The sequence below is a fragment of the Biomphalaria glabrata genome, chromosome 9 (assembly GCF_947242115.1).
Source record: "Biomphalaria glabrata chromosome 9, xgBioGlab47.1, whole genome shotgun sequence".
NCBI lineage: Eukaryota > Metazoa > Mollusca > Gastropoda > Planorbidae > Biomphalaria > Biomphalaria glabrata.
The window spans coordinates 23042519-23168494 of NC_074719.1; the positions used below are offsets into that span (position 1 = coordinate 23042519).

Sequence of the window (125976 nt, forward strand, 5' to 3'; positions counted from 1 at the left end):
GATTTTTTTTTATTCACCTTTATACAAGATCTAACAAGAACTAAACTACCATTAAAATATCATTACAGGTTATTAAATGACCATTTTCGCCAAACTACGCCTATCCCCCCCACCCTCTCCCTTCCACCTTCAGTTATGTGATATCACATGTCTGAATGCACAAATCCTATACGAGAAAAGGTTGGGGAAACGAAGGTATCCACACATCTATAGGAGATCGTTCCTTGTCCGGGGCTGACCCTACAAATTTGTCCCTAACGTCTGGAGGTCAAATTCCCACTGGATGATGTCCAAAACCTGACAAGCTGTATTCTATGCCCAGGCGTAAGTCAGGACAGCAAGGGTTAAACACAAGCCGAGGAAGAAACGCTTTGAGTGACAGCAGGACAAAACCCTCTGACAGCTGTCCGAGCAGTCATTGTCCACTTGTGGATTGACGCGTCTCAGCTGATCAAATTTTCATTTCACCTTGGCTGGACAATTCAGTTGTTGATGTTTGTGGTAGACATGGGTAGATGGAGACAAGAAGGAGAGAGAACAAGGGCAGCCGTGCTGTGGAAACGTGCACGAAACAAACATTGTTTAGACATTTTAAAACCACCGCCTGGCTTCTAGACAATGAACAACTTCGTGGACAAGGAATGGACTAAAGAAATGTAGGAGAGGGGGGGGGGAAATTTATTTCGCTTTTTTAAATCTTTGGTCTACACAGACACACACTGTTCACACACACACACACACACACAATCTGGCCTATCTTCCACTAACAACTGAGAGAAACAGTGCTAGATACTGATGGTTAGGAAGTATTGTACTAACTATTCAACCTCAGCTCATTGCTAGGGCCTATGTCAACATATATCAATATATTTAAATTTGCACTCTTTCTTAACTTTAAATAAAACAATTTAATGTGACAAGGTCCAGATACGCTTTATTTCTGCAATGAATTGTAATCAATCACTGCGTTATTTTACATAACTCAATTTCGACTAGATAATGTCATCTTTTAACATCTACAGTCTAGAATTTGTTGCACATTTGCGCACATAGTGCGCACAAGGTTGTGGAAAGTCCCTTCTCGTGTTCAACTTCACAAGCACTAAATGCTAATGAATTGCAATTTTTATTTGGTTATATAGGCTTAAAATCAAAATTGTTATCAAGCGCCGCTGGTGTAGTGGTATCATGCAAGATTCCCATTCTTGCGACTCGGGTTCGAATCCCGGGCGGCGCAACGTTTTTTTTTATTAATTATTATTTATTTATTTAGTATTGTTATCAAAACATATAAATAAATCAGTTAACAAATAAAATTAAAAAATACTTTATAAAACAAATCGCGAAGCATCAATTATTTTGATTCATCAAATTAATTTGTAATAGATCTAGACTAATAATACTATTTTTTTTTGCAATTGGTAATATTTTTATTAATGGTTTTTGTTTAGCGCAACTTTCACGTTGATAACACGCTCAGTGCGCTATGATCTAATCACTTGTGTGGACCAGTGGGGTATGATCTAATCACTTGTGTGGACCAGTGGGCTATGATCTAATCACTTGTGTGGACCAGTGGGCTATGATCTAATCACTTGTGTGGACCAGTGGGCTATGATCTAATCACTTGTGTGGACCAGTGGGCTATGATCTAATCACTTGTGTGGACCAGTGGGCTGATGTTGAAGGATAGGGGGCATCTTGGAGAAGGTTCCGGTGCTGCTTTTTCAAGTTGCACAAGTCTGAATTTGAACTCGAGGTCTCCAGCCTCCATGAGGAAAGGCTGACGTGTTAGCCACTGAGTTTGTCAAGTACTTATACAAATAGAAGATTTTGTAGTCTAAAAAAGTCTTAAGTTTAAAATTTGTAAAAGAAGCTCAACTTTCCTACACACTGCGTAACTCTCATTAAATTAATTGATTTTACAAAAGTAAAGTTCCCTCCTAAGACCATGCGAGTATAGCGCAGACGATGTAAAGGTTATCTGTTTCTGTGGCCCACGGTTTACGAAGGTATTATGTGGCCAGCACAATGACCAACCGCAATTACTTTTCTCTAACTAATGTCAGGTATGCATTAGAGCTGGGTGGACTAAAGATCCCAAAAGAAAGAAAAAAAAACAGTCTTCACCAGGATTCAAACCCGCGACCCTCCGGTTCGGAATTAATGCGCTTTAACACTTAGTCACTCAGCCTAATTGATTAACTAATTGGTTAATTTTTTTTCTTGATTCATGAGCAAGTTTTTTAAATGTTTATCTCAATACCATAAGGAATAATTGTGAATGGTCAAAAAAGTTTCTCAAGAAAATTCTCACCATTTTATCAACGACTAAGTTTAGCCAGGATCTGACAAGCCTGCTGCCTACCCCTGACAACAGCTCGAGTTGTACATGTTATTGTATTTTTTGTGAAGCTATATTGTATATTATGTTATTGTATAGCTGTATTGTATATTATTTTATTGTAAAGCTGTAAAATATGAAGCCTGTTAAGCAGAGTATGGAGATAATTTATAGCCAAGGCAAAAGTGATGTATTTTCTTGTAGCATCTTGAATCTGCAAAGGATTTAGTCTGGTTCATATTTCATCCACTTTGGTTGGAGACTAAACAATGGAAGTGAACGGTACACTTTCTAGATTATATTACATTTGGATTCAATGGAGTCAAGCTAGAAACGGGTTGGGGTCACGGGTCGGTGGGGGAAGGGGGGTGCTAATGTTGGGATGGAGCTCCAGACAGCTAGTAAACCGTTTGTCAGGTTCTGTTCTTGGCTCATCATACTTATGAACGATTACAGCCGATCTATAGTAAACACTTATTGATATTTCTAAAAGAATCCAGAAAAACTTTATCCCTCACTCTAAAACTGCACGTCTGTCTGTCACGTGTCTCCCCGAATCAACCTTCCCTCCCCCAATGTATGGCCTCAACAGCGATGCACATGCTCGTGGTTACAACAGACTCTATTCAGCCATTACAAACTTTAATCACCATACTTTTACTCTTCAGCTCATAGAAACACACACACACACACACCGTAACAGAGCGGCTGTGTGGCAGGGGTCTAAGGAACAGATAAACACTTCACTCTGTACTTGTAACTTAAATGTAACCTTGTAGAACAGCCGATGTTCCGACTGTTAGAGTCAAGTTTCAGTAGTTGATCTGAGTCGACACAAGAACTATTGGGATCTGCTTTGGTGCTACTATTGTTTAAATGTGTCTTGCAGAGGTGGCTACCGCAACACAAAATAATAGATTAATAGATCTATGTCTTAAGCCAGAATGTCGAAGGTGGCAAATCAAAATGTGAAACACTTAAAGATGTTTTCAGAGTGTACATAAATTGTTTTCCCCGGACATGTTGGGGACGTTTCCCTTCCTTTAGTTGACCGCATAGGAACTCAATTGAAACAGAAATAAAATAATTTAATAACGTGTCACCTATATATAGTGATTGACCAGTACTTCGAAAGAATATCTAAGCGAATCAATGATTTTAGAATTATTATAAAAAACATTAAAATGCATTTCTGAAAAAAACATTTTTGCCTTTCAAAAACCATGATAGTTTCTCTATGTATCTAACTTTTTACCTGTCTGTCGGAATAGTTTCTCTATGTATCTAACTTTGTACCTGTCTGTCGGAATAGTTTCTCTATGTATCTAACTTTTTACCTGTCTGTCGGAATAGTTTCTCTATGTATCTAACTTTTTACCTGTCTGTCGGAATAGTTTCTGTGTGTATCTAACTTTGTACCTGTCTATCGGAATAGTTTCTGTATGTATCTAACTTTGTACCTGTCTGTCGGAATAGTTTCTCTATGTATCTAACTTTTTACCTGTCTGTCGGAATAGTTTCTCTATGTATCTAACTTTTTACCTGTCTGTCGGAATAGTTTCTGTATGTATCTAACTTTTTACCTGTCTGTCGGAATAGTTTCTGTATGTATCTAACTTTGTACCTGTCTGTCGGAATAGTTTCTGTATGTATCTAACTTTTTACCTGTCTGTCGGAATAGTTTCTGTATGTATCTAACTTTTTACCTGTCTGTCGGAATAGTTTCTGTATGTATCTAACTTTGTACCTGTCTGTCGGAATAGTTTCTGTGTGTATCTAACTTTTTACCTGTCTGTCGGAATAGTTTCTTTGTGTATATAACTTTTTACCTGTCTGTCGGAATAGTTTCTCTATGTATCTAACTTTTTACCTGTCTGTCGGAATAGTTTCTCTATGTATATAACTTTTTACCTGTCTGTCGGAATAGTTTCTTTGTGTATATAACTTTTTACCTGTCTGTCGGAATAGTTTCTCTATGTATCTAACTTTTTACCTGTCTGTCGGAATAGTTTCTTTGTGTATATAACTTTTTACCTGTCTGTCGGAATAGTTTCTCTATGTATCTAACTTTTTACCTGTCTGTCGGAATAGTTTCTGTATGTATCTAACTTTTTACCTGTCTGTCGGAATAGTTTCTCTATGTATCTAACTTTTTACCTGTCTGTCGGAATAGTTTCTGTATGCATCTAACTTTTTACCTGTCTGTCGGAATAGTTTCTCTATGTATCTAACTTTTTACCTGTCTGTCGGAATAGTTTCTGTATGCATCTAACTTTTTACCTGTCTGTCGGAATAGTTTCTCTATGTATCTAACTTTTTACCTGTCTGTCGGAATAGTTTCTGTATGTATCTAACTTTTTACCTGTCTGTCGGAATAGTTTCTCTATGTATCTAACTTTTTACCTGTCTGTCGGAATAGTTTCTGTATGCATCTAACTTTTTACCTGTCTGTCGGAATAGTTTCTCTATGCATCTAACTTTTTACCTGTCTGTCGGAATAGTTTCTCTATGTATCTAACTTTTTACCTGTCTGTCGGAATAGTTTCTCTATGTATCTAACTTTTTACCTGTCTGTCGGAATAGTTTCTCTATGTATCTAACTTTTTACCTGTCTGTCGGAATAGTTTCTCTATGTATCTAACTTTTTATATGTCTATCGGAATAGTTTCTTTGTGTATATAACTTTGTACCTGTCTGTCGGAATAGTTTCTGTATGTATCTAACTTTTTACCTGTCTGTCGGAATAGTTTCTGTATGTATCTAACTTTGTACCTGTCTGTCGGAATAGTTTCTGTATGTATCTAACTTTGTACCTGTCTGTCGGAATAGTTTCTGTATGTATCTAACTTTGTACCTGTCTGTCGGAATAGTTTCTGTATGTATCTAACTTTGTACCTGTCTGTCGGAATAGTTTCTGTATGTATCTAACTTTGTACCTGTCTGTCGGAATAGTTTCTTTGTGTATATAACTTTGTACCTGTCTGTCGGAATAGTTTCTGTATGTATCTAACTTTGTACCTGTCTGTCGGAATAGTTTCTGTATGCATCTAACTTTGTACCTGTCTGTCGGAATAGTTTCTGTATGTATCTAACTTTGTACCTGTCTGTCGGAATAGTTTCTGTATGTATCTAACTTTGTACCTGTCTGTCGGAATAGTTTCTGTATGTATCTAACTTTGTACCTGTCTGTCGGAATAGTTTCTGTATGTATCTAACTTTGTACCTGTCTGTCGGAATAGTTTCTTTGTGTATATAACTTTGTACCTGTCTGTCGGAATAGTTTCTGTGTGTATCTAACTTTGTACCTGTCTGTCGGAATAGTTTCTGTATGCATCTAACTTTGTACCTGTCTGTCGGAATAGTTTCTGTATGTATCTAACTTTGTACCTGTCTGTCGGAATAGTTTCTTTGTGTATATAACTTTGTACCTGTCTGTCGGAATAGTTTCTTTGTGTATATAACTTTGTACCTGTCTGTCGGAATAGTTTCTGTATGTATCTAACTTTGTACCTGTCTGTCGGAATAGTTTCTGTATGCATCTAACTTTGTACCTGTCTGTCGGAATAGTTTCTGTATGTATCTAACTTTGTACCTGTCTGTCGGAATAGTTTCTGTATGTATTTAACTTTGTACCTGTCTGTCGGAATAGTTTCTGTATGTATCTAACTTTGTACCTGTCTGTCGGAATAGTTTCTTTGTGTATATAACTTTGTACCTGTCTGTCGGAATAGTTTCTGTGTGTATCTAACTTTGTACCTGTCTGTCGGAATAGTTTCTGTATGCATCTAACTTTGTACCTGTCTGTCGGAATAGTTTCTGTATGTATCTAACTTTGTACCTGTCTGTCGGAATAGTTTCTCTATGTATCTAACTTTTTACCTGTCTGTCGGAATAGTTTCTCTATGTATCTAACTTTTTACCTGTCTGTCGGAATAGTTTCTCTATGTATCTAACTTTGTACCTGTCTGTCGGAATAGTTTCTCTATGTATCTAACTTTTTACCTGTCTGTCGGAATAGTTTCTCTATGTATCTAACTTTTTACCTGTCTGTCGGAATAGTTTCTCTATGTATCTAACTTTGTACCTGTCTGTCGGAATAGTTTCTCTATGTATCTAACTTTTTACCTGTCTGTCGGAATAGTTTCTCTATGTATCTAACTTTTTACCTGTCTGTCGGAATAGTTTCTGTGTGTATCTAACTTTGTACCTGTCTGTCGGAATAGTTTCTGTATGCATCTAACTTTGTACCTGTCTGTCGGAATAGTTTCTGTATGTATCTAACTTTGTACCTGTCTGTCGGAATAGTTTCTCTATGTATCTAACTTTTTACCTGTCTGTCGGAATAGTTTCTGTATGTATCTAACTTTGTACCTGTCTGTCGGAATAGTTTCTCTATGTATCTAACTTTGTACCTGTCTGTCGGAATAGTTTCTCTATGCATCTAACTTTGTACCTGTCTGTCGGAATAGTTTCTCTATGTATCTAACTTTTTACCTGTCTGTCGGAATAGTTTCTCTATGTATCTAACTTTGTACCTGTCTGTCGGAATAGTTTCTCTATGTATCTAACTTTGTACCTGTCTGTCGGAATAGTTTCTGTGTGTATCTAACTTTGTACCTGTCTGTCGGAATAGTTTCTGTATGCATCTAACTTTGTACCTGTCTGTCGGAATAGTTTCTGTATGTATCTAACTTTGTACCTGTCTGTCGGAATAGTTTCTGTATGTATCTAACTTTGTACCTGTCTGTCGGAATAGTTTCTGTATGCATCTAACTTTGTACCTGTCTGTCGGAATAGTTTCTGTATGTATCTAACTTTGTACCTGTCTGTCGGAATAGTTTCTCTATGTATCTAACTTTGTACCTGTCTGTCGGAATAGTTTCTGTATGCATCTAACTTTGTACCTGTCTGTCGGAATAGTTTCTCTATGTATCTAACTTTTTACCTGTCTGTCGGAATAGTTTCTCTATGTATCTAACTTTGTACCTGTCTGTCGGAATAGTTTCTCTATGTATCTAACTTTGTACCTGTCTGTCGGAATAGTTTCTCTATGTATCTAACTTTTTACCTGTCTGTCGGAATAGTTTCTGTGTGTATCTAACTTTGTACCTGTCTGTCGGAATAGTTTCTGTATGCATCTAACTTTGTACCTGTCTGTCGGAATAGTTTCTGTATGTATCTAACTTTTTACCTGTCTGTCGGAATAGTTTCTCTATGTATCTAACTTTGTACCTGTCTGTCGGAATAGTTTCTCTATGTATCTAACTTTTTACCTGTCTGTCGGAATAGTTTCTCTATGTATCTAACTTTTTATATGTCTATCGGAATAGTTTCTTTGTGTATATAACTTTTTACCTGTCTATCGGAATAGTTTCTGTATGTATCTAACTTTGTACCTGTCTGTCGGAATAGTTTCTGTGTGTATCTAACTTTGTACCTGTCTATCGGAATAGTTTCTTTGTGTATCTAACTTTTTACCTGTCTGTCGGAATAGTTTCTCTATGCATCTAACTTTGTACCTGTCTGTCGGAATAGTTTCTGTGTGTATCTAACTTTGTACCTGTCTGTCGGAATAGTTTCTGTGTGTATCTAACTTTGTACCTGTCTGTCGGAATAGTTTCTGTGTGTATCTAACTTTGTACCTGTCTGTCGGAATAGTTTCTGTGTGTATCTAACTTTGTACCTGTCTGTCGGAATAGTTTCTGTATGTATCTAACTTTGTACCTGTCTGTCGGAATAGTTTCTGTATGTATCTAACTTTGTACCTGTCTGTCGGAATAGTTTCTGTGTGTATCTAACTTTGTACCTGTCTGTCGGAATAGTTTCTGTGTGTATCTAACTTTGTACCTGTCTGTCGGAATAGTTTCTGTGTGTATCTAACTTTGTACCTGTCTGTCGGAATAGTTTCTGTGTGTATATAACTTTGTACCTGTCTGTCGGAATAGTTTCTGTATGTATCTAACTTTGTACCTGTCTGTCGGAATAGTTTCTTTGTGTATATAACTTTGTACCTGTCTGTCGGAATAGTTTCTGTGTGTATATAACTTTGTACCTGTCTGTCGGAATAGTTTCTGTATGCATCTAACTTTGTACCTGTCTGTCGGAATAGTTTCTTTGTGTATCTAACTTTGTACCTCTCTGTCGGAATAGTTTCTCTATGTATCTAACTTTGTACCTGTCTGTCGGAATAGTTTCTCTATGTATCTAACTTTGTACCTGTCTGTCGGAATAGTTTCTCTATGTATCTAACTTTTTACCTGTCTGTCGGAATAGTTTCTGTATGTATCTAACTTTGTACCTGTCTGTCGGAATAGTTTCTGTATGTATCTAACTTTGTACCTGTCTGTCGGAATAGTTTCTGTATGTATCTAACTTTGTACCTGTCTGTCGGAATAGTTTCTGTATGTATCTAACTTTGTACCTGTCTGTCGGAATAGTTTCTGTATGTATATAACTTTGTACCTGTCTGTCGGAATAGTTTCTTTGTGTATCTAACTTTGTACCTGTCTGTCGGAATAGTTTCTGTATGTATCTAACTTTGTACCTGTCTGTCGGAATAGTTTCTCTATGTATCTAACTTTGTACCTGTCTGACGGAAGAAGATGTAAAGAAATGTGGTCACTCTATTTATTTCTTATCCTATCAAATCATTAAATAGAAACTTACTTACTTAGTACTTAGGCCCTCCCGCGCCGTTCGGCGCACTGGGCGGCAAGCTGTCTCCACAAAGATTTGTCAGTTGGCAATGTCTGAATAAAATCTGTTTTCCCATGTAAATTATGAGTGAGTCTTGTGTGAATGTATATTTTTTGGTTTTCTATAGATATAATGGTTATTTTTTTTTTTTTTGTGTAATGCACAAATTGTAAGACAAATTTCCTAATGGATAATAAAGATTATTATTATCGTTATTATTATTATAGATCTGTATTTCTCTGTATATATTCAGTCCCTCTATTACCAATTATGACATATTTTATTGTATGAACGGACAGACACCCAATACAAGGAACTAACCTTCAGGCTGCTACTCGACCTTTGTCTCCACCACTGATCAGCGTGTGGCCCCCAATACGACCATTAGCCCTTTGCCCTATGGATATTTACTCGGCACGCGCTGGACGCGTGAGTGCAAACGTCGAAACAGGGGCCAGGATTAAATTCTGAATCTTCTGTTCCCTTGAATTCCTCGAGGTGGCGTCACTTTACAAACCGGATATTGCTTGGGACTCGGTAGACGCTTCGCGCTCTTCCGACAAACTCCGTAGAAGAGTACTCGAAAACTGGTCTTCTTTCGGTTGCATCTTCGACTTGACAAGGTGAAGGGGGTGGGGGCACCAGCAGCGTAAGAAAGGGACTGCGTGACATTGTTCAAAGCAGCGAAAAGGTTAAACTTTTGACATTAAATGACATTATTCGACTATAATGCCTGTTTGGCCGAGTGGTGTGCGATTAGACTATCTTTTATATTGTTACAGGATCAAACCTTGTTTTCTGCAATAGTTTTAGGCTAGGACAAAAATACCATTTCTAATAACTTATCAAACATATCGAACTATATTGAGGTCTAAAAAGGGCCGCCGCGAGGGTTGTGGCCGCCTGCCTGCTAAATAAAAAATGCCGCCCCCCCCCCTTTTTTTTAGAAAAAAAGTTCATTAAGACAAAGCTGGACACTATTCCAAAATTGCCCTTTGAATCCATCTTTTGTAGACCATTCCATTTTTCCCGTTCATATTCGCCCAGTTGTTGTAGCCCTGAAGTACAACCAGGAATCATGCAACAATTTCGGATTTACATGCATTCAGAAATAAGACATCTTGGTTCTTTGTGATCAACATTAAAAATTGATCTTGTTCTGATTACTGGCTTATGCTCCTGTATTTTCGACGATTATAATTGATGACTGTGCTGGGTATATTACAATGAACAATTTAAATGATCATGATCTATATACAATTTCTCTATAACTTTGACTGCTCAACAGTGTTACATGGTCTGGACGTGGATATGTTAACTTGTTTGTTATTGTAAGCTAAAGTAAAATCCGAAACAAAAGCTCTGAATACAAAAGCCATTGACTGTAGAACTTTTTCAACGTTCCGTATACTTTCATAATAATTATCACGATTTTATTATATATTTTTTCATGAGTTTAATACAAAGTAAATAATCCAAAGTACAAGTGACTTGAAATAAAACATAGTAAGACAGTGTTTCTCACATTCCCGGGTGGCGACTCCCTAGATAATATTTTTGTTCGAGCCCCATTTAGAAGCTGGAGCCCATAGTGAGGTCCGTGAGTTGTTTTTTTAAGAATGTAATAAAAAGAATGTAATAAAAATAGAAATGAAAATATAGTCACAATTTTTAGGTTTGATTTATCATTTATTTTAATTTACCACTTTGTAAAGATTCCAAAGTGACGTCATGAAACTTCACTAAAACGTTGTTTTTTTCGGAAATGGTACTGACTACATCATTTTTAGGCTGGAGGTAGAATTGAAAATGCGACAGGTTTCCGCTTAAGTCGGCAAGAAGTCTAAACATTCTTTAGCCCCCCCCCCTCTGTTGTTGGTCGATTGTTGGCTTGTAGCTCCAGATAACTAGTACAACTGAACCGATGAATGCGTTTTATATTGTTTCATAAATAAACTTTAAATAACTTGAATAAACTTTTTTATGAACAAAGACTTAATATAATTGTTATTATTCACAGATTTAACTAGAAATAATTAATTACAAGTAATGAACGAAACTGATATTTAAACAAAATCTAGCTCACAACAAAAAAATAAAGTCTTTACTCTTTCATGTCTTAAGATCGTCTCACATTAGCACTAAGTACGTCAATTTCATCATCGTCACTGCATAACCACCACTCAATCTCTTAACCTCTACTTACCAAACACTCCATAAAATTGACTTTTTAAATAACGGTAATAGATCTAATTACAGTGCGGGCTATTCGACTTAAAACAAATATAACAAACAACCCGCGAAAATTCAAGGCTAGAAATGAGTACGCGATTATGGAAAAACTCGTGGGAATCCCTCGCACGCTTCTCTATTTTATTTGTTCTAGTTTCCAAAATAATTTCTTATGTACGAATATTGTTTATATTTTCTAAGAATAATGGAATAATTAGAATTAGAATATTTAAGTTATTTTTTTCTATTTAATAATTATTTTTTTAAATAACCTTGGACTAATGATTTGGCCGCCCTCTAAAGTCGGTCACCTGCGTGCAATGCACACAATAGGTAGCGGCGGCCCTAGGTCTAAATCTCATAACAACCATAAGATTGATAATAGAGAATATACTAAATACTTTAGTTTAAACCTTACGGTTGGTAACAGTGTCATGGTTAAGAAGTGTCCGCTTGTAGCCTGATTGTAACATACCAATACCATATTTACGCCAGAGCTTAAATATGGCATGTTTGTCCATAGGGCCTACATGTATTATTAATAAGTGATTATCATTCAATCTTTCGAAAACTAGTCTGGAGCTCCACTTACTTCCATCCGAGCCTGCAGACAAAAGAAACTTTTTTTATTTTGTAACACTGTTGGTTCGTACTTTTGAAATGCAATACAAATGAATTAATTAAAGAAGACATTTACAGAGTGATATTTTTTTAAATGCCACATAAGAAAGCAATGCCATTATTTTACGTGTATCAATCAAAGTTGAAACAAGATCTAAATCAATATCTTTGGTAGAGAACTATACAAATAGTGCACAATCATGGAGATGTACATACTCAAAGTTAATCACTGTATCATCCTTTGTTTACATTTGTACAAAGCTTATATCAACTCGCTCTGTCTGTCGGGTAAAAGGTTGGTACACGTTATTTCTCCCACACCCAATCTCGGATCAAGCTGAAAATGTGCACACTTATTTCTGTTATCTGACAACACAAGAATCAATTTGAAAAATAATCATTTAGTTTATTAGGCCCTAATTATTGGTAATTAATTATTGTTTGGTATCTTGAACAAAGGAAAGAAAATGTACTTGATTGAAGTGGTGGTTTAAGCTGAATTAGTCCCCCTTATATGTCGCCGCTTAAAAGTAACTTTATACAAACAATATTATTGATAATTAATTATTCTTTGGTATCTCGAACAAGGGAAAAAATTGTACTTAACTAAAGTGGTGGTATTAGGCTGAACTAGTCCTCTTTATATGTCGCCGCTTCAAAGTAACTTTATACAAATAGATAACTATACAATCGTCAATTTTCAAAGGTGCCTCACTAGCAGAGTGGTTAGGATGTCGGCTTGAGGAGGCTTAAGCCATTAGTTCGAATTCAGCTAAAATCATGAAATAGCGCTAAACAATTGGTAGAAATATATATGATCACACAGATTTATTGTTGTTGATCTAGAATCCCTAGATCTATTACAAACTTAATTGCTTGACTGATCCAAACTAATTGATACAATTACACTTCGTATAAGTTTTATTTTTTTTTAAGTTGTGGTGATAATGTTCATATATAGGATTGCAAACAGCAGTTGATACAACCTGGGTCATAAGATTTAAGGAATTCTATGTTTATGTATTTATTTTACTATTTTTTCATTGGTCCATTGGTTGGGACAGAGTGACAGCGCTTGAAGTTTTGTTATTGTTGTTGGCTGAGGCCTGAGTTATGGAGCCTAGTCGTACGATATGAGTAATATAGAAGTCAGTTGTATAATGATGTGTATATTCATTTAGTTAACATTGGATGCCTTGTCTACAACTACAGCTGCCCTGATTACTTTTATTAAAGTTCTATTTTGTTGTTAATTCATCTCTGGCGTCTCTTCGAGTTATTGAAAGAAGTATTACCAGTACGCTATGTGTCAAGTATAATTAAACTATAATCCCAGTAAGGAGTTCATAACAATCACAACAAAAGTATTCATGTTTTTTAAATTGCTTTTATGTAACGCATGTTTAGTGTGCTATGGTCCAATCTTTGTTGTGAACCCATGGGAAGATGGGGTATCTGGGAAGATGGGGTATCTGAGAAGATGGGGTATCTGGGAAGATGGGGTATCTGAGAAGATGGGGTATCTGGGAAGATGGGGTATCTGAGAAGATGGGGTATCTGGAAAGATGGGGTATCTGAGAAGATGGGGTATCTGGGAAGATGGGGTATCTGAGAAGAAGGCAAACACAACTCTGATCGAGTTGGGATTCAAACTTGAGCACTCTTGCTAGGTGGCCAAGCCGTAGCCAAACTATTTGGGCTTCTCAGCTGCACATCCCATTATATCATCCAATCTGTATTCTTTAAGTAATAAAACTTTAGTAAGAGGGAAGGGAAAAAAAGAAGGGAAAGCGATACAAAGGTATGTGATGGCGTTAGGAAGATAAAGAGAAACGTAAGAGAATGAAAAGAATAAGATTGGGAGACATTTGGAAATAAATAGGAAATAAAGTGTGCGGAAATACCCGAACTCTTAGAGTCTGTTCAAGATAAAGATTTTCTAGTTCCCTTGCCTAATTTAAATGATTTAAAAAAAATACTTTGAAAAGTTATAACGGTCAAACCATAATTTTTCCCAGTGTGCCCAACGAGCTAGTAAATCTTTTCCCAACGATATACATCAACGGTTAAATTTCTAGGAATATCGTCAGAGCCGTTTTCAAGAACCAGAAGGTTTTGCCAATCCATTCCAAAAGTGAGACATGAATAGAGGTATAACATTTTGTTAATAATAAATACTTCATGATTTAACCAAGAGTATTTAAGTATTGAGGATAAACACAAGACATTTTGAACCCATTAATTTTGGTCTATGTTCTATGTTCTATTCAGAAGACTATTCTTCCAGCAGTCCAGCACTACTAGCAAGCGTTTTTTTAAAGGCATTTGCTGTCGGGGAAAAAAAATCATATTTCTCTTCTAAAAAATTGAGTAACTCAGTATTTTACTACTACCACCCACTCATTGTGTTATTTCTTCTTGGTAAATATTTTCATCGATCTTCCAACGGTTTTTTGTTCTTCGTTGTTCAGATCAAGACTGGGAGAGATGGTGAGGATAAGTTTTGAACTGGGAGAGATGGTGAGGATAAGTTTTGAACTGGGAGAGATGGTGAGGATAAGTTTTGAACTGGGAGAGATGGTGACGATAAGTTTTTAACTGGAAGAGATGGTGACGATAAGTTTTGAACTGAGAGATTATTTTAAAAAAAAAGACAGCAATCTATCTTATATTCCTTTGCACGGCTTTATTATAACTCACCCCCCCACACACAAACACACACTTTTTCTCCCTAATTCCACGACCCTTCACTGAAAGTTAAGAGGACCCCCAAATATTTACCATTTCTCTCAGTTCTATTGCTCATGACATTGATACATTTTTTTTTCTCTCTTTTCCGCTTCAAACAGCAGGATTGAACGCGTTCTTTTGTTGCCAGTTTGGAGCATCCGAGCAAAAACTTTGGACATCCAGCGGCTCAAACTTTGTATCCAGCTACTTCCGGCAGGCTAGACGAAGATTAGTCAACCTTAGACCCGAGGGTGAAAACTGTTGGCCACTTGAAAAACCTGGCAACTCTTGTATCACTTGAAAACGCCCGCCTCATTAGCAGGGAGGGCACAGAAGTGGCCCTTCACGTTTTAATTATTGAGAACCGTTGGACGCAATTAGCTTGGAGTCTGGAGAATTTCATTTTTTTTTTTTAAATGATCCTTTAAAGCATTTTTTATACAATTGATAAAAATATTTGAGGTCATTTCGTTGCATGGGAAACTTTTTTTTTTCTTATCGCATTGAAAAGACATACAAAAAGATGAAACAGGTCGGACTCTTTGACAAAAAGACAGCCTTGATGCACATGCCATGCGAGGAGGTCTGAAACAATGTTCACTTCTAAACAAAAATATATTTATTCATGGCAATGTTTACCAAAATTATCTGTGTTCATGGTACTATTAATTGCGTATTATATAGAGTTCGTTTAGTCCATGAATATATTCTTCAATTTCACGAAGGATGTATTAGGTCTTTCACGTGTCTAGATGTAAGCTACATGTAGGGTGTATTAGGTTTTTCACGTGTCTAGATGTAAGCGACATGTAGGGTGTATTAGGTTTTTCACGTGTCTAGATGTAAGCTACATGTAGGGTGTATTAGGTTTTTCACGTGTCTAGATGTAAGCTACATGTAGGATGTATTAGGTTTTTCACGTGTCTAGATGTAAGCTACATGTAGGATATATTAGGTCTTTAACGTGTCTAGATGTAAGCTACATGTAGGATGTATTAAGTCTTTCACGTGTCTAGATGTAAGCTACATGTAGGATATATTAGGTCTTTCACGTGTCTAGATGTAAGCTACATGTAGGATGTATTAAGTCTTTCGCGTGTCTAGATGTAAGCTACATGTAGGATGTATTAAGTCTTTCACATGTCTAGATGTAAGCTACATGTAGGATGTATTAAGTCTTTCACGTGTCTAGATGTAAGCTACATGTAGGATGTATTAAGTCTTTCACGTGTCTAGATGTAAGCTACATGTAGGATATATTAGGTCTTTCACGTGTCTAGATGTAAGCTACATGTAGGATGTATTAAGTCTTTCACGTGTCTAGATGTAAGCTACATGTAGGATGTATTAAGTCTTTCACGTGTCTAGATGTAAGCTACATGTAGGATGTATTAGGTTTTTCACGTGTCTAGATGTAAGCTACATGTAGGATGTATTAAGCCTTTCACGTGTCTACTACGGGAAAATCTAAAAATGAAATGAAAAATGTCTGAACAGGTTGAAATTTCTTATTGTGAGACCATGAAACGAAACTTGTTTTGTCTTATGTGTTTTTGGCAATGAGAACTTTAAGAAACAGTGAATAAACAAGATTACAAAGAAAGTTTGTGTTATCATACAAACTCAGAGGCGGCCCCCGTCGGATCCCTGTAGGATCCACCTATTTGCAAGGAATATTCAAGACGTGATATTGCTTTGATTGTCAAAGTTATTATGTTTTAAAGACTCATTTGGCATAGGAAAAAATGTTTTTTCTATAAAATATTTAACGTTTCGGATTTTCCTTCTAAGTTAAAGATAATATAAATCATAAATATAAATCAAACCTCCCACTGAACGACGGGGATGGCAGCGAGCAGCTATGAACCTGGGTCCGTTGAAATAATCAGGCCAGTCCTGAAAAACTAATAGCCAATTATTGATAAAGAAATATATTACACATTTCGGCATGACAACTACGGAATATGTACAATATGTCAGACGAGCGACTTTAAATAATCTTTTGGCATTGTTTTGTAATTTAAAAAAAAAGAAGAAAAGAACAGGTTTCAAGCTTGTACCTCGACAACGTCTGCTCGATTACTTAAAAAAAAAAAACTATAGGCATTTTCATTTAAATGGAACTACTATAAGGACTACCTAAGCTAAACTTCTGATTTAGCATGGTGAAATAGTATTTTTCATATCTCTTCTAGTTTTCGAGATCTGCGAGTGTGACAGACGGACATTTTGCACAAACCTAATAGCGGCTTTTCCCCTTACGGAGGCCTCTAAAAATTTAACTTTTGAAATAAAAAGACTGTCCAGTCAAAAAAAAAGTCTTAATTAAGATTAAGAATATTTGCATGTTTCAAACCAGTGACTTGAGAACTATCGTAGACAAATTATTCTGCTTCCGCTATAATGTTTGTTTGTACTCTGTCTTTTGTACTCGCCAATTTACTCATTTAAAAAAAAAGCTCAGATTTAGAAAAACAATGTCAAAGGTGAAGGTAGCCAGACTTTAACCTCCCTGATAGTAAATGTAAAAGTATCAGCGAGAGGTTTTCAAACAAAACGGTAAATGGCCGGAATAACCAAAATGAGGCATGATGCCCCCCAGCTGTCGCAACTATTGAATTAGTAGTATAATAATAATATTCTTAATCTAATAGCGCCGCTTTCATCAATAGGCGATGACGTCATTTTCAGTAATTTTATTTTGTGTACTAGTTGCTCTCCCTTTGCGCTTCGTCATAAATGATATATGACGTCAAACTTTTCTTCTTGGTCGTTTGGTAGACTCCCTCCATCTTGGGCTGTAGAGCCAAGTATATCTTTGGAGTTGCCTTGTTATATATTCTTGGATTATTTTGACCCCTGTTTAGGGTGAGTTTTATTTTCACTTTGTAAAGTTATTTTTAATATGTATTCGGTCGCATTCGTATTTTATAATTAGGTTGAAGGATTAGAATATTCTTTTAGTTGTCTTTCTATAGGGTATCAGTTTTTAGTAACAGGACTGAGGTTTTCATCTCAGGTTGTCTGTCTGAGGTTTCAAGTTTGATTTTCGAGTCTGAGGTTCCAGATTCCTATATCCAGATTAGGTGTACATTGTGACGTCGTGATATGTGTTGCTGCCCTGAACTGTTGTTATCTTCATTGTTACCATGAACAGTTACAGATGAATCTTTGTCTTGGAAAGGAATATTGTTTCTTATAAATACTATTTAAGTAATGGAACTGAACCATATTATACTATATCATAATATACATATATACTTGTGTTCATATCATTTTCATTATTAATATATCAGTTCATTGTATAAATATCATTAGATTAAATTATAATTTAATTGAAATCATCATACACATTGTTTATTAGTTTATGTATAATTGAGTGTGTATGGTGTGTCTGTTGGGCTGAACTTGGGCCTAAAATATTAAAAGTTATAAAATAATTATAACATATACACACACTAAAATTGAAATACACTTTTAATACTTTAACAATTAATAATTCAGTAATGAAATCAAACAAAGTCCTGACCCCCCCCCCCCCCCCCCCCGAAAAAAAAAAAAAGGCGCAAGCCAAAAAAAGAAGTAGAGGCATAAGGCCCCCTCTCCTCCAAAAAATATACAGAAATGTTTCCTTAGCAGACGGCATCCAACACTCGATTAACTTTCTATCAGAAGGTCAGTCTCGAAATCAATTTCCTACTGAGTATTTAAAAAAAAAAAGATGTGTGATCTTGTAACATGCAGGTCAGTGTTTGGTTTCCAGAAAGAAACTGCATCAAATTTAAAGGAGATTTTCTATCCAATAATCTACAGAAAGACCTGCTGTTGTAGAATGTAGAACAATTAGATCTAGTGGTTTTATTTTGGTTACTGATTCCTGAAAGTTTCCATTATATTTAGACTTAAGATTTTAAATATAGGCTAATCATTTGACAATTTACATTTATTAGCGTAAGGTAGATAATGCATATTGACTTCAAACATTGGTTTAATATTGAATACAAACAATGTTAATCCCTTTTTTTTTTTAACCCAAATTTATAAGCATTAGAGACACCCCAATTTTTAAAAGATGCTTCATAACAATGACCATATAAGCATTAGAGACACCCCAATTTTTAAAAGATGCTTCATAACAATGACCATATAAGCATTAAAGACACCCCAATTTTTAAAAGATGCTTCATAACAATGACCATATAAGCATTAAAGACACCCCAATTTTTAAAAGATGCTTCATAACAATAACCATATAAGCATTAAAGACACCCCAATTTTTAAAAGATGCTTCATAACAATGACCATATAAGCATTAAAGACACCCCAATTTTTAAAAGATGCTTCATAACAATAACCATATAAGCATTAAAGACACCCCAATTTTTTAAAGATGTTTCATAACAATGACCACATGATGTTCTGTTTAAATTATAGAATTAATATTTTGTAAAATTTTAATTTCCCGTTATTCTACTGATTTAAAACTAAAATCATTTTAGGGCAAAAGTTCAGGTACAATTTTGAAATGAAAAATATCAAGACAAACATTTACAGTGTGATTTAAATATTTCAACATATTTTGAAGGATATTTTTGTTTATATTAAACTGGGTTATTTAAATAATTATGCACTCATTAAGGTCGATATTTTGAAGAAATAGATTCGGCAATCTAAAAACTACTCTATTATCCGCAGCAACCACAAAGTTGGGCACACAATGAACTAGATCTACATCAATATCTTCTCGTAGTGAAATAAAGTAATTCCATATTTACTTATAGTGGGTTGAACTAACTATATATATATATGCTAATATATGTGGCTCCTTCTGTCTCATACTCATAATGAGATATTTAAGAAATAACAGGATCAATGTCTACTCATAGTGAGTTTCAATCAAAAGTAGATCAGTCTCATAGTGAGTTAGCAATAGCTAGATTTAGATCAACATCTGCTCATTATGAGCTGTAATAACTGTCAATAGTTACAATTGTAAAGTTAAATCATTATACATTTGGGAATTAATTTCTTTCTTTACATTTTGTAAATAATAGAATTCCAGTTATTTGTAATTAAATATGTGAAATAAATTCAATAAATAAACATTTTCACATAGCGACCATTAATGATTGTATATTGTATACTATATTCACCTTTATCAGAGAGCTATCAATGGACAGATTTAGTCTGGTCTTTATGCTCATTCTTGAAAGTATTGAATGCTCTATTTTAATTGTCTACCACTAAAAGAACAATTTAATAAATATTTGATTTTAAAGCTCTTAACAATATATAGATCTGCCAGATCTGGACACCACTGCATCGCAGTTATCTGACTATTTGTTTGAACCCTCCAACATATAAATGAGAACAAAGAAGAACAAGAAAAAAAGCTTTTACAAGAAAAAAAGGTAAAAAAAAATTAACTTTAAATGAAAACAAACTAGTTGACAACATACAACATTTTATTTCAGTACCCAAACAATTCTGTAGTTGACAACATTAGAATACAATCACTCATAGTAACTCTTGTTTTCAAACAAACATTAGCTCTAGTCATAACATTGACACAATCTTTTACTAGAAAAATGTAGCTCTTTTTAAAATTGAAACAAAAAAATATTTGTACTCAACTTGTGGAATGAATAGAAATGTTACATTATCATTTTTTTTTGGTCCTTTTAAGTAGAAAAAGAAAAATCTGGCCACAGAATAAGTCTGCTGATTTCCATTACGGTACATACAAAAAATACTATTACAAAAATGTATTATCAATGATATCAAGTTGAAAAGCTGCCAAAAAAGAAATGTCTGGGATTTTTGTTTTTTCTAGCTATAATAATGATCAAAGTCTTCATGCACATACATTAAAAAAAAAAACATTATTTATGAATATAGGTAGAATAAATGCAAGTAGCTATGAAGTTATGAACAGTATAATGTTGATATAAAATCCTGAGTATTTCTCATCTATTTAGGTTGAGCTAGAGTAGACAGAACTAAAAATCTTGTACCAAGTTGTACAAACGTTCTACAAAAATAAAGACTGAAAATTAAGACAAAAATAAAAATGTCATAAATAATGGAGTTTTTTTGTTTTGTTTTTAATTTACCCAATTTATTGGTCAATAATAGAGAAATATTACTTGAGAAAATGTCTCCAGATGGAAATGAGACAGAGTGGAACCAAGAGTCACACAATCACAAAGAAGAAAGGGAGGTAAACCAAAGAAATGAACTGCTGATTCATTGCACTTGAAAGTCTGAAAGTTTTGAGTTTAAATATTTACAGAATTGCACATTGTGTTTGAAATGGACAGATACTATAAAGTTCATTTCTAGGGGGTGTCAAAAGAATTGTGACAATTTAACTGAGTTATTTATAAGTTTAAAATAAATTTACTTTCACTGTTTCTTAATACCTTACATTGACATTTAATCTAGTCAATTTTTGACCTCACAAATAACCGTTCCTAGCAGTTAACTTTCACAATGTAAATCTATTTCCAAATTTATCAATATCAGTATTTAAAATCAGTTGATTAACAAGTGAAAGAAAAAAACAAAAGTCAGACCATGGTGACTTTACTTCAGCTTATAGGCCAAGTCAGAGAGACAGGCATGTCTTAAGTACAAAAACAAAAGTCAGACCATGGTGACTTTACTTCAGCTTATAGGCCAAGTCAGAGAGACAGGCATGTCTCAAGTACAAAAACAAAAAAACTATGGACAAATGTTGACTAAAATGATAAAGAAACAAAACTGTGTTATAACTTGTAAACCCAAATCTTCTTCCTGCACTGAGTGACTAGTAGAAGAAAGTGTAGTGCAGTAGACAAATGCTTTCAATAGATCTAGTTCATCATTAGAAACAGAATCAAGGGTTGACTGGTGACTTTGGAACTAACTCTTCCCATTTCACCAGTTTGTCAAGTGTTACCACAATACTTCTGCTGATGATATTTGAAACACAAAGGCAGATAAGTAGGATTCTATCAATATTGAGCAAGTGAGTCAGCAAGCTGGATATAACTTATGTACATTCAGCTCCTGAGAAGCTAGGCAACACATAGTTCAGTTTGTTCCAATGTGGTTTTAAGTAGTGGTGTCAGAAGTCAGACATTACATGAACAAATACTTGCATACCAGTATGTAGAAGCTTATAAATCAATACCAACAGTAGGAACATTCATATGTTTTGTTTTCAAACCATTCATACAAAAGGTATTCCAATTCAATGTTATAATTACAAGATGTCATAATCAACTATTATCACATGGGTGCATAGACATCCATTCAAGATATATGTAACTTCAGCGTCTTTTCTGAATTAGTTACAGACAATCAAGCAATAGAGTCACTTCTTTCAAAAGTTCAACTCAAAATGAATCTATCCAACAGCTCATCTCAATGTTATTGCTTGATACTTTGTGATTACTCAATAACATCTATCATGCTGCTTTGAAAAGCTGGTCACTTCATTCTAAAAGCTTATCAACAGCAAGTGGGGAAAAAAAACCTATACCTGCTTGATGTTAGAGCATATAAAAGGCATTTAAGAAAAAAATCCATTTGTTTCTTTGTGGTTATCATGGCAGGTGCAACCAGAGTTTCAGATAAGGTGGTGAAAGTTTACAAAATTGTATTTGACTTCAAGATTTAGACAAAAGGCATACCAGAAGTGTGATAGCAAATGTAAAAATGAAGGGTAGCCATGCAATGTCAAATTTATTGTTCAACTATTTTGTAATTGTAACTTTCTCAAGCTGTAAATGCTGAAAGTTTGATCAACTAAAGTAATTGGACTCAGAAATGAGCCAATGATGACAGGCAGGCCATGTATTTACAAATAAATGTACCACATACACATTTTTTCATAGAATTATATTTAAAAATCATTACGTCTTGCACAATTATTTGTCAGGCTGTGATTGGGCACATGAAATAAATAACATTAAACAAAATAATGTGGAAAGTATGGGCCATAAATAGACAAGCTAAAGTATCAGATCTTAGAATTCTATCATTACCTGAGTATCAAAACAAGGCATCAACAAATACAGTCATTACATAAAGTACGACGGATGCTAGAAAATATGACACTAAACATGCCAACAACAAGTGGGTCACTACATTTGATAGTTCGCTGAGGTGACCAAGAAATTTTCGCAAGCAAGCCAGTCACTGCATATGGTCACTACATATGGTCACTGCACATGGTACCAGTACTTCATTTCTGTAGCATGGTATAACTTGAAAATTTACACCAAGAAATCAAAATTATTGCTCATGACATTCAATGATGTTTGCCAGAAATAGACAAATTTTAAGATTTTTGGGGTCATGATAGAAATGTAATTTTTGATCATGACAAACATTTCCCATTTTAAAGAGAACAGAAAAAAATAAAACTCTAGAAACTGCCAACAGTGAATGACAAATCCACCCACTTGATGAAGGTCTTACAATGAACTCTGGTCTTATTAAATATTGGTTTTATTGGAGCTTAGTCCAAGTTATGACCTTTTATGAGGTAGAAATATGTTGTTTTTTTTTAAATCTAGCACAGCTCAATCCAGTCTTTTGTGTTAGTAAATAAAAATTTGAAAGGAGTTACAAACATTTTCATTGCAGTAATGTCTAAATGAACAAAACAAATCTCGTAGCAAGTCTCTATTACAAGTTGATTAAATAAACATAAAAGTTAACAGAAAAACTCACCAGAAAAACTTAAAAAGTGTCCAACTTATGGAAGTATCACTACAATTTTTCCTTTCACCATTGGAATAATAGTTTCACTAATCATTCCCCATAAAGTGTTAGTGCACTCAAATTTATAATCATGAAATGACAAATAAAGACACAAGTATTGTAAACAAAGTCATTAGGCAAAAAAAAATTCTCCTTAATGACCCTCTGTGACACTCTCTCCATTCAATGAGTTTGTTTTTCAAAATGAACATTTCATGACTTTTCTTCACTAAGCCATTGAAGCAAAACAAAAAAGTATCTAACCACTGAAACACAAAACTTCACATTATTTTTGCTTTGATGCTCTTTCACATTTTAGTGAAATTGTTTTAAGAGATTGTGGGTAACATTGGGTCTATTTCACTAGCATGTAGGACAATAATAATGAATTTGATCCACTGAAGGTGTGTCCACTTTGAAGACTTCTTAAGGTCAATTCAGAACTTATCATAAATCATTGAAAAGATTAAAAAGGTGACAATAAATCAGAAATCATTTACACCTGCCAAGTTAAATCTACATTTGTATTTTGTAAAAAAAGAAAAAAATCTGCAAAAAAAAAAAAAGTGGGGGGGGGGGGAAGGGTACAAAAGAAATATTTTTGTATGTTTAGTTTGGATGAGTTTATCTAAATAATTTTGTATTGTGATGCATATCAAATTCACAACACTAATTGTGTGAGCATCAATTGAGAGTTACCACCTCAAAACCTTCTTTACTTGTCCTGACAATACATAATCTGAAGTTGCCATACTGTCACAAAGTAACTAGTTGCATCAAACGATACCACATTTCATTCTTAATAAGCAAACTTTGAAGAGGATTGAGCTCTATGGAAAAACCTAATTTGAAACTTCTCAACTGATTTGACTCTTGTAAACTTGGTCAAGGTTTCTACTTAAGCTTCTGCCTCAAAAGTTCACAGGAAACAAATAGTAAGAAACTATTCTACTAATGACTCCAGCCATGGTAGAAAATAACACCTTGCAGTAACCCAATCACAAAAAAATATTGACTTAGAGAATTCACAAAAAAAAAAGTTTTCATACTATACAAATAGTAAATGTATAAAAGAAACAATGTGTGCATGCCAGGCCTATGACTCCTTTTGAAAACGAAACAACAGAGCCAAAGCTTTATTATATTGGTTACACATTCATAAAGGCATCAGTAGCTAGGCATCAGTAGCTAGGCATCACTAGCTAGGCATCAGTATTTTCTAATCAACACATTCCAGCACATGAAAGAAGTCAAACCTAACCATATCATCTTATCTGAGGATGACATTTACAACAAGAGGCAACGGGGATATATTGATTAATGCTGCATCTGTTCTGGAGAAACTTGGTTTATTTGGACAGAATAAAATGAACAACAATAAATATGTCAGTCTGAGATGAGATTGTGACATACAATTACTTTGAATTACACTAAAAACAACACCTATATATAGAGAGAGTACTAAGTTCACACCATGCAGGGAGATACAAAAGTCATAAATGCCATGCTGTGTTAAGAATCTGATTCATCCTCATCTTCATCATAAGGTCCAGCATCCTCCCAATCCAAGAAATCCATGTTGTTTGGGTCAACATCTTCAAGTTTTAGGTAGGACTTCAGAGCAGAGGGGATTGGCAGACTGTCTATAGATGAGAGTATCTCTCTAAACTTTCTGATGGAAGAGAGATGTGACCTTATAACCTGAAAAAGTAAAAAAATATTTGCATAAGGCACAAAAATGTTTTTCTATTGAACTGCAGGGGAGACTTAGTTTCTTCCCTTACATAGTTAGTTTGTACTCTAAATATACTCTTAATATCATAAACACCAAGTCAGTAGACACTTTTTAACTCTTTATACAAGATAGAGCATGGTGGCTGAGTTCTTGTCTAACAACAGTTAGAGATTTAAGATCTGTTAGTGCTGACATCACTTTAGCCATAAAACAAACTGTCACAATTCAATTTGACAAAAGGCTGGTTTGAGTCAATTACACCTTTTTAGCTCTTAAAAGAGCTCTTGAAATTCCAGCTAACAGAATTTTTTTACCTCCCAGTTCTGCCTTTTTGAAGATTTTGAGAAGATAAATTTAGAATCAAATATATACAAGTGACAAAAAACAACAACACCAAGGCAGTCAGTTGTAAATTTGGGTTCTATTTCAGTATTCTCAGTGTGCATTTACTCATTGAATTTATAATATTCTGTCAATATATTTAAGTAAGTAAGTTGTAAAGTTTCCCCTTTCAGACCTTGTGGTCTATAGGGCAGATGATGTAAAGGTCATCTGATTCTGTGGCCTATGGTTAGAGAGTGTGTCATGTGGCCAGCACAACGACCAACCACCTTTACTTTTCCCCAACTAATGTCAGGTACCCATTAGAGCTGGGTGGACCTAGAGGCGCCCAAAGATCCTGAAATTAAAAATCACAGTCTTCACCAGGATTTGAACAAGTGCTTTACTGCTCAGCCACCGCACACCTCCCAATATATTTAAAGACCCCCATTAATTGAATACCTAAGTCACATGATCCCTACAGTCTAGAAAAAACATACCACCAGCACGACATAGATGAACATTAGTTCCCATAAAACATGGTCCAACCAAAGACCATACCTAACTAATAGAACTGAGGAAATATCAAAGTTGGTGGGTGACCAAATGGAGAACCTATTCATTACCTTTTTTTTTTTTAACAACTGACCTGTCTTGTACGGTGCAGTAATGAAGGCACAGTCCTAAAATTGACAATCATGAAATCATGAAGCTTGTCCTGCATTGAATCTTTCCCTGGCAACATGATCCATGTCTCATTGTTCAGGTCCCAGCCAGCTCTGACCAGATACGCAGCTTCTTTCAAGCAACCAGAGTAAGCCAGCCAGAACAAAGGTGAATTCCTAGCAATGTTGATAAAATAAAGCAAAATAATTTATTTTTTTTATTATTTATTTCATGGCGCTTCAAGAGCACAACAGACTTAAGAAAAAACAAAAATTCAAGGGACAAACTAAATAATTTGTGCACAGGTAATGCTATCACATGATCTGTAAAATTAATTAGGCTTTAATGAAGTTTTATTTCTCCCACTCTCTAGCTCTAAGCTATACCAACACCTACAGGGCTAAAAAAAACAAACAAAAAAAGGAATTGTGGAGAATACACTACAAACAATTAGCACTTAAATTTGTTTTTCAAATAAACAATACATGCCTCTAAGGATTTAAAATTCATGCATGTTATAACCCTAGACTTAAGCCAGACCATCAGTCTGCCTAGGTTATTTAGCAAACAGGAAACTGCTGACAGAAAAAGTATATTGCCCAAGGAATCCAAGTTATACATTGTATGTTTAGCATTGTAGTTATAATCATTAACAGCTTTCACTACAATTTGCCAAATGATCCTAATGCTTAACACTTACTTGCCGGATGTATACTTGTCTGGGGCCAGCAAAGAGCCAGCCTGTACCAAGAGCTGAATGCTGGGCAGGGACAGATTACTCCTGACAACTCCAGTATATATGCCTTTCTGAAGTGGGGTGAAGTGGTTCTGGTCCCTGATATCAAGACGGCCGCCACCTTCTAACAGAGCTAGCAAAATTTTATCTATTGGATCACCTCCTAAAAAAAAAAAGGAATGACTTTAGCATGCTTTTTCATTTGTTTTTTAGCCATTATAAATGCATCATAGATATTCAATGTAAAACTTATAATTCTTTTGTTTTCTTTAGAAATTATCTAAACTTTTACATTTAAATTTAAGTGTTTGAATGTAAGAGAGATACCTTAATCATTTCATTGTTACACAATTTTTATTTATTTTCTGAACTAGATGTAATGATCTTAAAATACAGGCAGCTCAAAACATAAATGACTAGATGTAATGATTTTATGATCTTAAAATACAGGCAGCTCAAATAATAAATGCAGTACTGGTACAAATAATGGCTGCCTAAAAACTTTTTTATCTCAGATGTTAACAAGTCAGTGAATGAAATAATTAAATTTGTTTAGTTTTCTCCCCCTTTATAAAAACATTTATGCATGAGTGACTCAGGACAAACAAAACACTAGTTGAATTCAAAGAATGTGTTCATTAATACCATGCTCAATTGAAAAAACAATGACCTGCTCCTAAAATAGAGATATTGCAATGAAAAAGAAGAAGAAACATCCCCTTGACCAGAAAAAAGTTTATCAACATAATTGTTTGTTTTACCCTTTTTAATCTAGAAAATTATACTATAGCTACATGCTACTTCTGTCATCAGTTTCATGGTCACTCGAAAAGAAGATATCTACACAGCAAAAGCTGAAATATATCTACATACAAAAAGAAGCTTACTAACCAGAAAAACAGCCAAACTATGACTTACCAGAGAATAACATTTACTTTGGTGTCTCATTTGAGTAACTATTGTCACCCCCCCCCCCCTCCCCATTAGTAGTCTTATTTACTTGACTTGTATGCTTAATATTATATATATATTTATATGTGTGTGTGTGTGTGTATATATGAACACAAGGGTTCTAGCTCCTTCACTCACCTACCACTAGTTCTCGCACTTGTCTTTTACTTTCCCATTTCAAACATTTTTTTCATGAATATTTCCAGCAGCATGTTTTTCTATTCATATAAAATTCAGTGGCCAACACCATTTCAATGTTCACACTGACAACTTTGAACCAAAAATGCTAAAAATGTAGGTATATCATACCAACCTATCTTTGAGTGCACCAGGTGGAGTGGAGTCTGACCATTGATATCAGTTACAGTTGTGTCAGCTCCGTAATGAACCAGTCTCTTGATGGCCTCAAGCTTACCAAAGTAAACAGCCGTCATGAGTGGAGTCTGAAGACTTTTGGTGCTTCTCTTATTGAGGTCAGCACCAGCAGACATTAAGTGGTCAATCAGCTCGACATTACCCTGTTAAACAAAAGGCAATGCATCAAAGAAAACTTGAATCAGTGGAAACAAAATGTTGAGTTCGAGCCTCTCCACCTGGTTCTTGCTAACAAATTGAAGTGAAAAAAAGTTTATTAAGGAGTTTTAAAAAAGAACAAAAAAAAAAAAAAAACTAAATTTAAGGATATTAAAGTAAATACACTGAAAACTAATATGTTTATAAAGTTCTTATAATTTTTAAACCTTTAAACATATCATTTTTCATTTTTAAAACTTAAAAAAACGTTAAACTAATTCCTAAACTAATTCATTTGAGCTGGAATAGAACAAGACATAAGAAATTGTAACATCAGAAATGAGCATCCAATAGTTCTGAGAGTTAAAAAAAGAAGTGAAGACAATTGTAATGTACTAGTTTAGAGAGTAGGTTAGTTTTGTTAGTTAAATATATTGTCTATAGTTTTAGCTACAAAAGTAGTGACCCGTAGACTGAGAAGTAGGTTGTGTTTTGAATAGTAGTTGAATAGTAATTAGATATAGCGACGTTTTAGGAAGACTGGACGGATTTCCCAGTGGTTAATAAAGTATCATTTTATAGAACTGAATGTTGTTTTCAACTATATTCAACTTGTAATGTTCTGTGGCTAATGTTAAGTAATAATTGATACATAGTCGAAGTCAGATTAGATTAGCCCACAACATTATAAACAATGATACTATGAACAGAAGGTAGGACTGTATGGGTAGGAAGCTAGTCTGATTGGAACATTGAGAGTAGAAGTTAAGTCTTACTGATGTAAGGATGATTAGATTTTAGTACATGATAAGTCAGTAGATTTTTGTTCTTTGTTCAGCTGAGAAAATTGAAGTGGTTCTAATAGTAGGTTATAATACAAATATAATATACGCTGTTAAACTTAAAGTCTCAGTAACCTGTTGTGATTGAAGGGAGATGTGAATTTAATGTTTTCAGGCTAAATTTCATGAATATTAACATTATACTTTATGATAAAATAAAGTTATATCTGTGTTTCCATGAAATAACTGTCATATTCAATTTCTTTAACTAATACAAAATATTCTTACAAACAAAAATATGTCACTACCATCCAGTGACACTATGCTTACTGCTTTCACGAACATTCCAATGAAAAAAAAATTAATCCACTACAATTTAATGATTGACTTAACTTTGTATTATCAACGAAATTCAGAAATAAAAAAAATCTAAGAATATTTTTCAATTAAGGATTTAAAAAGATAAGATAATTTTTATTGGTCCAATCAAATGGAAATTCATTTTGACTACAATTTGACCACCTCAGCGTAACTACTGTAACAATAACTTTATAGATGCAAATACAAACAACATTTACACACAAAGCACATAACCAGCACTTTATAAATTTGACTTCTATGAACTTCTCGATGACGACAGATGATCTTGTAACACTCTGCCTGAAAGTGGGATGAAGGAGTTTTTAAATCTTTCTGTTTTAGTCCTAATGGAAAGGAGACAACCCCTTCATTCAGATCTGATGTAACAGTGGTTTAAAACTTCCAATGCAAAGTTAATAGAGGAGATGGAGGGAAACTATAAACAATAAACAGGCTAAGTACGCTGCAACTTGGCTTGGCTGCCAATGAAAGGGGGCTCGAGGTTCGACACCCGACTTGAGCAGAGTAATGTTTACTGAGCACCTAAAGGCAGCACGGAAAACCATCTCCCAGATACCTCACTGGTCCACAAATGAGATTGGACCATAGCGCTCTGAACATGCTTTAAGCATGAAAGTAGCGCTATATAAAAGCCATAATTTATTTATTTATTTAATCTCCCTTTTAATCTTTCACATTACAGAATCTCTGACATAATTGAAACTAATATTTACAAGTTAAAGCAAGGATAAAACCATAAAAACTTACTAAACATTTTGCAAATTAGTAATCTAGTGACCACACAACATTGGCCATAACTTCAAAAACCCTTAAATTCTGAATTAACACCCCTGCATTTCTTCTAAGATTCCAGTTCACAACCTTCTGATCCAGTAACCGGTCATTTCATCCCCAGTTACTTAATCCCCAGTCATTTCATCCCCAATTAAATATTTTTTTCTTTTTCATTGTTTTTCATTGTTTAATTGTGCTGTTAAGGCTTTGACTTTAAGCCCTCACTTCATCTAATATATAAATATTTTTTGACATGTTACTAATGCATTTATAGTGTTTCCTCTTCCACTTTGAATTCTTTAGAAATCTTATAATATATTGTAAATCTGGGTGTGTACTTAGCAATAGCGCTTCTATTGGATGTGGAGGATGTAATATTATAATATTATCCTGCGCATGACTTAATGATCAAAGGCCAAGGTGTGGTGGAAGTACTGGAAATCTTTTGAGAGATGAGAACGATTAGTATTACTTATGATCATGCCGCTCATAATTCCTAACGACCATCTTTCACTTTATTTTTTTTCAATCGCTCTTTCTTGATAATGGGCGCGTCATTTTTAGCCTCAGAATAAGGTTTTATTAGTTCTAATAAAGGCTGACTTCACCCATTCTTAGAATATCATGTTGCTTATAGAAATTTTGCTTTAATTACTTTTAAACATTAAAGTTGTAAAAAAGAATTACAAACATTGTTCAGCAATATGAATCGATGGATCGTCTTCTGTACTTAACATACGATAGCCAATCTATCTTATTGATGTAGATGAACACAGTAACACTTTTTTACATTAACTCTATATTTATACATGTTAAATTTTTATAGTTTCTGTCACCACCTCAAAGTTGGTGCCATAGTGTAGAAACCCTATTTCTATATTGTGAATGTTATTCACAACTCATGTTGCCCTAAGGTGAACACTTTTGACCTTACGTGAACCAGAGTTAAGAGTCAGTCAATATAGGGAGTTGGTAGCAAGCACTTGATAGAGTCACTTAATATAGTCAGTTGAGTTAGTTACTTAAAGGAGTTGGTTATGGACAGTTGATACAAGGAATAAGAATAGTTACTAAGTTATTATTATATTCGCCATATTTCTATAGACGATTAATACTGACCATTCCTGAATTGAATTGTGTATCATATTCACTATGTGGTGTTATTACTTATATTAAACTTATTTGTGTCTGCTACATCAAGTGTCATTTCCTTATTCTGCGCATTATAACATGAACCCAATGTCACCACCACGCCTACATAGATAAACCAACAATAATAACACAGCATCAAAACATAACCACAGTGACATTTATGGTATCAAAATAACACGCTGTGACATTTTAATGGTGTCAGAAAAGCCAGCAAACGACATTTATAGTGTCAGAAGTACCAGTCATTTATGATGTCAAAAGTGTTTAAATGAACTCCACTGTCAAAAGTGTCAGAACTGCTAACTTAACCAGAGGAACAAGTCAAGAATTTTTTTTCTATTGCTGTCAGAAGTATTTTAATACTACAGTTACTTACAGTAACATTTATAAGGATATTTTTTGAAGTTGGCAAGTGAACTATTTAGTAAACACAGGAAAAAGTAACTCTAAAATATTTTTTTTACACAAATCATTGCGCCACTCAACTAGCAAGAAAGCTAAGACCTGATTATTAGACTCTACTATTTCTCATTTGGTCATTCAGCGACACATTCAACATTTTAGAGATGACCTAGATCTACATTTATTGAGACCAGCACACAATTTGTCAAGTGAGATTCATTTATTATTATTTTCAGCTAGTTAACAGAAAACAGAGCTGAAACTAAAAGTTAACTGTGCCTACTATTTTCACTTGTACTTCAAGATTGAATTTAACATGAATTGCAACTAATCTAGAATTTATTAAATTTTGTTGACTACACACTTGGTATCTAGATCTACTACTACATGTCCTATTGACCTGCCATGACACAGTTACCGTTAGCAAGTTTTTTTTTTCATCTGTGATGAAATGAACAATTTTAACTGTTCCTGTCTGAGCTGTATTTTCAACTTCAACATATTTTTCAGTTGACTAAGTGTCATCTATCTGGAAGCCTAATATATGTGGTTGTACTTCTACACCAGTTGAAATAGCTTTAGGAGCACAGCATTGTTCAAAGTCACTTTACTTTAACATCCTAAGCAAAAGAGATCAAACATGATATGATGAGACAACCTTGATACTACAGCCTGTGACTGTGTGGATGAAACTAGACAACCCTGATCTTACAACCTGTGTGGATGAAAATCTAGAACTACAAGTTATTCAAGTCATCGTTTGAAGACAGCTGCTATATGGTCAGTCGAAGTAGCTGACATATTCAAGATCATCTACATCGAGTGCTCGTCATAATTCTAATGACACACTTCTATTTTCGCTGTCTAACAGCACATTAAATAAGAGAGCGCTCTTACTTTTAGACCTCTCTTGCCGTCACTACCTAGGGTCATTTTTAGTTATTTATATTTGTTTCAGCAACTGTATGAAAGTGGATTACCTATCAAGCATATGAATCATTTATTAGGTTACCTGTCAACTTTATGAATTATTTAATGGATTACTTGTCAAACATATGAAGTATTTATTGGATTACTATTGTTCAAGGACTTGAGTACCGTATCCTTTAACATTGTACTGTGGATTTAACAAGTGGATTACTATTTTGTTCAAACGTATATGTAGTATTAAAATACTTCTGACACCTTTGAGGTGGTGACAGTTTTTATTGGCATTTAATTTTAATTTTATGTGTTTTAATGTGTTACACTTTTTTTTGTCATTTAAATAAAAAATGAATATATTAAATATTGCTCATTTCATGATTTTTACAATTACTATTTGTTAGATAAATTGATCAGATGATGAAAATAACGGGATGAAATGACCAGGGGGATGAAATGACCAGGGATGAAATGACCAGGGATGAAATGTCCGGGGATGAAGTGACAAGGGATGAAGTGATTGGGGATGAAATTACCTAAGTAGGGTTTTTTTTAGGTACCAAATAATTTTTAAAAAATTTGAAATCAAATTTCCCAAGATCTAGAGAATTAACTCTTTTACCTTAACAAATATCACTAAGGTGACAACTATTCAGTAACTCACCTTAATGCTAGCCTTGTGTAAAGGGGTAAATCCATTGTTATCAACAGAATGCACATTAGCCCCATGTTCAATCAGCAATTTGGCCACAGCTGGTTGATTTTCTAATGCAGCTGAACACAAGGGTGTCTGATTGTAGCTGTCCAACATCTCCAGATCGGCCCCATGCTGAATTAACACTGGGATGCAGCGTACAACACCTTTCTCACATGCTATGTGGATTGGAAACTTGCCAAATCCATCCTCCATATTAAGCAAGGCTCCGTGTCTACACAAATAGTCAACCTAAATTGTTTAGAAGTTAGAGAAAAAACAGACAGCTAAATAGAGGGGGAAAGATGTTAAAAAAAAAAAAAAATTTTTAAATACCCCCATGACTTTTCTGAGTTTCTTTTTCATTGGCTAGTGAATATTCACTAAATAGTACATAGTAAAAAAGATATTAAAAAAAGCAGGTAATCAAGCTTTGAAAACATAACAAAACAATCATTAAAATTAACATATACCTTTTCACATCTTTCTATTTAAACCAAAACTTTTTGTTTGTTTTTTTAATTTCTTTAACAAAAAGATGCATTTCCTCTTTGCAATAGAAATGAAAATCAAGCTTTTTTTTCTACACTGACAAAACCAAAATTATAATTAAAAAAAAAGGCAATTGCACTTTTTAACTGACAAAGCAAACAAAGCTTCCAAAATAATGGATAACTGAATACATGATCTTTGGTGTAATAATCTTGAGTATCAGGATTGTCAATATATCCAAACAATCGACAATGTATCCAATCTATCATCAATGTAATTTAAGAAAATGAAAGAGAATCCATAAAATAAGACGTTTTGTTAAAAGTATTAAAAGAAAAAGGTGCTCACCATATCAGGCTTATCTGAAGTAATTGCAATGTGAAGTGGAGTAGACCCGCCTTTCAATTTCCTAGTCATATTATTGACATCACCACCATTGTCCAGAAGTACTTCCATGATGTTAACATGGTCAGTTGCAGCTGTCACATGCAAGGCGCATTCGCCAATCTCCGTACGGCAAGAGTTAACACTACTTCCCTGTGTTACAAGTGTTCTGTAATACAAAATGGTAAAAAAAAAAATTCTTCATCTAGCCAGCTTTTTGCTGCTGAGCTGTCAGCTCTTTAAACAAACCATTAAAAAGTCATAAAAGTAAAGTTCCCCTTTCAGACCATGTGGTCTATAGGGCAGATGATGTAAAGGTCATCTGTTTCAATGGCCTGTGGTTAACGAAGGTGTGATGAGGCCAGCACAACAACCAACCGCCTTTACTTTTCCCCAACTAATTTAGGTATACATTAGAGCTTGGTGGACTCAGAGGCGCCTAAAAATCCTGAAATTAAAAATCCCAGTCCTCAGGATTTGAACCCGGGACACCCGGTTCAGAAGTCTAGCGCTTTACCTCTCAGCCACCACTGGAACATGCTAAAAAAGGTTTTAGAAAGTAAGTGCATTGTGGTAACTTTACAATGCTCAAGTATAGACAGGCGTACAAAAGACACACACATAAAAGTTGAAGTATAGACTAGCTCAAGCCAGGCCAGCATAAACAGATAAAAAAACATCAAATCTTTCAGAATATTATGATGAAATCTCTTGAAATATTTTTTCTTGGAATGACTTTTGAATTAGAAAAAACTAGATGGGAATAATTATTGTATTATCTTGGATATTTAAGAGAAAATAGTGAATAATAATTAATTATGATTTATATTAACTAAAAATAGAACTTGAATATAATTATTTATCGACATATATTTTTACATTTTCCAATAAAGGTATAGTACCTTCACCAAGCTATATACTTTCAAACCAAGCCATTTTATACTTGTTCAACCTAATTTGAAATTGTTCTCTTCATTTGTTGTAGATTTCCACTAGTCCCTACATTTTAGTATGGAGATTTGTTAAAAATAGCAACAAACAGTATATATAAATGTTTTATATTCTATTATTAAATTAATGGGTGCTTAAAGTCAAAGTCTTAAATGGCAGCACTACACAATAATTATTTAATTTGGGATTAAATGGCCATGGGATTAAGTGACCAGGAATCTTTTTATTTGTATATTTATTTCAGGATTGTTTGCCTCATTTAGTCAGAACAACTATGGTGCATCTCATAGAACATTTGTTCATATGACTGTAGAGACCTATTTTAGAGAGACAGTTTCATTCACATATAACACAGGTGGTACAGTAACCAGCCATTTATCATTTGGCATAGCATGCTATCTAACTTTAAAATGTCAAGTAGCTATTGGAATTGTCTTATGACATTTAATGATTATTTAGTAATACATTTCTAAACACTACAGACTATTAATATCATTTATAAGTAAAAAAAAGAGATTATGTAGAAACTGCTTAAAAGTGGTTTATGTAAACAAGAAAAATGGCATGACATTTGAAATAGTGTTTATACGATGAATCAAGTACATACACTTAAGCTTTAGGAAGAGGTAGAGGTCATGTTTATCTTAACATACTTTTGCTTACAGTATTTGTATTCAATAGATCAAGCCAGTTGGTAAAGAAATGTGTGATGGTGAATTTTACTGGAATTTTGTTTTTTAAATGATAGTTCAAAGTCAATGTAAAGCAATGCAAAACTAAGATGTTTTCAACACAAAGGAGAACAAGAGTAGGTCCAAGAGCAAAATGTTCAGCATAATCATTTGCATTGAAAATGTATCATCAAAAGCATATGTATTTTAAAAGTATATGGGTATTGTAATATGTTGGGGTATTTTATTTTAAATTATCTAAATGGGTCTCAATGTGTACTGCATACTTTTCTAGGCCCTTTTTACGCAATAAAAGAATTGAAATGTCTACCAAAAAAGATGTTAGGGCATTCAGATATTTTGTGTTCCTACCAAATTAAGTTTTTATTTAAGAGACAGAAAGCAGCTTAAATGGTCGATCAATAAAAAAAAATGTGGGGTGTAGCCCTTTAAGCTGTCCCTAGACTTGATTTGCCAGGCCCAAACTTTTCACTTACGATTAAAAAGGGGGTGCAGACTAATTGAATAGCATGAAGGGATAGGCTGCTCTGTCTATTGATAATGCAGATAGCTTCTTATTGAAGCAGTAGAAAACTTAGGCAGTGCGCTACCACAACAATATATATTAGAAAATGTATCTTGCATTAAGATGATAATATAAAAAATGTGTCAAAAGATTTTGTTTGGTCATTTATTGAATCAATTTCTTTTCAACTAAAACTTCCACTTTATTTTGCATAATAACAATAACTAACCTACAATATTAGTTGTATTTTAAAGATCAAATGCACCATGTTTTTTATTGACTATCTTGTACCCTACATATCAAGCAAAGCTATTTACTTGACAATGTCTAAATGACCATTAGAGCAAGCATAGTGAAGAGGTGTTCTTCCATCATCGTCAGAACAGTTGCTGCTGGCTCCAGATTTCAGAAGAAGCTTGACACAACCAAGGTGACCATTCATGGCAGCATAATGGATGGCCCGCCGGTTTTCATCATCTCCATGACTCAGCCGAGGGTGAAGATTTAAAAGTTTGGTCAGCACAACTAGATTACCCCTTATAGAGGCTTCAATCACACACTGATTTACATCCAATGGCAGCCTGCAATAAAACAAAGAGTTTGTTTTAACATGGCTTCTAAAGGTCTGAAATACTATTGATGGACTATAAACTATGAACGGATCTGACATGCTATTAGCTATATATTAGCTGGTGAGTGGTCATTTCATCCCCAATTAAATGTTTTTCTTTTTTCATTGTTTAATTGTGCTGTTGAGGCTTCGACTTTAACCCCTCATTTGATCTAATATATAAATATGATTATGTAGAATGCTTTTTGATATTTTTTGACACGTTACTAATGCGTTTATAGTGTTTCCTCTTCCACTTTACATTCTTTATGAGCAATCTTATAGATCTTGGTGTGTACTTAGCTATAGCGCTTCTATTGGATGTGGGGAATGTAATATTATAATATTAACCTGTGCATGACTTAATGATCAAAGGCCAAGGTTTGGTGCAAGTAGTGGAAATCACTTGAGAGATGACCATGATTAGAATACCGGTACCTATGATCATGCCGTGGAAATCACTTGAGAGATGAGAACGATTAGAATACCTATGATCATGCCGCTGATAACTCCTAACGACCATCTTTCACTTTATTTTATTTTTCAATCACTCTTTCTTGATAATGGGCCCGTCATTTATAGCCTTAAAATAAGGCTAAGGTGTGGTGCAAGTAGTGGAAATCTTTTAAGAGATAGAAGTACGATTAGAATAATTATGACCGTGCCGCTGAAAGTACGACCATGTTTCACTTTATTTTATTTTTCAATCGCTTTCTTGAAATTGGGCACTGCTAATTTAGCCTTGAAATAATGTTTTATTTTGTTTTCTAATAAAGGCTGACTTCACCCATATAAGGATAACACTTTTTTACATTACCTCTATATTTATACATGTTAAACTTTTATAGTTTTTAATGGCATTTAATTTTATTCTTATCTAATGTGTTACACTTTTTGTCATTTAAATAAAACATGAATATATTAAATATTGCTCATTTCAGGATTTTCACAATTACTATTTGTTAGATAAAATAATCAGATGAAAATATCGGGATGAAATGATTGGGGATGAAGTGACCGGGGATGAAATGACCGGGAACCATACTAGCTATATAACTATATGTTTAAACACTGTTCAGGAATGTGGAAACTTTAATATATTTTTTTTAGCATTGTGTTACAAAATATTAGAGCTAAATTAAAACCAATTCTTGTTACAAAAAGTCTTTGTCACTTTCATACTTTTCATATACACCACTACAAATGAATATTTAAAAAAAAAAGTTTTAATTTATTGAAATAATTGTATGCCTTTGTATATTATAACTATGCTCTTATAACACTGCTCTTAAATGTAATCCATTTTCCTGATAAATAAACAATAAAATCAAACATCAAGCTAGGCTGATAATTTTGTAATGGTATAGAGAATGTATTTGCAAAGCCTGAGTGATATCAACTGTTATCTATCATACCTAATCCAACTGCAGGAGTTTCTAGGTGCCATTATTGTCTACTAAAAGAGATCACTTTTGGCATCTGTACATTTTAGGTAATATATAAAAATCTAGCAAGCACAATTGATATTCAAAGAGCCAAAATAAAAAATTATATTTTAAAAATATTCTAATAAGGCTTTTTTTTTATCTATTAAAACAGGGATACACCAAAATGTTGACATATACACCAAATTTTTAAAGTGAAAATGTTGTAAATTTCTTTTTTTTTTTTTTTTCATTTACTATCAAGGGATAAACAAGTAATAAAATGTCAAATAATTTCCTTTATTTGTTCTCAAATCTGGGATTTACAAAAGAAGACCAGGGATATCATAACGTTCACAAAATGGTTGTTCTACTGTCAATAAAAAAATAATGAAGCTTGAAAGTGTGTCACTGAATCTAATTATTATATTATTTATATTTCCAACTACTTACACAACAAACATACACTATAAAATTCCTAGTTTATGTTCATAGAATATAGTACACAAAACATTCATATTTTTGTAGCTAAGGTTATGAGCTGACCAGCAATACAACAAATGTTAATAGAAATATCTAGATCTATAAATAACACCTTAATGAATGGAAACTAAAAATGACTAGCAAAAAAGATCTTTCTGCATAATGTAAAACAAAAATGTTAATTAATCATTCAATAATTAATCTTTATAAGATGTTAATTATGTTTTGTCATGCAATTTAAGTTTATGTGCAAAATTTAAACTTCAAAGGATGATTGTCAAAATAAATTATTCAAATACATTTTTGTACTAAGAACTAGACAAAAGTAGGAATGGATGATTCACAAAGTAAAACAAGCAAATATTTGCTAAATACAGTACTGCTTGACTTCATTATATCATTCCATCAATTAAACATCATGGACAAAATTATACCCTTAATTTAACATAATGAACAAATTAAACCCTCCACTAAAGCATAAAATAAAAACTCTATTCCAGTTAAACATAATGTAAAAAAAGATACCCCCCCCCCAAATTAAACATAATGTTAAACATTAACATAATATAAACAATTTTTCAAACTAACAATTTTCTCATAGCCTTTTTTTGTATCATACCTTTTGTCCCGAAGTTTTGTTTTCAACAAGGAATCTATGATGCTCATGTGTTCTCCTTCCATACTTTTGATAAAAATTTCCATCATTTTTTCTTTTTGTGCATCTTCGCTGTCACCTGCTGCAGCCATTTCTGCTAGAAACATCAATATCAAACTATGAGGTTGTTTGTTTTGTGTTTTTTTTTATCTAGATGATAGGGAGAAAGGATTAATATATATATATTTTTTTAAATACATGTAAATTTTTTATGCTATGAACCGACTCACTGAGCACATCCATAGGGTGATGGAATATTATATTTTGAAATATATACACATCCATAAGAAAAGGTTGGGTGAGTACTTCGACAACATGTGTAGTTGAAATGTACTGGGGGTACATTCTATGCCTCATCGAGGAACTCCGGTGGAAATGTCTGTTAGGGGTGACAGACAGACTGATTGGGATGGAAAATTTCCACCAATGGGCTCCCACAGTATGTTTTAGCAAAAAAACATTGACATAGATGACTAATAGTGCACATCTTGCGTATTAAGTAGGCCTACACAAACAAACATGACACAAGTAAGGTCTAAAAATACGCTCCCCCCTCCCCCCCACAACTTACAAAAAAAAAAAAAAAAAAAACATAAGCTGTTGCTACTCACATATTTAGACCAGTGCGTCCATGCCAAGAATCAGATTTTATTATTAGATCTTCCACAAATTTCTTTTCTTTTACTATGTAGCGAAGTGGAAGATTTATTATTTCTAGACCTAGATCTTTCTGATCTAAATAAAGGAGAGTTCTTTTCAATGTGTCAGTTTGTTTCAATTCTTGTGATTTCATTCTGATCAGTAATAATTGTTTATTGATTGTTTACTTCTAATTCACTGGACTTTAATAGTCTAGATTTAGATTTCTAACTAGGTCTAGACCACATCTGGATGTGACCAGATGTCTACTAGGACTAGATCTATTAGATTTCATAGGCAAGAACAAATTTATACAAGTGCTCATTCTTCCCTAGAGAATGGAATTGGTTGCCTGAAACAGCCAAGAAAACCAATGACTTAGCAGAGTTTAAATTTAAGTAATTGATTAACATGCATGACTAGATTAACACATGAAATGCGTAGGATGTAATTATCTTCATTTTTGAAGTAATGTCTATAACTATAAGATAAGATAGATCTAGATCCTACAACTAGATTTAAAAATAGAGTCTAGATCTAATTCTGGTTTAGACTAGATCAATTGGTTCTAGGATCTAGATGTCTTACTACTCAGAAGCAGCAGTTTCTGCCATCTCATACATACTGAGGTTGATAGATCTCCTTTTCTAATCATTTATGGAATAAAAACAAATAGTACTGATTTCACTTTAATACAAAATTAGCTGTTCTAATTTTAGTATTTCACATTCAGGACAACACTATCCCACATTAAAACCTAATGAACTATTAGTGAAGCTGCCTCTAGATCTATAACAATTTTTTAACAAATCTAATTTTGGAAAGAATTCTTTTAAGATGAATGTGACAAGGGCAGAGGCTTTTATCTGTAGAAATGGTGGCTCACCTAAATCTCCCTTGTCTAAACAGACTTTCATTCTGCATATTTCTCACACTCTTTAGATAATAATTTTCTAAGTTGATGGTTACAGATTTACTGGAAATAAACATTTTCTGTCCAGCTCGGCATATATTTTTAGAAGTACATATAGGAATTTTTCTTTTTTTGACTTTTATGTTTTTATTAATCCATTCCAGCATACAGTATCCTTGGCTTGGCTTTCCTTTGTGTTCAAGTCGATAATACAGAAGAAAAACAAATATCTCGACATTCATAGATAATAGATACCTAAATGCTGCAGCAAAGTACCTTAGTCTGTCATACAGTTTTCCATAATACAAATGTGGAAAAACCAAATGTGAAACAATCGTTACAAACATCTTCGGCCCTTTTATAACGGACAAAGAAAAGAAGCAGGTTAATGACCCCCAGTTTGTGACACTGTTCATGGATGCCTCGAACCTATAAAAAGTTAAATTGTGTGCTGCATTGTAGCTGCATTTTTTTTTACACAATATTGTGGAAATATTACATGGAATATTCTGTTTATTGTCAGTGTTCTTGATGTATCTTCTGCCATTGACAGATTGGTTCAGAAATACACACATGAAAAGATAGCTCCCTGATGAAGTACACTTATGATTTACTATTTTAAATGACTCAGGTTAGATAGAATAAGTGATGCAGTAGTAACAATTGCAAACTTTAATGAACATTGTGTAGAGTATCTCAGAGAAGCGGCCTATTGGACAAGGTTAGTGCTCACACATGAATCAATTTAGGACGAAATTTCAACAAGTCTGCAATTAAAAATTACTCTGTGTGTGTGTACATTGAAATGCATTGTAATGATGTATAAGTTGTTAATGATCTAAAAAAGTCTGAGCATATTTTTTTTTCCGCACTATAACCAATATGTGTCCCGCTTTCGCTCCCCAAATATCTGGTCACCTTAAAATAGGTCCAAGCAGGACATTCACTGAGTTTGAAAGGTATTTTTTTTTAGCACTAGTAATAAATCTAATTTTCTATGTCATTTTTTTAAATATTTAAATATTTTAAAATTAGTATTAAAATATACAGAAATATAAATACTTACTTTTAAACTTGTTTTCTTTCTTTAGCTGAAAAAAAAAAAAGTGTCACTTGATTGAAGATACACATATAAAAAAATTGATAATCAAAATTTAGATCTAATTTATCAGGGTATTTTTCAAGTATTCAATAAATGCCAAAGCTCACTAACTCATACATAACTGATTCTACCACTAAAGAGTCTACTAAAAATATACAGTTTTCCTACTTTTTTCTTACCATGTCCTTGAAAGAACTTAACATGTGTTTCATGTTGGATAGGTCTTGCATCATACACAAGGGTGATGGCACATATGGGTGGACTCTCCCACTTTGAGCTGTTTACAGTTTTCTTTAAATGCAAATGTACTAATGTCTTTGCTTTTTGACTCTAGCAGCTCATGAGAATAGTTCTTAATGACCCTTTTTTTTTCATTCAATCATGAGAGATGGCTGGATTTAAAATTTAAAAATAGTTTTAAAAAACTTGACTGACAATTTTTTTTAATTGTTTTCATCTGTTCTATATTTGGGGAAGTGTGTGTGTGTGGGGGGGGGGGGGGGATCAGAGTTCACTCATTATTTGTTATTGCTTAGACACAACCAATGATAGAGTGCTTCTACTTCCAATTTTCAAAATTTTTAAAATAATTAATAAAAGTCTCTACTTTTGATAAAAGAATTTAAAAAAAAAAATAACAAACTAGCTACTGGTAATTATAATCTATATATATAATTCTCTTCTTCCCTCAAGAGTTTGGACGAGAAGCAAGAAGTAAAGGAAAGATCACTCTCTTATTTCTGCCGATAATCATCCCAAGAAAAAAAACAAGAGGGGGGAGAACATGTTTTCACAGTTCGCTCTAGAGTCAGTATTGCCCTAGTCCTAGATATTTATCATATATGAGACTTCATATGTTATTTTTAAACTCAATTGAAAGAAAATAAAAATGAATTGAAAATAGTCTGGTTTTTGGACTATTTGAGAGCTACAATAAAATCTAGCTAGATCTAGACTAGATCTATAAAATTCTATATATCTAGATAGATCTACTTTTATCTTGGTCCCTTTTCTAGTTTTGCACTGTGACTGTATAGATCTACAGTACTACACGTGAAATGATTTTATTCATTATTGAATTAAACTTAGTTTGATTTAGTTCGATGAGTAAACATTAACCTAGATCAAGATATCTAGAGTACAGAATTTAAGAATGAAAGAAAAAAGTGAGGGCTGTTAATTTGAAGCAATAGCCCATGTCCACTGCATGCTAGGTGAGCTGCGGCAAGGGGAGTCAGGTATACAGTAAGCGTGTCGTGACAACTATTTAACAGGCAGTGAGGGAAGGGAGAGAGTCATGTAAAGGATTATAAATGTCTACTGGGAGGAGAGGGGATTAACGTGCAACAAAACGAACGTACAATACAAATATGTTAACAAGAAGAGGGTCCATGGATGGAAATTAAAACAAGAGAGAGAGAGAGAGAGAATACACTATAAATGCCCCACAGAAACGATTTAAAGACCAGCTTAGGTGCCAACTTGCCTTAGTAAAGCGTCTGGTTGCATGCAGCTTCAAAACAAGAGTTCACTCACAAAGGCCGCAGGATACACATTTGAGACCAAAAGAAAATCTGCTGCAGAGGACAGATCTAGATGGCAAAAAGAAAATCTTAATCGACCACTGGGGGAGAATGGTTATTCTTGCCCTAGATGTGGCAAAATATGTAGGTCACTGCTGAGGCTGCGTAGCCATGGGAAATACTGCATTTCTCATTAATCTTTGGACTCAAAGACAAGCTTTACTAAGCCTTATTATTATATTATTATTATATAGTCATATATATAAATGGGCCAAAATGCACAGCATCTATGCTCTCCTTCAACAGAGAAGACTACTCTGGCTCAATCATGTTACTCACATGCCAAATAGTAAAATCCCTAAAGACATCCTATACGCTGAGCTTGCAGAGAGAGTCAGACCCAGGGGCCGCCCAAGACTAACCTACACAGATGTCTGCAAGCAAGACAGAGCCACAGGCATCGACCAAAGGAGGAGTATAGCCCAAGACCGGACAGCATGGAGACAGACTGTACGTGATGGTACAAACATCGCTGAATGCAAAAGAAATGAAGCTGCATCTGCCAAGAGAAAGAATAAGAAAGCTGTCCTGTCAGATAGCCCTAGGACAGATGCAGATACATGCAGGAACTGTGGCAAACTCTGCAGCTCCAGAATTGGCATCTAAAGACGTAGCCAAATCCAGTGACTCATCTGTCTTCCGAGACAGAAGGAGCCATATATATATAAAAAAATAAATAAAATATATATATAATATATAATATCTTATTAGCATCCTTTTAAGAAATATCCTTAGCTTTGATACCTCCAACTTGCCATGACATCTGAGGCCTTTTATAGTATTTGAATTGTCTGATTTGTTGACTTCCATTAGATAGTCCCACCCTGCCAACATGAGAAAGGCTTTGAGAATCAACCAAGGAGAAAAATCAGGAGCCAGCAACCCTTAAGGTACTTTACAGTACTAAGTGCTACACCCTTGCAGAGATTGGATCACAAAATGTATCGACCCTTACCATTCCTTTAGATACATCAACTACATAGGGAGGGGAGAACTGCTGTGTCAGCAACGTTGTTCCGACCATAGCTAATGCACAGGTATTTATCTCATTCTGAGATGATACATAGCCGCTTTGCGCAAGTCAGAGGCCATCTAATAGGCTTATTCAAATTAGTCACTGCAATTAATTATATAAATTCTTTATCTACCACAGAGACTACTAGCACGCCAGAATGATTTTAGTGTTATGTGAAAATAAAAACACTAGTAAAAAGGAAAGCTCAAAAACTAAGTGATTAAGTGTAGGGGAATGAACTGACCCAATTTATTTTAAAATAAAATCTTAACTATGAGTAGGAATACATAGCATCTATCTAGGAAATAGCTATTTTTATTGTCCATTATAGAATATATATATATAGATCTAGTTGAAGTGAAGAGGAATCTGCTTTCAGTTTTTTTTTTTGCATGTTAAACTTTAAACCTTCACCAAATTTTGGCAAATAAATAATTTCTCCTACTCTAGAAAGTCTGTGTTCGGTTATAAGATTCTTAGTCTTCTACAAGCTAATCAGACTAATGACTAATCATTAGTACTTAGATCTAGATAGATATTCAATTGAACTAACTTAAGACTATAATAAGTAAAGTAACTTAGACGTCTTAGAACTAGTAAGTTAACCATCTGCAGTCACCTGCTAGAAGATCTATTTTTAGCCCATAGATTATTCATGATAGTAGAGACTTGATTTTTTTGATACTATTACTATAGTAGTTTATTTATTTCGGACATTACATGAATTCGGACATTCGCTGTTTTTTGTGGTCATTAAATAATTATTTTAATATGTATTATAAAACTAGCGCGCTATATAATGTGCTTGTCCATTTTCCAATGATTCTAACCCAATTTCCTTCCATTTAGCTGTCTTTTTATGTAAGAAAAACGAATTTCAAATTTGTTAGTCAGGTTGTTTTTTTTTCCTATGTTACCCGGATGACTTTACCTCTTCCTAGAGTTAAGACTATATTTTTTGATTGGCTAAGTCTACACTAATGAGCCCGGCAATAATTATTCTGTTTTTGGAGCTAATTTATTTGATTCATAAGCCAAGTTTTCTAATTCCATACAAAAAAAAAATTAATACGTTGTCCGAATTAGATTACGATTTTCTTACCAAAATTTATTTCGGACAGCCAGTTTTGGACATCAATAAAAATGATCTTATATTATATTTGTTCGTTTGTTGTTGTTTTTTTAAATAAAGAATAAATGGGCAAATGTTTGGAGTGAGCTTGGTACATTGAATGACGTTAAATGCTTAGATCTAGACCTACTAGATAGATCTAGATTTATATAGAGAGAATATAGAGGATTCAGAATGGCTATCGTAACCTGTAGGGGCCTACTATAGTACAAAAGATCATCTGTATTAGATCTAGAAATTTATTAAATTTATAAACAAAAAAAAACTCAAACATTCAACACACATCTAATCATGCAAACACCAAACATTCAACACACATAAAATAAACAAACATAAAATAAGTCTAAAAGTCAGTGTAGAAGTCACTATTCCAGTGACCTAATTTTGATAGAATAAGTGTGTTCATATTTTTATTTTTTGTGTTCGTATTTATGCATAGTTTGAAAACATTGTAATGATTTCCTGTGAGGGGCTATGCCTGGGGATCTTAAAATTTAGTTAATATTAATATAGAATTAAAATCTGAGTTTATTGATGCCTAAATATAGAGACTGTCCGAAATAAATTATGGTGTCCGGAATCAAATAATGTGGGTCAAATGTGTCCGAATTAAATGAAAACACACGGCCTCTTTGACCTTAAATATAACAACAAATATAGGTTAGAGGTACAAATAAGTAGTCATCCTTATTCTCCATTAACTAAAGAAGATTTTGATACGTCATTTTCTTTTCTATGTCAAACCATTGTAAAATAATGCGCTGTCAAAGTCAAACTTTCAAATTTGGGCCTATAGGTGTCCGAATAGCATAAACTACTCTAGATCTATTAATCAATTAATGTATTATACTCTGATACCGATAGACTTTTAACAATATATTTTTTAAGTTCCAGATCTACGTGAAAATAAAACTAGTAAGCTAAGTATGTAGATGACCTATTAATCTAGATCTAATCTATATCTGTCCTGGTCTACTCTACAATCTCAATAGTGAATAGATTAAATAGATATATAATATATTCTATAGACTTAATAGACTATAGATAGATCTAGATTTAACTCTACTCTACTTATTACACAAACAAAGCAACAATCACTTCCGGCTATTAGACAGATTTTTGTAAAGCTAAAGCCAGTAAAGCAATATTTAATCTAGATTTAGATCTATCTATATCGATTACTTTCAGTATATTAGTATATCTATTTGTGAAGTAAATAATAATAAGAGCTAGGCTTTATAAGTCTAGAGACCCCATGATGCATAAATATTTTTGACAAATTAGATCGTCTAGATCTAGATTCTACAGTGATAAATTTTGAAAAATAGCGTTACCGAGATCTCCTTAAGTGATACCACAGACCTATATAGACTCTATATAAGGCGACATCTGCATGAGGGCATTTACATCAAGTTCGGCACCTACAGCAGCATATTTAACTTCGGCGCTTACGGTTCTTAGACCTAGGTGCTCTGTAGGAGGCATCAAAGGCTTCTCGAACGCTTCCATCAAAGTGCCTTACACACCATAATGAGCATATTATAGGTAGCCTAGCTATACGGTACACTGCCTTACAAATGTAACCGTGTTCTTCTGCAGGCCGGTGTGGGCAGTAGCACTACTTAACATTCAATGGCATTCAACGACTGCCCCTAGGTCGGACGATCATCCCCCATGGTGGATGACCGCAAGCTAGATGCAAGCCAGATGCGGTCTTTTTTTTTAGGTGCCCCCCCCCCCCTTTTTGCAGGAGCCTATAAATAGACTCCTGTTTGCCCTCACTGGCATAAACGAAAGTAACTGGCTGCAGATGGCCTCTGAAAGAGACGGAGAGCTCTCACGAAAGCAGCGAAATACACATTTGAGACCCAAAGAAAATCCCTTGCTGAAGCACTGAAGGCATGTAGAAAAGGGAATGTGGCATTCAATTGGGGCTTCGGAAAATACTTTTTTTTCCCCAAGGCCTTAAACTGATGGTATGAAGAAATGTATTTGGTGTCTTATATCGTGTCATTAAGATTAAAAGGGGGGGGGGGGGGGCGGGTCACAGCCGAAATATTATATCGATTGAATTGAGAAGCCTAAGAAAAGTCAATAGAGTGTACGAAGGACTAACTTTTTTCTTTTGTCCAGGAAAGGGGGGGGGAGCGGATAATTGAAAGTGCTTTTAAATTAACGGGCCCAAAATATGAGTGCGTATATGTGTCGGGGGCGCATTATGGAGCGGGTCTATCCAAAATCAAGTCAAAAGTCTATGTCTGAGAAATAGCGATGCGCAGGTTGAAAAAAATGAGGGTTCCAGAGAGAGAGAGGGGGAGGGGAAGTCCACACAAATGTGGCCTATTTATTAGATAAAGAAAAGAAATAACAATGGGCTGTTCCGGCCATAATTATCAATATAAAGCCTGGGAACAAAGCAACGGGCGTAGCCGGTGTGTAGCCGGGGCATGAGCGTAGCCAGGATTTTTTTCGGGGAGGGTTTTGGGAGGGGGGATTCCCCCCGATCCCCCCCCCGGAAAAAATATATATATGTGTGTGTGTGTGTGTGTGTACATAATTAATCTTTATTACATTCTGACCCTTTCGGAAGACGTTTATTGTTTATTGTAGACTCCCCGCCCTTGCTAGCAAGGGGGTCTGGGGGAGTTCGCAGTGCTCCCCAGCCCGGGGCGAAGCCCCGCCACCGAGCACTATTTCTGGTATTGAAAGCCAACAAAATGCATATTCTGAGGTATCTACATTGCATTATCTTGCTATTAAAAAGTTTTATTTCAAAAACCTAATTCTTACTAACTTAGACCCTCTCGCGCCGTTCGGCGCATTTTCCGGCAAGCTGTTTCCGCAACTCTTATTTTGCGTAATTCATTTTGTCGGAGAACATGTCCCGCAAAACCTCATGCGACGCTCTGTCACAAACTTACTAAGGATTTGACTCCCAGTTCAGCATATGATTTCTTTGATTTAGATTCGATCTCTATGACTGACTCCTAAAATCTGTCTTAGCCATTTTTGTTGAGACACATTTAATGATTTTCAATTTCGGCAGATGACTATTCACACTGTATTAATGGAGCCCAAGCCACTAGTAGAAATTTGTAACCTTTCTTGACTACGCTCTTGGAATTACATGCCTGTATTTCGCTTTAGATTTTATATCGAAAAGGAAAGTTTTTTCGTCAAATCATCTGTTGAGGGGTTTTAAACTAAGAAGTCTCTGGAGTTTTTTTGTTTTGTTTTTAATTCAAAACCCCATTTAGCTACGATCATAGAATTTGGTGACTGTAGTTTCCTTTAAAATAATATTGAAGAGAGAGGTTTTCAACTCTAAACGCTCTGTATGGGAATTTTAAACTCAAAACCATCTGGAGGGGTTTTAAACTTTAAAGAAAAAGCCATCTGGAGGAGGGGGATTTAAACTCAAAACCCCTTTGGCTACGCTCATAGATTTTATAGTGTGTAATTTGCTTTTTTTTTATATTGAAGAGGTACTTTTTAGTTTCAAACCCCAACTGGAAAAAAAAAAGGGGGGGGGGGTTAAAACTGAAAACCCTTTTGGCTATGCTCATAGAATTTTGAGTGTGAAATTTGCATTTTTTATATTGAAGATGGGGTTTATCGTAAATTTTGGAGGGACTTTTAAAATCAAAATCTTCCTCAACTGTGCTGTTGGAATTTGGGGATTGTTGTTTGCATTTTTTTTTGTTTTGTTTTATAGCAGAGGTGGATTTAACTGCAAAAACCTTTGGTAGTGGGTTTTAAACTCAAAGCCCCCCTGGTAGAGAGTTTGTATCTCAAAACCCCCTGATAGTTTTTTTTTTAAATCTCAAAACCCCCTGGTAAGGGGATTTAAACTCAAAACCCCCTGGTAGAGGGTTTTTAACTCAAAACCCCCCTGGTAGAGGGTTTTTAACTCAAAACTGCCTCGGCTGTGCTGTGGTAAGTGATGATTTAGTATTAAAATTTCACCTAAAATAAACAAAATGAAAGCAAAAATCAGTCACTTAATTGTAGACTTCCATTTTGGTCACTGTAGTGAGCTTCTGGTTTTCCCAAACTCTTGGCCTGAGTCTAGCGAAGGTCGAGGCAGCCTTCCCTATGTGTTTTTTTTTTTATTATTTCCTCTTCTAGAGACAGATAATCTTGAATTGTGGATTCCAGATAGCAGAATTCATTTACGGCGTCCAGCTTGTTATCGTCTATGAGGATGGAGGAAGGTGCTGTAGCAGGTGGTCCCATAACGTTTGTTTTCTTCGTGCTAATAGTTAAGCCATATTCTTTACAGGCCTGAGAGAAGCGGGACATCAGTGACTGGAGTTCCTCTTGTGTGTGAGCCACTACCGCTGCGTCATCCGCGAATATCATATCTCTTACGAGGGTGGTTCTGATTCTAGTATTAGCCATATTGGCTAATATTAGTATTGGCAATATTTAGGAGTTTGACATATCTGGAATGGAGATATAGATGCCTTCGGTGGATTTGTCAAACGCGTTGTGGATTAGCAGTGAAAATAGTATTCCAAAGAGGGTTGGGGCCAGGACACATCCTTGTTTAACTCCGCTGTTTATACTGAAACTTTCGGAGCTGGCACCGTTGGATTGCACTGTACCCATCATATTTTGGTGGAAAGCTTCTGGTTTTCCCAAACACTGCTTCTTCTAACACCTCTAGACCACATGAATACCTTACGTAACACGCTCGGGCGAATTTTATTATAGAATTCACACAATTTGTATACGAATTTATTACTTATGTTAAAAATATATACTAATTATTTATATTTCAACCTATTTTTAGATTATTTCGCCCCCCCCCTCTAGTATGTTGGCCGATTTGGTGGGGTCGGGAGGGGGCGATGGTATCATTGCCGCTCCCCCCATACACTTTCGAGTGGGGGGGGGCGGTCCAATTTGTTTATAGAAATCACAGCTTGCTAACAGAATCAATTAAATATCCATATGACTAAAACTTGTTATTGATATTTTAACCGATCTTTATATTATGTCGTTCCCTGTTTGCCGACTGCTGGGGGGGGGGCGAATACCTCTACTGACCTTCCCACATAAACCCTTTGAGTGGGGGGGGGTCCGTTTTTATGGAGAAATCATAGTTTGTGAACAAAATTAATTGAATTAATATATAACTTTTATATTATGTCGCTCCCTTTCTGGTATTGTGGCCGATTCGGTGGGGTTGGGGGGAGGGCGATTGCCTGTACTTCCCTCCCCACTCTAGCTCTCTGAGTGTTGGGGGGGGGGGCGGTCCTATTTTTGTGGAGAATCATAGTTTGTGAACAAAATTAGTTAAATATATAAATATATATTTGAGTCTGGTGTGAATGTACACTTTGGTTTCTTATAGTTATAATGTTTTTTGTTTGGTGTAATGCACAAATTGTAAGACAAATTTCCTTACGGATAATAAAGATTATTATTATTATATAAACTACGTATTGATATGTGACCCATTGTATATTATGTCGTATCACACTGGCCACACTCTAATCTCAAATTGTATCATTAGTAAATTTAAATGAAAAATGTCACTCTACCGCCCCTCCCATTTCCAGACAGACTTTATGTAATTTCACAAGAATTTATCATAATTATTTTAAAAAAGACTTTGCATAGGAAAAGTTAGAATTTAAACGAAATTTTTCAATATAAGAGTCATGATTGAGATGAGTTCTAAACTCAAATAGTATCTTCTTAGTCGCCTTTTTCCAACCTTTACTCAATCTGATATTTTTCTAGTTGAATAAATTTGGGACTATAAGTCACAATTTATACTATTTATCGAATAATTTTTTTTTCGGCGGCGATCCTCAAAGCCAAAATCTAAATATGTGGGGTATCTTATCTTTTCAAGGAACAAATCGGTTTTATTTGCAATGTATTTAGGGCCTATAAGCTCATATTAGAATATTTTTCAAGTACAACATTATTCGAAAAGTCCTTTTTTAATAGTATGAATAATGAGCTTTAGGTCAGGAGAATGCGTTTCTGCATTGAAGAATGCAAGAAAACGCTTTTGTCCATTGATGAATAATGAGCTGTAGATGTCAGGAGAATGCGTTTCTGCAATGAACAATGCAAGAAGATGCTTATGGCGTCGGGGCTTCGCCCCGAACTCCATGATAAATAATTAGTTGTACTTGTCAGGAAAATGCGTTTCTGCAGTGAAGAATGCAAGAAAACACTTTTGTCGTCGAGGCTTCGCCCCGAACTCCATTGGTGTATAATGAGCTGTAGATGTCAGGAGAATGCGTTTCTGCAATGAAGAATGCAAGAAAACGGTTTTGGCGTCGGGGCTTTGCCCCGAACTGCACTAATGAATAATGACCTGTACTTGTCAGGAGAATGCGTTTCAGCAATGAAAAAAGCAAGAAAACGCTTTTGTCGTCGGGGCTTCGCCCCGAACTCCATAGAAGTATAATGCGCTGTAGATGTCAGGAGAATGCGTTTCAGCAGTGAAAAAAGCAAGAAAACGCTTTTTGTCGTCGGGGCTTAGCCCCGAACCCCACTAGCTAGCGCTGCCCCAGTTGTTTTGTTTTTCGCCGAAGGTTGAGAAATGCTGCTTTTTTTATTCTCATATATATATATATATATATATATATATATATATATATAATATATATATATATATATATATATATATATATATATATTATAAAGTAGAATGTGAGGGGTATGTATGTATGTATGTATGTTACTTATAGACATCAAAACCGCTTGACCAATCTTGATAAAACTAGGCAGGAATGTTCCTTGGGTACCAACTTAGACCTTAGTGAATGTATTGTAGCCCTAAAACAAACGTAAGACCCTCAAAAAAAATAAAGTTGTCCGACTCTATTACAGCTATAGTATTTTATGGATCTAGGCCATGTCTACAATGTTGACATGAGAAAAGATAGAAAGGATTTAGACCTAGATCTAATTTTAAGAAATACACTTTGCGCAGATAGTTTTTTACTTTGACACATGAAAAGACAAAAGAAGATCCATTGATTTCATTATATAATAAAATTAACCTTCAATTTTGTGTTTCAAAAGCATTTTTTACATTAATTAGTTCCTTATATCTGTGATTACAGATTTCCTGACGAACATTCTTTCATTAGACAATTCCGTAATGAATCGCGTACTAAATATTAATTCGTTTAATTGTTTACTTTATAATCCCATCCCTAGATCTAAAACTCTAATTCAACTCTAAGATGATAAAACTTCTCTTCGCACATATAGTTTTATACTTTAACACATAAACATATTAATTAAAGTCCATTCATTTCATATTTTGATCAAATAAACATTCAAATTTGGTTTTCAAAAGCTACATTCGCCTACGAAAGCTGCGAAACCGAGTTGAGATAGGCCTAGATCTATATTCATTCATGAATCGCGTACTAAATATAATTTCGTTTAATTGTTCACTTTATAATCCCATTCATTTAACAAAGCTATCGCTCTTTTCGTTTTTAATAGATAAGAATGTATCGACTTCGGGTAAACCCATTTTCGCAAACCTAATTTTATTTTCGTAGCGAAAGAGAAATAACGTGAAAGGATCATTAGCTAAGTTTAACATACATATAAATCCAATCCACTAGATTATTCAAAAGCATTTTTTACATAAATTAGTTCCTGATATCTACAGATTTCCTGGCGAACATTCTTTCATTAGACATTACCAAATGGTTACACATTAACACATCTCTCTTCTGAGGTCTGAGTCTATTCCTAGGCCTAGGTCTAAAACTCTTACTGAACTCTAAGATGATAAAACTTCTTTTCGCAAAGATAGTTTTATGCTTTAACACATAAACATACTAATTATTGTCCATTCATTTGATATTTTAATCAAATTAACATTCAAATTTGTTTTTCTAAAGCATTTTTAATACATTCGTTCGCTGTTCGCTAAAGCTGCGTAGCCGTGTTGAGATAGGCCTATATTCATTCATGAAAAAAAGTTCACGCATGCGCAGCACAGAACTCTAGATTAGTGTAGATTTAGATCTACGTCTACCTCAAGATCTACTTTATACTTTATACACATGAACATGCACAATTTAGTCTATTCATCTCAAATTTTAATCAAATATATGTAGGCCTACAAGCAAATGTTTTAATTTGAAAAAAAAATGGATTTAATTAAGCCTATTAGCTATTTTGATTTGATAGCTTCATTCACACTATTTTTACATTGACACATTCGCTTTACTTATTACATTATTATTTCGTTTAATTGTTTACAAAACACTCTCAGTGACTATATCGAAAGTAATGCGCAAATAAAGACCCGCGGGTCGCGGGTAACATATGTCTAGTATATTATAAAGTAGAATGTGAGGTGTATGTATGTATGTATGTATGTATGTATGTATGTTACTTATAGACATCAAAACCGCTTGACCAATCTTGATAAAACTAGGCAGGAATGTTCCTTGGGTACCAACTTAGACCTTAGTGAATGTATTGTAGCCCTAAAACAAATGTAAGACCCTCAAAAAAAATAAAGTTGTCCGACTCTATTACAGCTATAGTATTTTATGGATCTAGGCCATGTCTACAATGTTGACATCAGAAAAGATAGAAAGGATTTAGACCTAGATCTAATTTTAAGAAATACACTTTGCGCAGATAGTTTTTTACTTTGACACATGAAAATACAAAAGAAGATCCATTGATTTCATTATATAATAAAATTAATCTTCAATTTTGTGTTTCAAAAGCATTTTTTACATTAATTAGTTCCTTATATCTGTGATTACAGATTTCCTGACGAACATTCTTTCATTAGACAATACCGTAATGAATCGCGTACTAAAAATTAATTCGTTTAATTGTTTACTTTATAATCCCATCCCTAGATCTAAAACTCTAATTCAACTCTAAGATGATAAAACTTCTCTTCGCACAGATAGTTTTATACTATAACACATAAACATATTAATTAAAGTCCATTCATTTCATATTTTGATTAAATAAACATTCAAATTTGGTTTTCTAAAGCTACATTCGTTTACGAAAGCTGCGAAGCCGAGTTAAAGGCCTAGATCTATATTCATTCATAAATCGCGTACTAAAAATTAGTTCGTTTTATTGTTACTTTATAATCCCATCCCTAGATCTAAAACTCTAATTCAACACTAAGATGATAAAACTTCTCTTCGCACAGATAGTCTTATACTTTAACACATAAACATATTAATTAAAGTCCATTCATTTCATATTTTGATCAAATAAACATTCAAATTTGGTTTTCTAAAGCTACATTCGCCTACGAAAGCTGCGAAACCGAGTTGAGATAGGCCTAGATCTATATTCATTCATGAATCGCGTACTAAAAATTATTTCGTTTAATTGTTCACTACATAATCCCATTTATTTAACAAAGCTATCGCTCTTTTCGTTTTTAATAGATAAGAATGTATCGACTTCGGGTAAACCATTTTCGCAAAACTAATTTTATTTTCGTAGCGAAAGAGAAATAACGTGAAAGGATCATTAGCTACGTTTAACATACATCTAAACCCAATCCACTAGATTATTCAAAAGCAAATGTTTTAATTTTAAAAAATGGATTTAAGCCTATTAGCTATTTTGATTTGATAGCTTCATTCACACTATTTTTACATTGACACATTCGCTTTACTTATTACATTATTATTTCGTTTAATTGTTTACAAAACAGTGACTATATCGAAAGTAATGCGCAAATAAAGACCCGCGGGTTGCGGGTAACATATGTCTAGTATACTATATTATAAAGTAGAATGTGAGGTGTATGTATGTATGTATGTATGTATGTATGTATGTTACTTATAGACATCAAAACCGCTTGACCAATCTTGATAAAACTAGGCAGGAATGTTCCTTGGGTACCAACTTAGACCGTAGTGTATGTATTGTAGCCCTAAAACAAACTTAAGACCCTCAAAAAAAATAAAGTTGTCCGACTCTATTACAGCTATAGTATTTTATGGATCTAGGCCATGTCTACAATGTTGACATGAGAAAAGATAGAAAGGATTTAGACCTAGATCTAATTTTAAGAAATACACTTTGCGCAGATAGTTTTTTACTTTGACACATGAAAATACAAAAGAAGATCCATTGATTTCATTATATAATAAAATTAACCTTCAATTTTGTGTTTCAAAAGCATTTTTTACATTAATTAGTTCCTTATATCTGTGATTACAGATTTCCTGACGAACATTCTTTCATTAGACAATTCCGTAATGAATCGCGTACTAAATATTAATTCGTTTAATTGTTTACTTTATAATCCCATCCCTAGATCTAAAACTCTAATTCAACTCTAAGATAATAAAACTTCTCTTCGAACAGATAGTTTTATACTTTAACACATAAACATATTAATTAAAGTCCATTCATTTCATATTTTGATCAAATAAACATTCAAATTTGGTTTTCTAAAGCTACATTCGATTACGAAAGCTGCGAAGCCGAGTTGAGATAGGCCTAGATCTATACTCATTCATGAATCGCGTACTAAACATTATTTCGTTTAATTGTTCACTTTATAATCCCATTCATTTAACAAAGCTATCGCTCTTTTCGTTTTTAATAGATAAGAATGTATCGACCTCGGGTAAACCCATTTTCGCAAAACTAATTTTATTTTCGTAACGAAAGAGAAATTACGTGAAAGGATTATTAGCTAAGTTTAACATACATTTAAATCCAATCCACTAGATTATTCAAAAGCATCTTTTACATAAATTAGTTCCTGATATCTGTGACTACAGATTTCCTGGCGAACATTATTTCATTAGACATTACCAATGGTTACACATTAACACATCTCTCTACTGAGTCTATTCCTAGGCCTAGGTCTAAAACTCTTATTGAACTCTAAGATGATAAAACTTCTTTTCGCAAAGATAGTTTTGTGCTTTAACACATAAATATACTAATTATTGTCCATTCATTTCATATTTTAATCAAATTAACATTCAAATTTGTTTTTCTAAAGCATTTTAATACATTCGTTCGCTGTTCGCTAAAGCTGCGTAGCCGTGTTGAGATAGGCCTATATTCATTCATGAAAAAAGGTCACGCATGCACAGCACAGAATGAACTCTATAAAAGCCAATGTTTAACTCTAGATTAGTGTAGATTTAGATCTATGTCTACCTCAATATATACTTTATACTTTATACACATGAACATACAAAATTTAGTCTATTCATCTCAAATTTTAATCAAATATATGTAGGCCTAGAGCAAATGTTCTAATTTGAAAAAAAAAAAAAAGATTTAAGCCTATTAGCTATTTTGATTTGATAGCTTCATTCACACTATTTTTATATTGACACATTTGCTTTACTTATTACATTATTATTTCGTTTAATTGTTTACAAAACACTCTCAGTGACTATATCAACAGTAATGCGCAAATAAAGACCCGCGGGTCGCGGGTAACATATGTCTAGTATATATATATATATATATGTTTGCATATATGTATTTATGTATGTATGTGTGTGTGCGCGCGCTGTACGCACGTTTATGCATAGGGTTAGGGTTTACTTGGCGTTAGGGTTAGGGTTTGGAAAAAATCGCCCCCCCCCCCCACCACTCCAAAGTTCTGGATCCGCTAGTGGCCAGAGCTAGACGAGCGGTCAACCGTGACGAGTGACAGTACACGCCAGTTCGGTGAGGACCTGTGTTGTAAATATTACGCACGCAAGTCACGGCGAATGTGATTAACCAAAGTGGTCAAGCGACGTTCCATCCGGTTCTAGAAGGCCTGTAGGGACCCTATATAGAGCGAAATATGTCAAGAGTCAAGTCGCTTCAAGTTACCTCGCAATTTCACAAGTACGAGGCAAAGTCAGTCAGGCCTCGGACTGAACAGAGAAAAAATGGAAGAAAACAATTGTTTGTAACATACGCAAGTCAAAACTGTAACAAAGAAACATATTTATATAAAGAAATAAATGTGCTTTTTCTTTGGCATATTTTGTAGTAATAATCATCTACAAATTAACCAAATGTTCATCCATAACCAAATTTAAATGGTTTTAATAGTGACAATGTTTTTGTTTACATTCTGTAACCCAGCGATGCCCTACATAAATCGACCTTCGGGCCATTTTAATTCCCGATACTGGTGTCGCGGGCCACATAAACGAAAAGCTGCTAAAACGAAATATAATTGGCCCTAAACTATTTTATTAGAAATCCACGGGTCTAGTTATTCTAGTACTAACATTCATTTTTTCATGCGTCAGAAAACGGCTTCATTTCTCTACTAAAAATATGAGCAACAGTGTAGCGAGTTTTACCAAAGAGTCATTTTCTTGTTTCTTTTCTGTAAAATTCTCATGAATCTTCCAATGTCTTGACGAAGTTTAACAATCTTTTAATTCGCGACCATAGAAATAAATAAATATAAACTGGCCGAAGGAAGTAACTTCATGTAACTTGAAAACATGTATATCTATAATATTGTATTAGGATTTCCGAATGGACCTCATTCACCAATCGTAAACAAACAACATTTAATCACGTGATCTTATTGATAAAACAATAAAAAAAAACCGGTCATGTGACAACCATCATGAATTAAACATGAGATCGTAAATTATAGGGAGGAGATAGAGCACCAAGTGGCTAAATGTTGTTTGTTTACGATTGGTGAATGGGGTCCATTATGAAAAATTGCATGATCTTCATTCTTAGATTTAAAAAAAAAACACTAGTGAAAATAATGTAATACTTATATAGGTTATGGCTGAAATATATATGAATACTTAACTTTTATACTGCTCATAAATGCTGTATAATAAAGTACACAAAATTGCAAGTCACAAATTTTCGTTTCATAATAAAACTCTTTAATCGGCCAGTCTATATTTATTTATGTCTATGTTCGAGACTCATACCAAGAATGACGTCAAATTTGTGTTATAATGCCGCGTATGTGTTGTTCTTTTTTAAAATAGCCCCTCTTTATTTACAAATCAAATAAATTGGCTTATTATCATGTTCCACATAGAAATAAAGGTCCTTTCACTTTTTTTTTTTTTGTGGTAGATTCTACATTAAAAGTCCCATTCCATAAACACACAAATGTTAACGGTCATGGTACCAATCAATCGGAGAAAAATTGAGGGCCCTAACGTAGGTAAAGAGATATTTTTCAACCTTGCTGGGGGAGAGGTAAGCGGATTTTTACACTTTTTGAAGACATTTTGGCGGGCCGGATGGAACCACGTCGCGGCCGGATCTGGCCCGCGGGCAGTATTTTGCGCACCATTGCTGTAATCCATAACTATACCAACTAGTAACAAAACTAAAATAGATTTGATTTCTAGTTTTTGTAGAATCTATGTAACAATATGACTATCTGTGAGCCGAGTCTGGCAAAAATTACTGGGGACTGACAAGGTATACAGTTGTGCCCCTTGAAATTGTCCAAGGTAAAAACAATTTAAAGCTAGCATGCAACCACGTGGGCAACACCTCGTGACTGTAAAGAGACTAAAACTAAAGATTAAACAAAATTATTAATCGATGCAAAGTCACTGTATTTAGTCTCAGTATTCAGTTTGTATTATACTATTCCAATTGTTGAAAGATTAAATTCAGTCTCAAGATTCCATTCACTCTCTCGTGCTCTCTTCTCATTTTCCCTTGGTTACCAGTTACGCTAATTCTAGGTTGTAAATGATTAAATTAAACTATTTCATAACTTATAACAGATTTCCCGCGGCCTCCTGATTTACCAAGAGCTCCTGAAAATCTGAAATTGCAAAAAAATATACGAAAAAGTCATAGAAACCTCCAGAAATTATTAAAATCTTTAGAAAACTCATACAAATCTCCAGAAATATATGGACAAAAATTATCATTTTGGGGTTTCATTCAATATGGAAAATGCCAATCCTATGCGCGATAAAAAAAAAACGGCGCATTATGCAATACCCTTAATTGTGGAATCTGGTAAAAGAAGCTTCTCGCGCCTCAAACTAATGAAGAATTACTTTAAATCAACAATTCTCGTTGATAGATTGAAACATTTGGTAATTCTTGCTATTGAGCGTGATCTATGTAGGAAATACAATTTTTATGATGTACTGTATGACTTCGCTACACGCAAGGCTCGTAAAGTAATTCTGTACGTAGTAAAGAATGAATAAAATGCAAATACAATTTTTTTTCTAATTCAAACTCTTTATTTTCACTTATTATCCGTATGCCTACCCAAACTACTGCAATTGGACTCCGCGAAATCCGTTCCGCATAGGGCCCCACAATGGTTAAGTCTGGCCCTGCTATTTAGTGACTGGTGAATACAGAGTAGGTTATTTGTTCTCCCTCCCCTCTTTTTTTTTTTTCGCCGCTAAAAATACGTGGGGTAACTCTAGTCCGACTTGCAGTAATAAAAGAGTGATCTTCGTGACTTCTTGGTTACAATGGTTAAGTCCGGCCCTGCTATTTACTTTATTACTTGTTCTCCCCTCCCTCCTTTTTTTTCGCCGCTAAAGTGGGGTAACTCAAGTCCAATTGCAGTAATAAAAGAGTGATCTTTCCTTTACTTCCCGGTGTCCAAACTGTTGAGCGATGAAGAGCATTATATATTAGATTGTAAGAATCATAGACTATATATATATATTCAGGACTGCCAACACTAAGGGTAACTAAGCATAAGTTTCGTTCAACTCCAAAATGTGAGACGAGGTACTTCCGGTATAAACTTATTTTATGACATTCACGATGTTTGAATGATAATGTCAGCTTGGATAATATATTTCTCTTTTCATCACATTTGACAATTTCTTTTTACATTGTATACTATTAATATGAGTTAAATAAGCGATTAATGAAAGAGTCAATACAGTTTTGAGAGTGTCATTTATTACTTAGGTAGCCTATAGGCCCAGGATCGCAGTGGGCCCCGCGCTTTCATAGGTCCCGCGCTAATTCTATGTGTAATTATTAATTGCAAAATATATACGGAAAATTCCTGGAAATGTTCAGCACTTATTAAAATCTCCTGAAAAATAGAAAAAATCCTACGCGCAATAAAAAAAGTCATTGTCAGCTTTCATGTAATACAATGTAATGATCGGACGAATTTTCCACATAACCGGAAGTTCCAATACCTTATTTACCTTTATAGTCACTGGCATATAAATATGCTATATGTTGCAAGGTTCGTAAAGTAAATTTAACTTGATCATAATTCTGTACTTAGAAAAGAATGAATAAAATACAAAGCCGAATTTATTTTCTAATACAAAATCTTAATTGTCACTTATTATCCTCAAAGCAAAATCAAAAATAAAATCAGCAGTAATCAGGGACTTGCTATTTACTGTGCCCTAAATGCATGCTCTGAAAATGATATGCAGATCATCGTCAGTGACTTCTCAAGAGCATGCTCAGACTTTGGCCTTACCATTAATACAAAAAGACTGAAGTCTTATAATCTTTTTTGCCTGCTCCAGGGAAAGCCTACTCGGATCCAAGCATCAAGATAAATGGACATGATATAAATGCAGTGGACAGATTCACGTATCTTGGCAGCACACTCTCCAGAAACGGAAAGATCGATAATGAAATCGACCTGCGTATCACCAAGGCCAGTGCATCCTATGGCAGACTGTCTAAAAATGTCTGGAACAGACGAGGTATCACCACAAATACAAAGCTAGGGGTCTATCGAGCTGTCATCCTTTCTACATTGCTCTATGCCTAAGAAACGTGGACAATGTACAGAAAACATGCAAAGAAACTGAACCACTTCCACATGACATGTCTAAGAAAAATACTGAATGTCAAATGGCAAGAAAAAATACCAGATACTGAAGTCCTTCGAAGAGCGGGTCTGCAAAGCATCCACACAATCCCGATGCAGTCCCAGCTGCGATGGGTAGGACAAGTCTGCAGAATGGAATACAGCCGCATTCCTAGACGACTCCTGTATGGCATATTAAGGGAAGTAATGCGCTCACAAGGCGGACAAAGAAAACGCTTCAGGGACACCCTCTAAGCTTCTCTGAAAGCCTTCAGCATTGACCCAGCCACCTGGGAGACAGAAGCACATCACAGAGCATCATGGCATCGCGCTGTAAAAACTGGCGCACAAATTGCTGAGGAAAAGAGAACAGCGCTGGCAGAAAAAGCACCACAGAAAAAAGCAAGGCCCACGACACTAGCTCCAGCTGGAATAACCTGCCATGTGTGCAGCCGAACATTCCGGGCTCACATAGGTCTCAACAGCCACATGGGGAGGCACAAAACCCCAGTGCAAAGCCCTCAGCCCCTTAGATGACAAAAGTGGTCATCATCGAACCACGATGGACGAACTATATACTAGCAATCTGGTGCTTCAACAACAGTACTTAAGGCCTCTTAAGGGCACTGAAGCTTGTTCCTAGTTGTCTTGGCACTACCAGGAAAGGATGGGCATGAAAGTTGACATGTTCCTCTTCACTTTAAACAAAATACCAATGCAAGTCAGTCACCCAAGTGCAGAGCCAAACCCTTTGTTAATAGAAGTGGTGATTAATTCCAATGATATTGGTAAAAATAAAACAAACCTTGAAAAAGGGAGAATTCTGGGATCTTGTTCTCCAAGAGCTCATTTGTAATTGAAACTTAACAAAGTTACTTCATAAAATGTTAAATATAAAAAAATAATACTTAAAATAATTTCAAATCCATCATAAGCGAGGTAAAAAAACAGGTAGTTGCTATGATTTGCCACTGAGCTATTCAAGTAATTATAAAAACAGTTTTATTTGTATGTTGTTTGCTTACAATTTTTAAGAAACGACCTACTTATCTCCATTATTGATTATCTACACTGGCCACCATTATGGATTTAGCCAACTTTCTATATAAAACAAAATTGATTAATTAGAAATAATTGAGTGACTAATGGGTTACTTTTGTTGTTATTGAATAATTGTGAAATGTTATTAAACCTTAACTGAGAATGGGAAGTGTGAGCACACAGAGTGACTTGATAGAAGCTTCGTAAACATAGTACTATTCCTAAATGGCCCTGTCTAAGACCTAGAGACATTTCTAGTCTCTATGCTCAGGCCACTAATGCTTAGATCATAGGTTACTTCTCTTTTTATTTTTTTTTTGGAATTAACCTTTCATAGTATTATAATAACAGTATTAGCTTCTAATATGAAGACCAAATTTAGCATTGGCAGCCATTAAAGCTTTAGAATTCACTATATTGATTAATGAAAGTTCAGCAGAAAATTATGACCTTCATATTGTGATTTCATTTGAAAAATCAGTTAATTGTAAATGCTATTCAAATACACAACTAAAACATAACATTGCACCAAAATCTACAAAAGTAAAATTATCAAGTCAAACAAAATCAGGCCTTTCAAATATAGAGCTATATTTTGGTATAAAAAAGGCATGCACAATATAAAAATATAATACAATGTATATGTATATAAAAATTAGTTATATGTTTCAATAGCCATGTATATAATTGAAAGTGAATCTTTAACAAAAGTTTGATGAATGACGTCCAATTGACCCACAGGCACACACTCAATAAAATGACTACAACATATGATTATGCATTTTCCTTCTTTATAACTGGCTACAGGTTTATGTACAGTCTACCATGAGCAGTAGTTGGTCACCAAGACAACACATTGGATTTCTATCATTGCTAGCAACTCAATGAAACTAGTCCATAAAATCACTATCTGGATCTCTGGACTTGCTGGTTGTTTTTTTAAGGTCAAAATTTTTTAAATCAGCACCAACAAAAAAAAATAAATAATCGACAAAATATGTTCACATATCAAAAGCTTTGACTAGAATTTGTCAGTTCAAAGGAAGCATCTGACTGCCATTTTACCTAGACTCTTATTCATTCTTCTAAGCCTCAAGAAGTTAAGGAGACATATATTTACTTCTTGTCTAGCCCAGTGACCTTACTGGAATAGCTTTAATATTGAGCAGTTTTTGTTTCACATTATCTACATATATATCAAACACTCCAAGGGTATAGATAATGAAATGTTGGCATCAAAACATGAATACATGTAAGGAGTTAAGTGTTACATGCCTATATATTAAGTACAGAATACAGCCATACATTTGGTAAACAATTAAAACAATACTACAGCCATACATTTGGTACACAAAACAATACTACACAGATGGTCAACTTATCTCTTACAGATAATAAAAGTGCATACCTTTTGTGTTACCCACAATTAATATTTGACTATGAAACAAGAGAAACCAAACAAAGAAATCAACCAGTTTTGATATGATTGGTAAATCAGCTAACTAAAACATACACATATGCATGTTGTACAGTAAAAAGTTGAACATTCATAACTCTATATAACACAGAGTGTAGCCATCCTTTACATCAACATGTAGACAGATAAGTAATAGCAAGGTCAAACATAATAGCACAGAAGGATGTAAGCCATGGATACACATGCAATACATGTTCAACACATAATGTACCACATTAACAAAAAAAAAACAAATGAAAAAAAAAAGAATTACTGGCTTGATTGTGGAGAACTATATGCCCAATGATAAACACAAACTCCTATATAGTACTAACTTTAAGCAAGCTAGAGTTTGAGATTGCTTCTGAATAGAACAGAACTTAATAAATTGATTCAGAGAACACAATGATGTGGAATTTGTTCAAAGTTGTTTGAATTCCAGATTGCTATGAATGTTATTGATCTTGTTCTTTTTATTAGTATGAATTATGAATAATAATGAAACCTACATAAATCAATGATTACTAACATTTGTTCCATAAATCATGGCTGAAACCTAATGAGCTAACACTTTGGTATACACTAAAGATTAAACGGTATACACTAAAAATTAGAACAATTAAGATTATGTTCAGATAAAAAGTGAGACTATTTTAAAATATTGTGTAAATTAAAGATTAAATCTTTTTTTTTTTGTTTTGTTTTCTCTTTAATGAACTAAAATGTTAGTTTATGTATTAGAAACTAGACTTGAAGCTATCATTGCAGTGACATACATTGTGGCAAACAATATAATTACCCATCTTATTATACATTGTATAAATACACTTGAACCATTTACACAAATATCCTATGGTATATACACGGACACTGTATAGCAATGAATAATAGCTAAACTTTTGGTTTGATGGAATACATGTCTATCTTCATGTTACACACCAGTCTCTAAAGCAATGTTTTTGAAACAGCCATCTGGGAGAGAAGCACTGATCTCTCCAACATTTTCAACAGCCTTGCGAAGCTCTGCAATGTTCAGGTCATACTGCTTCGCCTGGTTGTCCAGGATTTCTGTCTTCTGGAGCAGTCTGGTCATCTCAACATCAATGTTAGACTCATTGAATTTCTTCTCAGCCTAAAGATACAACAAAGAGAATCTATAAGAAATCAATAATATTTGGTAATTCATTTCATTTATAACTGCCAATTCATTTCATTTATTTTAATCTTAAAGGTGTGTAATGTGTCCAGGTAAAGACTAAGAAATCTGTTTCAGGTTTTTAGGAAGTCCCTGTTTTCACCTCTTGAAATCGTGGGGAAAATGATGATGATACCTGCATTATTCATAGAAACAGGCTAACCTTATATCCTCTGATTAAAATAGGCTAATTTTATATCCCTTGATTCAAACAGGCTAACCTTACATCCATCACATGATTCAAACAGGCTAACCTTACATTCATCCCCTGATTCAAACAGGCTAACCTTATATCACCTGATCCAAACAAGCTAACCTTACATCACCTGATTCAAACAGTCTAACCTTACATCCATCATCTGATTCAAACAGGCTAACCTTACATCCATCATCTGATTCAAACAGGCTAACCTTACACCATCTGATTCAAACAGGCTAACCTTACATTCATAACCTGATCCAAAAAAGCTAACCTTACATCACCTGATTCAAACAGTCTAACCTTACATCCATCATCTGATTCAAACAGGCTAACCTTACATCCATCATCTGATTCAAACAGGCTAACCTTACATTCATAACCTGATCCAAACAGGCTAACCTTACATCACCTGATTCAAACAGGCTAACCTTACATTCATAACCTGATCCAAAAAAGCTAACCTTACATTCATAACCTGATCCAAACAAGCTAAACTTACATCACCTGATCCAAACAAGCTAACCTTACATCACCTGATCAAAACAGGCTAACCTTACATTCATCATCTGATTCAAACAGGCTAACCTTACATTCATAACCTGATCCAAACAAGCTAACCTTACATCACCTGATCCAAACAAGCTAACCTTACATCACCTGATTCAAACAGGCTAACCTTACATCACCTGATCCAAACAAGCTAACCTTACATCACCTGATTCAAACAGGCTAACCTTACATCACCTGATTCAAACAGGCTAACCTTACATTCATAACCTGATCCAAACAGGCTAACCTTACATCACCTGATCAAAACAAGCTAACCTTACATTCATAACCTGATTCAAACAGGCTAACCTTACATCACCTGATCCAAACAGGCTAACCTTACATCACCTGATCCAAACAGGCTAACCTTACATTCATAACCTGATCCAAACAGGCTAACCTTACATCACCTGATTCAAACAGGCTAACCTTACATTCATAACCTGATCCAAACAAGCTAACCTTACATTCATAACCTGATCCAAACAAGCTAAACTTACATCACCTGATCCAAACAAGCTAACCTTACATCATCTGATTCAAACAGGCTAACCTTACATCATCTGATTCAAACAGGCTAACCTTACATTCATAACCTGATCCAAACAGGCTAACCTTACATCACCTGATCCAAACAGGCTAACCTTACATTCATAACCTGATCCAAACAAGCTAACCTTACATCACCTGATCCAAACAGGCTAACCTTACATTCATCATCTGATTCAAACAGGCTAACCTTACATTCATAACCTGATCCAAACAAGCTAAACTTACATCACCTGATCCAAACAGGCTAACCTTACATCACCTGATCCAAACAGGCTAACCTTACATTCATCATCTGATTCAAACAGGCTAACCTTACATTCATAACCTGATCCAAACAAGCTAACCTTACATCACCTAATTCAAACAGGCTAACCTTACATCACCTGATCCAAACAAGCTAACCTTACAACACCTGATTCAAACAGGCTAACCTTACATCACCTGATCCAAACAAGCCAACCTTACATCACCTGATTCAAACAGGCTAACCTTACATCACCTGATTCAAACAGGCTAACCTTACATTCATAACCTGATCCAAACAGGCTAACCTTACATCACCTGATCCAAACAGGCTAACCTTACATTCATAACCTGATCCAAACAGGCTAACCTTACATTCATAACCTGATCCAAACAAGCTAACCTTACATCACCTGATTCAAAGAGGCTAACCTTATATCACCTGATCCAAACAAGCTAACCTTACATCACCTGATCCAAACAGGCTAACCTTACATTCATCATCTGATTCAAACAGGCTAACCTTACATTCATAACCTGATCCAAACAAGCTAACCTTACATCACCTGATCCAAACAAGCTAACCTTACATCCCCTGATTCAAACAGGCTAACCTTACATCACCTGATTCAAACAGACTAACCTTACATCACCTGATCCAAACAGGCTAACCTTACATCACCTGATTCAAACAGGCTAACCTTACATTCATAACCTGATCCAAACAAGCTAACGTTACATTCATAACCTGATCCAAACAGGCTAACCTTACATCACCTGATCCAAACAGGCTAACCTTACATCACCTGATCCAAACAAGCTAACCTTACATCATCTGATTCAAACAGGCTAACCTTACATTCATGACCTGATCCAAACAGGCTAACCTTACATCACCTGATCCAAACAAGCTAACCTTACATCACCTGATTCAAACAGTCTAACCATACATCCATCATCTGATTCAAACAGGCTAACCTTACATCCATCATCTGATTCAAACTGGCTAACCTTACGTTCATAACCTGATCCAAACAGGCTAACCTTACATCACCTTATTCAAACAGGCTTACCTTACATCCATCATCTGATTCAAAGAGGCTAACCTTACATCACCTGATTCAACATCACCTGATCCAAACAAGCTAACCTTACATCACCTGATTCAAACAGGCTAACCTTACATCACCTCATTTAACAGTAGAAAAAACTTAACTCTATAAGATTTGAAATAAATTAAAAAAAAACACTTGTAAACATTGAAAAGCCAATGGAGCAAAAGAACTTTTGCAGATTTTGTTATATTTTAAATGTTATTAAGTACTTGTTTATAAAAATGTTTTTTCTCAACAAATGAACTATACCCTGTGTACAATAATAAAGAAAGTGAAGCTATTGTAAGAACAATGCAAATCATTCGATTTTTTTTTTTAATTCTGCATGCTGGTATTAACATTTGCACACTTAAAGAATAAAAATGATTATTGTAAAAATGAAAAATAAAATGTCTAAAACGAGCATGTTGAGTCAGAGTTGATATTGAGACAGCTGGAAAATAGTGCTAGAAGTGAACTATAAAGGTCCCACTAACCTCCTCCAAAAGTTTCTCTAAATAATTCAGCTGATTTATATCTATTTCACCTATTTCACCCAGCTGACGGTTGATGGACAAAATCAAATCATGAGCTGTGGAAATTTGCTTTAAGGCATCTTCTGCCTTTTGGTTGACTTCGTCTGATTCTTTCAAAGCCTGTATCAACATAATACAAATAAAATTAGGTGATTGAAGACAGGCGAAAACATTGGCGACCAAAAAGATAAAAGATATGAACATCATGCAATAAAATGCAACTCATGCATTCTATGAAATGATACAATATATATTTGCAAAATGTAAGGCCCAATGAGCAACTAGTGACAGAAATAAAGTAAAACTACTGAAAGCAAAGAGAAGTTGGCAATGATGATTATAAGATATAATGTTAAAAATGAGCTAAAATATTTGTATTTCAATGTAGCATATTCATACTTATAACTTTCAGAAATTTGAAACTAAATATTTGAAATATGCTTATTTCAACCATTGTTGGAAACAAACATATTTAAATGTTTGAATGTGGATATAATCTTTAAAATTTAAATGTTAAAAATTCTCATGAACTACAGTTTATTTTTAAAATTGCACAAAAGATTGTGTGCAAACAGGTTGAATGTCTATATAAAAGTTATGTAAATTGAGAAATAAAAACTAAACCAAGTTACCATCTAAATTGCTAGAAAATCAAAAACTATGTCAGATTGGAGAAGATTATTAAAAAGTTATTTTGTCTTTTAATCTCTAATAATCACATTCTAGAGATCTGTCAACGTCTTTAAATTACATCCAACATATTGTGAAGCTTCTTTAACTTACACCTAACATATTGTGAAACTTCTTTAAATTTAAGGGGAGGTATCCCTAGAGAAAATTGAGTTTTAGGTCTAGTATATCGATTTTTAACTAATAACATAATTAAGTAGATCAATCATTTTTCTTTACATTACAATCATTTTTATTGCTTAAATCTGTGTCTAAAACATGTGTTTTTTTAATGTTTATGTAAGGGCTATGAGACAAAATCTTAATAAAATTTATACTTTAAACTCATTTTTCTCAAAATGTTAGTTTTTGCACATGTCATTGTGCCTTACTAGGAATTTCTCCTAAACTACTTGATAGATTTTGATGAAATTTGAAACACTTCTTAAGGACATCATTAACTTTACTCGTACAATGATTTTTTTTCAATATTTTATTTACTTTGTTTTTAAAAAGTATTTTTAATTAATATTTATCCTGTTTTTTTAGGTCTAAAAAATACTAAAAATTCAAAAATTTGTAAAACATTTAACATACTTAAATCTTTAATTCTGACGTTGTACCAATTTAGAGGATCCTTTTTTCTTATCTTTTAATTCAATTTCATGTATTTCTGATCAATAGTTTTTACAAAATTCAGAGTTTTAATTTGTATACAATAAACAATATGGCAGCCATTACCATGGCAACCATCATTCAAAAAAACTTTTTTTTTTTAGCATTATTTATTTTAGAATATCATTATATGTTACCATAACAAATTTCAAAGGCCTAGCTTTAGAAATAACAAAAATAAGATTTTCAGGGATACCTCCCCTTAAAATAGCATATTGTGATAACATTCAATATATTAAACAATTTGTTGAAGTGGATTTTTTATAGATCAATAAATTAAATCTACACTCTATTTTTAAAGAGTGCACACTGACAAGTCTTACAAGGCCAAAATCAATCTTGAAACATATAAAGAGTGTAGTCTCAATTGAATAAGCTATCATAACAAATATGAATTTGAAATGCCATTATTTCAATATTTAAATGGTGATATTTATTTTTTACTAAAAAAAAAACAACAGTTCATAGTGACAAAGTTTTCACAAAGATACCAGGAGCACAAAGAATTGTTTAACTGATGTTAGTCACCATGAGAAGTTGTCTTAAAACCTAGGGAAAAAATCTCAATAAAAGGAACAGGATTCTAAACTATAGAATGTTTGCTAGTCAACCTTATGCAGCATAAAGTTGGTCCTGAGCAGCCAATAATGGAATACTAATGACTTACATTATTAGCCTGAGTTTGATCTTCTTTGACTTGCATTTCTAGTTCATCTAATTTGTCATTGGCAGATTGCTGCTGTACAGATAATTCTTCTGCCATCTTGTTGAGTTCATTGGATTTAGTTTTAGTCTCTCCTGTTTTCTTTTTTAGGTTCTGTGCCTTCTGAAGAGATTGAATGTCAAAGTTTATAGAACAGTTCAATCATCTCTCTAATGATTAAGCCAAGAAAGATGCCAAGGGATATCCAAGACAAACACGTTTTGACTTAGTGTCCCTATTACTATCAAATGACTTTAATACATCTAGAAAACTTTAAGATAACTTAAAGATGCACAACAAATGGTGATACTTCTGTAATAGTTGGAAAACCAAAAAAAACAACAACAAAAAACAACTACCTGCTGAGCCTCATGAATTGTACTGTTAGCACTCTGCACAGTTTTCCAAGCATTGTCTACATCCTGTTCTACTTGAAGCAATGTATCTTTGGCCTCATTGGTCATTCTATTGGAATCATCCATTTTAGCTTTAATAGCATCCACCTGTTTTAAAGCATTTTCTGCTGCTTCTTTGTTCTCAATCAGCTTATTAAACTCTGTGTAACAATATTCTCACATCAGTGAAAAACTTGCATCAAATGGTGGTAAAATAGTTTAAAGTTTTTGCATTTTACACAAACATTTTTTTTTCTTATCAAGCCAACAATGAAGTGTGTTAGATAAGATCACAAATGACTTTTCAGTCAATTTTTTCAGTCGATTTTTTTTTTTTAAAATAATAAAAGCCCTTCCCCCCAACACATGCACAACAAACTATGACTTTGGCTCATCAATTCTATATCTTAGCCCTTATCTAGAACAGGACATTGAACAAACAACAAAATATGACTTTGGCTCATCAATTCTATATCTTAGCCCTTAATCTATAACAGGACATTGAACAAACAACAAAATATGACTTTGGCTCATCAATTCTATATCTTAGCCCTTATCTATAACAGGACATTGAACAAACAACAAAATATGACTTTGGCTCATCAATTCTATATCTTAGCCCTTATCTAAAACAGGACATTGAACAAACAACAAAATATGACTTTGGCTCATCTATTCTATATCTTAGCCCTTATCTAGAACAGGACATTGAACAAACAACAAAATATGACTTTGGCTCATCAATTCTATGATCTTAGCCCCTATCTAGAACAGGACATTGCACACTCAGTGTGTCATTGAACACACACAAAAAAAAAGCTTAGTTATTCATTCTAAGGATGGCTGCTTGGTTGTGTCTTATGCATTATGAATTGTTGTTCAGGGGTCCTGGGTTTGAACACTGCCCGCTGTCACCCCCCATAGGTTTGGGCTAGGATATAATTGTCTTATAATCTAAAGAAACATCTAAAATAAAATATGTTTAACATTTTAGAAACATCATAGTGAAGAAAAAAGGTACAAAATCACATTTTTGGATAAAGTGGGAGAATTAGTGACCAGTCAGTGAGCCAGGCCTTTTATTTATAAATATGGATGATTGTAACATTGCACTCTGTCTTCAGTACATTTTATGTGTCCTGATAAATATAGCTTATTAGCAATGAAATACTTGCTATTGAGGCCTATTGTACCTTGTTTAAATGTCCAATTCAAAGCCTGAGCTATACAATAATTTACCTTTTATCATTATCATCAAACATATGAGGCTAGCAAAAGCTTTAAGTGTATATTTTTGTAAGAATAGAACAAACATCTAACCTTCTAGGGTCTGTAGAGTCTCATTGGCCTCCTTCAATGTATCTTCAGCCCATTTCATTGCTTTCACAGCCATAGCTTTAGCCCCATCCACCTCTGCTAGATACTCAGCAACAACCTGAAAAATAAGTTCAATGATTAGTAGTTTGTCAAGGACAGAAAGATTCTATTAATATCTCTACACATGAGCCTCAAATCACTCATCTTAAGTTCAACAATAAAAAATAAACTAAAGCACACTAATTTGGATTCATTCATTTTAAAATGTCTAAAGTTTGGCAATACAAATTTTAATGCTCATGATGGTAAAGTGAAATAGCATCTAGATAGATCCTGGTAGTGGACCAATAAACTCACTTGATTCAAGTCATTTCCTTGTTTCAGAAGGTCATTTACAATGTTGGACTGGTTGTTCACTCTGTCCATCAAGTCTTTGTTCTTTTCTAGGAGCATTTTAGAATCAGCTTTCACCATGTTAGCCTAGAAAAAAAGCAATAAACAAATGATCATTAAAAAAAGATAACAGACAAAACAAAAATATAAATATCCCTGAAAAACGTGCATGTAGACAACAAAATACCGAACAGTAAAATTGAAAGGAGAAGTTAGGATGGTTTTATAATTAGTGTAGCTCAAGTGAGATTCAGGTCTGCTAGTAAGACTTGGTACCTACAATGTGTTTATTGGGTCCTGAATAAGACCAGGTGTATGTAATAATCTCACTACAAATTTAGACTACACTGTCTAAGACTGAGACCTAGGCTGGGAAGCATTAAATCAATCATCCATCAAATGAACTTTTAACAAACTATAACTACTAATGTATGCAGAAAAAGCCCTAACTCTTGTACGATGATTCTACCAAGAATGACTTAGGGACAGTTTCCTTATCTATTACACACATTACCTTTAAATTTGTCCTAGCCTATGGAAAAAGAAATGTGCCTTTATTTTTGTGTTTTTCTGAGTATTTTATTCCGTTTTGTTTTAGTAATTATAATTCAGTGTTTTTAGTATTATTGCTAATTTCTAGACTTCTATCCTGAAGCATCTCTAAATTTAGTGATTTTACTAATGGTGTTGCTCTAATCAAATGCGAATATTCATTTCTCATAAATCTCACAGCTTTAATTTGCATCTGTTCTAGTTTTTTAAGTTTCTTGAGTTGAGTTCCATTATTTTTTGGTCCACTCAGTGAATGAGGGAGGATGAATGACAAGTTTGGAGAAATAATTTAAGTGACAAATACTTGACAACTTGTCTATGAACAAGATACAAATATAATATAATCAGTCTTTAGATTATTACACAATTTCTCAAAGAATCACACTAATAAGCACCTTGGCAATGACTTTGTCTGCTTCCTGTTTCCACATGTCAAAGTCCAGACTTTGCTGCAGATTCTGGGCTAAGTTGAAGACACTAAACACATCATCTTTGGCCTTAATGGCCCCGACCAGTGTTGTATTGGCAGCTAACTTGGTAGTCTGATAAACTAGACTCACATCATCATACCTGACAATTACAGAAGAAAGACATTTTTTTTGTCACATATGGTTCCAGTCATCTCTAAACAGATTAAAGATTAAATATTTCAAATAATATTTATCTTGGTATAGAAATTAGTCAAATAATTTGTTCTAGTTGAAATCAAAAAGAAAAAAAATGTAATCTTTCTTTCTCTATCTACACTTCTGTTTGTTTCACTGATTATTCAATTTTGTACAGGAGAAACTTTTGATTAAACTTTGCACATGAAGCCCGCCAAAGAATGCTTTAAAAAGCAATTGAGAGAAAGCTGCTGAATCTCTGCTTAGTTCTTAAGCAAAGCAAGCAAGAATAACCAGATGAGGAGCTATGCTTAGAGGAAGAGAATGTTTAGCAATAAAACTGCATATTGAGGCTTCCTTATGTGACTCTTTTTCATGCTGATACAAGTTGTTCACAAGAAGTGGATCTCTACTACACTGCCACTGGGCTTTTAAAGCATTAGTAATGATTAGTTATTTCTATTAGTTAGATATAGAAAAAACTTTTAATATATATTTCTCACTATAGATCTAGATCTATCTATAATTTTCTAGATTAGATCTACTTAAATCTAATAACTTGGATCCAGATCTCTAATGACTCTAGATTAGTCTAGATCCAATATATTACTAGATCTATTATAATTTATATTCTATCAGACTTATACTTTACTCAGTAACTCAATATAATGATAATCAAGTAAAGTAAAGGCCTACATCTATATAGATCTAGTCAATATAGATGACCGGTGGGCCTACTAGATCTAGATCTTATAATAGATCTAGAATCTAGATGTCTAAAGTCTAAATCTAATGACTAATCCCATTTGAACTCATGGAAGTCAGCAGGCAGGGTTCAAATTAGAAAGATTTAGGGGCCATTGTTACAAAAGAGTAAAAATTCAAAGCCTGACAAAGCCCTTAGCGTCCGGGCATGCTCTAGATCTAGAGTAGTTTATGCTATTCGGACACCTATAGGCCAAAATTTCAAAGTTTGACTTTAGCAGCGCATTATTTGACAATGGTTCGACATACAAAAGAAAATGAAGTATCAAAAATCTTCTTTAGTTTAAGGAGAATAAGGATGACTACTTATATTGTACCCCTAACCTATATTTGTTATTATATTTAAGGACAAAAATATAGTCTTAACGGTGGGGAGAGGTAAAGTCATCCTGGTAACATAGGAAAAAACAACAACTTGACATACAGATTTGAAATTCTTTTATCTTACATAAAAAGACAGCTAAATGGAACGAAATTGGGTCAGAATCATTGGAAAATGGACAAGCACATTATACAGCATGCTAGTTTCATATTAAATATCAGAATAAAGATTTAATGACCACAAAAACAGCGAGTGTCCGAATTCATGTAATGTCTGGATTATATAAACTACTCTAGGACTTTTTTGTTAGAAAATCAGATCAAAAGAAATTTTTGGAATTCTGAAAATTTTCGGAAAATTCCCATCACTGCTAATGAAAAGTACAGGATAGAAAGCAACTGGTTTGTTGATATGTTGAATTGGAAATCAGCAAGCCTGTGCAGGCATAAAGATTATACATTGTTTCATCTTCTCCCTGGAGTGACTAGGTAGATGTTTGGCTTGATCTATGCAAAATAGGAACTAGCAAGACAATAGCCTGGCCTACACCTAATAGCTTATAATATTTGGGTGATAATATACTTTGATAACTTATTTATATGTAATTATGTAAGTGGATTGTTAAAAAAATAGGTGTGCAATGTCAGTGCACTTACGCTCTCTTCAGTTTTTCAATTTCCTGGTTAGTTTGTATTGGCATATTGAGGGACTCATTGGCTAATCTGTAGGCCTCCTTTGAGGTGGCTAATGCATGATTGGATAAGTTATCAATCATTTGAGCTTCCAATGTTTGCCTAATAAAAACAAAATTAAATAAAAAAGTAATTAATAAATATTAATACGTTTTAACACAAACTAAATTCATGAATGTCTTGAGTGTGTGTCTAGCAGTTTAAGGCCAAGCCTAGTATGGTCATCATTACACATAACTCCATATCTGATTTCAATTGTTCCTTTGAATCTTTGAAGTTATAAGATACTAACAATCCGATGGTCTTTGATCTTAATCCCTGGTCATCTGTTGAAATATATAAATCAATGCATGGCAAAACTGCTTGATTGTCAGGGTAAATCACTTTTGCTTAAGTGCCAAGTTCAAATCATGAAGAAATTTATTGAAAGCTTATGTTTTTCACTAGTGCATAAGGACAGAATGGAAACTTCCTCAGGTGTCCAAAATAAGGGATTAATCTTATTGTAGGTGGCATACAATAAAAAAAACATCCTCTTTTGAATATTGATAGAGTGAATCATGCCACCAGTAATTTTCTGACCACATACCCATTTTAAAACTCAAGAATATCCATGAAATAATCTAAGACCAACAGTCATCTAATAAAAAAGAATTTATGTGATATTTTAAACATGCCAAATATTTTTAAAAATCCTTTTTTTTTAAAAAAAAAACTTATCTAAGGGAAAGAAATTTGGACTTTCAATTATTTCTTTCAATAATGAAGTTTTATTCCCTTATTCAATATGAAACAAAATAATTAATTACTACTAATTAACTGCCAAATTGGTTAATCGATTCATTTTTTGTTACATACAATAAAAAATTGTTTAAAGTAACAATTAGATTCAAGAATGGGAGTGGGAGAAATAACGTGTTCAATTAGCTAAGGGGATGAAACCATACATATTTAGCCTTATTTGTGAATAGTGAAAGATTAATTTCCCTTGTTGGTATCAAACAAAATGATTAATCAGCAGTAAATAATTGACTAAATGGTTATTTTTTATTTCATCTTTCATGTCTTATCTAGGCCAACAAATAATTGTGTAAAGTTTCAACTTGATATGAGAAGGGGTGTGGGAGAAATAAGGTGTACCAGACAGACAGAGTGAGTTGATAAACCTTTCTAAATAAAAATTACAACTTACTCTTTGGCTTTATTTGAGGCTCTCTTAGCAATTTCTGTCATTTGCTGAGAGCTTGTTCCAAACTTTCCTAGAGCATCTACTGCTCTATCAAGAGCAGCCTGTCCTTCCACCGCAATGAACTTTTCAGCATTCTTTAGGGCCAAGTCTGCTCTCTCAATAGCCTTCTCTGCTTGCTCAATATCTATTTCACTATCTTGGGTGGCCTTAGAAGCAGTGGCAATGTTACGACCTATTTCACCACATTTGTTCAGCACATCAGACAAAGCTAACTTTAGAGCTTCCAGCTCCTTTCCAACAGCACCATCACCAACTGCAGTTGGAAGATGAAAGAACAGTTTCTTAATAAAATATATCTAGACTTTATAGATAAAATCAAGTTACTTAAATAACTTAAAAAATAAATCTTAGTAAACAAAAATTAAAAAAAAAAACAACTTTAAGAAATATTTCAAAATGCAAATCTAATCATAATAAGATAATCCAGCTTCTAATTATTATTTTTTTACTTTAATTAGCTGATATTAATTCTAATAATTAAATAGAATTTCCATCATAGATTTCTATCTTTTTCTCTCTCTGTATATGTGAAGATCTCACCTGAGAGTCCCTTAGCCTCCTGAAGTAGATTAGTTATGGATGAGTTGACTTCAGAAAGACGGGCAAAGAACTGGGAGTCATTGAACAAACCAGGATTGTTTGAGGTCTGCTCAATGAGGAGCTTCAAATCTCTGAGGTTGGCCCTGTGAGTGCTGACCTGTTTCTGGACCAAATTGTAACACTGGAGACAATCTGTGAGCAAACAAAATTCTCACATTGCAATTGTGAAAATCACATTAATAATACTACTTCCATTTATCTTAGCAAAAAACATGTTATAAGTGTGGTGGTGACATGGGTAGAAGTAGCAGTGTGTGTGTGCCATCAGCTGAAAGATGTGACACAGTTCATTGTGTTGCTAGAGGTCAATTGTGTCAAGGGACGATGAACAGACATACAAACTGATCATGTAGAGATGACTATTGTTTTCTGAGAATTTAGAGAGAAAAAGTCTTGTTAGACCAGTTATTAAGAATGAGTGTGTTAAAGTGAGACGATTTGATTCAGTCCGGTTCAGTTCAGCACAGCAAGACACACAGGTTCTGTGAGAAGCAGTACGATTCCAGTATGAGACAGAGAGAGACCAGTATAGTACCTCAGTACAGCTATGTACAGTGAAGCATTTGTAGTCAGTGTATCATGTTGCCAATTCTACAGTTTCTACAGAAAAAAAATGTTACCAGTACCTAAACATCCAGCTGATAAATCATACTTGTTCTCCATACATCTATCACATCGTCTGCCATCTACATTAGTCTTACATGGACAGTTGCCATTTGCATCACACTGCTGGTCAAGTGATCCGATTGGGTCACACATACACTCTGAGGGGGAAAATTATGAAGACAGCTTAGAGAAAGGTTTGTACACATTTTAAGAACATAGAGAAATTTAAAAAATACATGTCAGTTTACCTGTGCAACCAGAGAATGAAAAGCCATAGTAGTTCTTGTCACATTGGTTACATGTCCGGCCAGACACTCCAGGTTTACATTGACATAGCCCATAAGTTTCATCACAAGTATAATTAAGGGAACCAACAATGTCACACTGACATGGTGAACAGCCTAAGCACAAGGAAATGAAGTAAACATGATAATAGAGCCAAATCTATGACTTAAAATTTTAGAATAATTGATTCTATTTAACCTTCTTAAGACGACACGGCCGACATATCGGCCCAAGGCTATTTGGCGAAAAAGACGAGCCGGCCGATATATCGGCCGCGATGTTTCCAACCAAAGGATTGGCTTGCCAGTGTTTCTATCAGCCAATCAGATTAGTTCTTAGTATTTTTACACATTAGTAGACTGTAATGGCGGCTTCCTTCGCTGTTTTAACGCGATAATTTTTTAAAATTGATTTTTTGAAGTTAGCTAGTGGGAGGTGAAAATTTTAACATGTCAGCCGTTGATATTGATGAAAGCTAACTCACTGACTCTGATTTTATTTTAAATATGCTAGAATTAATAAAAATAAGAGCAGAATTGAGGAAAACTTTAGATCTAAGTTTACACTAATACTAGATCTAGAAAGTATTGACGATATCTATTCTTGGTAACATGGTTTAGAGGTAAGGGTGGGTAGCTGGATAAAGAAGACCCATTTGAGAACCAAGAGATTAGCACCCAATAGACCGTTTTATGCTATTTTTTGACTATCAATTTAGTTCAAACATTTGTCAGGGAGACTAATAAATATGATGCCAACTTTCTGAACAACAAACAGCTAAAAAAACGATCCCTGGGTCATAAATGAGTGACTGTTACTGTGACAATTATGAAGGTGTTTGTTTCCATGGTACCTTGGGGGGGGGGGGGGGGGGGGAGAAAAGTAGTAAAATAATGTGATAGAAGTGTCTGAAGGGTCTCAATGAGCCTTGTTTCTCTAAAGACATGTATTAGGGCTTATTAAAGCCTAAAACTTCTTAAAAAACTCTTACCTTTATAATTCTGTTCTGTTTTGAAAAAAACTTTTTTGGAATTGTATGCGCATAAATTATGCAAATTAGCTTGGCTTATTTAAATAAATGTTAATATTTCAGATAAATTCCATAAGATTAAATTAGTTCATTCATTTCCCAGCAATAATATATATAGTTTTGTGTATGTAAAGTAATTAGTTTATTTGTTAGGAATTTTTTTGTAAGTGAAGTGTTAAGGCTGGAAATAGGGCTCCGTCTTTTTGGCACAAGACATGCTAAAATGCTCCGTCTTAAGAGGGTTAATAAACTACCAAACAATAAGATAAATTGAAAAATATTTATAAGATAAATTGAAAAATATTTATAAGAAAAATTGAAAAATATTGTATTAAGTAACAGTGATAATACAGCAACTAAGTCTAAGAATAGTTTCTTTTGTAGTGGTTGAGCCATGTTAGACTATAATAGTTCAACCAATGTTAAACTTGTAAACTAACAATTACCTTGACCCGTGGCAATGTTCCAGTAACCAATTTCACAACGCTCACATTGCTGACCCACAACCTTTGGCAAACATAGACACTGGCCAGTTTTTTGGTTACAGCCACTAGTGCCTGGTTGACTGACAGTGCCACTAGGATTACAGTTACAGGCAGTACACAGGCCATAAGTGTTGTTGTAAAAATCAGGTAAGCACTGGTCACAGTAAAATCCACCTGTGTTACGAATACACTTCAAGCACTCTCCCGTGGTTCTGACAATTAAAAATGATTTTTGTCATAGAAACAAAAAAGTTTAAAAAATCTTGAACACAGCTTTCAACAAAAAAAAAAGACAAAAAAAAACATTCCTTCATTATGACCTTTTATTATACTGGTAAGTTCACTTGTAATAGCTATTGAATGATAGATTAAAGGAAAACATTTTTAAACCTAGCAAAATGTCCTCCCCTGGTTATGCCAATGTATAAATTTAGAGTACAGAAAATTATAGTTCATGGGTCCAGACTTAGTAACATTAAAAGACATTTGTATAGACTAGAACACTGGATCTAGTTAGAGATTTAGATCTAGTACTGATATTGTGTATTGATAAATTATATAAGTATATACATATATATATATATATGTATATTATCACAAATTCATTCTAGAAGTCCAGGTAATGATTTCTACATAAGACGTTGCACAAAATGTTCCTGAACATTTCTTACTTATTCAGCTCCTTATAGTAGTCAAACCAGAATTCTCCCTGTGTGGCCAATAGGCTAGTAATTTTTTCCCCAAAGATATACATTAACTCTCAAAACTGTTAAAGCCGTTTTCAAGATCCATGTCCAGGTTCCACCCATGAAGAGTTAACTAATAACAGGAACTGTAAAAACCCTATCATCATAGCCAACTGTAATACAGTATGTGATTCAACTCATGTTTAGGTCATGAAATCTAGTTTATTCACTTCTAAGCTTGACAATGACAGTAAATTCCTTTTATTATGAGAATAAATAAAAAAAAATAGTATACATATTTTAAATCTAAAGTTGAGAGTTGAAAATAATTTACTAAAATAATAGAATAGATTTCTTTTTGTCATTTTGCACATTAAAAGTCAGAGGAGTGTAAAAAGAAACATGGTTTGACTAAATAATCATGAAAAAGGAAAACCATGAAACTCACGTATTACAATTATTTACAGCATTAGGATCTATGTTTCCGTTACATGTACACTTTCTGCAATCGCTGCGTCTCCCAGTCACAAGACCCTGTGGGTCACCAAAGTAACCATCCAAACACAACTCACACAAGTTACCTGCAAAAAAGTCAAAACCAGTTGAAGGATGAGTTAGACAAAAACATATTTTACATTTTAGATTACACTAATACCAAGACATTCTGGGGTGAGTAAGTAATCCAAGTACGGTTATTCTACAAAAAAAAACAACAACATTTACTGAGGCTAAACTATTTACACTAAATGGAGATTTAAAGAATATATTTAATTCAGAAATAGCCATTTGGAAAAAAACTTGCTATCTTGTTTGCCCAGGTCAAATTTTAAGTTGATGGGGGTGACTGAAATGGTCTATAATAGGTATCACATTGAATATCTTGGCAATGGCAAAGAAACAAAAAGTGATCTATAAGAACTACAGAGCAAAGAATGATATAGATATAACTTTGGAAATGTCTTTCCTCACCTCCATAGCCCTCATCACACTCAGTACACACAACATCTCCATTCATGATCTGTATACAAGGTCCACCATTGGGGCATGGGCATGGAGTGCAGTCTCCTGGGGTTCCTTTAGTAGCATCACCATAGTAACCTCTGGCACAGTTCTCACAATTGTTCCCCTCTGTGTTGTGCTGACAGATACAGCGACCTACACAGCAACAACATTTACAAGTGAATATTCAAAAAAATATGGACTGGAATTTTTTTTATAGATTTTATCAATCAATGAAAAAAAAGGGAAGTTTTTTGTTTGTAATACTTCAAATGATCATTTCATTTATCATATGAATTTTACAAAAATATAATTTTTACTGATCTGTTTGATTATAATTTTGGGATAAAGATAAGTTAACATAAAGGTCAAAATATATTTGCTTTTCTTAAAGGAATAATTCTAAGATGATTTCTAAAAACCTACCAGTGTTAGCATCACAACTGTCTGAGTGCCCATTACACTCACAAGGCACACATCTAGCAAAAGTGCCACCATTGGCTGGTTCCCTCTTATAACCTTGTATACATGACTCACAGAACTGACCGATGTAGCCCTGTGGACATGTGCAGGACTCGACCCATGTGGCTTCACTACCACCCTGGAAGCTCTGCCTTGCCGAGCCCAGCTGGATGTTATCGATAAAACCAACACCTAAGACATTCAATTTAATAAATTATAAGCAAAAAACAAAATAAGAAAACTTCCAATTATGTATAAGCTAATGATTATCAGGAAAAATCACAAAAAAAGTGATGCTTACTTCAATCTCAGAATAATCAAAATAAATAATTCAAGAAGACTAAGCTTTTAAAGACTTATTAGCTTGACTTATTCCTATGCAGCTAGCTAATGCTCAAACGTGGACAATTTTACCTTTAGGCATGTAAGTGGCTCTTATCTTGATAGCTGTCAGATTGGACAAAATAGCTATGAAATCTGTGGACTTGAGGTTTGGAGGAGTAAAGGAGTAGATGGAGTTCTCATGGAGCCTGAAGGCATAGGACTTGACTGTTGACCCAGGGTAAGGGTTGCCTTGAGCAAAAATATGTGTGGAAACAGACTTCTCTGAGCCTTCAAATATAATATCAACTGCAGAGGCTGTGTATGTGTCATCTCCAAGTCGAAGGTCAAAGGTAAGGAACTGGTTGTAACTGAACCTTTGGTCTCCAAGATATCTGGCTAGAAAAAAAAAAAGAATGATTAATGTTATTGTGGTGACACGGTTGCTGTGTGGTCAACCGTGACACACGGTCAAGTGTTGAGTATCGAGAGTTAGGGGACTTGGGGGAAGTGACTAGTGTGTAAACAAGAGAGAGAGAGAAAGGTCAGCAAGTGAAGCAGGAGATCTGTACATAACGTTGCCTTGTGTATATGTTTTGTTAAAATGTTCCACAATTAAAAGACACTTTAAACGTAAAAGGACTTGTTTCTTCACAACTGGCGACCACGACGAGATACGACGAGGCACAAGTAAGTGGAAATGCCGATGTACAAAATATTTAGAGAAGCGGGCAAGGAAAATGGCCTGCAAGGCGAAGAACTTGAAAAGTTCATTACACTAAAAATAACACAGGAGGAAGAAAGGAGATTTAATAGGGAAGAAGCCAAAAAGAAAGAAGAAGATAGTAGAAGGAAGGAAATCTTACAACTAGAACTAAAACTTAAAGAAAAGAAAGACAAAGAACAGCAAAATGAAAAGGAGGAACACTTTGACAAATACAAACAATTAGACAGAATGTCTCCATTTGACGAGAGCCAGAATGAGTGCATTGACTCATAACTACTGAGATTCGAGGATATAGCAACATCATGCAACCTCCCACAGATAGAATGGGCAAGAAGCCTCATGGGGCGCTTAAAAGGTAGAGCCATCAACATCTGTCTTCAAATGAGAGATGAAGAAAGAAAAGAGTACGTGGCCGTGAAGAAGGCATTGCTGAGACAGTTTGGCTCCACAAGTTACGAATACAGAAGGAGATTGAAAGAGTCGACACCTCTGGCGAACGACAATCCACAAATATTCGTCACCAACATGTCGATTTACTTCGATCGATGGGTAGACCTGTCAAAAGTGGATCACAAATATGAAACCCTCAGAGAACACATCATAATGGACATTGTGGTGGAAGCTTACAATAATAATGTGAAAACATACGTTACGGAGCAAGAGCCAAAGACCATCAGCAGCCTGATAGCACAACTAAGGCAGTATAAGGCCGCACACCCAAGGGAAGTGTTAGCTAGAGAGAACCCAACTGCGGCATCAGCTTTTATGGTGAACAACGCTGCAAGAATGCGGACTCCAAGCCCTTTATATAGAAGAGAGAACGCTGACAAGAGCCCAACATATAGATCTCGAAAAGAGAAATATGAAGGAATGATCCCAACATATAGATCTCGAAGAGAGAAAGATGAAGAAATGAGCCCGACCTATAGATATCGAAGAGACAACGATGAAGAAATGAGTCCAACATATAGATATCGAAGAGAGAAAGATGAAGAAAGGAACCCAACATATACTTACAAAAATAGAGAATATCAACGTAATCAGCAAAGAGTTCGTTTCCAATGTCAAATTTGTGGTAGAACAAACCACACAACAGAGACTTGCTTCTACAACCGACGCAATAAAGATTGGAACGACAGACCAAGAGATCGAGCATTTGCTGCCAAACATACTAATAAACTGCAGGTATACCCAGGCTTTGTGGGAGAACAAATGACCAACGTACTGTACGATACAGGTGCAACTGCAATTTTAGTCGCAAAAGAATACGTCAACCCACAAGAGTACACTGGAAGAAGACAAGACTGTGTTGGTTACACTGGTCAAGTAACTACACATCTGGTAGCACGTATCAACATACAAACACCGTTCATCAGTGGTTGGCATGAGGCTTTAGTACTAGACAATAAGCCTGACAACATTGGCCTTATCATTGGCTGTATCAAAGGCTCTAAACCTTGCACAGTAGAAGAATTGAAAAAGTGGAAAGAAAAATACACACAGAAATGTTCCATGGTTACTACAAGAGCTCAGAAGAAAGCAGAAGAAGTGCTAAATACAAACGATAACATACAAGTTTCTTATAACAATGAAAATGAAAATACAGATACAGAAAATAGCGATATGAGAAGCCATAATCAAGTGAACAACCCGAATGAAATCTCCACAGAAAGTCAAGACCCACTACACATTAAAACAGAAAAATTTGTCAGTGAACAGAAAAAGGATCCAGATCTAATAAAACTCATAGAAAGTGAAGCTCCACCAAGACGAGGGTTAATCAAGTTAGGCGAAGATGGTGCCTATGTGAGAGAAATTCATCTGAAAGCAGGCAAGACACAACAATTGCTAGTTCCAAAGAAGTATAGAGAAACAATTTTAAAGCTTGCACATGACACCCCGTTTGCCGGTCATATGGGAGTAAAGAGAACATTGAATAGAATCTTGAATGAATTTTTTTGGCCTAGAATTACGCAAGAAGTCAAGGCCTACATAAAATCCTGCCATATTTGCCAAATACATGGAGCAAAGGGAACATATATGCAAGCTCCAATACAAACAACAGACTTAAGTGAAATGCCATTTGAGAAGATAGCTGTAGATATTATTGGACCAATGCCAGTAATATCCGGAAGAGGTCATTGCTACATATTGACTGTTGTAGACATGTGCACACGGTTTCCAGAAGCAATACCATTGAAAAGAATTTCTTCTGAAGATGTCGGAGACGCACTTACAGCAATATTTGCAAGAACAGGTTACCCTCGCATAATACTGAGTGATCAAGGCACCCAGTTTAAATCAAATAAATTCACACAGTTTTGCAAAACTCTAAATATTAAACAACAATTTGCTGCCCGTTTTCACCCCCAAGCAAATGGGATGTGCAAACGCCTGAATTCAACACTGAAAACAATGCTGAACAAAGTAGCACAGGACAACCCAACAGACTGGGACAAGCTGATCAACCTCATACTGTTCGCCTACAGAGAAGTAACACACACAACAACGGGCTTCTCACCATTCGAGATGCTCTATGGCTCACCTGTTAGGGGACCCATGTCACTATACAGAGACTTTCTAGTAAATAGGAACATAGAACACGACGTACTCACAGGATACGATCTTGTCATCAAAACAAGACAAAATATAATCAAAGCATGCGAAACTGTCCAAAAGCAAACAGAGAGAAACCAGAACTATTGAGAAAGCTAAATCAGGGTAGAAAGTTGAGAACACTACAAGTTGGTGATAATGTCATGGTTCTGCTGCCTGACAAAAATAACCAGCTATTTATAAAATGGCAGGGCCCATTCCAAGTCACAAAGGTGATTTCGAAGGTCGACTACAGTATAAACATCAGAGGCTGAGACAAAGTATTTCACATCAATATGCTGAAGCTGTACATGCCCAGACCATTTACTCTTTCAACAAACGCTAATCAAGACACGCAAGACAGTTGTAGAGTAATGGTGATAGAACAAATAGAGGAAGCAGATGATGTCTAGGGACGCTCGACTTAGGTTAATTCATTAATCAGATGATGAGAAAATTAACAAATAACTTGTATGATAACTTTAAAATTTGTCTTGTCAAAATTGAATGAACATTACGCTTCTGAATTTTTTTTTATTTCATTCAGAGATGTGAAAGTTGTACTACAATTTAGTTTTAAGTTTGTTGCATTGATTGTAGTCATAGATGTCCATGTAGGAACTGATATGAAAGAAACACAAAGTAAACAATTCCCTTAATTTGGAAGATGTTTTGAATAAGTTTTGATGTAACATAAAGTATTAACTAATTGTGCATTTTTCACCTGACAATGTTGGCATTCAAAAGATTGTTGTTACATAGAAAAAAAACTAAATGCGTGTATTTTTTTTTTTGTATTATAAGTTGTATAATATAACAGGAAAGCTTTCTGCGATAGTTCAATTGGAAATGTCCCTTGCAATAACATATTATTGAATAATTTATTTGTCGTCATAGGCATTATCAGTTCTCTCATAATAGAAGATGCCACTGTCATTGTTTTTTCTTGTCGATGTTAACCATTATTAATGTACACCCAAACTATTCGGTTCATGAAATTTTGATACGATCAAAATTTTTCTCTGCCCTGGGAGGACTGTGGTGACACGGTTGCTGTGTGGTCAACCGTGACACACGGTCAAGTGTTGAGTATCGAGAGTTAGGGGACTTGGGGGAAGTGACTAGTGTGTAAACAAGAGAGAGAGAGAGAAAAAGGTCAGCGAGTGAAGCAGGAGATCTGTACATAACGTTGCCGTGTGTATATGTTTTGTTAAAATGTTCCACAATTAAATGACACTTTAAACGTAAAAGGACTTGTTTCTTCAGTTATATATGATAAATAGAAATGCTAATTAAAAAATACAAAAAAAAAAAAAGACTAATTTAAAAAAGAAATTAACATAGATTTTATATTATGCACATTTTAATAATGCCCATTTATATAAGAACTGTTTTGTTTTCTAAATTCTCATTATTATATATAAAAAGAAAATGCTATTTTTTAAAACTGAATGTCAATTGAGGACGACAGAAATATTTAGGTGAAAGTAGTTTTGAAAGGATTAGAACAAATAACTCTGACAACTGAAGAGGCGTTTTTCAAAATTGAGTTAGCTTTAGTTTTTTAGTTTCTAAAAAAAATGTGATATTATAAAAAAGCATATTTATAATAGAAAAAGTCATTTGAAAGTGTAAAAAAAAACAAGATTTCAATTAGGTAAACAAGCTCAATGGCAGAAGTTAATGAAGTTAGGGACAGGGGAAAAATATCTACAAACATGGCAGCTCATGGCTACGATACTAAAATAGATCTAGATCTACATATTGACACATCAGGATGACAGCTTTCAAACAATTTTAGTTGATATAATTATAGAGCACAAAAATAAAAAGAACTTGAAGAAAGTTCATAGAATGATGGATAAGATATAGATCTAGACCTTAGCTAGATCTAGATGTGATTATCATTAGATCTACTTATTCTACAACATATTCTAGTATTATAAGTCTAGATTTAGAATGACTAGATCAATAACTTTAAATGTGATATTTTCTAAAGTCTGTATAAGACACTGTAGATCTAGGACTAGATCTAGAAACTCATTAAAATGATTTCCACTTCAATCCCTCAGCAGTGCATCACCCCTCCACTAGATACGTAGACTAGATTATGATGAGTTTACTAGATATAGCCTCTAGGATTCTACCTAGTTTCCCAGTTATAATGCCATCCCCAACCTGTGTAGTTAGAGAAACCTCCTTTCTCACAAGATTGTGAAATAATAGTGTCCTTAAAACGCACATTAAAGTGCTAATATCTAAATAATTATAACAAATTAAGGCATATCTTGTATCTTTTTATAAGCACTAGAATTCTAGGAACATGTATGACAGTGATTTTCAAGTTTGACCACAAAACCTCTTCAGTTGGTAATTAATCTTAATATATTTTTTTTATAACCTAAAAGTTATATTGGAGGTTGAGAGGTAAAGCGCTTGGCTTCTGAACTGTTGTTCCGGGTTTGAATCCTGTTGAAGACTGGTATTTTTAATTTTGGAATCTTTGGGCGCCTCTGAGTCCACCCAGCTCTAATAGGTATCTGACATTAGTTGGGGGAAAAAAAGGCAGTTGGTCATTGTGCTGGCCAAATGACACCCTCATTAACCGTGGGCCACAGAAACAGATGCCCTTTACATCATCTGCCCTATAGATCGCAAGATCTGAAAGGGGAACTTTGAAAGTTCTATTAATTGATATTAATGTTTCATTTTTTATATCTTAAATGAAATAAATTTTTTTTTACTTAATGTGAAGATATAGTTTAAATTGACAAAACCAAACTTATGTATGTAGTAGAGAAACTAACCTGGTGCTGAAAAATAAACTGCTTCTCGAGAATCTGAAGAAACACCCAGGTTTTGTGTAATACCATTATACTGGGTCTCTACTTCTCTGTTACTCCTGGTCACACCAGTCCACCTTTGGTTACCTGGAGCAGTATGAATATTATAACTTATATAAAATGTCACTGTAACAAAAGATGTAAGGCACTGTCATAAAAGTAGCTATACCCACTCCAACGAAAAAAAAATTATGAAATTTACATATTGTCAATTAAAGACAAAAAAAAAATGTTCCTGAGTGTTAAGAAAAACTTGATAACTTCTAAATACAAAAAACAAACAAACAGATGTCACCTGTATCAAAAGTTGATGTAATGTTGTAAGCAAAGTAGTCTGAAGCTGATGTACATTCAGAAGAATGACCATAGCAGAAACAGGACATACAACCAAAAGGATCTCTTTCACTCAGGCCAAAAAATCCAGGCTTACACCTGATAGATAAAATGTATTATAATTTTTTGATTAGTTTGTACAACTAAATTAGAGATATCTTAAGTAATTACTGAATGTTCCTAAAATAATAACTTCTTGCAAGCATTTTACTTGTCAAGCTCAAGTGTAAATCTAAACATACTTGTCTATTATCCAAATAAATATATTACAATAAAACAAAAAATTATTTACTTATCACATTGTCTACCATCCACATTCTGTTTACACATACAGTGTCCAGTCCTAGAGTCACATCGAGGTTCATTGTTTAGACTGCCAGCAGGGAAACATGCACAAGGTCTGAAAAAATTTAAAGAATATTTTAAACTGCAAAAAAAAAAATGCAAATATAAGTGAAAGCCATTGCAAATACACACACATGTAAATATAAATGAAACACTTTAAATGATTTACTCACGTGCATCCATTCTCTCCATAATCATAAAAGTTTGGAAGACAGCGATCACATCTCATCCCACCAACACCAGGTTTACATGGGCACTGTCCATTACTGTCACACTGTGAGTGTCTGGAGCCTATTATGAGTTAAACAAACCTTGCTTGTTGAGATATGCAAGACACCAATAAGAAAGAAAGACAAACAGCACACATTATGTGATTTATACCAGCATTTAAGTTTTTATTTGTTCAGAGATCTTTACAGAATAGAAAAGTTGTGGTGAGAGTTCATCCAAAAGCAAGGTTTTAAAAACAAAAATAATAAGAAAGAAAAAGTCTGGGTGTGGGTGTGAGGAAGGAGGACTAGAACGAGAGAATTCCCAACTATCCACATACTCAATGACCCTCAGGGTCTTCACTGTAAGTGAGGCACTGACCTGTAGGGTGACATCCGCAACTGATACACTGGTTCTCTCTCCTGTAGTAGTTGGCCTCACATAACTCACAGTGGACACCATCAGTATTGTCTCTACAGTTGGTACAGCGGCCACCACTGCCTGTCAACCTGAACAGTTCTGGATCAAACTCACAAGTCTCAGACAGACCATTGCAGTCACAAGCTAAGTGAGAGAAACAAAGTCTTGAGAAAATTTCACTTTTATTTAAAGCTTGCAAGAGAAATACATTTCATTTAAAAACTATGCTACTCACAGACAGAACACTGGTATTAAAAAAAAGTTATGTACAAAATAATTACTTGTTAATCAGGTTAAATATGTGCATGTGCTGTTATTAGAAGCCTTGAGGCACATAAAAATAAAGATTGGTACTAAGCTAAGTTTATATAACAGTTTTTACAACATTATTGTTCAATGTTAATAGAGAATATAAGAGGGGAAAGCCCTTATAACATGACAATAAAACTAAATAAATAAGTGAATACAGAAAAAAAAACAACTTTTATTTTAAAAATGATTTTAAATTGTACTATCACAAATATTTGATATATCTTGTAAATGTACAAGTTTAGAAAAATGTCAATGTGGAGAAAAGTAACTCATACAAGTGAGAAACATTCATCAAAATGTAAATTAAACAATAAAAATACAAAAACAAAAAGATGTGTTGAAAACTAACTTTTATTCCGAAAGCATAACTTTTGAAAGAAATAAGTCAGGTAGACGTATATGACTAATTTCTCACTTATAAAAAATGAGCTTTGAATAATGCCAGTATTTTCAAGTGTGATACATTCCTTTTATAAGTATTCTCACTCCAAGTATTTCAACACTGTAAATGGTATTCTTCAAAATAAGATAGAGGCTGCTAGAAATTAATGAAATGTTACCAAATAGTTGCTTTTCTTTAACCTCACTCTTTCCATTTTACCTATGTGTAATAAAATAAACTAACAAAAGAAATAAATCAAAAGTTTTTCAAAGTACGACATCTATCCAATGCTAGTCATTGATTTACAGTTTATCTATTTGTATGTTCACAACATTGGTTGTTGAAAAAGCCTATATATATTTCACCTACCAGTGCAATGTAAAACTTATTTTGTGAATAAACAATGAGTTTGATAAACAAACAAAAAATAATTCAACTTAAAAAAAAAAAAACCAAATATTTACCATTTAAAATATAAGAAATAGAGAAAATAAATCACAGAAAACATTGCAATAAAAACATACTAATAAGATCTGAAATGAAGAAAAATAAAAATTAACATAAAAAAAACATATTCAAACTTACCTTGTTTTATATCCCTAAGGAAGCATGAAATGACATGTGCATGGTCAGTACCATTATAAGTAATATTCCTCATGATTGCCAAATTGCTTTCTTTAAGATGTATCAATAATCATATCAACATGTGGAAAAATAAGAAAACATCAATGACTTACCAACACATTCATTAACATTGGTCTCTGTAGCTCTACCCCATGGACGGTCATTGTAGAATGGCAAGCACTTTTCACAGTCCACTCCTGCAGTGTAGTGTTCACAAACACATTCAAGCCTTTCTTCTAGATCCTGACCTCTGACTGAACGACATTCTCTGGCATGACCATTACATTTACATCTGGGGTAAAAAAATGTAAGAAATCAAGCAACGTTTTCACTGAAGTTAAAATGAGCTTATTTTAAAATAGAAATCATGAAGGCTTGTTACAAAGTACTTTCAGAACTTTTTTAGTTCTTATTTAAACAATACATTTTTTACTGTTAACCCTGCCTCATACAAAGTTCAAATCTCTTGCAGTGTTGCAAAGTAGTTTTCACATCAGATGTAATTTTGTTGTGATGCTAGAATTGTTTTCAAAAGTGACTCAATTTTTTTCTTTAATAAAAAAATAGTACAAGTGAAACATTTTGAATATTAACAAGAATAAACAGCATACATAGAATATGAAAAAAAAATCTCACCGTGCTCCAACAGATAAATCAGAAATGGCATAAAAGTAAGACTTCAGGACTTGAGGGTCTCCAAACACTTCATCACCAAAAGTGTTCATACGTGTTAAAACAATTCTAATATCTGTTGCTGTCACCCATTCCTGGGAAAAAGGAAACAACATCATGTAACTAGCAATTTCTTTTTATTGTTGGGGGAAGGTGATTTAATGATTAATAAACCAAAAAAAACAACACTTTTATCTTTGTCAGTTGCAAAGGAACTATCAGTATTATAAACTTGTAATAGATCTAGACCAACAACAATAAATCTGTGCGTTAAATAATATTTTTAACAATTGTTTTTCTTTAGCGCTATGATCCTATCATTCTCTGGACTAATTGGGAAAATGGGGGGGGGGGGGGGGGGGGGAAGAGGGGGTTGGGTGGATTTTACCATTATTGTTTTTTTAAAAGCCTTTACAAAACAAAACGAAAAAAAAAAAACCCTGAATTCGAACTAGTGGCTTACCTTCCCCAGGCAGACGTGCTAGTGAGATACTTATGACTAGAGAAGATTGTTAAGTTATATTGTGTTTGTTTCACTTTAGAGTGGCGAACTTTAAAGGGGACTAATTCAACTTATACCACTACTTCAGTCAAGTGCGATTTCTTTCCATTGTTGAAGATATCAAACAAAATAATTAGTAACCATTTGTTAATTAGCTAATTGGTTAATTTTTTTTATTGATTCTTGTGTTGTCAGGTAAAAAAAATAATTAAGCTAAATTTCAGCTTTATCTGAGATTGGGTATCAGAGAAATATGTACAAACTTTTTACCAGACTGAGAGATATAAAGTTTCTAAAAAAAAAAAGCACAGCTAGCAAAACAAAAATATCCATTTACTCATGGATATTTTTGTGGCCTACTTTTCTACTCTATTGTGTAATCATACAATTGTTGACCTACATTACAGAGAGTTTGAACCAGATAGGACATTTCCTGACTGATTGAAGAAATATCCTCACTGATAAAGAAATTCTGATTACCAGCTTTTAGGAAATTGCTTAATGCACTCAATTGCTATCAAGAGTTGGATCAAAAGAGCTCAGACTATACTACTGGAGTAATCAAAACCCTCCACAACATCTCCAAGTCAGAAGTGTATATTCTACAGGTTCAGCATTATTACAAATAACATTTTTGTTCAATTAAATAACAACTTAAAGAACTAAAAAAAACAAGTAAATGAGAGTAAACATTTGATTTCTTCCATAATATATAGAAGTAATTATGGTCCACTTTGAAAATGAAATCCTTAAATAAATCATTTCTCTAAATAACTTTCAGAACACAAATTTACAAAGGGTTAATGTAATATTTTTAACAGGGAAAAGATGAAAACCTTTGTCTTTGTTATTTTCATTCAGAAAGGATCCCTTACAAATGGACAATTTTGGTTTGAAAAATAATTCAGGAAACACACATACACAAGTATAATAAAATTTTCTTTTTAGATTCTTGTTTTAGAGATCTTTCCATGAAAGATATATTTTCTGGACATTTTCAGGTCATCTGACAAAAAGGCAGATCCTGGGTTCACCAACTCCAGGTAAGTAACCCCAACAAATATATATCTGACAATTGTTTAAAACCTAATAATATTTGAGATACACATATGAAAAGGAAAATATTTTAAATATATCCAACACATACACATTAAAAATTATCAATATTATATAGGATATCTTTGTTCAGGGCCAGTCTTAGGCCACTGCAACCTATGTGGTCGCAGTGGGCCCCACGCTAATTCTAGGTGTAGTAATAAAGTTGCAAAATATATGCGAAAAATTTCTGGAAATATCCCAAATTTATTAAAATCTCCTGAAAAATAGACAAAATGTCATTTGTGGGTGTCATTCATTGCCGAAAACGGAAATCCTACACGCAATAAAAGAAAAAAGGTATTGTCAGCTTTCATGTAAAAAATGTAATAATCGGGCGAATTTTCACATGAATCGGAAGTTTCAATACTTTATTTACTTTTATAGTCACTGGCATATAAATATGCCATATGTTGCAAGGTTTGTAAAGTAAAGTTAATTTGATCCCAATTTCGCACTTAGTAAAGAATGAATAAAATTCTAAGTCGAAAATCTTAATTTTCACTAATTATCCGTATTCCCACCCAGAGTAGGCCCCTCGCAATCAGTTTCGCATAGGGCCCTGCAATGGTTAGGGCCAGCCCTGTCTTTTTTTATATATATATATATATATATAATTTTACACAGTTAATGTTTAAGAAGGAATTACATTGAAGCATGGCGTCTGAAAGGTAAAGTGCTTGACTTACAAACAGAAAAGGGGGGGGGGGGGGGGGGTCCTCAAGTTTAAGTCTATGTGAAGACTGGGATTTTGAGCATCAGGATATTTAGGATGCCTGAGTCTACCCAATCTAATGGTTCTCTGAGTTGGGGAAAGTAAAGTGATGGGATGTTGTCTCAGTCACATATTACTCAAAGTAACTGTCTGTCATTGAAACAGAGGAGCTTTACATCATCTGCCCTCATAGATAAGAAGGTCTCTAAGGGGTGCCTTTTTTTAAAAATATACAAACATTGCATAAGGAGACAGACCCAGATACGCTTTTGTTTCTTCTGAATCTCACCAACTACTGACTATATCAAGTAGACCATTTGTAAACTGGTTAAGGTCTGGCCTTAAGAAATGAGGGCTGCACTTGGAAAAGTACTTTATGATAATGATAACTGTGACACACCATACATATAAAATTAAACTGACAGAATGAAGCAGCCATGTCATGTCATAGAAATGTGGGTGGCACACTTATACCTGGCACAGAGATATGTACCAGACAGAATACACACACACAAAAACATATCTCTATACCATCGATGATCAAGCCACACACACACTCACACAAAGACACAGACACAACAGAAGTGGGGTCATACAGCACTTGGTGTCCCTCTTTCACCAGTGCGTGTGTGTGTGTGCGCGTGTCTCTCTCTCAAATTGTGACAGTACAACATTCCTCAGTCCAAGTATCTAATGTTTACGTTTTAGCTAAGGGAAGCAATGACTAAAAGACTTGCTGTCAGTGTGTGACGCTATATGTACGGCATCCGTGTCAGCCCACAGACAATTAGTGCTCTGATCATGGATAGAATACACAGACGGCTCAACAGTGACCACCTAAGGAGTTGTGGACAACTGTGGACACATTGCGATCACTAAGAAAAGTGCATAACTTTACAAAGTAATATTTTAAACCAAACAAGATTTGCTCAAAATACAGAAATGGCGTGTTAGCCTTTATTTTAAAACAAACAAAAAGACACAATTTTAAAGATTAATGTATAAATAACCAAGGGGGAAAAAAAAAAGACGATTTCTCCGCGCGCTCGTGTGTGTGTTAACCATTGTATGACTTATCAATAAATAGATCTAAGAATAGCATCGTAATTTGCAAATCACCCCACCTCTTTTTATTCACACCAGATGTCCTCGTCGGAAGACATTATTTCCTTTATTTTATTTGCTAGCTTTTTAAAGGAGTTTATACATCAATCGAAACATAATGAACGCAGCCTGCAAGTGATGACTTCATAGATATGGAGGAAAGCTAATCACATTTTTAAGCTCAGATCTAAAAGTGTGGGTGACAAAATACAGAAATGGCTGCCTGGTCTTGCGGTTTGCGCGCTGGACTGTCGTTCAGATTTATCGATGGTCCAGGGTTCAAACCCTGCCCGCTCCCATCCCCCGTCGTCCTCGGAAGGTTTGGACTAGGAAGTAATTATCTTCAACTCTGAAGGAACATCCGAAACATGTAAAACATTTTACAAACAGTCGTATTTATAGCTCCTTCGTGATCGGAGATGAGCACATTTCTCATTTCCTATGGACTCAAAGATGACTGTAAAATCCAATCCTCGCTTTAAAAAGCCGGCACATACGTGGCATGGGTGGGTTTGGTCAGTTGCAGATAGGCCTGCTTCTTCTCTCATCTTTTTGTTGGTTCGGCGCTCTGGTTCGCCCTGGCCACTCTTCTTGCTTCAAATCTCGAGACTCCGAGACTCACAGCTTCACGCCATGAGGAGCGATCGAGAGCTAGCGCTTCCCAGTCGTGAATGTCAATATCGCATTCCTTGAAGGAGCTCTTGAGAGTTTCTTTATAGCGTTTGTACTGACCTCCCTGGGAGCGCTTTCCTGCACACAACTCTCCGTGTAGAAGTCGTTTAGGAAGGCCATTGTCTAGCGTGCGAACTACATGCCCCACCCATCGAAGTTGGGACCTTTTTACTGTTGCATTGATACTGTTCATGCTGGACACCTTTAAGATTTCTGTGTCTGGTATGTGTTCGGACCAACGCACCTTATGGATACTCCTTAGACAGCGTAGGTGGAAGGAGTTTAGCTTTTTTGTGTGACGGGAGTATAGGTTCCAGGACTGTGGGTGACAGTCGTATGGAGGCAATGACAGAGTTGTAACAAATAGGTGTATGGATTACGTGAACGTGTTGAACATAACTTTTAAACCAAAGTTTTGTTTGTTTTAAAAAGGGAGCTAACATTTGTCATCCTTCTATCATTTAAAGAAAGCGACATCCTGACGAAAAAAAACAACAACTATCATTTAGCTAGTGTAAACCGATACCATCATACCGTAGACTACGTCAGTCAGTAAGATAGCGCAACACACCACTGGTACACGTCTAGAGCTAGACATCTGAAGTAGCCGACACAGAACGTCACAGCACTAGACAAAAGTCTGACAAGTGCAGGCATAGTTGGAAGTTGTGCTCAGTGAAATACCACCGACTCTACACAATGTAAGGCTAAGACATAAATAGTTATTATAGGATTTGTATTTAGAGATTCTAAAATGTCCTCCAGATATTTGAAATCAACTGGAGACATACTAGTTTTGGACTTCATGTTGACTTCCCGTCATCTTCCTTCAACATAGAGCTTTGGTCGGGATACAGTATAACCCGACTCGCAAGTTCTAGAACGAACGCCTATATCTTCTTTCTAGTAGAAAAACATTTAATTTAGACTTAAGACTTTTCACCAGCATTGTTTCAAGTGTGTCTATAAGAGCCGAGGCCTTAGTTATGGTTAGAGTTACTGACTTGTAACGACCTAGCCTACGTATCTAATATAAAAAAAAAAACAACGTTAAAAGTTTCTCTAAGGGGAATAGCTCTACACTTACAATTATATTTCTCAATACTGTTAAAGTTAATTTCTCTTTTCATTACCAAGCTAAATCATTAATAACCAATAACTAGTTGACTAATTTAATTGGTTATTTTTTTTTTTATCGATTCATATTTTGTTAGGTACAATAAATAATTGTGTAAAAGTTTCAAATTGATCCGAGAATGGGTGTGGGAGAAATAACGTGTTCAAACTTTTCTTTTTTTTTTACCAGATAGAGTGAGTTGATATAAGCTTTGTTAAAAGTATTTAACGGAACTTTGGGGATGAGATATGGACAGACTTCCCCAACACGTGTCTCTAATTAGTGAACAGAGACACACCAAGGCATATCTACAAGACCAATGACATAGATACGACATACAAACTTTATCAAATAGCTCGAATTAGTCCGCGTCTTTGAGAGCGTGTTGCCGTACTGGCCCCGTAGGGCCTATTGTTGTGGAGCGGACACACATATCTGCATTGACTAGTGTCTTTAATATAAGAAATTTGATAGTACTAAGTGCTCACCATCTTGTACTTATTCAAACTTAGCGATAGACAGCGCGCTGCGCCTGTTCTGATCAAATGAAATGTCTAGTTGGGGATTTAAGGGAAGTACTAAGAGTAAAAAAAAAAAAAGCATTATTAAATAGTATCACAGTAGATTAAGACGACATTTTATGACTTAATGACTTCTTTGTTCATTGCACATCTTCTTTACGAAAGCATCCTGTCAGGGTATTATCAGTTTCTTGACCCCAGTTGAACAATAGATTTGTAAGGTAAAGAAAAAGTGTCTGTGCATATTTCATCTTGGAATAAAATAATTGAGCACCAGGGAAAGTAAGCACACAGACACTAAGACTATGCATGCGCACGCAGCCTTTATGCACAAGACTGATTTATATGCCAGCTTGAATAGAAAGCCCAACAAACTTAGCATCTACATCTTAACATACAAGCAAGCCTGTAACTTACGGTATCCCTTTCATAGAGGGTTTAGGGTTGTGAGACTTAAGGTTTAGGTCTCAATGTAGAGTTACATTGTGTGAGCTACCTCCCACCCCTCTCAGGTAAACCTTCACTACAAAATATGAGAAGGAACGTGAGGTAATACCGCTAGACCACACATCAAGAGGTCTCCAGTTTGAATCCCAACTCAAGCTGAGTTGTGTTTGCTGAGAGCCCTTTGGCAGCACGAAAGTCTACTACCAGATACCCCCATAACCTACATGTCTACAAAACAGATTGGACCACAGCATGCTAAATAGCTGGAAATATGTGTTATACGAAAGTTGAAAAGCAATTTAAAACAAATGATAATATCTTGCATATTACTATAAAATAAATTACATGTGTTTGTATCAGTGCCAGGGAATACTTACAAAAGTTGGGATACACAAATAATCTGATTCTAACAAAAACATTTACCATAACATTCCTTAACAAATTGGACTGTATCAACACACACACACACACATATTAAAGGGGGCAATGATTTGTAACAAATGTCTCGACATTCTGTGTAGCAAACAAAACAAAAACTGCAACTCACTTGAAGTTTCGGGCTGTGCAGAAAGTCAAACATGTTGGGACGTCCTTCAAGTGTACTGAAAGCCACGGTGCCTCCAGTCAACGGGCTAATGTCGCTAAACTCGTTGGTGCAGATGGCCTGGTCCTCACGAAGAATTTGCCCACGGCGGGGCAGGTTGTAGGTCTTATCACATGAAGCACTGTAGAACTGGAAGGGTATCCAGGGCCCATCTTCTGTGGTACGTTTGTATATGGCAAAACTTTCAGGCCGAGGCGACTGGAATCTGAGGTTGACGTAGGTAATGTCAAATGATTTCTCTGGAGAGAAAAAAAATAAATGTAGCAGCAGCATAATTTCAACAGTTCAAAAGTTTAAGTAGTTGCAGCTAAACGGTCTAATATATATATATATATCTATACTACTTAGATAATCTGCCTATTACCTAGGTTAATTGCACAATACATACTAGGCACTCGTTAAGGTGAAAAAAAAAAGATGTATGTGTCAATTACCTACATAACTCTAACCATATTCCTAAACCTACACTAAATTTAACGCACGGAAGGTGTTAATATGCACCTTACCTAGGTAAAAAGCAATTCCAAACATAAGCGATCATTTTAGCTAATATTCACATGACCTCCAAGAAGTATATAGACATATATATTAGACCCTTTTTTGTTTTGTGTTTGAACTGGTCAGGCCAGAGGTCGCTTTAAGGCAAGTGGGAGAACTTAGAAGACGTTTGTTTGAAACTAATCCATATTTTTTAAAGCATGTTGCTAATAGCCAGGGTAACCAGCGATAATTCGACATTGCATGGCATAAAGCAATGCCATGTTTTATGAATATAACATACTCGCTTTTATTTATTTGATTTTTTTCTTTTTTAATTAGATTTTGTAAACAACTTTACTAAAGCAAAAAAAAAAAAAAGTGAAAATTTTGTGAAATTAATGACATGTGTTTAACAGAGCCATGGAAACGTACAGAGAGGGAAGAGAGAGAGAGAGAGAGAGAGAGAGAGAGGAGAGAGAGAGGGAAGACAGAGAAGGAGTCTTAGAGATAGCGAGCATGTTCTCTCTCCCCCACTTGACCTGGTCGAGGGACAACTTAACAGCACTTTCTCATTACAAAAGACAGCTCCAGCAAACTGTGCTATCTCTCCTCACCCCCCTTTATATGTAAACCAAGAGAGGAATGAGAGCCTGCCCATGCACTGGTATGAATGATAAAATAAGAGAGTCATAACACGACAAACTTAAATGTCCGAATGTTCTTACAGAAGTAGCAAGGGAGACTTTGGCTTATGAGTGTGAATTCAATCTCAAATTGAAATATGCTGGTCGCTACCAGTCAAAAGCCGAGATATTAAAATAAGTGGTAGATGACATTTTAAGATGTAGACGAGGCATCAGTTCTAATAACGAAGACTGAAGACTTGGTGCTAGCCTACTAACAAATTCATTCCCTTAAGTACTAATGTCGCTGACAGTCTGACGGTTACTGAACGGAGGGGTGTCGGATTACTAAAGTTGAGATGTACTTTTAAGAATGTATTCGTACATCAAGAACATTGTATTTATGATGTAAATAAACAAAAGACGAACAAGAAAAACATTTCTAAGAAAAACATAAAAATACTTGTTCAGAAAATAAAGCGTAATTCGTTGTTTTTTTTTTTTTGAATGCACAAAAAATGTTCACTTAGGGCTAGAGTTCTCAACAGAAATAATTAAACTTATATACCACCACATCAGTCAAGTACGATTTCTTTCCCTTGTTCAGGATATCAAACAAAATAATTAATTAGCAATAATAATAATAATTAATTAACTAATTAGTCTTTTTTTTAAAATTGATTCTTGTTTTGTAAAGTAAAAGAAATAATTGCGCAAAATTTCAGCTACATCCGAGATAGGGAAGTGGGAGAAATAACGTGTGTACAAACCTTTGGCCAGACAGACAGAGCGAGTGGATAGAAACTTTGTACAAATACTTTTGTTTAAGAGAATATCTCCTTTAGACAACTTATACAGCGATTATTTTTCTTTTAATAACTAATGAATGTTAGATTAAAAAACAATGGAACATTTTTTTACCTTATTCTAAAATTATACGAGCTACGGTATATATATATATATATATATTTATAGCTTTTATATAGCGCTACTTTCATGCTTATAGCACGCTCAGAGCGCTTCTGGTCCAATCTCATTTGTGGACCGGCGGGGGGGGGGGGGGGGGTATCTAGGAGTTGGTTTTCCGTGCTGCCTTTAGGCGCTCAGTAAACACAACTCTGCCCGAGTCGGGTGTCGAACCTCGAGCCCCCTTCTAGGTAGCCAAGCCAAGTTCAAGCGCACTTGGCCTCTCGACCACGCTTCCCATTTATACATTTATTACCTGAATGTACGTGGGCGCCACGTCGTATTACTCATTACTGAGTGTGTCGGATAATCAAAGAGTGAAGACCTCACTTCACCAGAACATGATGAGCATTACAAGTTTAAAATGATCAAGAAGAGAGAATACCAGTTAAAACTACTTACTTTGAATAGGAATTGTAACATTTTGTGTGCACGCTATTTCTCCCACTTCCCAGTCTCGGATCAAGTTAAAACTTTTTTCATTGTTTCTTGTTGATAAATTTAGTTTGATGTTAATGAAGGGAAATACATCTTACAATACTGATAAATATAGCTATAAATATAAAGTTCTTCCTATAAGCTTTTTTTAAAGGTATTTTTTATATTGTTTGTTTTTTGTTGCTTTTGACACTTTGATATAGCCCATGAGCAGTCACTATGATAGTTTTCAGTAATTATAGATCTTTGACACCTATCCACTAAATCAGTGTTTCACTACCTTTTCCTTGACGGAACACTTCGCACATTCTGAATATTTAGCGGAACACTTTGCTTATTTCTTTTTAGAGAGATTCATTCATGTGGTGGCCAACAAATTCATTATTTAAGTAGTTCGTGGTGCACCTATTTAGGACTCACGGAACCCTAGCGGTTCCGCGGAACACAGTTTGGGAAACACTGCACGAAACAAACCAACACTTAGCTGTTGATTTATCACTTTAAAGGCCGTGTCTTCCTATAATGAGAGGCCATGAAACATATGGATTTTTTTGGTTTGCTCGAAAACCAAATGACGATGTAGCAGGATGGACTAGTCTGAGCTCTATGGATCAGCGACTAATGATAACAGTGCTAGTCAAAGATGTTGATGTTTATACCTAGGAGAATGCAATGAACGTTGCTTGCATGAATTTAAGAATAAACTTCAATGTAGATCAAGTTTTCATTTTTGAAACCAATTTTACACAGTTTAACTAGCACTAGACCAGTGTTGCTCAAACTGTGTTCTGCGAGCCATGAACTACTGGAATAACCATAAGACTTTAAATCCAACTATTGTTTGTTACTTTCGTTACCAACAACGTATTTGTGCTCAGCAGACTTTTGTTCGGGTGCAACAAAGTCAAAGTCTATAGAAACTGGCTAGACCCCATACAATGGATTAAAAGTCAGATCTTTCTTAGACATGTGTAAACATATGGTTATGTCATATCTCTTTTTAAGAAAGTTGTATACTTTAAGAAAAATATCCCAATTTATATAATATAGCTTTTAAAAATTATTATTCAAACAAAAATATAAAAAATCCTATTTAAAAAATAATCAGTGTTCCGCTAAATACTCAGACTGAGCGAAGTTTTCCGCTAAATACTCAGACTGAGCGAAGTTTTCCGCTAAATACTCAGACTTAGCAAAGTGTTCCGCTAAATAAGTTAAGGAAAAAGTTTGTGAAACACTCTCCAAGAGGAACGTTTTTCCAACAACCGGGGAGGGTGTCGCGACGTCCAGATCGGAGAGAGGGGGGGGGGGCGAAGTCAGTTATTTTATTTTTACAGGGAAATAAAATTCATTGTAGTTTTATATCTATGTTTAAATACTAGTATTGACCAAATAAGATGACGTTGCCAATGTTAGAAATATTTGAAGTAAGAGAGGTCATTTCATCTTCTAAGTAGCACCTTTTAAAATGTAGGCAAAGTTTCGCAAAACGCGATTCTTATCAACTTTCTTATGCCAGAACCATCGAAGTTCTCCCGACTGTCTTAAAAAAAATTCCACAAGAGGTCACGAAGATGATTTTACGATAACCACACCCATAAAAGACATACATGCGTTATATTTATATGTACCTCCCATGACCCTTGCATAATAGTATTGACTAGTGCTGCCTCCTCTGTTATATTAAAACTTAATTTGACATGCATATTAAAATGGGGTGCTCAAAAAGCAACGTAACATCGGCTCGTCCCGTCCAATCCTTTTTTTGACATGCGCTCTTACAATCTGTAAAAGTGCGTTTAAGACGCCAGGAGAATGAATTTCAAAATAGAGCTTAGAACGTAGGAAAATGATTGGCGCTGAAGCCTCAACGTTTGAGCAACTCTGATCTACGATCTGGATCTAGCATTCCAAATTGCATTGACCAACGCATATATGTCGTGATGATGATGTACATGTGCTTAATCCTGACTGGCTCCGTGCAACACTAAAAACTACTTCTAAGTGCTAGATCAATAGTATCATCAAAAGTGACAAGCATCAAGCACTATCACCAACATTTCAATGACATTTGAACCTAACATACATGTAGACTTTCATAGAGCTACATCTGTGTGTATTAAAAATATGTCCAGTAGGTGAGCCAAACAATCAACATCTTACAAACTTAACCTTCCAATAGCAAGCAGACCCTAAGAACAAGATCTAAAGAACTAACTTCTCAACTAACCAACACTTTTCACATTTATGAATGGTAAGCCTATCCCAACAGAGATGTAGACTACAAATTTAGATCTAAAACCGAATAAATAGTAACTATAAATAAACTCTAAAATGGGAGTGTTGTACTAGTTAAATCTTTCTACACTTCAAACCAACATTTTTATTACTTGGTTTGGACAATGTTTTTGTTACTAATTTTGTTTTATACTGTAACTCAATACTTTTTTTTTTGAAGTAAAGAATATTTAGAAAGTAAATCCCCAAATGTTTTCTACAACCTATAATTTATTTTCAAAACGTATAATTTATATTAGATCTATATGCATCTAACTATACTGATGAAAACCTTTTTTTTTCTTCAAATTTAATTTGCTTTTAAATTCTTTATCCAAAATGATACATTCTCACGTTTTTACAGTTTATTAAATAAAAGACCTACTAGCAGAACAAATAAAATGGTTTAGTTCAGTTTTACACAAAAACAGGACATTTTTAAATGTTATTTGCGGTCAAGAGAGTGAATAGGATAAGATTTAAGTTCTAATGTAAGCTTTATTTTGTTGATTCTTTATGATTTTTATGAAAATAATTGTTTTCCAATGTTAGTTTAAATATTAATAGTTCAACACTACCACCTGTGCTAAATTTTTATTTATATTTGTCATTATATAAAGTTGCAAGTGGATATATAATATAGTCACTATCAGTTTTGAATTCATACCATTTTTTTTTTACCCAGAAGTAAATGTTTCAAAGTTTAAAAAAAAATTTAAAATTGGAATGTGGACACAATGTATGACTTGTTGGTGCAACTCTGCCTTTGGTTTACAGCCAAATTTATCTTTAGATTAGTTTTTCCTTCAAAATATGAGCAAATGGATTTTAAGATTTAGAGCTATTTTCTATGAAAAAAATTGTCTTGCCCCACACTTTTTTTAAAAACAAAAAAGGGATTCAATATTAATGAGGTTTAGGTCATCGTCCTGTCAATATGACATTATCGGTTAACCACCAATCAAGAAACATCTTTAGTGTCCAAGATCTAAAAGGGTTTGTATAATATATATATTAAAGATGCACTGGATAGCACATTTTGATATCCGGCTGGAGCCAGATATGGCCGGATTGTAAAATAAGATATTCGTCCATAGTCGGGTGTCATACCTACATATACTGTAAATCTATAGCTATATTTTTTAACATTATGCAAAACTTCTAAATAGCATAATTTATGTTATAATGTTTTTTTTGTTATATAGTGGGTAGATGTATATACATGTGTTAATGTATTTCAGACCATAACTGGTCATCAGGCTTATGTTTTAAAGGCCAAAAAACGCTTCTGATGCTGGCATCTAGGGCCTGATACCCCCCTAGAGGGTAAGTTATATAATATGTAACATCAGTAATAACAAGAATTTACTTGGAACTCCCAAAATATTAATAATATGGTTATTAAAATCAAGATACTTAAAGAGGAGTTTGATTCAAAGTTAACATGTTAGGAAAAGTAATTCGACAATAATATAATATTAACAGTTAAAACCTTATGAAAAATTCAGGAACGCGCTTTTGTTGATGTCATTTTGCTTCCTTGCTTTGCTTCTGTTGGGTGATGAGGCTGGAGCTCTTGTGAGAGTTTCTTTTCTGTGTGTTCTTCCCCAGTATTGGGTAAGTCAGTTATTTACTTTATTAGTCTTCGTGGTGTAGCTCGAAATTCATTGTTCCTATGATTGTGTGGACGGCGATCTCAAGGAATATGTATTCTCTATAATAGGGACGCAGGCTTGAGACTCTGTTGGAGTCAAGCTTGATTCACAGTGTGGTTTGATATGGCCTGTGTATCTAAGGCCTTGAGTGTAGGCTGTGTCGTGATTGAATTATGGCACCAAGTTGAAGGTGTGATAAATTTCGTTGCATAATATGTATACTTTGTGTTTCCTTTGTACATACTATTGACTTTTATTTATCACTCACTCAAAAAAAAATCATATTTCATACATCCATTAAATTGTTAAAAGTAAAACCTTGATGTTAACTAATGGACATTAACTTACGTTAGCATTAATATCATTCACGTTGAACAACTGTTTGTATTCACTAAATGTTCAGTTGAATAACTTTTATTCAATGTGTGTATTTTACATGCTATTACCTTTCTGTTCTTGCATTACTCTGTTCAGGTTGGGGATACGGGACCATAATATCATACCCTAGCTAATCTGAATTCCTACCTGACACCCCCCACACACACACACACACTGCAATAGAAGAATATATAGACAAAAACAATCCATATTTTCGATGGTCTTAGGCGACCCCTGGCAAATTGTCAATCGACCCCCAAGCCGCCCAAGGGGATCGCGACTCACAGGTTGAGAACCCCTGACCTAGTAGAAAAACAATCTTTCATAGAAATACATGTTGTGCAAAACTAATGTGTTAAAAATTAGAAAAAATGGATCATGTACTATACAATACTAGATCAACCATTGTACAACCATCAAAATAAAGGCGCATTGATAAAAATACATTGAGTTGAGGTGTTTGATATGGTATACAAAAGGGGGGTGTTGGATAGGGCAGCAATACTCTACATCTAGACTTATGCCTAACTTTGATTGTAGGAGAGATCTAACAAAGCTATGACCAATGAACCTTTATGATTGCACTTAGATCTAGATATATCTATAATTTATATGTACATATAAATTATAAGTGCAATCTAGATCTCTAGAATATACTCATACATGATATAGATCTAGAATCTATAGATCTAGATCTATATTGACTATATTCTATATAGTTCTCCAGTTAAATAAATTCTGTTATTAAATCTCTTTAGATAAAATTATAAATAATCTTCTATTATTATTTATTATATAAAATATAAACATCTATCAAGAAATTGAAGAAAACTGTTCAAAACAATCCCTAGATTTTACCAATTAGATATCTAGAAATAGATCTATTAGATTTAATAAATATAAAAATTATAAAATAAAGATAACTTACTGAGGTGTAAAGTAAGGTTTACAACATTAGGGTACTGTATTCCTTCTAGCATAGTTTCACTCTGCCAGCTGGTAAATTTAGTGGTATTGTTGTTAAAATCCGATAAGAACTCAGGCGGGTGCCGAGTATCAGGGTGGCTATCGTCACATTTGGCACATTGTCTGAGATCGCCAGTAACACCAGTCTGCATGCAATACTCTGTGACTCTACGAACTCCACAAGTGTTTGTTGCTTCCACGACTCGACCAAAAGCTGCATTTACGAACGGCGGCTGACATCTTTGAGGTCTACCCTTTTCATCGTAACATGGAACACTCGGGTCCCTTTCAAGTCTGGAATGTGCAAATTGTACTCCAAAGAAGAGAAAAGCAATAATTACTTGCATTTTGGTGTATTAAACAAATTATGTTAGAACTAGACTAATAAGAAAAATAATAAGCAATGTTTTAACATTCCTGAAAGACTTTCATTCAGTGACAGAAAGAACTGCACTGTTACATTATTTATCAGCCCGCAAAGGCTTGTGGGAAAAAAAATCTCAATGGTTGCTTGCATTTGCTGACCTATGCGTAAAGTATGCCGCCATCTTTGTTCCACTTTTTCGACACTTTCATGATAGTTTCCCTTTACTTTGATTCATTAGCGTAGCCAGGATTTTTTCACCGGAAAAAGGAGGTGGGAGCGTTATTTTTGTCTTTGAACACACACAAACACATAACACACACACACAATATTTATATATAGTGGTAGATAATATACTAGATAATAATAGTAACAGTGGCGTAGCTACCAATGTGCGGGTGGTGCGGGCCGCACAGGGCACCAAGTGGAGAGGGGCACCAAAATTCCCCCAGTGTGTATTAATTTCCTATTTCCCTGAGCGTTTCAGTAAAAACGACTAATTGTATGGACACGAACAAACATAAACTGTATTTTAAACATGAACTAACGATTTATAAACTAGTCATGTCGCTATTCTATTTCTTCTCCCAGACTATTTCTTCAATACAATGTAAGCTATAGAACAGTTTGAATCTAATTTACTAGATTTATTTCGGACACACGATACATGTTGTTACTACACTGATCAATGCTCTGTAATATAAAGAAGAAGATTGGCCAACTTTGTTTTTACTTTATTGTTTAGTCCATTAGTTTAATCTAGATATAGAGTCTAGAGGGTGAAAATCTGTTACATATTGCGCATGCTGTTATTGTGTATGAAATAACTGAACAATTAAAAGCAACAAAGCAAGATGAGACGGTTATCATTGAATCCAGAAAAAATTATGAGGCCGACATCCTGAATGATGAAAAAGAAGAAAATACTTCAATACCGCAGGTTCTAGAGACTAAAGGACAGCACACAAGCATGTCTTTAGTACACTCCTCAAATATTCATACTGAAGAAGCTGAACCATCAGACAGTGTAAACAATACAGAAAGCAGGATAATAAACTCTAGACTGAACGACATTGGAGATTGGCCTATTGTCATCACAGATAATATTCGCATACACCTTGCCACTCAAGGATCTGAAACAGTTCAGCGTATGGAAAGTCAATTCAGAGAGGTGTATAGACATCAAGAATCAGCAAAAGGAAAGGCTAGAAAGCTTCCAAAGGCTTGTTTTTTCCGGCAAATGTCAAACGGCGAGAAAGTTCTTAGAAAGTGGATGTGTTATTCGCCAAAAAAAGAATCCTTATTTTGATTCCCCTGCATACTCTTCTCAACAAGATCAAGTACCAAATCTTCATTTAAATCCAAAGATGGATTCAATGATTGGTGGAGGTTATCCCCGAAAATAGAAAAACATGAGACCAGCAGAACTCACATTCTGTCATCGCTTGCTTGGGGGGAACTTGAAGTTCGCCTGAGAGTAGGGAGCAGTATTGACAACAAGGCCCAAGATTTGATTATACAAGAGACGAAAACCTGGAGAGACTACCTGAAGAGAATCTTGGACATCATTCGTTTTCTCTCCAAGCAAAATCTGGCACTTCGTGGGCATCGCGAGCGAGCAGAAGAAGTGTTGGAAGGGCAAAATCAAGGCAATTTCTTGGAGTTAGTAAAATTACTATCAAAGTACGATCCACTCTTGATGGAGCATGTGCTTCGAACTAAGCTTTGTTCCAGACCGAAAACATACATGTCTCCACAAATACAAAATGAATTTATTACAATATTGGAGAATCACGTTAAAAACAAATCATACAGCAAGTAAAACAAGCCAAATATTTCTCTATTATTTTTGACAGTACACCTGACATCTCAAAGCTGAATCAAACTTCCGAAATAAATTTTACGGTACATTGTCATGGATAATGACGGGGTGCAAGTTCGTGAGTCTTTTGTTGACTTCATCGACACAAAGGACAAGCATGCTGCTGGAATCGCTGAGATGAATCTAGAAAAACAAGAAAAAACTACGTTCGGATGACTTAGACATAATAGACTGCAGGGGTCAAGGCTATGATAATGCTGCGGTCATGAAAGGTCAAAACTACGGTGTCCAAAAACGTATTCTATTCAATCCATTCTCTTAATTTAGCAGGAATTCGAGCTGCTGAAGCTGAAGTCAATTCGGTAACATTTTTTGTTGGTACGCTGGACCGTTTACACGCCTTTTTCTCAACTGGGATATCCTCATCAAAATAACCGGAACTAGCCTTAAACGTTTAGTTGAGACCCGCTGGAGCGCCAGAGGAGAAGCCGTCTAGATGATTAGGGATACATTTTCTAAAATTATAGAAACTCTGGAGACATTAACTAGCAGAGATGAAAATTCATCGGCTAGATCTGAAGCAGGTAGATTATTAGTTGCTATTCAGTCTTTTAATTTTCTCACCTATCTTGGATTTTGGGCTCCTGTATTAACTGTAATTAATGATACGCAAGTCTACCTTCAAAAACAAGGATTGTCTATTCGAGACTGCTCACTCAAACTAAAAAAATTAGAGACATTTTAAAGTAGTAATCGAGAGGTCATCTCTGAAGCCAGCATTACCTTTGCCGAAAGCGTATGCTCAGAACTGAGAATCAGTACAGAACCTCAAAAACGTATTGGCCATAAGAAAAAGATGCCTGGTGAGAAAAGTGACGACTCTGTACTTACACACAAAGAAGAGCTACGAAGGGAATTTATTCTACCTTGGACAGGATTGTTCAAGAAATAATCACCCTATTCGAGCAACTTCATGATGTAGCAGATAGATATGAATTTTTGTCGCCTTCCCAGCAATTAAATCCTCAGGTCGAAATCAATCTCGATAGTACTCCTAGTGACATTGATAAAAACGAATTTCTGCTGGAGCGAAAGAGGCTTCAACGGTTTGTCACAGTTTTATCAGAAGCCTCCGAACTTCCAAAACCTGTTGATCTCTTGAAATTAAAAAAAAATATCAGCTAGATGAATCAGTCCCGAATATCGTCATCATGATTCGCATATTTTTGACTATTGTGGTAAGCGTCGCTACATACGAGAGAAGTTTTTCCAAACTTAAACTGATCAAGAATTACTTGCGATCAACGATGACAAATTTACGACTCACTAATTTGGCCATTTTGTCCATTGAACAAGAGCTGGTGGAAAAAAATGATTTTGATAAAATTATTGATATTTTTGCCAGCAAGAAAGCGCGTAAAATTCACTTGTATGTTTAAGTAAAAGTGATTTTTTGAATTAACAATATTTGATTAATGAATACATATTATTTTGAACAAAAAATTAAGGTTTTGCAATGTTATTATTTAGTTATCTTTTTTTTTTTTTGGGGGGGGGGGCATCAAGATGAGGTACCGCACCAGGCATCATATACTCTAGCTACGCCACTGAATAGTAATAATACGCTTTTTTATCGATAAGGAAATTGTCTTACAAATGTGTGCATTACACCATGGAACTATACTATTAGTTCCATGATTACACCATGGATCTTGATTACACCAAAAAAAAAAAAGTAATTACTAGAAAAAGAAATATATATATATGTTTACAATTGTTGCTGGAAGCATTACACATGAAATCAGATCGTGGAATTGTATATAATTATTTCATTTTCTGGGGAACAAAGGAGATTTTGTGTCTATATATCCATGGGCGTAGTCGGGGGGGGGGGTGTCAGGGTTCCCCCCACCCCACCCCCAAAGTAATTATAGTGGCCCTTAATGGGGAAATGCTGCTAATAGTTGCGTATTGTCTGCTTGTCCGTTTCCTGGTTCAATGTCGTCATTTGGATCTGTGGGGGTGGAGGGATTTTGTGACTTTTTTTTTTTCTTTCTTTATTGTAGATGAGATTTCAATTTTAACCCATCACTTGTCCCAGCGCAACCAATGGAATTTTGAATTTAAAATTCCCCTCCATGTGGTTTTAAGGTTAAAAGCCCCATCTTCAATAAAACAAAAATAAAGCAATAGACAGTCACCAATTTTCTATGAGCATAGCAGAGAGGTGAGTTAAACCTCCCACCCCTCAAAAATGTTTAAACATTAAAAACCCCATCTTCATATAAAGCTATAGTAAAACAAGTCACCAAATTCTATGAGCGTAGCCAAGAGAGGTTTTAAGTTTAACCTCCCCCCCCTTTACGAGAGGGTTTTGATTTTAAAACCCCCTTCTTAAATATAAAGCTAAAGCAAAACAACATCAACAAAATTCTATAAGCGTAGCCAAGATAGTTTTGAGTTTGAAACCCCCTCCGAGGGTTTTGAGTTTAAATCCTTCCCCCCAACGGGTTCTTTGGTTGCCTTTTACAACCCCCATTTTCTACCAGTCGCTAGGCTGGTGCAGTGAATAGCAGATTATTTTTTTTTTACTTACACTTTTTTATTAAAAGAGCAGCAGTATACTTTATACACGTATATCTAAAAGGGATCCTTCCATTTGATCGTGTCTCAAGTGTCACTAGCTCCATTATCAATACAAGTATAGTGATGTTTGCGTGCAACAAAGGAATAGCACTGTCAAGTTAATCTTGTTTTAAGAAATGTTTATATATGGGCCTATGTGTGCATGCATTAGGAATTATTTTTTTAATAAACGTCTATAAGCCATTAGTAAATAGTTAACAAGTAAACATATACATATTTGTATATATTTATAAATGTATAATTTCATTTTGACAAATAACACAACCTTTTACATACATATTACAAATAGGCCTAATCACCACTTTCCATTCACCATATGGATATGAACGCCAACTGTATAAGACTTTTAAATATTGTTTTTATCAGTATAAAAACCACAAAATAGTCGTACGGCTCGTGCTAACTGAAATGGAGCTACAAAATATCACGAAATTGGATTATAAATTTTGAGATTCAAATGTAGGCCTATTAATATTTTTAAATAAAAGGATTAGTTGTCCCGGGACTTCATTGGGGAAAAAATTATCTCCAGACCAGACAATTTGTAAAGAATAACCAATGATAGATTATGTATAGTCCTCTAAACTCCTTATGAGCTCATTGTAGTGCTGCTTGGCCTCAGACTTGGGTTGACGCCAAGTTAACATCAGTAAATCGTACCGGTCTGCCCTAGTGTGGAGTTCCGCAACGTGTTGTCCAGGAACATTGTTGATTATCGCAGCTTTAAGTGTGGACATAAAAACATCAGATCAATGGGCCTTCAGGCTGATCTGTCAGCTGGTGAACGATCCGAGGAAATCATGGACTATAGAAAGTTTCCATGACTTCTAAGTCACAATGGTTAAGTCCGGCGCTTCTGTTTTGTGTTTGTAAAATGTTTGTTTGTAAAATGTTTGACAATGTTTCGAATGTTCCGTGAGAGTTAAAGATAGTTTACTTTCTAGTCCAAACCTTCCACAGAACAAAGGGGATGGGAGCGGGCAGGGTTTGATAAATTTAAACGACAGTCCAGCACTCAGACAGCCATCCGTAGTGTGAACACTACTCTTGTGTTTTCTCGTGGACTATCAGCAGAAATAAGAGAGTGATCTTTCCTTTACTTCTTGTTTAAACTTTTGAGGGAAGAAGAGAATTATATATATAGATAGATAGATATAGATTGATAGTATTACAGGGATAAGAGGGGGGAGATTTCGGTAAAGAAAATATTAATGTGTTGTACAAGGGGAAAACAAAGGAAAAAGGGTGAGGGGGTGACAACAACAATTACGTCTATAGTCTATTTCGATACAGCTGTTAATTATTTAATTTTCTCAAAGCTTAATCGTTTTAAAATTTTATTTTGTATTTAAATTATGTAAAATACAACTTTTATCGCGCATTAAAGAAGTTAAATATCTTTGAGTTATTGCAGTTAATGAGTAATCAGACTTAGGGAGCAAGGTTATAACAAGATCTAGAAGAGAGAGAGAAAGATGACTACATAGATCAGGGGTCGGCAACCTGCAGCTCTTTGGATGTTAAGCTGTGGCTCTTTAGTTCCATGTGCAAATATTATTTATTTTATTGAAGAAAAAAAACTTTAAAAAATTGTTCTGATTCGATTCTATCTCTCAGCCACTTGTACTCGATTTTCAGCGAGTGGAAGATATTCAATTTTCTTCTGCCTTATCACTTGATATAGATGAGTCTAACCACATAAAAGACAAGGCACAAGTTGGCCTTTTTGTCAGATATATGTCTTCACAAGGTCCAAAAAAGAACTTCTAAGATTGCTACCGCTCTCGTGACAAACTAGAGGAAAAGATACAGCCAATGGCGTGCGAAAATACATTGAAGACAATAAAATCGATAGAAATAAATCGTTTCAATAACAACTGATGGAGCCAGTAGTATTACAGGAAAAAATAAAGTGGCAACTACGATTCTTTGGCGCAAAATTAAAAAATGAAATTTTTATGTTTCACTGTATAATATATCAAAAAGCGCTTTGTCTCCAAAAATTTCCGGACGAAATAGTTGAGGTCATGAATTTGTTAGTCAAGATTTCTAACAACATCCCGTTAAAAGCATTCTACCAACGTCAGTTGAAAGAACTCTGAACGAAATGTTCGGAAGAAAAAAAAATCTTGTGGCTCTTTAGAAACGTTGAAATTTTGTAAATTGTAATTTTTGGCTCTTCCGACTCAAAAGCTTGCCGACCCCTGACATAGATCATGAAAGAGTGTCTTTCTCTGACCAATGCTTAGTATTTACTTAAAACTTGGTTCATAGCTCTTAAATAAAGTTAATACCTTTTTATTTACACAAAAACCTCAGAAAATTGCTAAGAATATTGAAATTTGACAGGAAATCAAAGCCACACAGATTCAAAACAAGATTATAGGCCTGTTAGGCAATGCAGTGCTGGCAAAAATACCTATACTTTAGGACATCCATTCAGCACCATTTGTCTCTTTCATTAGTAGTTGCTCTCAAGACGTAGCCTATACAAGTTGATCAAATTAGTTGTTTTTTTTTTATACAACATCCAAAGATAGCAATTAGGTAGTCATTACTAGGTTTTCATATTGGAGAGAACCAGACGTCTGCAGAAATGGCGGAACAAATGCTCCAAGTAATTAAAAAATCTCCATCTATCCTTAAATAAACTGCGAGGCTAAAGCTATGATGGTGCTTCCAATATGACTGGAGACTAGAATAACCTGCGGGCATTGTTTCATCAAAACAAGCCGCTCGCGCAATTAGAAATAAATGCATTGGTTTCTTATTTTGCTACATACAAGGCCAGAATAATGTAAGTAAATAAATATTCCAACTATTTACTGTTAAATAATAGACGTAGAACTAGATACTACTTTGTATCAATGTTTCAAAGTTTTACACCTAGAAGTGTTTTAGGAATGTCAATGTGTAGAATGGGAACTAGAACTCATAAAACATTTCTTTATAGACTTGAAACTCCGTTAACTGGTTTGATTATGTTAAAAAAAATTGTTGTACAAACATTGACTTTTAATTCGTGTTGAAATTCTGCTTCAAACGTAATAAGGTTATTAAAAAGCTACACTTATTGCATTGGAATGTCTTTTGGTAAATGTGCCGATACATTCAGATTACTCAATTGTTTTGTCACACATTACAGTCGTCTTATTGAGGGAGGGGGCCCTCCAATATATTCTTGAACCCGGGCCCACGGGTACCTTGTTACGCCACTGTGCTCACAGACAACTTGTTCACCGACAACTTGTTCACCGACAGTTGGTTCACGACAAATCGTTCACACGACAAATCGTTCACTAACAATTCGTTCACCGACGAATAGTTCACAGACTAATAACGAATAGTCGCGTGAATGAAAAGTCGTGAACGATTTGTCAGTGAATGTGACGATACGAAACTTGCATGCAAAAGTTCATTTGAGTTTTTCCCAGCAAATCGTGGGAAACTTTATTTTTAACTTAAAACACTTATTTTCCTGTCCACTCATAACTAAATTTTTAGAGGATTTATCTCCCCTCGCACTGCTTCTCACGGGACGAATCTTGACGTAAAACATTAACTAGCTTCTCGAGGGCTAACTTTTAAATTTTGACCGCTGTACAGGTGACCAGCACACAATAGTCGCGGCACCAGCGCTACACGCAGCGGCCTAATAACTTTTCACACCTATCCCCCCCCCCCCCCCCCGCGGTATACGCATCGCTCTAAGAATAGCGTTGCACTCGGGCTGGACAGATACACATTCGCCTTAGTCCCTACTCTCACGGTACAGGCCATAAATCGGACATGACGCCTGACATGTCCAGTACATAGATACATGTGAGAAAATCACCTAGCTTTCTTCCCCACCCGTAAACGAAAAGTCCCATCTATATATAGAGAGAGACCAAAGCATTCTAAGTTAGGCCCGCTAGAATTCCTTCAGTCTCCCCTGTTAGGAAGTTAACTTGTGAGGTTTCATTAGGGACAAACGGGTGAGTGTAAACATTTTACTATACTTATTTTATCTTATAGGAATGTGTGAGTACACTTTAGTACACGACCACGTTCCCCGTCATTACATCATGACTTTATTATGCATGTACATTGTACTATTTTATTTCGATGTTATATCTTCATAGAGTATTATTAATGCCGCTATGGTTGTCTACGGTTGAAGCCATAGTTATTATATTTGATTTGTTATGTTTCATCCATTCCTGTATCTTAGTGATTGATGTAAACAATAACCTTTCGTGAATCTAAGTACTGTCTAAGAACTTAGATCACAGTGCTCTAAACTTAAAAGAGCCCATGTGAAATTAATCATTTCACATTTCTATTATATCCCTCATACATATTGTTATGACTTTGCCATGCGCACCACCATCCAAACTAGAACAGGATGTTGACATGAAGAGACTAACGATTTCCGCCCAAGGAGAGAGCCAATATGGAGATGCTGCACTCAAGGCAGATGCCCTTTGTGTTTGTCATGTCTCTATGTGAATAAACGTCTATGTCCTCGTTGAGTTGCCTCACTTAAGTTATTACAATTGGTGTCAGAAGTGGGATTATAGGCAACTCAACGAGAGGAGGTAGGCTTTGATTACAATGACATATTTGAAGCTATTACATCAGCTCTCAATTAAAGAGCTACGACAAGAGCTTCGGGACCTAGGTTTAAAATCCGTCGGTAGCAGGGAAACGCTCACGGATCTCTGCGGCAAGCCCTGATCGATGAAGAAGAAGATCCGGAGACCTACACATTTGAAATTGAACTTGGGATTGTTGAGTTCTTTGGCAGGATACAGGAAGAAATTGATGCAATGCGTGCACAAATCAATAGGATGGGGAGTAAAGTAGATGAAAGTGTATTGCAAGTAGAAGGCCGAATAGACCAAAGTGATAAAATTGAGTCGCTAGCAAAAGGAGGAATAAACTCGTTAGGGAAGGAGCAGTTGCCTGGTCAGGACTGTGGCTGCACAAACAGTGGTGATGGAGGCTCTGGGGATTGGAGCGCCGTCTGTGACTGTGTTGTGGGCAGGTCTGGCGGGGATGACTTTCATGGCGAGAAACGTGACAACGATTGCTGAGGCGATAGCAATGGGATATACAGAATTGAAAGAAAAGAAACAAATGAAGAAACTAGAGACGTCTGTCATGTGCCTGAAACTGTTGTTCCTGGTATACCTGCAACGAGCCGGACAGATCAAGACAACGTTGGGTCTGCGTCCAAGCTGGCTGCTGTGGACCTTAAAGACCTCTGTTTATCTGTCAGTACCTTTGATAAGAACTCAAACCATGAAAGCCTCAAGACCATTTCTGATTCCTTGCTTTGGATGTCGTCGAGTAAAATTGCGAATACGGGCCCCAACAATGGCCGAGGCAGAAACAACGAATTTGACTTTGACAGCGGCATAGGGGAGAACTCCATACTTGGCAACTGCATCCAGGAGATTGACATGAACTGTATATGCGGCGTCCTGCGGGGAAAGTGCCCATGCCAAGATACCCATCTACAAGACCTGAACTTGACAGAAATGTGTACTTCTGCCCACATCAGTGAGAGTGACTTGAACGGTGGTGAATTAATCCCAGCGAAACCTGATGTAGTGGTGGATGAACATTACAAGGATGCTTCATGGGCATACCTTACAGATGAAGCTGAGAAAGACTATGTGCTTGAAACCATGGCTAGCTGTGGGCCTACAACTGTGTCACGACACGTCCATGGAAAAGGTCCGCTGACTCAGCGTCTTAGAACAACAAACCTGGAATCAACGGTGATCACCACAACATCCAATTGTGTTACGTGGCTGGCAACCCTGACTTCCACTAACTCTCCATGTGTCAGCTGGCTGGCATCAGCGACTATCGTCATGAGGTCGAAGCAGCGACCACGATATCGCCTCAAGCGTAGACTTGCCAACTGGAAGAAGAGGAAGCGACGACCACGGGAAACTATGCAGATGACTTTGTGGGCAACAGACACCCTAACGTCTGTGGTTCCCACCAATCGACCTCCACCTGAACTATCAAAGCTCCACTGCAGTGTTTCTTTTCGGGACGAAAAGTGCTAAGACGGGGGCAATGTTATGACTTTGCCATGCGCACCACCATCCAGGCTAGTGCAGAGATGCGCACTTCTAGTAACCAAACTAGAACAGGATGTTGACATGAAGAGACTAACGATTTCCGCCCAAGGAGAGAGCCAATATGGAGATGCTGCACTCAAGGCAGATGCCCTTTGTGTTTGTCATGTCTCTATGCGAATAAACGTCTATGTCCTCGTTTAGTTGCCTCACTTAAGTTATTACAATATTATTATGTCTCACACACTTGTGAACTTATAGTTCCTTGGATGAGTTTAATTTCGATTAATTATATCAAACCCTTATCATTGTATCTCGATCCCTAGAATTTTATTTTCATCTTATCCTTTAGTATACTATGCTCATTCCCCATTTTACTATAACTGAATACTTATCGTCGTAATCAAATTTAATGGACGAATCTTGACTAGTATCATCCTACATTGTATGATGACACATTTACTGTGTTTATCTTACTTGTATCTTTTGTTATTGAGTTATATGCATGCTTTAAGATTTTATACTTAATTGTCTTAAATGCCTTATTGGGATTGATACCAATGCCTACATCTGATTGATTGCAAGGCATATGGGAATCCCTGCTCAATGCCTTTAGGAGGTTCCTAATTGTCTGTCTTATCCCCAGCCTGGTTGCTACACACGATTGCTACACCCGAATGCTACAACTACCAGATCTCCACCCAAAGCTGTAACCAGAGCAGACCACACCAGATACCCCCCCCCCCAATTACATACCTGTTAGCAAGAAGGCATTGCCTACTGTCCTTGGCCTTAAAATATTGCCCAGTGTCCACAGTGCCTTATACTGCCCAGTATCATCTGCCCAGTACCCGGCCCAAACTGTCCACTGCCCAATAGCTATTGCCTAATGCCGACAGATTAGAGCAACCTTCGCTGCAGAAGATAAACTGGTGTTGAGTTAGCACGGCTCTCTACGAGCACAGCTGAGAGATCACCCCACTACAACCTATTCTTCAGCACCAACCCTCTCTACTGCTAAACATGTAGCGGCCTCACCCTAGAGCCAGTTTGCCTACAGCATAGAGAACATCACGAGCCAACGTCCTAAGACAGAGCCGGATGACTCATCCTTCTGAGTGCCAGCCCTACGATCGCCAGAAGACGACCCACGGGCTAGCAGCTAAGAATATAAGTAGTCAAGGCATAGGAACACTCTTCTCCTCCAATCACTCACCAATTAGCAATCCATGATGAGCAGTTATGTCAGATATTAGCACCTTCATTTCATTTCTTAATTATAATTTTATTTGATCATTTATCTTTTGTAAACTTTGATTTATTAAATTATTTTATTTATAAACATATAATATTGATCTGTTCTTACTGTTAGTTGCGGTGTGCCTGTACAAAATCTTATATGTGAGCGGGATAAATTAATAAAATTTCCCCTAGACTTAAATAAACACGCCAAATATTAGCTAATTAAACATATCGTCACAGTGAACGAAATGTCAGTGAACGAATTGTCGTGGGACTGTAAGGTACCATGTTTAGTAGCAAAACTAAGGCCTACAGTGTTAGAGACAGACAAACCCGTTAGCGTGATGTGTTACGGTATATATAGGCTCCGCATATGACACTCGTTTGTTACAATACCTCTATTCCATGGGCGTAGCCAGGGAGAGGGGTTGGGGTTCAACCCCTCTTTCCGAAAGAAATCTCGCCCCTGCTGGGAGGTCGGAATTAAGTGACTGTTTTTTTGCTTTGATTTTGTTTATTTTAGGTGAGATTTTAATTCTAAACCATCAGCGCAGCCAAGGGGGTTTTGAGTTTAAAACCCCCTACCATGTTGTTGTTTTTTTGCAGTTAAACCCCCCACTTCTATAAAACAAAACAATAAAAATAATGCAAATGACAATACCCTAATTCCAATACCATAGCTAAGGAAGATTTTGATTTTAAAACACCCTTCAATATTTACGATAAAACCCCCTCTTCAATATAAGACTATCCATGCATCAGTCACCAGATTCTATGAGCGTAGCTAAGAGGGGTTTTGTCCTTAAAACCCCCCTCCAGCGGGGTTTGTAGCTAAAAACCACCACTTCAATATAAAGTGCAGTGAAAAGTCATCTTCCGAAATTGAAAAACATTAAATGTCGCTCAACAAAAATGGCTGAGACGGATTTTAGGAGTCAGTTATAGAGATTGGGTCTCAATCAAGGAAAGCCTATGCCGAACTGGGAGTCGACCCCTTAGTAAGGTTGTGACAGCGTCGCATGAGGTTTGCGGGACAACCAAAGGGGTTTTGAGTTTAAAACGCCCTACCAGGGGGGTTCGAGTTAAAAAAAAACCTACCAGGGGGGTTCGTGTTTAAAACCCCTACCAGAGGGGTTTGAGTTTAAAAACCCCTACCAGGGGTTTTGAGTTTTAAACCACCTTCCTGGGGTTTTTGCAGTTAACTCCCACTCTTCTATAAAACAAAACAAAAAAAAATGCAAACGAATATCCCCTAATTCCAAGAGCACAGTTAAGGAAGATTTTGATTTTAAAACCCCCTCTAAAATTTAAGATAAACCCCTCTTCAATATAAAAAAAAAGCTAATTACGCACTCAAAATGTTATGAGCCTAGCTAAATGGGTTTTGACTCAGTTTTGAGTTTAAACCTCACTTCAGCGGGGTTTGAAGGTAAAAAATACCTCTTTAATAAAAAAAACAAACAAGGCAAATTATACAGTCAAAATGTTATGAGTGTAGTCAAAGGTGTTTTGAGTTTAAACTCCCCTCCAGTGGAGTTTGAAGCTAAAAAGTACATCTTCAATATAAATAAAAGCAAATTACTCACTCTAAAATCTTTGAGCGTAGCCAAAGGGGTTTTGAGGTGGGGGGTTTGAGGCTAAAAAATACATCTTCAGTGTAAGAAAAAAAAGCAAATTACGCACTCAAAATGCTATGATCGTTGCCAAAAGGGGTTTTGAGTTTAAACCCCCATTCAGAGGGGTTTGATGCTAAAAATACTTCTTTAATATAAAAAAAAAGCAAATTACACACTAAAATTATTTGAGCGTAGCCAATCCAATCGGGGGTTTTGAGTTTAAACCCCTCTTCTACAGATGGCTTTTTTTTTAAAGTTTAAAACCCCTCCAGATGGTTTTGCGTTTAAGATCCCCCTACAGAGCATTTTGATGTGGAAAACCTCCAACAGATGATTTTGAAGTTAAAACTTCTCTTTTCGATATAAAATCTAAAGCAAACTTAACTGTGGCATTTTACGTCTCGAGAGCCGATCTTTTCCCTTTGCAACTTCTTGTGTGACTAAAGGGGTCAATCCTTGATACTCAGCTGCGATCGCAGGTTGGGCATATATAATCACCAGGCGCCGTTGCATTTTCACCCTTCTTTCTGTTTCTGTTGTGTATGACATCTGCAATCTGTGACCCTTCCTTTATGCTCTCTCTCCATGTGGATCTGTCCAGTGCCACCTCTTCCCATTTGCCAGTGTCGATTTTGAAGAGCTTCATGTCGCGTTTGCATACATCCGTAAAAGTGGGCGACCAGCGGCTCTCCTGCCTTCTATTAGATCGCCATACAGGATGTCCTGTGGAAGTCGACCTACTGGCATTCTACGAACGTGGCCAAGCCAGCCAAGGCGTCTGCTGCTGATAGCAGAGCGGATGTCCTGGCATCCTGCTCTATGTAGCACTTCCTCATTGGTTATCTTATCTTGCCACCTTATTTTAAAGATCCGCCTTAGGCATCGGAGGTGGAAGACATTCAGCTTTTTTTCCTGCCATGAGTAGGTTGACCATGTTTCACTTCCGTACAGCAAGGTGCTCAACACACAGGTCCGGTAGACTAGGGCTTTAGTACTGCTAGTTAGCAATATGTTGTCCCAGACTCTTTTCTGCAACCGTGACATGGTGGCCATTGCATTGGCTATCCTGTTGTTTATGTCTTTATCCAGTAGAGTGTTGTTGGATATGATGGAGCCAAGGTAACAAAAGTGATCAACAATTTCTAGTGGTTGGCCATTAATGCTTACTTGAGGTGCAGTGTTTGTGTTTTGGACAAGTATCTTAGTCTTGCTTTGACTGATGTTTAAGCCGAACTTCTGGCAAGCAGCAGATAGTTTGTCAACCATGGACTGTAGCTGAATATCAGAATCAGCCACAATAGCTGCATCATCAGCATACAGGAGTTCCCTGACGAGTAGCTTCCTAACCTTGGTTTTTGCCCGCAGCTTTGATACATAAAATAGTTTTCCAGAGGATCTTTATGGAGAAACACACCTTCTTTTATGTCGCTGTATGCATAATGCTGTAGACAGGAGAAGAATATGCCAAAACAGAGTAGGTGCGAGCACACATCCCTGCTTGACACTACTGCAAACCTCAAAAGGTGCTGATTGGGCTTCATTGAATTTGATAGTACATTTAGTTTCCTCGTGAAAACACTCAATTAACTTCAGTAGTTTCCTCAGGAGTTTGAAAAGGCCACTTCTGCTGACCATGTCAAAAGCTTTAGTCAAATCAACAAAAACAATGTAAAGGGGTCTGTCTCTCTCTCTGAATTTCTCCTGCAGTAGTCGTAGAGAAGATATCATGTCTATAGTGGATCTACCGCTCCTGAATCCACACTGACACTCTGGGTATACTCTAGTAGCTATCACTTGCAGCCTGGATAGTGCCACTCTAGCAAAGATTTTGCCCACTATACTGAGGAGAGAGATACCCCTATAGTTGTTGCAGTCACTCCGATCCCCTTTGTTCTTGTATATTGTGACTATAGTTGCGTCACGCATGTCCTGTGGGACATGACCTGTTTCCCAACAACGGCAGAGGAGAATATAGAGTTCAGGGAGCAGGAGTGATTCGTTGACTTTCACTACTTCCACTGGGATACCATCACTCACAGGAGATTTTCTATTTTTTAAGCAGTTAATTGCTTTTTTGAGGTCACTAAGGCTCGGAAGCTCACCTAGGCATTCCAGTACTGGAAGATCTGGTAGAGAAGCCAGGGCGACATCGTCTACTGTGTTCTGTGTGGCATAGACTTCGAGGTAGTGTTCTGTCCATCGTTCTAGCTGCTTGGTTTGATCTGTAATTTTTTCTCCTGATTTGGATAGAAGGGGGGGGGGCAGGCTTAGACACTGTTGGACCCAGGGCCGCTTTAATGACATCAAATAGAGCTTTGCTATTTCCTGAGTGGAGACTGTCTTGGATTCTGTTGCAGGTATCCCTCCAAAATTTGTTAGCACATTTTCTAGCCATTTGATTCGCCTCTTTATTAGCACTTTTGAAGGCCTCCAAAGATTTTGGATTAGGCTTTGTCTTGTGAGCGAGGTGTGCAGATCGTTTTTTCTCGATGCAAGGTTCCATATGTGCTAGAATCGCCTCAAACCAGTTTACATTTGTGTGTTTTTGAGGCCCAAAGGCGGTGATTGCCGAACTGTAGATTACGTCTCTTAATTTCTCCCATCTGATAGAGATGTCTTCTTCATCACTTAACGAGGGGATTGAACTGTTCAGGAGCTCGCCAAAGAGTGCACACTTCTCTGGGTCACCTACATGGTTGACGTTAATTCGCCTAGTTCTGGGTTGAGTGTTAGTGTAAGCCTTCTTGAGAAGTAGCTTGATTTTGCTTAGCACTAGTGAATGGTCTGAGTTGCAGTCCGCACTATGGTATGAACGGGTGTGGCTGACACTTTTCAGATCTATCCTTCGGGTGATGCAGAGGTCAAGCTGGTGCCACCTTTTTGAGCGTGGGTGCTGCCAAGAGACTTTATGGTGTTCCTTGCCAGAGAAGAATGTATTTGTTATACACAGTTCATAAAAGCTACAGAACTTGAGTAGCCTTAGGCCATTGTCATATATTTTGCCAACACCATGAGGTCCCAAGCATTTTGGCCATGCATCATTTCCATCACCAACACGGGCATTAAAGTCTCCATTTATATAGAGGTGCTCGGATTTTGGAATACTTTTAATTACGTCCTCTAGAGCTTGAAAGAATCTGTCTTTGTCCTCTTCTGGTGCAGCAAGGGTTGGGGAGTAAGCACAGATTATATTAACTTTGCCTTGCGGTGATGCAAATTTCATGTGTGCTACTCTTTCATTGCCAATGGGAAACATTGCAATGCAGGGGACGAGACTGTTTCTTATTGCGAAGCCGACACCATGTATTCTAGGGCTTTGTTCTGGTTTTCCTTGCCACTGTCTGCCAGTCTGGTTTCTTGCAGGCAGGCCACATCAATGTTTAGTCTGCTGAGTTCTCTGTCGATGATAGCTGTTTGTCGCATGTCGGTGACGAGTTCAGGGTCAGTATTGAAGCCAGGACACATTGTCCGTATGTTCCAGCTTGCTAAGCGCATTAATGTTGAGGGTTTTCTTTTGATTTTATTTGCAGGTGCGGGTGAGCAGCTTGCTTTTTGATTTTGTCTTAGCACCAAGCACCCAGTGGTGCGGCAAGCTGTGGCGGGATAGCACTTTATTTTCCGAGGGCTGCTCGGCTTAAGGCAGGCAGTAGCTATCCAGTGAGGCTAAAAAGCCCCTCCTACCGTCAAGAGTGGTCCCTGGCGTTCCAGCTTACGCCAATCAACTAGGAACTTATCACCGGTAACTACCACTCTCCGTGTTTTTTTCAAAGACATTACTGTCAGAGATGGAGTGACCTCTCCATTGCTGGGGGAAAGCCTGGGCGGTAAATTTGCGAGTGCTGGGCTGCCCACACGTCAGCACACGCCTCTCTTCCATACTGACCCGGTCCAAAGGGATTGCGAGCCATCACAATTTGGGGACAGATGGCTGCAGGAGTTTGCCAGAGAGCAGTAGTCTTACTACTGTCCCCCCGCCTACGGGGCTCCAGGACCGGATTTTCTGTTAGGGTTTACTCCCTTAGCCTTAGACCTTACAGGGACACACACAAGGCTGTGCGGCTATTGACCTATAGCTAGGGGTCTGGTTTGTGGGCAACAGGGCGTGTCCGCACGCCGACGGGCCATGCCTGCCTCACATCTTGGGGCCAAATCTCCTGTCCAATGGCTGTGTGAAGCGTCTAGTGTGGTAGCTTAACTTGTTGCCACCGCTGGCTAGCATCTGTGAAAGGGGAGCAATTTTGTAAGTCTCTCTTGCCAGTACATAGCCTCTCCACAGCAAGTCCTATGCAGTACATCCTCGTGGTGGCAGATGGAAACTGAGGCTGCGAAGCATCAGGCTAAACTGCAAGGGTCTCGGAAAGCAAACTACAGTCACTTAATTCCAAGAGCGTATTCAAGAGAGGTTACACATTTTTACCAGTGGCAGGGCACAATTAATAAACTGCAATGAATAGTCATCTGCCGAAATTGAAAAACACTAAATGTGGCTCAACAAAGATGGCTAAGACAGATTTTAGGAGTCAGTTATAGAGATCGGGTCTAAATCAAGGAAAGCCTATGCCGAACTGGAGTCGACCCTTTTGTGAGAGAGCGACGCATGAGGTTTGCGTGCCATGTTCTCCGACAAAATGAATTACGCATAAGAAGAGTTGCAATGATATCCTAGTACAACTTGACGCCACTCATTCATGGAGGTCCTCGTGGCAGGTGGGAAGAGGCTTCAGACATTACCAGTGACAGATTTTTATGGAAACAGCTTGACGTCAAATGCTCCGAACGGTGTGGGAGGGTCTAAGTCAGTAAGAATAGCACATTAGGTTTTTGAAATAGAACTTTTTAATAGCAGGAAAATGCATAGTAGATACCTCAGAATCACTGGCGGATCCAGGGGGGGGGGCGGTAGGGGCGATCGCCCCCCCCCAGTCGGCCGACCCCCCCCCCCCCCCCCCACTAAGCGGACGAATTATAGTATAGAATTCACACAATTTGTATGCGAATTTATTACTTATGTTAATAATATATACTAATTATTTATATTTCAACCTATTTTTAGATTATTTCGCCCCCCCCCTTCTGGTATTTTGGCCGATTTGGTAGGGTCGGGAGGGGGCGATGGCATCAATCCGCCCCCCCCTCCACCATAAACTTTTGAGTGGGGGGGGGCGGTCTTATTTATTTGTAGAAATCACAGCTTGCTAACAGAATCAATTAAATATCTATATGATTAAAACTTGTTATTGGTATTTTAACCGGTCTTTATATAATTTCGTTCACCTGTTGGCCGATTGGAAGGGGAAGAGCGAATACCTCCACTGCTCTTCCCATCGAAACCCTTTGAGTGGGGGTGGGGGGGGGGCGGTCCTACTTTTATGGAGAAATCATAATACGTGAACAAAATTAGTCGAATATCTATATAATATAAACAAGTGGAAGTGCGATACATGCAATCCCCTTCCCCCCATCGGACAAATCAATACTTTTTCTTTTTGTATTATAGTAAGAAATTACAAAATTTAAAAAATCTGTCACTAATAATTTATAGGCCTATATGCTATAAAGTAAATTCTTATATCAAGTCGCCCAACCCCTATTCTTTAATGCAAAATGCAATCAATAGCAGAAATCATAAAAAGGAGAGAGGATTAATCGTTTTCATTCTACCGCCCTTCCCCTTTCCAGACAGAGTTTGTATAATTTCACATGAATTTATCATAACTATTTTAAGAAAGACTTTGCTTTGGAAA

The 125976-nt window shown here is 35.4% G+C and overlaps 2 protein-coding genes and 1 non-coding gene across 19 annotated transcripts; 1 reads left to right on the forward strand and 2 right to left on the reverse strand.

Moving 5' to 3' along the window:
- The first annotated feature begins 1166 nt into the window (after positions 1-1166).
- Trnag-ccc (transfer RNA glycine (anticodon CCC)) lies at positions 1167-1237 on the forward strand. Its single transcript has one exon. It is a non-coding gene; the product is annotated as a tRNA-Gly (tRNA).
- An 18833-nt stretch (positions 1238-20070) lies between these two features.
- LOC106060529 (serine/threonine-protein phosphatase 6 regulatory ankyrin repeat subunit B-like) lies at positions 20071-47082 on the reverse strand. Of its 17 annotated transcripts, none has more exons than XM_056040901.1 (12): positions 46844-47057; positions 44583-44955; positions 42435-42647; positions 42220-42244; positions 39566-39698; positions 36747-37010; positions 34246-34450; positions 33376-33657; positions 28097-28301; positions 26797-26995; positions 26080-26272; positions 20071-25075 (listed from the first exon to the last, which is right to left on the reverse strand). In XM_056040901.1, exons 3-12 carry the CDS (start codon positions 42486-42488, stop codon positions 24887-24889), a joined length of 1749 nt encoding a protein of 582 aa, XP_055896876.1. In that variant the 5' UTR covers positions 42489-42647; positions 44583-44955; positions 46844-47057; the 3' UTR covers positions 20071-24886. The 17 variants fall into 17 exon arrangements, with proteins under 17 accessions (XP_055896876.1, XP_055896874.1, XP_055896872.1 ...); XM_056040899.1 differs by having other exon boundaries at positions 44583-44662; positions 45473-47057; XM_056040897.1 differs by having other exon boundaries at positions 45473-47057.
- Positions 47083-63374: 16292 nt separating this feature from the next.
- On the reverse strand, positions 63375-107025 carry LOC106069876 (laminin subunit gamma-1-like). The gene is made up of 26 exons (XM_056039993.1): positions 106428-107025; positions 98626-98921; positions 91870-92000; positions 91347-91525; positions 89877-90059; positions 89459-89576; positions 89233-89340; positions 88903-89039; positions 88572-88694; positions 82536-82841; positions 82086-82313; positions 81630-81815; positions 81109-81241; positions 79936-80186; positions 78423-78575; positions 78195-78332; positions 77509-77700; positions 76912-77221; positions 75684-75821; positions 73731-73905; positions 72748-72870; positions 72394-72508; positions 71038-71234; positions 70643-70801; positions 68593-68751; positions 63375-65392 (listed from the first exon to the last, which is right to left on the reverse strand). Exons 1-26 carry the CDS (start codon positions 106810-106812, stop codon positions 65192-65194), a joined length of 4824 nt encoding a protein of 1607 aa, XP_055895968.1. The 5' UTR covers positions 106813-107025; the 3' UTR covers positions 63375-65191.
- Positions 107026-125976: the final 18951 nt, after the last annotated feature.

Bases quoted from the DNA above. Each gene is read 5' to 3' on its own strand.
- LOC106069876 (XM_056039993.1), bottom strand. From the start codon at position 106,812: ATGCAAGTAATTATTGCTTTTCTCTTCTTTGGAGTACAATTTGCACAT. The intron at 80,187-81,108 runs GTGAGTTTCATG...TTTAATTGTCAG, and splicing joins GCTGTAAATAATTGTAATAC to AACCACGGGAGAGTGCTTGA. The intron at 78,333-78,422 runs GTAAACTGACAT...TTTCCCCCTCAG, and splicing joins TTCATTCTCTGGTTGCACAG to AGTGTATGTGTGACCCAATC.
- LOC106060529 (XM_056040904.1), bottom strand. From the start codon at position 42,488: ATGATGCAAGACCTATCCAACATGAAACACATGTTAAGTTCTTTCAAG. The intron at 39,699-42,219 runs GTAAGTATTTAT...TGATGTTTCTAG, and splicing joins GAAAGAAAACAAGTTTAAAA to CAGAAATGGCTGCAGCAGGT. The intron at 26,273-26,796 runs GTAAGTGTTAAG...CAACATTGCTAG, and splicing joins GACAAGTATACATCCGGCAA to GAATTCACCTTTGTTCTGGC.